The sequence below is a fragment of the Ursus americanus genome, chromosome 6 (assembly GCF_024610735.1).
Source record: "Ursus americanus isolate L20-20 chromosome 6, mUrsAme1.1.p, whole genome shotgun sequence".
NCBI classification, from domain to species: domain Eukaryota; kingdom Metazoa; phylum Chordata; class Mammalia; order Carnivora; family Ursidae; genus Ursus; species Ursus americanus.
This window is the reverse complement of record NC_142132.1, coordinates 65905604-66027499: the sequence shown is the minus strand read 5'-3', so window position 1 is coordinate 66027499 and position 121896 is coordinate 65905604. Positions and strand designations below refer to the sequence as shown.

Here is a 121896-nt window from a genome sequence, read left to right as displayed (position 1 = left end):
AGCAATTTTTCTTTTACTCTTGCTCAAGAACGAAGTTAAATAAATCGAGGTGAGAAGCAGCACAGGCCAGGACTAGCCTGGGTCAACAGGAATGCGGCCACTGTAAGTAACATGCACCGTGGCCGTGAGGGATGCAAACCTCAGGGTGTACGGTGAAGGACAAGCTCCCCATGAGGGGCTGACAGCCATCAGCACGAGCCTCACAGGCACGTTCTCACCTTTCCCTTACTATTTAACACAAACAACTTCAGTTCTGGGCGGGTTTAAAAGCCAACGACAAGAAGATGGTGGCAAAGCATTCTGAAAACCAGCTAGCACGCATTTTCAGTCACGCACTTTTAACTGGTAGTATTTTCAACCTACTGAAGGCAGGGACAAAAAGCAAGTTCTCAAACTTGCAAGGCTTTTTTAGAAATCAAAACATGGTTTTACAGTGACAAAATCAACATATTCCCCATCTCTAGTAATTTAGCACTAAAGATTATTTTTAAAATAAAAACTCTCACTAGTTAAAATAAGAACTGTTTATAGTTTTAAAAACTCCAATACATGTGTGTTTGAAATTTTCACAGTAAATTTTGAGAGAAGGAAGGATTTCAGCCCATAGAAATCCCAGTGCCTTGTCTGCCATGCAGTGGGGTCCCCAGCCAGCACCCAGGGCCTCCTGTTCACTTCCTAGGGGTAGCCAGCTCCTACCCCCTGTATTTTGGGCCCTCACGTGTGAGATGGGGCTAATATCTGCTCTATCCCACTGCAAAGGGCTGTTCTGAAAGATGAATCAGATGTTAAACGTGAGAATACTTTTAAGCTGTAAAAAATGCAAAGCCCTTTGAAGGTTTTATTATAGACATTTTAATTGACAGTATTAAAAATGAGCTTGTTAAATGAAAAGTTTTTAGTAATTTCACTAATAAACTGTATTTTAAGGAATCAGTGGTTGCACCCCCACCTCCCCACTCAGCTGACAGCTGTCTCTGGTTTCAGTCACCTGTGGTTAACTCTGGTCCATAATTATTAAATGTAAAATTTCAGAAATAATTCTTAAGTTTTAAATTGTGTGCTCTTCTAAGCTGCACCATGAAATCTTGTGCCAGTCCACTCTGTCCCATCCAAGAGGCGAATCATCCTCTTGTCCAGCATATCCATGTCGTGCCTGCTACCCACCATGAGTGACCCAGCCAACCTGGTTATCAGGTTGGCTGTTGTGGTATTGCGGTGCTTGTGTTCGGGGGTAACCCCTATTTTACTTAATAAGAGCCCCAAAGCACAAGGGTGGTAATGCTGGCAATTTGGATATTCTCCTACTGTGCCTAATCTACAAATTAAACTTCATCGTAGCTCTGTATATGTAAGAGAAAACAGTATATGTAGCACTCAGTACTGTCTGCAGTTTCAGGCACCCACTGGGGTCTTAGAATGTATACCCTGTGCTGTACTTTGATCAGAGACACAGTGAACTACCAAAGGAGCACTCAGCACTGGATTTCTCCAAATGCAAAAGTATAGTTTTCATAGCTCAGGGTAAAAGCCTGAAAATCAGGTAAAAACCTGTATAAACAACTTAAATAGATACAAAGTTCAAGTTTCAGGTGAAATCATTTAATCTTAGAATAGGAAAACTATTTGCAACTCCTCTTCCCCTTTGAAAAGGCAGCAGGGTCCAAGTTTTCAAGATCTAATTACAGCTCTGGCTTCTCCAACATGGGGACTTGTCAACTGTAACAGTATGTAATTAACAAAATGGAGAGATTTGACACGTTTCACCCCCAAGCATTTATGACCCATCATATAATAGACAGCTGAGCATGCCTAGGTCTAAAAGCAGAGGCTTATCAGTAATTCTCAACTGCTTCTCACAGCCCTCGAGCCCAAAGCTCCATTCTTAACAGCAGCAGGTCACGAAGAAGGAGCGCACACCTTGAGCACCTGCTTGCCCCCAGGCTGTACTGCAAGGTGCCACGAGGCCAACCAAGAGTGCAGACAGAATTCCCAAGAAATACAAATCCAAACAAAAAAACCCGCTGCCTAAACGTCAAAGCTCTTACCCCCAGAATGTAAAATAAGTGGATAACTCTGTTTGTTACCCAAATTTTGGAAAGGTAGTAGGCTGCACGAGGACATACAATTTCAGACACTTATTATAATGTGTCTTGGAGAAAGAGTTTTGGACTGAAATTTTGGTGTGACTCATCAGCTTCAAAAACTTGGATGTCCAAGTGTCTCACCTGGTATGGGAAGTTCTCAGCCACTACTTTAAAAAAAAAATTTTTTTTCTTAAGACTTTTTTTGAGAGAGAGAGACACAGAGAGTGCAAACTTGAGGGGGGAGGGGCAGAGGGAGAAGCAGACTTTCGGCTGAGGAGGGAGCCTGACTTGGAACTCGATCCCAGGACCCCAAGATCACTACCTGAGCCAAAAGCAGCCACTTAACCGACTGAGCCACCCAGGCACCCTCGCCATTACTTCTTTAAAATAAGGCGTTCTCCCCCTTCTCCCTTCTCCTTCAGAGACTCCAAAGCCATGGGCAGATTGTTTCTTAATGGTGTCCTGTAAGTTCCATAGGCTTTCTTCATTCCTTTTCATTTTTCTTTCCTTCTCTGACTGGGTAATTTCACACTATCAGCCTTCAAGCTCATGGATTCTTCCTTCTGTTGAGTCCGGTCTGCTGTTGAAGCTCTCTACTGAATTCTGCGGTTTATTAATTGCATTCTTCAGCTCCAAAATTTGTTTGGTTCTTTATGTTTTCTCTTTGTTGAACTCATTTGTTCTTGCGTTTTTCTGATAATTTTAAACTGTGTTTTCTTGTAGTTCCCTGGGCATCTTTCAGAACATCTGTTTTGGATTCTTCATCAGGCAATTCATGTATCTCCATTCCTTTGGGGGTCGGCTACTGGAAGTTTACAGTGTTCCTTTGGTGGTGCTGTGTTCCCCAATTCTTTGTGATCCCTGTCACCTCGTGTAGGTGTATGTGCATTTGAAGAAAGACTAGCTTCAGTTAGGAAAGACCGTCACCTGTGAATGGGGGTGCTGGAGTGTGCTCTCTCCCCAAGACTCGTAGTGCGGGGTGCTAAGTGCAGGGGGTGTGGCAGCTCCAGGTCTGATGCTGCATTAGTTCACGCCACTGAGGTCCACAGCATCAACTGTATGATCCAAGCACTGTGGCGGGGGATTCCTCAGTGGCTTCAAGGGCTGTTGGGATCCTCAGTGATGCCTTCAGGTCCAGTAGCTAGGGACCAGGGCAGGCAGCAGTGGTGGCCAGGCTAGTGGTGTGCCATACTTGGCTGTGGAGGCCAGCTGCAGGTGTCTGTGTAGTGGCAGAGGCTGGGGGCAAAGTCAGCAACAAGGGTTTGGGCCAACTGCAGGCCCAGAAGCAAGCGGCCGGGGGACCCTGGCTGTTGGTGTGCACTTCTCTAGCTGCAGGATTGACCAGTGTTAGTCAGGCTGGTGGCCTTTGAGTGCACAGCTGGAGGGGCTAGGGGCAAGTGTACACGTGGCACTGGAGGTGGGGTGGAGGACTCCAGGCTGGCATCTTGCACTCGTGTAGCTGCAGATCCTGGGCTCTGGGAGGGAGCAGAGAGGGACTCAGGCATCTGGCACTGGGGCAAAAAAAGAGAATGAAATCTGCAGGGGTCCACGTGGGTGTGCTGGCTGTTCATTTCTGCAGGGGTGAAAGCTGCTGGGGTCCTCCGCAGAGCAGGTCACTGGCAGCCATGGTTGCTCTTGCAGAGTGGCTGCTACTGATAGCCCTTGCCCCTCTTCCTTGTTCTTAGCCACCTCCATAGGTCTCAGCGTTGCCGGCCTCTGGGTGGGGTAAAACTGAAGTGGATCCTTTGTGTGGTGCCCCAAAAAGCTAGGGAGACTGGTCGTTCCCTCCACTCTCCCTTCCCCGGTCAGAACTCTTCCTAGCTGGGGAGTTCTAACAGTGGTGAGCAGTGCCGGCCTAAAAGGATGTGAGAACACAGGCAAAACAAAGCTGTTTTTTCTTCCTTTTGTGTGGTTCTTCTGTTTTTTTGTCCCACTGTGTTGCAGTTCTCAAGCGGACTCCTCAGCTCTCCTGGAGCTGATTTTGTGGATTGCTGTCTAATGTCGTCCAAGTTGATCGTTGTGGGGGGAGAGGCTGAGCTCTTCTCCTTCACCATCCTGGTGATGTCATCTGAAAAGGGGCTCTAGGAGTTACGAACCTCTCTCCCAGACAGAAAGGGATTTAGAAGGATCGTATGACTACCTTTCGGGGATTTTGCAAAAAGGGATCTTGCAGTGGATAGACTGGATATCCAAGTACTTTAGAAAGCCGTGGGGACAGAACTGATTCATTATCTGTCCTTTCCACAAGCACTCCTATGTGCCGGGCATGGGACGCACAAAAGGCAGCCCTGTCCTCGTGAGGTCTTAGCCCAGGAGAGAAGACAAACAAGAATAACATATAAACATGATCCATATCAAAAGCGGGGTTAGGACAGAGAATGACAAGAGCAGTGTGTGTCTGCACACGGCCAGGAGCGGGAAGGGGCTTAGAGAGGCTCCCAGCACAGAAGTTCTACAGCGCACCCTACAGCACAGCAGGGCTGCAGCCTGACAGACTCGGAGAGCCGGTGGGGTGCATTGCAAGTGAGGAACACACACAGTCCATGCAAAGGTACAGAAGCAATGGGAAAGCAGGGGGCATTCAGAGAAACAGGAGTGGCATATAAGAGCACCATTCTCCCCGGAAATCGGCATAATATATACAGTGGGGTATGTGATGTACCTATACGGCCATGGAAACTAATAGTGAATTTTCTGGAAAAGGGAATAATGTGGGAGACTTACTCTGAATTACTCATATTACAAAACAATTCGATGTCAAATGATTTGAGGGCCCCACCAAAATACAGAAATGAGCATTTTACTTGATGCTGTGCAGGCAGCCTGGTGTTGTTCCTGCTGCAGGTGCAGGGTCCCCGGGGCCGGGGACAGCACTGCTGGTACAATTAGCCACGTGCTCTGAAAATACCGTATGAAAGACGTGCATTTTGCTTTTTCAATACATGCCAGAAAACTTCATATAATTGCAAGGTAAGAGAAAACATAACCATCCTGGCTTTGTATCAGTATCTTTTAAGAAGTTCTCAATGGTATGGTGACCATACAAAATTAAAAACAAGTTCTTTTCAGAGATGCATACCGAACTAGCTTGGGGTGCTATGACAGATGCCTTGATGTTTCCTAATGCGACAGCACTGAAGAACCGGGCAACGGTGGAGCAGACGGACGCACAGATTCCCTGTTCGCACTCTTGTCTTCTCACAGTAAGCAGTATTTTCTAATCTGGGGGGGTGCTGGCTGACACTTCCTCAGCCGCGGGTCTTCCTGACTCTGCCGGGTGTTCTCCAAGAAATCCCTCCAGAAGTCTAAAAACAACTCCTTGAAGAATTTAATACAATTGGGACGTAACCAAGCAACAACTGGGACAAACTCCAATTCTGTGTACGTGAACAGGCAGGATGATTAGGAAAGAGACTCACTTTACAACTGGCACATAAAAAAATGATTAAAAATTCACAGGGGTTTTAAAGTCCCTCTAAATCTCCACTCAAAAAAAAAAAAAAGATAAATCTGACAGAAAATGAAGAACCATCTACTTGTTGCAGTATGAATTGCTAATGACTTAAATTTCTAATTTTATTTTTTATTTTTTAAAAGATTTGATTTATTTGACAGAGAGAGAGCACGCTGAGCAGGGAGCCTGATGCGGGACTTGATCCCAGGACCCCGGGGTCATGGCCTGCTGAGCCATCCAGGCACCCCAAGTTTCTAATTTTAACGTCAGATTCATCATCATCCGAATAATACTGACGTGCTAGGAATCCACGTTCCATAAAATTTCATAAGTCACAAAAAACAGGTTTTTTTGGGGCGCCTGGGTGGCACAGCGGTTAAGCGCCTGCCTTCGGCTCAGGGCGTGATCCCTGCGTTATGGGATCGAGCCCCACATCAGGCTCCTCTGCTAGGAGACTGCTTCTTCCTCTCCCACTCCCCCTGCTTGTGTTCCCTCTCTCGCTGGCTGTCTCTATCTCTGTCAAATAAATAAATAAAATCTTTAAAAAAAAAAAAAGTCACAAAAAACAGGTTTTTAATAAAACCATTAGATCCCCAAACCGCGACGTTCTTATTTTCATTAAATGCTGGACTTGTAAAAGAATAATTTCAAGTCTAAATGGAGTTTAGAATATTTTTCTAGGAAGACTGAAAAAATACTTTTCTAGAAATGTGAATTAAGAGTGTCCTGAAAACCTGGTAAGTTGTGGGAAATGTATATATAACATTTACTAGATTATGAATAATAACATATATTTGGTTTTTGTCCCCGATTCTTGGCACAGAGCTCCTAAAACCCTTGAAATTTCCTGTGATGGGGTGTGTTCTGTTCGTCACAAAGCATCCCCTCCCTCTGAGCACACTGGGGTTTATGCTAATGAGGTGACTCAGGGTGGGGGTCCCATGAGTCCCAGGACCGCACTGGTCACCAGAAAGACCAAATCATTAGTGGGGCTGGAACTTTCAGCTCCACTACCGCAACTTGGGAAGGGTGGGGGGAAGGCTGGAGACTGAGCTCTTGAACACGATTTGCTGAGTTTCCAGGCTGGTGAACGAGAACACATCCTAGTGCTAGGAGGACGGTGCACCCCAAACTCCAGGGGGACAGGAGCTCCCGTGCTCAGGGCCCTTCCAGCCCGGGACTTTTATATCTTTTCATCTGGCTGTTCATCTGTATCCTTTGCAATAAATCAGCATTTCTAGCAGGTAAATGGTTTTTCTCAGTTCTGTGAGCCATTCCAGCAAATGCATCAAACCCCAGCAAGGGGTCTCGGGAACCTCAGATTTCTAGCTGGCTGGTCAGAAGCACAGGTAACCTGCTTGCTACTGGCGCCTGAAGTGTGCATGTGTGCTGAAGGACAGGGCAGACTACGCCTGGCACCTGTGGGATCCGATGCTATCTCCAGGGGGATGATACAGGAATGGAATCGGCCGCCCCGCTAGGATCTCTGCCGAATCAGAGAACTGGTTGAGGGTGTTGGAAAATACTCGACTGACCAACACTAAATTATCTTCCTTCTTCATTTCTCCCGAAGGCCTTTATTAAGAACCACCATGGTTTGGTTCTCCAGCAACTTTTATTGGTCAAAGGATATGGAATTATATGCAGTACCTGTGGTTTAATGAATAGGCTCATTTATAAACCAATTTAACATCTTATTTTAAAAATTCTTGCTTTTGAATAAACCGATGTGGTAGAACAGACATGCTCCTGTCCCATGCAAAAAGCTGTTCAAAAGTGAGCAGCCTGCAAAACGATCATAGATGAGACACTGAATCGAATGTTCTTCCAGAGAGGTCTAAGAAGTAGTTCAGTCTGAGAATTTGCTTCATATTCTGACTTTTCAAACTAAAATATCCATGGCATTAAAAAAGCAAAATTAAAATACCTAAGACAGATACATACTGATCTTTTCATCCAGGTCACTTTCCAGAGTCTGTGGTGCCACTGTGCTCTGTTGATTAAATCAAACAACAAAGCAGTGGGCGGCTCCTAACTGAAAGGCAATGACATCGACCAATCAGTCTGCAGCTAAAAGTCACAGTGAAAGAACATATAGAAGGTGAAGAATGCTTTTTAACCTTTTTGCCTTAAATAATACTGTATTTCAGCTTTAAAGAAAAGTTCTACTGTATGTTTTTTGCACTGACATTTTAAAATATTAGAACACGTCTTTGTAATACAATATATACTATACTTCAATATACCTTAGGTGAATTAAAAACATGTCAATTTGATAACTGTAGTAAGGCATTTAAGTATTCAGCGAAAGCTATACAGAAATTTCTCAATGAGTGGTATTCCTTTAATATTAACTTGATTTAGTGGGTTTCCTTAAAATGAACACAAAACAATAAAGGATTTAAAAAAGAGGCAGTGACATCATACACTAAATCCCAGGACAAGCACGTAACACACAACGTTTTCCAGCAGGGAGACCAGATAGAGCAGCAAACCAGAAACAGGTGAGCAGCCCCAAATTACACCGTCTGCCACATTTACGAACAGCTGGAAGCAGAATCTGCTTCCTAGTAAGTTTGGGTGAAGGTACCAGCATCCTTAGCGCTGATCAGTGCCTGAAACACAGCAGGTACTCAGGCCACGCTTCCTGAATCGGTCTGGAGAAGATACTTTAAAACCAAGAGTGCTGGACAGTGTCAAGTTCATGGAAAAACTCCATTTTTCATTTGATTTCCATACGTGAGTAACTACTGATGTAGCGTCTCACGGGTGGATTACATCAACACTTACAAGTCCACTTCGTGGACTGTGGCAGACGGAAGGAGGCGCGGCGCTGGCCAGCAATGCCAGAGTCTTAGATATAACCAAGTGTGCAAAATACCCGACACGACGATCGAAGCACACCTCACCACTAACAGGTTTCAGTTCATATGATTAAAAAAAAATAAAATTTTAGACTGCATTTAGAGCGACATTCTATCCTATCCTACATCAGATACCATGCTGTGGAGACGCACTGAGCAAGAGTATATATACAGCACACAGGACTGAAACCGAAAGTGAAAGGGAAATGTGGAACAGAAAATGCTTACATACACATATACACCTAATGGCACTGTCCATTTAATGAGATTTACTACTGTATGATTCGCTGTGCCACATCTATGAGCTTGCACAACGCCCCACGTTATTTTTCTTCGCACAATTATCTACTTCTGTATCAAGTAGAAAAAGATGGTGGTAAAAAACTTCTTCAAGGTCCGACAATTGTGTCCAACATACCACTGTATGAACACCTAAAAAATATTAAGAACAATTCAGAAATACGCATAACTATAAACGTACAAACACAAAGTCCCATAGGGATTTAGTGAACGTATCTTCCAACTTGACTTAAACTTACCCACACCTGTTAGATAATGTGGTAGGTACATAAAAAAGCCCACTGTGGTAAATGGGAAAAAAGGACGCTTTAGAAAGCTAAAATCTCCATTTGCAGATTCTATAAATAAGCCTTCTATTTTAGCAACAGACACATTTAGACTTCAATTTACCCAAAAGTCTCCTTATGGATACAAAGGCAGAAAAATCTCTATCCCAATTACTCCCATTACCTACCCTCTTCCTTTCTTTCTGCCCAAGAGCCTAAGGATTTCTTACAAAGTTTAAACTCTTTCAAGCAGAACATCGTTCTTAATTGGTAGAGTTTAATCCACCATTTCCTATTTGATCTCTTCTTTACTCCTTTCCTCCTTCTCCCTTCTTCTTGATTATGCGTTTATTCCCTTTAAATTCCTATGTTGGCTTATTAGCCAACACTCTCTGGCATGTTATTTTAGTGGTTGCTTTAGGACTTTTTCCTTATTAAGATTTTATTTATTTTGAGCAGTTTTAGGTTCACAGCACCAGTGAGGGAAAAGTCCATCGATTTCCCACACGCCCCCCTGCCCTCACACATGCAGAGCTTCCCCCATTACCGACATCCCGGACCAGAGAGGTCCATCTGTTACGACTGATGAAGCTACGCTGACACACCATCGTCATCACCCGAAGTCCACTACTTACACTGCGGTTCACTCTGGATGCTGTACATTGTACGGGTTTGGACACGTATCTAATGACCTGTATCCATTGCTATGGTATTTATACAGAGGATTTTCGCTGCCCCAAATATTGTCCATGCTCTGCCTATTCATCCCTCCCATCCCCAACCCCTGACAACCACTGATGCTGTTACTTTTGTCACAGTTTGGCCTTTTCCAGAATGTCATAGTGTTGGAATCAGTGTGTAGCCTTTTCTTCAGACTGGCATCATTCACTTAGTAATACGCACTGAAAGCTCCTCTCCACTTTCTCATGGCTTGACAGCTCATTTCTTTTTTAGCACTGAGTAATAGTTCATGGCCTGGAAGTACACGGCTTAGTTATCCATTTGCTGAAGGCCATCTTAATTGTTTCCAAGTTTTGGTAATTATGAATAAAGCTGCTATAAACATCCACGTCCAGATTTTTGTGTTTTCTTTTTTATTTTCTTTTCTCTTTTTAGGTAGGTTCCATGCTCAACGTGGGGCTTGAACACATGACCCTGAGAGTAAGAGTCTCGTGCTCTACCAGTTGTGCTAGCCAGGCACCCCAGATTTTTGTGTTTTCACCTCCTTTGGGTAAATACCAAGGGAGTGAGACTGCTGGATCATATTTACAGAGTATGTTTACTTTCTAAGAGCTGCCACGCTGTCTTCCAAAGTAGCCGTACCATTCTGCATTCCCAGCAGCAACGGATGACAGTTCAACTGCTCCATATTCTTGCTAGCGTTCGGTGTTGTCAGTGTCTGTACTGTGGCCATAATAAGTATGTTGTAGTGGTATCTCGTTGTTTTAATTTGCATTTCCCTGACAAAATATGCTGCGTAGTATCTTTTCATATCCTTACTGCCATCTACAGTATGCTGCTTTGGTGAGGTGTCTGTTACAGTCTTTGGCCCATTTTTAAATTGGGTTGTTTTCTTATTGTTAAGTGGTTCTTTGTCTATCTGGATAACAATCCTTTATTAGATGCCTTTAAGAAATATTTTCTCCCAGTCTGTGGCTTGTCTTTTCTACCTCTTGTTGTCTTTCCTTGAGCAGAAGTTTTGTAATGGAGTCCAGCTTATCAATTATGTCTTTCATGGATCGTGCCTTTGGTGTTGTATCTAAAAAGTCATTGTCATACTCAAGGTCCTCTAGGTTTTTTTTATGTTATCTTGTAGGAGTTTTATAGTTTTATGTTTTACATTTGGATCTATGATCCATTTTGAGTTAATTTTTGTGAAGGGTGTAAGGTATATGTCACTTTTTTTTTTTTTTTTTGCATGTGGATGGCCAGGTGTTCAGTTGACTATCTATGCAGGTGTACTTCTGGGCTCTCACCTCTGTTCCACTGATCTGTTTGTTCTTTCATCAATACCAAACTGTCTTGACCAATGTAGCTGGAGAGTGTCCTGAAGCCCAGTAGCCACAGTCCTCCAACTTTGTTCTTCTCCTTCAATCCTGGGCTGGCTATTCTGGGTCTTTCGCCACTGCATATAAACTCTAGATCAGTCTGGTCTTCCTCATAGAGGTCTTGGACACATTTTGTCAGAATTATACCTAAGTGTTTTCTTTTTTTTGAATGCTGATGTCAGCAGCATTGTTTTCAATCTCAACCTGCATTTGTTCATCGGTGGTTTACAGAACCGTGGCCGACTCTGTATAATAACCCTGCACCCTGCCATATAACCTTGCTGCATAATTGCTTAGGGAGGAGTCTGTGGATTCTTTTAGACTTTCTACATTATAGATGACCATGTCATCTGTGAACAAAGACGGTTAATTTCTTCCTTCCCTATCTGTGTACCTTTTACTTCCTTTTCTAATCTTCCTACATTAGCTAGACCCCCCAGTATGATGTCAAAAAGGAGTGAGAGGGGATATCCTCGCCTTGCTATTTTAATAGCGGGAAAGCTTCAAGTTTGACGATGTTAGTGGTAGTTTTCTGTAGATATTCTTTACCAAGCTGAGGAAATTCCTCTCTATTTCTAGTTGACTGAGAATTTTCACCATGAATTGAATGGGTGTTAGATTTTGTCAAATGATTTTTCTCTTGATAGGATCATATGATTTTTCTTCTTTAGCCCACTGACGTGATGGATTACGTTAACTGATTTTGGAATGTTGAACCAGCCTTGCATCCCTGGGATAAATCCCACTTAAGAAGTATACTTTTTGTACATGGCTGATTTGATTTGCTAATATTTTACTGAGGATTTTTGCATCTGTATTCATGAAGGATATTGGTTTGTAATTTTCTTTTAATGTCTTTGTCTGGTTTTGGAAATTAGGGTAATTTTGGCCCCGCAGAATAAGGCAGGAAGTATTCCCTCTGCTGCTCTCTTTTATGAAAAAGATTGCAGAAATGGCATCATTTCTTCCTTAAATGTCTGGCAGAATTCACCAGAGAACCCATCCAGGCTGGGTACTTTGTTTTGGAAGATTATTAATTATTGGTTCAATTTCTTTAATAGATGTAGACCTATTCAAATTGTCTATTTTTTCTTGAATTTTGGCAAATCATGTCCTTTAAGGAATTGGTCTGTTTCATCTATGCCCAAATTTGTGGGCATAGAATTATTCATAGTGTTCCTTTATTATCCTTTTAATGTCCATAGGATCTGTAGTGATGTCCCCTCTTTCATTTCTGATATTAGTAATTTATGTCCCCCCCTTTTCTTAATTAGTCTGGTTACAGGCTTATTGATTTTATTGATCTTTTCAAAGAATCAGCTTTGAATTTGTTGATTTTGTTGATTTTTCTCTACCGACTCTCTGGTTTTAATTTCATTAATTTCTGCTGTAATTCTTCTTATTTCTTCTGCTTACTTTGGATTTAATTTGCTATTCTTTTCCTAGTTTCCTATGGTGGACACTTAGATGACTGATTTTAGATCTTTCTTCTTTTCTAAGTATGCATTCAATGCTATAAATTTCCCTCTAAGTGTGGCTTACACGGCATCCCCCCATATTTGGTAAGTTGTGTTTTGAATTTCATTTAGTTCAAAATGTTTTTAAATTCCTCTTGCAATTTCTTCTTTGATCCATGAGTTACTTAGAAGTGTGTTGTTTAACCTCCACAGATTTTGGGTTTTCCAGTTATCCTGTTACTGATTACCAGTTTAATTCCATCATAGTTTAAGAGAAGACACTGTATGATTTCTATTCTTTTAAATTTGTTAAGCTGTGCTTTATAGCTCAGAATGTGTATTCCACTGTTGTTGAAAGTATCTAACTTTTAATTATACAATCACCTCTGGGTTTCATAACGTAGCTGCAAAAAGCAATGACAAGCTTTACAGTTAAGCAGGTGTAGAACTCCCGAGTAGTGCACAGAATGTAAGGTAAGAGGGCCAGCAACGACACTGCGATGAGAGCACCTACCTGTATACTCTTGTGCTGCTTCTAACAACCACATTCCTGAGCGCTTGGGGCCTGTGCACGACGTGGTGACCGCAGCTGTCTCAAGGCAGCATCCCCATACTGAATACCAGAGCCCATTCTTTCTGGGTCCAGTTCACCTGAGGACCAAGCAAGTCTTCTTTTAAAAAAGCTTTTATGTTTCTGTGATCTCAAAAATATATTAAGTGAAAAAAGCAAAGTGCAGAACACTGTGTATAAACAGTTGTTTTGAATAATAAGGAAAAAATATATACATACGTTTTCTTCTATGAGCATAAAAACATCTTTGGAAAGAGACATAAAGAAGTCAGAATAGGGGCGCCTGGGTGGCTCAGTCAGTTAAATGTCTGCCTTTGGCTCAGGTCATAATCCCAAGGTCCTAGGATTGAGCCTCATGGCGGGCTCCCTGCTCAGTGGGGAGCCTGCCTCTCTCTCTGCCCCTCCCTCCTGCTCTGTTCTCTCTCTCTCTCTATCAAGCAAATAAATAAAATCTTTTTAAAAAGTAAGAATACTAGTTGACTTCAAGAAGGAGTTTTAGGGCTTGGGGACAGGAGAGGGGTTGTAATGGAGGGAGACTTTCACTGTATCCGCTTTTTATTTTTTGAATTTGGAATCATATGAATATATTATGTATACAAAGATAAATTAATTTAAAATTAAGCTACAAAGAGACCATTTCCTACTTACCAGACTGGTAAGAACCCAAGTATGATAACACACCCCGTGGGCATGGCGTCAGTGAAATAAGCACCTTCATTCATTATAGTGGGATTATAAATTGCTACAACCGTGCTAGGAGAATTTGACAGCCTCTACCTAAATTCCAAATGCTTATGTTCTGTCACCTAGCAATTCCACTTCTGGGAACTTATCCTATACATACACTCCACACATGGGAAATGATATGTAAAAGGTTATTTACCACAGTATTACTTGTGACAGCAAAATGTTGGCAATACTCCAAATGTCCAAAGTAGACTGGGTGAATTATGGCAAGACAGACAACATGTATTATGTGCATTAGCATACCTATAGACGGAGTCTCTATATGCTGATTTGTTATGATCCATAGGTCCAGTCAGTACGAAAAGCAAGGTGCAGCATTTACAGTATGCGAACTTTAGTGTAAAAAAAAAGAGGAGGAGGGACGCCCGGGTGGCTCATTTGGTTAAGTGCCCTACTCTTGATTTCAGCCCAGGTCATGATCTCAGGGTGGTGAGATCGAGCCCCGCATCAGGCTCCACCCGCAGCAGAGAGTTTGCTTCTCTCCCTGCACCTCACCCAGCAGCCTACTCTCTCTGTCATCTCCTCTCCACCCTCCTCTCCTTTCCCTTCTGCCTTGTTTTCTCTCTCAGCATTCACACAAGCTAACATTTCTTCCATCACCAAACCCTCTTTAAGTTAACCCTCTGTACCTACTATACCAGTACTTTCCTTTTCAAGAGAGAAGTCAACACTCACTCTTTCTCACCTCCTCTTTGTTCCTCAACTGCTGTCTTCTATTTTCATACTACTACTGGAGCTGTTCTTGATAAAGATGCCCAATGACTTCCTACACCCGCGCCAGAGGGTATTTTTTAGCTTAGGAGACTGTGCTCTATTGCATTTGATAGCGAATAAGTCTTTGACTCCTTTATCATTTTGGCTGAAATGATATCCACTTTCCCCTGGTTCTTTCCATCCATCTCTGACCATTTCCTTCTTTCTCTTTTCTAGGTTCCTCTTCACCATCTATCAGTCTCCAAATTCTGCTTTTGATCACTGCTTTCTCACTCTCAACTGCTCTCAGATGATCACATTCCTTTCATAGTTTCAACTACTCTATGTACCGATGGCTTCCAAATGTATACCTGCAGCCCAGGCTTCTCCCCAGAGCTTATGAGATAATCCCATGGGCTTGTGCCAGTGGTACTGCAAAGGGAACACATCCAGAACAGAATCATCTACATTCCCTTGAACCCGCTTATCCTCTGGTTTAATGACATCTCTTTAGCGAGTTACCCAAATGTGATATCTAGTTACCCTTGGCTCCTCGTGCCTTCCTGACCCCACCTCCTCACCACTCCCTGCCCCCAAATCAACCGCCCTGCCCTACTATTTCGCATATGAGTCATATGATACTACTACCAAAGTATTTCTTAGATTCATAGAGATGAATCTCTTCGTCTCTACTTCCACATCCTCCTTAAAGATTTAATCAGTCATCTTTTACTTGGACTACTCAAAAATGCCTTAATTGCCATCCTGGTCTCCAGTCCTGTTCTCTCAATCTGTCCTCAACGTGGCCACCTACATACCTGATTTACCTCAAGTCCCAACCTGACCATATCGCTCACTGCTTACTATCCTCGAATAGCTTCCGTCCTCTACAGCAGTGGTTCTCAATCTTGGATGAACACTAGAATCAACCACTTAACAAGGGCTTTTAGAAAGGCTGATGCCTAGACCACACTTCAGCCCAATTAATCAGCATCTCAAGAGGTGGGGCCTGGGATCTGAATTTCCATGCATCCCAGGTGACTCCAGTGTTCAGCCAGGGCTGAGACTCAGTAACCCACAAGACCAAGTTCCAGATCCTTGAGGAGAATCACTAGCCTGGCTGCTGCCTCTCTCCAAGCTTCTCACCCTGCCATCCCCACCGCAGTCTCTCTGTTCTAGAGATTTTTACTTTCCCGGTACTTTCAAAGCATGCTGTCCCCTCTGCTGGACTACCCTTCTCCCCACTCCCTTAACCCATTCACTCTTCCTCACATTCTGAAAGGCTGAGCCTGGCTGTCACCTCCTCTTGGAACCCCCCCTGACACTACCTCCAGGACCTGGTTGGGTAGGTTCCCCTTCTCTGTGCAAACCCAGGATCCTACGCACCCCTCAATTATTATAACCACCACACTGTATGATAATTATTTTTTGATGGCTCCCATGAAAGAGTTTCTTGAAGGCAAGGGTTATGATTAAATCATTTTTGTATCCCAGCACCTGACAAAGAATAGACATTCAGATATTTGAGTGAATCAATTAAAAAGTGAATGTCCACATATAATTTTGGTAATATTTAAATAAAACTCAACTTTAATAAATGACAGTTACATAGTATTTTGTCAGCTGCCTAAATTAGGGTTATTTTAAATTTATTTTTACTGAAGCAACAAATGCAAACATGAGACAGGTTACCACCGAGGCACAGCCAGTTAGCTTCAGAAATAAATTCTCCACGATGTGCAAGCTGCAAGTATCGACATCACGCATGTATCTATAACTTCCTTAATCTCACACGGGCAGTCCCCGTCATGCCATGGGACCACTGGCCCAGCAGGGCTAGCAAGCTGTTCACAGAGAGTGGACAAAGATCCACTCTTCCTCCTCTAAGCAGTGGATCCACAAAAGGCCATGGTTCTAGAAGCAAACACTCGCTGAAACCCTGATGGCCCATCCTACACCAGTGGTGCAAGGAAGCCACTACGAAGAAGGGCTGGGCCTTCGCCTCAGCCACGTGGACAAGACCTTCAAAACTGTAAGTGGCAATTTGAGGTTAGCAGGTGTAGGGAGAATGCTCTTTGACTAACTCACTCTCGGAAAATTAAAAAGTGGTACTATTGAGCTAGACAGTAAAATATGCTGAAGAAAAGTTTATTAACGGAAAGCCTTTTACCTGATTCAATTTTGTTAAGTATTTTTCTCGCACACTGTACAAAGGCCTCTTCCACATTCTCCCCCGTTAGTGCACTTGTTTCCAAAAACATCAGCTCTAGAAGTGACAGCAAACAAAATGCGAAGCTATGTTTAGAAGGCATCACAACTGAGGTACCGACAGCCTGCTGAGTATTCTCTTCGAATAGCAGGCAAAATGGAACTTGTTACTTGAAAACCACATATTTCTGCAAATACAGAATCAATACACGTCAATATAGTTTTTTAAACGTTGGAAGAATTCTAAGCCTTTCTCAGCAGCGACGGGTACCTCGTGCTGGAGCTCGTCTGCTAAAGATGCCGCGCCAGCACCGGGGCCTGGTGAGGAGGCAGGCTGCCCGAAGCGGCCCGGCTGTCGACACGAGACGAATATTCTCCAAATACTCCTCATGTCACCACAGATACCATTGACAAGGTTCTCCTTTGTGGGAACTACACTTCAGCTTGTCATTCTGACGGTGAAGAGGTCCTCTATGGATTCATACTTTTCGTATCCGCCAGAGCGGTTACTAACCCAGTGGAAAGCCTGGCTCTCCTTGCTTCTGTATCTCTAAATGGCTTCTTTTACAAACTCGTGATAGCTTATGTTCTCCTCACGTGCTTAGTTTCTTAGCATAAAACCAGTCACTTTGTAAGAATGTAATTTGGTATAGAGTCCAACTGAAAGTTGATACTACGATATTTTAGTTCTGGACTGGTTCTAACAATTAAAGTCCTTTAAAAAGCCTGAATTCTCCATCTATAAGCAACCATTAGTTTTATGTGTCATTCTCTGGTTTTCTATATGGAAATTCAGAGAATTTTCAAAGGCATATAACCAAATGACTTAAATTCAATGAAGTAAAATAAAACCAAAAAGCCCAGTATTTCTTCCACTGCTTTCCCCTTCTATTTAGAGCTAGTGTTTTACCAACTTAGCTCCAAATTACATTAGGAAAAAGGACAGAACATCATGCAATTAGGGCCTTTAAAAATTATTACAACCTTTGCTTTAGACCAAGGCCTGTCCTTAGACCAAAAAGTCATTACAGAATATTAGCACATTTGCTTTTATCATAATAACTTTTGTAGGCAGAATGCAATACAGTGAAAATATGCTAAGTAAGCCTAACTTTACTAAAAACTCTAGGAAATTTTGCATTTCTTAAATACCATTTAATCTTAAAATTCCAATAGATATAAATCCAAAGCAATGTTATTACCCCCAAATTTGCCCATGTGAAAAGCAGTAGTAGGTAAAAGGTCACTTGCCATTTTCTTGAGCAAATCTGGAAGCTTCTAAGAAAGTAACTTCGCGATCGGCATCCAGGTCCTTCTTGTTCCCGCAGAGGATGATCACAATGTTCTGACTCGCTAGCATTCTGGCATCTGTTAACCAATTAGTAAGCGCATTGTAGGTTTCTCGGCTGCGTAATATAAGATTGTGAAAATAGCACATGTATTTTATAAAACTAGCAACTCTTTCCAGTCATTCACACTACTCACACGCTGCTTTTGCACACGTCAGGGTAATGTCGACAACCTTTCAGGTGATGCAGGTAGCTTGAATGCCCAATCACACACCATACCACAGGGTTTGATTGTTTTGTTTCCAAAAAAATGAAACCGCAAATCAGAGATTTTGCTGTTTGTTTTTGCCCAACCAAGGTGCAAAAGGATACAGACGTTCCTTTGTTCACTTCACAAATACTTACTGAGCTCTTAACTCCTAGCTCAATTATGTGCAAAATGGGTAAGCAAGATCTACCAGCTAACTGCTGCCATTTACCATGTCTGTGCTATATGGTGGGACTTTCTCATATTCTCTATAAGGACTCTGTGACATAGGCTCTATCTCCCTTTTTCATGAGAAACCTGAACCCAGGGAGTTTAATTAAGTTGCCCAAAGTCACACAAGCAGCCAGAGGCAGAGGCAGGGCTTGGCCAGGTCTGTCTAACTCCAGGACCAACTCAGATCTGCCGTTTCTGCTCTGATACACTTGGGGATACGTCTGTTCTGCCGGCACACTTAGACAGCCTGATGACTTTGCACAGGAGCAAAGCTGAGCCTTTCACCACCTGAGCAAGTGCAGTCGGGCTGGGCCAGGAGCTGCCCACTTCCTCGCCAGTGTGCCTCATCCTGAACATGCAGACTGGGTGTGTGTCACAGCAACAGAGTGACACCCTCTCAGCTGTGCAAGTTCCTACCCGGAGAGCCACCAAATGACAGGGTAGAGATGACATTTTTAAGGTGGTGCCAGCAAACACTGAGATCAGCACCGATAGGACTTTGCAAGGACAAGAATGTTCTATAACCCATACTAATACAGAAACCACCGGCCATGTGTGGCTGCTGAGTACCTGAGATGGGGCAAACCTTTAATTTAATTCGTGATATGTGGGTGATAGCTACACACAGGACAGTGCACTCACAGCCTGTGCCCTCGACTTTCATCAATGTCAATTACATCAATTTACCATATGTAAACTTTCACTCTGTGACCCTTGAGGAATGTGTCAAAGTATTATGCTAAAAAACACAATGAAACACTAGGGATGCTTTCTGTATCTAAAACCTCATGGACAGATTTCCTTACCGGTTAAGCAGTGGTAGGGGTTGGCTCAAACACCTCTAAGACCCCAAATGAAAGGGCTGAGGGGATTCCAGATTCCCAGCCACACTGCCTGCCCTGACACACAAAACACACACTACATAGGTGCGCCCTGGGAAGACCAGACTGGGGAGCAGAGCCCCAAGCTGCCTCCTCGCGGGGGAGTTCCCATTACCTGGTGATGTCATAGACAAGGAGAGCTCCCGCAGCACCTCTGTAATAGCTTCTCGTCACAGACCTGGAAAAATTATACTGCTTTACTTCTAGCCAATCAAGATCCTTTACTCCTGAGCACCGTCACCCATTTTTCTTGGTAAGCCTCACCATGGGGACAGACGTTACTAAGAGAGAAATGATTCAGAGGCCTGAACGTACGTATGAGGGGCTCTTCTGTCTGAAATCATGTCACAGAAATGCTGGGGAGGTGGGGACGCTGGGCTGAGACAAATACATTTTCTAACAGGTAGATGAAGCTCTCCCACAGAACTTAAGATTATCTTTGAACTTCACAAAGAAAAGGCAAAGCGCTTAAGAGAGCTAGACGGGCACTAAGCGCTCAGTAATCCTACTCGGCCTCCTCTGGGGGTTCCAGGCCTTCCCCACGCCCCTGTAGAGCTGCCCCCTACTCTTTCCCAGGGAAAAGGAAAGTCCTCGGATGCAAATACGCTCATCTTCCAACCAGGAACCCACAGCAACCCCCCTGGCACTTACCTTTTGGCCCTCCTCACTTACTAACCAGGAAACATGGTTTTACCTATCTTATCTATCTCCACCGAGCGCCTCCCAACGTCTTCGCCATTCTCACGGTCCTGCGGGTTAGTTTCAGTAACACTTTCTCCCATGTATTATCAGTTTCTCCCTCTTTCTTAGATTTTCCCCCATTAGCAATATAAAATGTGCTCTGGTACCTCCCATCTTAAAAAATAAGAAGATATGTAGCACGATCCTTTCAGATCTCTTCTCTGCACCCAGCTTCCTCCAGAGAGTCGTCTTTGCCAGCCGTTTCCCTCTCTTCACCTCGTCTCCAGTATCTGTGTCCCCTACTCCACAGCTCTGAGTCCAGCGGCATTTCTTGGCCCTCATCCCTCCACCTTGCCTCGCTCCACCTCTGCAGCCACCACCTCGTCCACTCTCACTGGCCAGCTCTCCTCCTCCAGCTCTGGGTCATTCTTCTGAGCCTGCCCTGTTTGTAGCGGAGTTCCTCAGTGCTGGGGCTCAGACCTGGGTTCTCTTCTACTCACACCTTGACTCCAAGGTCACTTTCAGCTCAGACTACCTCTGTAAGATCCAGCTGTCGCCCCAACATCTCCATATGACTGCCTACTGGACATGTCACACTTCACATTTGCAAGGTAGAACACCTTGGTTCCCAGCCTGCAGGTCCATCCTGGTTTGGGGTGGGGAAGGGCACCACCACCCCTCTGTTTATACAGCCAGAAAGCTCTGCGTTTATCCTCGCCTCCTCTTTTTGCCTATGTCCCTACTGGACCCACCGGTCAGGTTCCGTCTGACTGACCGAACGTATCCTATATCGTGCATGTCCTGCCACGCACTTCACCGGTACCATCATAATCCAAATCACCAAGTCTCTGCCTGGAGTCACCTATGCAGTCACCTATGGCTGGTGTCCCCACTACCTTGCATGCCCCACTGCCACTTGTGTCCCTCAGTCCATTTTTCTGAGCAAGCAAATTCCTCACCAAGATCTACAAGGCTCCCTGTGCTCAGGGGCTAGAGATTGAGGTCAATCTCCAAGGGGCAATGGTTTAATCAGTCCTGTTTACCTACTGAACCCTCCATAAGAAGCCCTAAATGATGGAGTTCAGAGAGCTCCTGAGTTCATGAGCACTTGGAAGTGCTGGGAGGGTAGTGCACCCACAGAGGGCATGGGAGCTCAGCACTCAATTCCTATACCCAATGCCCAGTACACCTCTGCCATCTGGCTGTTCCTGCATTGTATCCTTTATAATAAACTGGCGACAATAAATACAGTGCTTTTCTAAGTTCTGAGAGTCACTCTAACAGATTATTGACCCTGGGACATGGGTCACGGGAACCTGTGACTGGGGTATGAACCTGCCCACAGTGGGAGCAGGTCTGTGGGATGGCGCCCTTAGCCTCTGGGGTCTGACGCTAGCTCCAGAGAATCAGAACAGAGTTGAATTGTTGGCCACAGAGTTGGTGTTGGAGAATTGGAGAACTGGTATGGAAAACCTTGCCCCCCACCCTTTAATGTCAGAAAATAGAAACCACAGAACACTGCCTCCCTTCAGGCAAAAAGAGAAGTGGGGACCTTATCAAAAATAAACAAAAGGACCCATTATGACTTTGATACTTTGAAAAGGGCAGCTATTTTTAAATGTACTTTTAGCCCCTAAACTCCAAAGGCAGCTAGGTAGCCCGAAGTTTCCCCTTTCTACCTTTAGACTGGTCTGCAGACGGGCACATGCTTTAAGAAATGGCAGACAGGCGCTGTGTGAGAAGGACCGGATCATTAGTTCTTCCTGGGGTAGCCTCTCCAAGCGGTGGGAGGCCTCTTTTCCACGTACATGAAAAGGCAACTCTTTTTCTATTTTAGTTTCTAGAAACTAGCAGGTTTCTAGAGAAAGAGGTATGTAAGAGTTCTCAAGAGACACTAAATTACATCTACTGCTGAATCATTCATTTTAAAACACTGTATCTTGGGGCGCCTGGGTGGCTCAGTCGTTAAGCGTCTGCCTTCGGCTCAGGGCGTGATTCTCGCATTCTGGGATCGAGCCCCACATCGGGCTCCTCCGCTGGGAGCCTGCTTCTTCCTCTCCCACTCCCCCTGCTTGTCTTCCCCCTCTCGCTGGCTGTCTCTATCTCTGTCAAATGAATAAATAAAATCTTAAAAACAAAACAAAACACTATAACTTGATGTATGGTGTCTAACAAATTGTTCAAGTATACAATTTAAGTTAAATGCTTAGAAAAATACTTTTTTGAGGTATTTTCTCAAAAGTAATTTAAACCAGAGTAATATAGGCACCTAGTGTGAAAAGTAAATACTGCTAACAGGTCCAAGGTTAAAGTCTGTAGTCTCCTGCCTCACTCTTCCCTGGAAGCCCCATTCCCAAGGCCTTGGGATTTGTTTTTTTTCCCTAAATGAAGTCCTTAGCAGAATACATGTTGAATATTTGTGTGCAAGATTCTACCCTGGGCTCTGGAGAAGCAGCAACAACAAAAAATACAAATGCCCCTACTTTCATGGATCTTAGCTTTGTTTTTCTGGTATTTGCTTCCGTATTTCTATAAAATGCTTATGAAACTATTTGACTTACAAATTTCAGGGCTTACTGCTTCCCTGCTTTGATAAGAATCTAGCTCACTCATACGCCTCCAGCCCCTTCCCGGCATCCCCTCCTTCTCCTGTCGGGCAGCACCCTCGCCTGATGGCCGCCCTGTGACACCTGTCCTGGCTCATCTCCCTGGCTGGGTCCCTTGTTGGCTGGACTTCACCTTCCTCTTTCAGGGTTTACTTCCTTGTATTGATGAAGTATATCCTCCTGAAATTTCTAAGAAAGAATCCGTGAAAAGATAATCTCTGTTTCCCCTATTCTTGAATATCTAAAGGCCTTCAGACTTTATTCTCACACTTGATTGATAGTTTGGCTAAGTTTAGTATTTAGGTTGGAAAGAAATTTCCACGCTGAATTAGGAGGGCAAGTCTTCACTATCTTCTAGCTTCTCAAAGTTGCTGCTGAATGGTAGAATGAAATTCCTCTTGCTAGTTCTTCGATGTGACTGGTTTTTCTTCTTGGGATCTTTTTGTATCTTCACTTCATCCTTGTCCTCTGAAATTTCACATGATATACACTAGTTGGGATTGTTCCCTCCATTCATTTGTATTTGGTGTGACATGGGCCCAATACATCTGGAATCCCATTTCTTTGGTAGAAAATTACAGAGATTGGAGTGTTTTATTGGGGAGGGCAACACGTTAGTATATTTAGGCCTTTCTTTTGGGGCTATTCATTTTCTGTAGAGAAAAACTGTTTTCCTGCCTGAGAGCACATATACACCTGGCTGCCAGCAACCAGGGAAAAGGCAGGGGAGGGGGCTAGGGGCCGCAGACTTGCACTGTTTTCCCTCTTTTCAGTCCTTCCCTCATCCCTGCCCTCTGCTGCCCTTACAACTTTGTGTCCTGACCCTGTTTCAACTCAGAGGCTGAACTCCTCACGTGAGTACATGCACATGCATATACAAACACTTCGGCAGAACCCGATGCTTCCACATCCTGACCTTCCAGTCCCTTTGCCGGGATTCAGCAGGAAGAACTGGCCTCCAGCTCGCTGGCCTTCCCCCATTATAGGCACTTAAGACACAGCTCCCTCGGCTTTCAGTCAGTCCCCATCCACTCCTTATCGCTAACATTTTTTTTTTTTTTTTGAAATCTCTTCATCACCATTATGTACTCTCTCTGTGAGTTAATGCCATTTCAGTTGTTCTAGAGTCACTTTAGTGAGGGTTTGGGGGGAAGAAACATAGTCTGGATTTAATCCACAATGTTTAATCAGTGGTTCCAGAAGAATGATTGTGATTAAAATTTTGTGAAGCAAACAATTATTGAACATTTCAAATATAATACACACCTGACTTTAATGCTACAAGTGAGAGTTTTAACTAAAATTTAAAACTGTGCATATCTGTTCTATCTTGACTTTGTGTATCTGTTCAAAACCACAACTAAAATATTAATCCACTTTCTTGCTTTAGTGGTTACAGAATATTAAACATGTCACCTCGTCTGCAGTGATCTAGGGTCATCATTCCAAACACCAACTATGACTGTGGTGTAATAAAAATGCGCGGGAGAGAATATTTGGTGGAATATGTATCAACCATCAGAACATGCTCTAATTAGTGTAAAACAAAACAAAAAATGCCAAAAGAGGTTTTTAAAATTCTCCTTTAAAGTGAGAAAGAAAAACTGCTGTGCTATTGCTTTGCCTTAACTGTAATCTAAAAGATGCTGTGGAACACGCAATGCCACGTCCTCCTCGTGTACTCACTAGTCCCAAAGAAGAAATTAGCGCCACGCTGGAGCGCATTCACTCAAGAGTCTAATGCATTCTTAGGAAATGAATGCTGCATGAAGGAAACGTGACTTTCAGCTTGTCTTAAAGCTTCCAGAGGTGAAGTTTCTGAAATCTGTGCAGAGGAGGAGGAGACTTTTTTATGAAGAGACTATAATTGGTTAGTTCAAATCCAATTTTCAATTATTTTTATTAAATTAGAGAGAAAGCTACCTGAATCGTTCTTGGCCTGCTGTATCCCATATCTGTAACTTTACATATTTACCACCAACGTTTATTATCTTTGAGCCAAATTCCACTCCTATTGTATGATTTGAGTCATCTTTGACTGAAAAAGAAAAAGAACAAGATATTTAATTTTAGAACATTAAAGACAGAGACTGACAGATTTAAACAAGCAAAATCAAGGGTTAAAATCAATGGAAATGTAATTTACTGTAGCCTTTCATTTCTCAACAGTCAGTTGATACGAAACACTTAACTGTTTTAAACAGAATACACACACGGCTCCTATTCTGAAAGAGACGATAAGGCTCTTCCACAAAACCCCTAAAGCAAACCATTCATTATAAAGGCTAGGCTTGGGAGGCCTATCTACCTGTCCGCGGTGAGGGCACCACCCATGCGGACTGCATGAAACACCTGGGTGCTGGCCTGAAGGGCTCAGAGCCCCGTGACAGATCTGCTACTCAGTGAGTAATGAGGTGGTGACTGTTTCCACTATTTGAATGGATAAATACTCCAAAGAAATAAAAGGGAAGGAAAAGCACTGTAGCCTCCAAAAGAAACGTAATGGACACCAAAGATTGAGGGAAAAAGAGGAAAAGAGCAACAAAATAAAACAAAACCAAACAAAAATTCTGAGCATATTCTAGCTGCTGAGTTTCCATGAATCTGAGGATTATGTGGCAGTACTTCGGAATGAATTTGTTGGAGAAGTCAATACTACCTGTATTGGGAGGCAGGCAAAATAAGTAGCTCGCTAAACCCACCTGGAATGAACTGTCTGTGAAAAAAACACTTCTATGGTGATGAAGCGCCAAGCTGTCACCTAATATTATGGCCACACAACCCATGACTAACTGACACTTGATAACTGTAGCAGAGTCTAAGTGTGCTAGAAATCACGAATGCCACTTGATGGTGTGTGGTTTCCTGGGGCCAGGGGTGGGGGTTGGGGTGGATGACAGGTGAATACTGACCACACCAGCCTGTCTCAGATGATGTGGAACTAGAGTGGACATTCTAGAATTCAAGCTGCCAAGAAGCGTCAAAGTAAAAGCTTCAAGGGGTGAGCTGAAGTCCAAGGGTGTCCTGATGACAGCATGGCCACGAGACAAATACAGTGAAGGCTTTCCCATCATGCTGTAGGCCATGCAGACTAACACAACACACATACTCGTCTCTGTGGTGAGGAGTTAGGGGAGGACTGTCAAGGGAGAGCTTGCCACAGAGAGAGGCCACAAAGATAAACAGTAGGTTCTGGGCCCAACACCCTTGGGGCATTTTTTTCTGGAGATGCTACAATGCAGTCTTGGCAACTTGTGAAGAGACCTGGGCCCCCCACCCCCGGTGAGTGAATACTTGTTACATTCCGTGAGGACTGGCTCTGTGACTAACCCACGCTGGCTCTCTGTCTCTAGACAGAGGTCTCAACAAGCTCCTGGGTGATGACAACGGAAGTAGGAGAATACATTTCTACAGTTTTATTCTTCAGAGCTCCTTGCCAAGGACTCCCTCTGCTGTGAGTTTCCCCGTCTCACCCACCAGCACTTAGGCGCACATGCTTAGGATTCAGTGCAATAAATGACAGTGATTCTGTGTTTGTGCCTCCACCTGACGGCCATGGAACAGGTCATCCTCCACAATTCTTTCCATGATTATAAAAGCACTGTTTATTTTAAGGGTCTTTCAAACTTACAAGTCTTTTACAACACTTTGGAATAAAACATTCAACTCCCCTTCCCAAAACGGTGCAAGTCAATGGCAAAAAGATGGGTCTGTGGTCACAAGACCTGGACTTGAGTCTAACCAACTCTAGGGGAGCATCCCCAGGGCACACACCCAACTGCTCTAAACCTGCTTCTTGAACCCGCAAAACAGAACTGATGACAATAACTGCCTTCACTACAGTACAAGGCCACCGAGGACTCAACAGGACTGTTTTATCTACAATGTACCACTTGGGCTTCCTGGGCGGCTCCCTGTCAGGACAGGAAAGTCTTCTGCAGCCTTCTGCCTCACCATGTTGTATTTCAGTACCTGGAATGTACTGGAGTATTTGGAAAATGTAGGGTACGATAACATATTGAACAATGAAGCACCATAAAACTGAAATAACTTAATAAAAACTCAGTCATACTGCTAGAAGTTTAATATAACATAAACTTTTAGTGTTATTTTAACATACTTTTAAACTATAACTTTTTTCCTGAAATAATATTCAGAAGTTTTACCATAAACAAGTCTGAGCAAGAGAGCACTCTCAGGGGAAGACACGCATGAAACACTGACCATGTGATGTCACTTACATTTTTTTTCTATAAACTGATGAAGCAAGCAAGACTTGCCAGTTCCTGCATTTCCAATAACCAAGAACTTAAACAAAAAATCTGCAAAACAAAAAGAGGCCATGAAAAGTAACTTTATAATATGTGATACAAATTTATTTTTAGACTATGATCAAAAAAAGTTAATAAAATTTTACTTGTTAATATAACAGAAAAAAGAGGCAACTATTCTGTGAAAACAACGAAAAACATGTCAACTTACCTTTTTACCTTTTTGATATTTGGCTTACATGCCAATTCACTGGTTTTCTAAACACTGCTCTTGGGACAATTTCTTTTGATGTTGGAAGTCTGAAGACTATTCTTGTAATGTATAAAATTTGTCCCTTTGCTAGTCACTATTCAAAGAAATATGCATAAGCAATGACCAGAATAGTCTAGAAATTTCAAGTGTTGGGGCGCCTGGGTGGCACAGCGGTTAAGCGTCTGCCTTCGGCTCAGGGCGTGATCCCAGCATTATGGGATCGAGCCCCACATCAGGCTCCTCTGGTATGAGCCTGCTTCTTCCTCTCCCACTCCCCCTGCTTGTGTTCCCTCTCTCGCTGGCTGTCTCTATCTCTGTCGAATGAATAAATAAAATCTTTAAAAAAAAAAAAAAAAAGAAAGAAATTTCAAGTGTTTTCTGTACAAAAGAAAAACCCTGGGAAACGTCTAGGCTTTGAGAAGTCCACTCCCTTCGTCTTTTTAAAAACAGGTCTGTTTCCCCCACCCTTGCAAATTTTTGTGGTCTTGCTTCTATTCCCTTATAGAAGGGAACAGAACTTGTGGGAAGGACACTTAAGCCACGTCTCGGTTACTATTTGAAGTGGGAAATTTCTCTCATTCAATGTAGAAAGAATTCTTCATTTCTTCTTTACACAGAGTAATATATTTAATTTGGAATATTATTTTCCATAAAATGGAAAGGAAGACTTTACAGTAGAATCTGTTAATTAAATTAGCATGATGTAGCATCAGTAGCCCCACGCTGCCTTAATGACCAATTTTGCTTTTTCTGTTACCAAAGAACTTTAGTTCTGCTGAGACGAGGAGCTGCAGAGGACCCACTCCTTCCCCCGCCCCTCCCACCTTGATCAGAAGCCACCATGGTGAACCCCCTGCTGCTGGACTCATTTTCGGAGGCCCTGAAGGCCCTGTTCTGTATCGCTGGTTCCCTGGTTTGCACCTCCACCTCTGGCGTTACCTCCACACACCTTTTCCAAACCCAGACCAAGCTCTCCCAGCCCTGGCTCCTTCTCTCCCCCAGGTAAGTCCAAACAGCCTATTTCTTTGCGGACACTTAACCTAGCCCTGTTTCTTCAGAACTATATCCATCATCACTCAAAGATGGAGCCTATTTAGCCTCTCACGATTTTCTCATGGTTACAGGCAATGAACGTACAGGATAAATTTGTCAGCATTTAAAAATAACAAGTTTAAAAAAAAAAATAAATAAATAAAAAATAAAAAAAATAAAAATAACAAGTTTTATGCTTCTCACTGCATGTTTTTAAAGCATGCCACATTCGTGTTCACAGCAGCCCAAAAAAAGCAACCCATTTATAGATAAATGGATAAACAAAATATGGTGTAAACATACACTGGAATATTACTCAGCCTTGAAAATGAGGAAATCCCGCCACACGTTACAACACGGATGACCATCAAACACATTACGCGAAGGGAAACAATCCAGGCACAAAAGCAGGAACGCTGTAGATTCCATCTACGTAATGTGCCTACAGTAGTCCGACTCAGAGACAGAAAGTAGAACCCTGGCTGCCAGTGGCTGGGGAGGAGGGGAATGAGGGATGTTTAATGGACATGCGTACCAGTGTGGAAAGATGGAAAAGTTCTGGAGACAGCCTGTGGCAGTGGTTGTCAACAATGTGAATGTACTTAATGCAAATGAACTGTAGACTTAAAAAGGGGGAAAATGGCAAATCTTATATAATTTCACTATACACTCACACAAAATAAAACATGCTAAATCTAATCATATTCATTGAAGAGTCTTCATAACCTAAGAAATCAAAGGTTAAGATTGCCAGGTGAAAATGAAAACACTCGAATTTCTGTCTTGTTCAATATCTTCTTCTATTTAAAATATAAAGCCCAATACATCGTATAGTTGACCCTTGAATGACTACATGGTTCCACTTATATGTGGATTTTTTTACAGTACAGTACTGTAAATGTATTTTTTCTTCCTTGCGATTTTCTTTCTTTCTAAAAAATATTTATATATTTATTTGAGAGACAGCGAGCTCACGAGAAGGGGCAGGGGCAGAGGGAGAGGGAGAGGGAGAGACAGAATCTCAAGCATATTCCGCACTGAGTGTGGAGCCCGACATGGGGCTCAATCTTATGACCCTGAGGATCATACCTGAGCCAAAACCAAGAGTCAAGACGCTTAATCGACTGAGCCACCCAGGCGCCCCTCCAACAAACTTCATACTCTACATCTTGTAGCTCAAACAGGTAAGTATTCATACTTTAGTAGAAAACCTTTTTGTTTGAAAACCCTTTTGGCCAAACTCCTAGAAATTCTGGATAAAACATACCATGTTTTCTAAAAAAAAAAAAAAAAAAAAAAAAAAAAAAAAGCATAGCTGAGCTTTTAGGAAAGGAAGGAAAATTCTAGATGCTTGGAAAAGAGAAGAAACAGAAAAAAGCAGTAGGGGTCCAGATGTGTCAGTATTGAGTTTAAGATGTGTGTGGGACAGAGCATAAGAGCTTGTGCCCATGTGAAGGAGGGAGTAGAGAGCTAAATTTGAGTTAGACTGGAGGAAAAAAATCTATTCACTAGCTCAAGGGGATGAGGAGCCTTCTTTCACTCTGCCTGGCCTCTAAATGAACGGGAAGAACATTTCCCTTTGAAGATTAATCATGGGCTGGTAGGACAGGTGGGTTTGAAATTCAAATTTAAATAAACATGTGGACAATAAACCTCCAAATCAAGAAATGAGCAACAATAAAAATGAAAGTGACATGATTAGGATTCCTGGAAGAATTACTTTGGAAGGACACATCCTCAATCCAAGAAACAGGATTCTCACATTTATAGCTCCTTGAAAATGAGCTCACAATCTAAAGTCACAAAACATTCAAGGAACCAATCCATCACAAGTGAGTCTGCCATCTGCAGACATCTAGATTACACAAGAATTTGATTAAAAAAAAAAAGAATCTAATAAAGTACAGTTGATCCTTGAGCAACACAGGGGTTGGGGCACTAACACTACTCCTCTCCCCCATCCCATGTTGTGCAGTTGAAAAACCCACATATGACTTTCAACTTCCCAAATACTTCACTACTAACAGTCCACTGTTGACTGGATTTTATTTATGATAACATAAATAACAGATTAACACATATTTTCTATGCTACATGTATTATATACTGTATTCTCACAATAAAGCAAGCTAGAAAAAAGAAAATGCTACTAAGAAAATAATAATGAAGGGGTGCCTGGGTGGCACAGCCGTTAAGCGTCTGCCTTTGGCTCAGGTCATGATCCCGGGGTCGTGGGATCGAGCCCCGCATCAGGCTCCCTGCTCAGCGGGAAGCCTGCTTCTCCCTCTCCCACTCCCCTTGCATGTGTTCCCTCTCTCGCTGCCTCTCTCTCTGTCAAATAAATACATAAATTCTTTAAAAAAATAATGAAGAGAAAATACATTTACATTACTGTACTGTAAAAAAAAAATTCATGTAGAAGTGGACCTGTGCAGTTCAAGCCTGTGTTGTTCATGGGTCAACATTCGTTATCTTGAGTAGACATTCAAGATGACGAATACCATAAAAAAGGAACTGAATTTATAAGAATAATATGAAAGAATAAGTAGATTTCTAGAATGTGTCCAGAAATAAAAATTGTAGTTTTTAAAATTAAATAGTGAATGGATGGGTTAAAGAGGAATCAATAAAAATGAGGAGAAAATTTATGAACAGGAATAGAGACTGAAGAAAATTACCAGAAGGCAGAACAAAGAGTTGAGAGGAGAGGAAACTGTGTGGGTTTAAGAAACATGGAGGATTGAAGGAAAAGGTCCAGTATAGGTCTAACAGGTGTTTGGGAATGGAAAAATAGAGAATGTGGTATAGAGCCAATATTAAAAGAAACCATGACTAAGAATTTCAACAGAATTAAAATTAAAGGGACTGTCAGATCAAAAATAACTATGAACCATGAGAAGGATAAATAAGAGTAAGTCCACAGTTAAACACATCATCATCACCGTGAAACAGAAGAACATACCCCAGACTTGGAGCTGAACAAGCTGGCAATCTGGAAATGGCAATGGGTGCAGATTTTAAAAAGCACCAACAGAAAGCTGCTCTGTCTAGCCATAGACCCAGGTAAGGGCAGCCTAGCAAGTGAGAAAACTTCTACACATCAATGGCTCTACTGCAGCCAGACAGCACAGGAAAATCTGTGACCCCACCCCCACCCATGCCAGCAAAGACTGAGTGGGGGGCCTAGACGTCCCCCAGTGAGGCCGCAGAACCTCATTACAGCAGGGTGGTGTCAGAGAAAACCAAGCACGGAGCTGAGATGCTCATCCCTGCTAGCTGGTTATGAGCCGCCCCCAGCCCTCACCCTGGTGTCAGCAGAGACCACGGTGGTTGGTGGTGATGTGGGAGACGCAGGACACTGGAGCACTCAGCCCCACCGAGCAGGAATAAGGAGCACTCCCTCCACCTAGATGTCAGTGGGAGCCAAGCATGGAATACGCACTCTACCGCCACCTGGCGGCAACAAGGCTGTGCCCAAGAGTGGAAACCAGTTAAATGAAAGATTTAAATAAAGATCTGAAGTCTCATAACATAATATAAAAATGTCCAGGTTTCAAGTGAAATCACTCATCATACTGAGAACCAGGAAGGCCTCAAACTGAAAGAGAAAAGATAACCTATAGATTCCAATGCCAAGACAACAGAAGTGTCAGAAATGCACGACAAAAATTACAAAGCAACTTAAAAAATCTTTTAAAAGATTTTTAAATATAAAAATATTTCAACAACACAAACATGCTTGAAACAAATGAAAAACAAATCTTTAGCAAAGAGAAAGTCGTATCAAAGAAATAAAAGGTATAAAGAACCAAATGTAATTTTACAGTTGAAAAATACAATAACAAATATAGAGCTCAGGGGATGAGCTCAACAGCAAAATGGAAGGGACAGGGGAACACTCAGTGAACCGGAGGACAGAAAACATCCAATCTAAACAACAAAGAGAAAACAGACTGAAAATATATGAGTAGAGCCTCATGGACCTTTGATTCTATAAAAAAAAAAAAAAAGCTGATATTTGCGTCACTGGAATCAGGAAAGAAGAGGAAAAAGAGAAAAAGGTTGCAAAAGTATTCAAAGAAACAATGGCTGAAAACTTTCTAAATTTGTCAAGAGACATAAATCCAGATTCAAAAAGCTGAGGATGAATCCAAATAAATCCATGCCAATATACATCATAACTAAACTTCTGAAAACTAAAGACAAAGAAAAAATCTTGCAAGCAGCCAGAGAAAATGACAGCTTGCCTACAGAGAAAAAAATAATCCAATGACAGCAGATTTTTCATCAAAAACCACAGGGGCCAGAAGGAAGTGGCACATTTTTGAAGGGCTGACAGAGAATTCTCTATCCAGAATCTTATATCTAGTGAAAATGACCTTCTGGAATGAAGGGAGAATCAAGACATTCTTTGGGGCTGGGTGGGGTGGGGGAGACTCTACAGACTTTGTCAGCAACAGACCGATCCTAAAGGCATGGTTAAAAGAAGTAAAGAAGTTCTCTAAACAGAAAGTAAATGATAAAAGGAGCCTTGGAACATCAGGAAGGAAGAACTTGGCAAACAAAAACATGTATAAACAAGGGGCGCCTGACTGGCTCTGTCAGAAAAGCGGGCAACTCTTGATCTCGGGGTCATGAGTTTGAGCCCCATGTGGGGTGCAAAGCTTACTGAAATAAAAACTTTAAAAGAAAGATAAACACAATAGGCTCTTCTTTTTCTCCTATTGAGCTTTCTAAATTATATCTGGCTGTTAAAGCAAAAAAGGATAACACTGTCTTAAGTGATTCTAAATATGAGTAGAGGAAACATTTAAGACAATTATATCAAAGGTGGGGCACAGTAAAGAGATGTAAAAGAAGGTAAGGTTTTTATATGCCCCTCAAATGGAGAAAATGATGACACCAGTAGACTGTGGTATGTATATATAATGAAACACGCAGAGCAACCCTTAAAAAACCTATACAAAGAGATATACTCAAAAATATTATATATAAATTGAACAGAATTCCTAAAAATGTTCACGTAAACCACAGGAACACTGGAAAAAGAGAGAAATGAAAAACAACAGAATAAAAACTGGCAAAAATAAGTCCTAATATACTGATAATTACAATAAATGGAAACTGTGTAGATATACCAATTAGACAAAAGGAAGATTAGATGAAAAAAACATGACATGACTATATGCTGTCAACAACAAACTCACTTCGATTATGATACAGGCAGGCTGAGAGTGAAAGGATGGAAGAAGCTGTATCATGCAAACATTCGTCAAAGGAAAGCATTATGATTATCATCATCAGATAAAACAGACTTCATAGCAAGCAAAAATGCCTCAGACCAAAAGGGTTATTACATAATGATAAAGGAATAAATCTACCCGTAAGACATAGGAATCCACCCCTGAAACTAATATAACGTTATGTCAATTATATATCAAAAAAAAAAAAAAAAAGACACAGGAATCCTAAATGTGTATGCACCAAATATAGAGCTATGAAGTATATGTCAAGCAAAAACTGACAGAACTAACAGGAGAAACAGACAAATCCACAATTACGGTTGGAGACCTCAATACCCCTCTCTCTACACCTGAGAGAACCAGACAAAAAGTCAGCAAGCACAAAGAAGAACAAAAACACAGTAAACCAACGCGCTCTGGCTGACATTTACAGAATACTCCACCCAACAAGAGCAGAACACGTTCTTTTCAAGGACCCATGAGACATATTATTAAGTTAGACTATATCCTGGGTCATAAAACCAACCCCAGCAAGTTTAAAAGAACTGAAATCACATAGAATGTGTTCTCCAACCACAATGTAATCAAACTAGAAATAAGTAACATGAAGACAACAGGAAAATCTCCAAATACTTGAATACTAACCAACATACTTCCAAATAATCTAGGACTTTTTTTTTTTTTTTTAAGATTTTATTTGAGAGAGAGGGAGAGGAGCGAGCATGAGCTGGGAGGGGGGTAGAGGGAGAGGGAGAAGCAGACTCCCCGCTGAGCAGGGAGCCCAATGATGTGGGCCTGGAGCCCAATGATGTGGGGCTCGATCCCAGCACTCTAGAATCTTGACCTGAGCCAAAGGCAGATGCTGAACTGACTGAGCCACCCAGGCCCCCCTAAATAATCTATGATTTAAAGAAGCCTCATGGGAAATCAAACAAATATATTGGGCTGAATGGAAAAGAAAATACAACCTATCAAAATTTGTGGGATACAACTAAAGCATGGCTGAGAGGAAAATTCTGAGCACTAAATGCATACATTAGGAAAAAAGAACGTCTCAATCAATTATCTACATTCCTACCTCAAGAACCTAGAAAAAGAAGAGTACAATAAACTTAAAGCAAGCAGAAAGATGGAAATAATAAAGAGCAGAAATCAATGAAACTGAAAATAGAAGAACAAAAGAGAAAATCCATGAAACAAAAGCTGGCTCCTTGAGGAGATCAATAACGTTGATAAACTTCTAGCAAAACTGTGATGAGTTCAAGGAATTAGGGGCCAATCCAGGAAAAAGACGTGACCGTGAGATGGCACAAGCCCCTTTCTTTGGGCAGCACTTTGACAGGCTGCACTGGAGGGGACATCCCTCAGGGCAGGAGAGCTTCCAGACACGGTACCCAGAAGGGGGACAGGGCACGGGCACTTCCGGGGGAGAAGGGTCTGCAGAGGGGATTTATGTGCCCACATGATGTCACTCACCAGCCTGGTGGGCAGCCAGCAGCCTGATGTTTTTTATAGCCCCTGAGTTTGTTTATCAAAGGTTAGCAGATGGTGAGTGTCATTTCACAGGGTACGCAAAGCAGGAAGTCTCTAAATGGCTAAAAATATGCTTATTTGGGCTGTATTTTAAGCAATGGAGTGTGTAAGAATTTTAGTTTAGTGCTGGCAGACTTTGAACTAATGTCTCAGCTTGCTGTGAAGAAGAAAACAACACAGGGGCCAATATACAGGGCCACCTTCAATCCATTTATGTAACTAAGACTGACAAAGAAAAGCAGAGAAGACACAAAGAGTTGATTTCAGGAAGTAAACAGCACATATCACTACAGACCCTGCAGACATCAAAAAGATAAAAAAGGAATAACATGAAAAACTCCACACACATTATTTCAACAACTTAGATGAGATGGACCAATTCTCTGAAAACACAAAGTACCACAATTCACCCAACACAAAATAGACAAAATTTAAATAACCCTATAGTGATTAATGAAATTGAATTTATAATTTTAAAACTCACAAAAAAGAAATATACAGGCCAAGATGGTATCACTAGAGAATTATATCAAATATTTTAAAAAGAACACAATTCTATACAACCTCTTTGAGAAAATAGAAGAGGGAACCCTTCCCAAGTCATTTTAGGAAACTGATATTTATTATTACCTGACTTTTTAATTTAAATATTTTAATGTTATATATTTAACATATTAAAGATATGTTGTTTCATATACTACATAAAAGTAATATATTAATATAAGTATATATTAATACATATTGTTACATAATTGCATGTTACATAACATAAAAATATTTAAAATTTTATTTACATATATTTACTATTACACAGACACCAAAAACCAGAAGACAGTATTGAAACAAACAACTACAGAACAATATCTCTCCTGAGTACTTAATAAAATACTAGCAAATACAATTCACTAAATGTTTATATTTATAAATACAATTATACACTATGACCAAGTTGGCTTTATTTCAGGGATGAAAGGCTAGTTCAATATTGCAAAATCAATGTCAGTATTAATAGGCTAAAAAAGAAAAGTCAGATGATCACATCAATTGCTGCAGAAAAAGCATTTCACAAGAGTCAACGTGCTTGTGATAAAACTCTCAAAAAAAAAAAAAAAGAACAGAGAGGAACTTCAACTTGATATAGAGCATTTAAAAAATCTACAGCTAACCTTATACTTAACGATGAAAGACTACTTTCCCTCTAAGATCAGGGACACAGTAAGGATGTGGGCTCTCACCACTATTTTTCAATACCACACAGGAAGTTCCAGCCAGTGCAATGAGACATGAAAGGGAAACAAAGGCACACAGATTGAAAAGGAAGAAATAAAACTGCTCATACCGGTGGGTGATATGATTGTGTACAAATAAAATTCAAGGAATCTCAAAAAACAAAACAAACCAAAAAATCTACAACCCATAATCAATTCATCAAGGTCAAGATTACAAAATATAAAAATCAACTGTATTCCTAATACTAACAATAAACATGTGGGCATCAAAATTAAAAATATAATGCCACTCACAATCACTCAAAAAATATACTTGGGGGGCACCTAGGTGGTTCAGTCAGTGAAGCCTCTGCCTTCGGCTTGGGTCACAGTCCTGGGATCCTGGGATCGAGTCCTGTGTGGGGCTGACTGCTCAGCTGGGAGCCTACTTCTCCCTCTCCCTTTGTCCCTTCCCCTGCTGGCGCACACACTCTCTCTCTCTCAAATAAATAAATAAAATCCTTAAAACAATTTACTTAGGTGTCAGTCTAACAAAACATACAAAGGACTTCTACGCTAATAAGTACACAATGCTGATGGGGGGGGATCTCAATAAAGGGAGAGATATACTGTGTTCCTGGATTAGAAGACTGGACACAGTAAAGATGTCAATTCTCCCCAAGTTGACACATGTTGATAAAGTTTCTATTATAATTCTGGCAAAGCTTTTTGAGTATAGACAAGCTTATTCTAAAGTTTATACGGAAAGACAAAAGAACTAGAACAGCTAAGGAATCACTTTACCTGATTTGAAGACTTCATAGCTACGGTAATCATGTCTATATGATACCGACACTTGGAGACACAGATCAATGGAAGAGAACAGAGAATCCAGGAGTAGACCTACACTAGTCATCCAACAGATTTTAAAACTGCAAAAACAGGCACCTGGGTGGCTCAGTCGGTGAAGCGTCTGCCTTCGGCTCAGATCACGATCTCAGCGTCCTGGGATTGATCCCCGTGTTGGGCGCCCTGTTCAGCAGGGAGTCCGCTTCTTCCTCTACCTCTATCCTTCCCCTCTGTTTGTGACCTCTCTCCCTCACTCTCTCAAATAAATAAATACAATCTTTTAAAAGAATAAAACTGCAAAAACAATTCAATGCCAGAAAGTTATTAGCCTTCTCAACAAATGGTGCTAAAGCAACTGGACATCCATAAAGGGAAAAAATGACACTTAAGTCTCATACCTTACGCAAAATTAACTCAATTTAGATCACAGACTTAAAGGTAAAACATCATACTATAAAATTCTGGGGAAAATTAGGGGAAACTCTTGAGGATCTATGGAAAAGCAGAGTTCTTAGGCTTGACTCCAAAAAATAAGCCAGAGAAAGAAAAACTGATAAATTGGACTTCATCAAAATTGAAAACTTCTGCTTTGTAGAAAATTTTGGGGGCACCTGGGTGGCACAGTTGGTTGGGCATCTGACTCCTGATTTTGGCTCAGGTCGTGATCTTGGGGTCATGAGATCAAGCCCCACATCAGGCTCCGCGCCTGGTGCTGTCTGTTTGAGATTCTCTCTCCCTCTCCCTCTGCACCTCCTGCTTGTGCACTCACGCACATACCCTCTCTCTCAAATAAATAAATAAATCTTGAAAAAAAAGGAAAATTTTGTTAGGAGAATGAAAAGATAAGCTACAGAGTGGAAGACTGAAAAAATACATATCCAACAAAGGACTAGTATCTAGATTTTACACATTCAAAAAAACCCTCAAAACTCCACAGTATAAACTCAAACAATCCAACTGGAAAATGGTCATCACATGGAGAGACATTGGCTGAAAAAGATAGGCAAATGGCAAGTAAGCGTGTGAAAATATGTTGAACATTATTACCCAATTAATCAGGGAAATGCAAATTAAACCATAATGAGGTATCACTATACAACTACCAGAATGGCTCAAATAAAGACCAGTGACAACACCAAAGGATGGCAAGGACGCTCAGAAATCCTATCACCCACACACTGCTGGTGGAACTACGCTTTTGGAAATTCGTTCAGTTTCTTAAAACACTAAACATGCAACTACCATCTGACTCAGCAATTGCACTCCTAGGCATTTATCCCAGAAAAATTAAGATTTATGTTCACACAAACCCTGTACCACCAACGTTTATAGTAGCTTTATTCACAATAGCCCCAAACTGGAAACAACCCAGATGCTCTTCAACAGGTGAACGAACTCTGGTACACTCACACCAAGGGACCCTCCTGAGCAGGAAGAAGCAATGAACTGTTGGTATATGCAGTAACCTGGACGACTCTCCAGAGAAACAGCCCCGAAAGATTATGAGATGCAGGATCCCACTTAAAAACACTGTTGAAACGACAAGATTATAGAAATAAAGAACGGATTACTAGTTGCCAGGGCCTACAGAGGGGGTGGGGGCAGGAAGGAAGTGTGTGCCTATAAAAGGGCAATAGGAGATCGTGGTAGTGACAGAAATGACGTCTCTGCAGCTGTGGCAACGGCGATATCCTGGTGGTGGTGTCTTAGGGGAGTTTTGCATGATGTTATCACTGGGGAAAACAGGGAGAGGGTAGATGAGAGCTCTGTATTTTTTCTTAAAACTGTAAGAGAATCTATAACTATTTCAAAATAAAGAGCTTTATAAAAAATAGAAGACTAGGTGATAGTATCAAACAATGTAAGTTTACTATGCACAATCCTAAACTGGAAGAATTACCAAAGGATGTGCTTCAGGCAGGAAATGGGGCAGAAGGAAGGGGGCAGGTAAGGAGCCAAGCTGTCCAGTGTGCTATTTTTGGTGTGGAGAGATCTGTGTTTGGCTAACACAGATAGAACCAAGCACCGCAAGGGGTAATGAATTATTCCGTGTAGGTGAGAAGACTCCAACTGTATGAGGAGTTTCCGTTGATGGCCCTCCTGTTTCCGAGGGGATCCGGAATTCACACACCTCCCTGTAGCTGAGCACCAGGAGACAGGGGGCCCCATGCCCTCACCTTCAACCCAGGGGTCAGGAGTATAGCCCGATGTTCTCTCCTCAGGGAGGGAGTAGCTGAGGTTTGCTGGCCTCATGCCCCCGTCTCTATGGGTACAGTAGAATTTGCATTGATTTTACTGATTTATTTTGTTTTTATAATCTGTGGGGCTTTACTTTCTTTTTCTCTTTCCTTGCTTGAAGTTGAATGACATACACATCAAATACAGAGTATATGTTCTATACGTCAAATGTACGGTGCTTCACAGCTACAAAAGGATTTAACAGGAGCAGGTAAATAGCCATATTACAGAATAATTAAGGAAGGAAAACTGCCCAGTTAGGTTATATAAGAAGATAACCTAATATGAACTAGTTAAATAATTATGTCTACTTAACTCAGATTTGATGTGGTTTTATTACAATGGGTGTTAATTTTAAGGCTCAAAATCACAAGGAGGTTTTTTGAATCCAATCTGTGATAATGATATTTACCTGATGAGGGTTTCCTCAGCATAAATGATACCTGAAGGTGGGGGAAAGACCATATCCCAAAATAGAAAATCTAAAATGAATATGTGCTACTAATGGGCTTTTAATTTTCCAAGAGAAATTTAAATGAGATAATAGAAAAGGTATAAAATAAATAGAAATGGGTGTCCATTTAAAAGTCAACCATTCAGACAAAGATGGATATACTGACCATGGAGTAGAAATCCAGAAATAAGCCTCTGTATTTATGACTGAGCAGGTATCACAAATGCCTGGGAGAAGAAAATAGACAATTTGATAAATGATACCTGGACATCTGGGTATCCATGTGGGGAATAAATGTGAAATCGGACCCCTACCTGAAAACATCCACAAATATTGTTTTCAGGTAAATTAATGCAAATGTAAAAGGCACAATTTTGAAAGACAGGGAAATTCATTCATCATCTGAAGGGGAAAGGAAAGATTTCTTAAACAAGGTACAATAAATGAAAGCAAAGAGGAAAAAAAAAAAAGTCAGCCATTCAGGAACTCAGACAAAATACAGATCAGGAACAAACGACCTCCGAGCCGGCTGAAACAGCTAACACAGAGCCAAAGGACCAAGGCTACGGGAGAAAGCTCGTTCATTTGGAACTTACCGACTTGTCTTTACATTCATTTCAAGGAAACTAACTTCACAGACCACAGGCGATCAGAAGCATATACCCTGCAGGACTGTGAGCTACAGGCACGATGGCAGTCAAGTGCTGACAGCAAAGGCAACCACTGACCAGGAAACGCGCCAGAAAAGTGACTCTAACAGCACAGCACACTTGTTCAGCAATTGATTGCCAATCATGACCTTGAATCTTCCAGAAAATTAAGTCATAGTGAGTAGACAAGATGGCCTCTGCCTTCCTAGTTTCTCCCATGAACAATGGTTTGGCTTTTAAGATTTCCGAAGGTCAGAAAGGAGGCAAAGGTGGGTGGCCTTGACCACAGGATTCGGTCCACGTTTCACTTCCTGGCAGAAGAAATTTATCATGCTGGGACGGTGGAGTCCTCTGAGAGGATTCTGTGGTTTCTGGCTTAGGGAACCAGCTGGTGTGTGACACCAACAAGGGAGATAATACTGAAGGTTCTGAGGAGGAATCCATTTATGGCAAAGTAACGCATACAGATCCAGAGAGATGAAACTTAAAATACCTGTGAGCCAACATGGTGGAGATTTGGGAAGCAGTCCTCCTAAGGGAGAGGCTGAATAAGACAGAGGTGCCAAGTGTCCACTGGGTCTGAGCCCCAGGACCGCACATGAATTCAGCCTCGCCGAAGGTGGTGGCAAAATCAGTCGGCTAAGATTTAAGCAGCAGGGTGTTGCAGATGAAAAGTACTGACAACCCTTACGAGAAACTTGGCTGTGATGGGAAGAAGAGATGGGGTGTTCAGGGGCACTGCAGAGTGCAAGACACACAAACTGGAAGTTACCAGGAGCCAAACAAAGGATGGCTGGTGGTGCAAGTCTGAAAACTCAAGGGATGAGAGCCAAAGTGGAAGGCAGGGATTAGCCTCAGGCACGAAGAGAGACCTCCTTGCCTCTGAGAGTACAAGAGAAGGCTCGAGGATGAGCATGGAGGAAAGTGACTTCACAGGTTGGAGATGTGGTTTCCTCAGCAAGACTGTTCTCCTTCCCTGTCACCTACCAGACAAGAGAAAACGGGCTTGAACAGATTAGTGAACGTTTAAAATAGCAGGTGGAAAGAAAGGGCAAGATGGCCAGGATAAGAGAGAGGATCGCTCAGTACTACTGAGTGCCCTTGGAAGCAGACCACAAATCCATAGTGAACCTGACCTAAAGAGAGCTCTGTCTCTACAGCAGCAGGCAAGGCAGGTTGGGAAGCCAGGGCTGGGGATCTGCAAAGCACGTACAGCTGAAGGACGAAGAAGGAAGAGGCGAAGGAGAGGTCGATGGTGTCCTCTCTGGGGAGGGAACAGCTCCTCACCTGACAGAAGGGGTGGGGGTGTCCAGGAGGCTGGAGCTCCAGTGAAGACTGGGTGGGAGTGAGCAGAATGGGACATGTGAGCAGCCAGGGAAGTGAGTAACTCGAGTGGGGGCAGAAGAGAAGGTGCCTAGAGACGAAGTTAGGAACCGGACACTAAGCAGCTGACCGACCCTTCTGCAGGGATACGGCAGGCTCCCAGGAGCAGCGAGGAGCGGGAGACACCAGGTGACCTTGTAGAATACGCAATAACCCCAAGGTCATCAAGTAACAGCAAAGAGAAGGAGCTAGCAGAGCACAGAACAGAAGATGGCATGCACTTCAAAGAAAAAAATGTTCTGGTGCACTGGTCAGAGGAGTTCAGCTGCAAAAGCCTGGTGAAGTGTTGGTTTAGGAGAGGGAGGAAGCTTGGGCAGCCGCAGAACACGCAGACCTGTGGAGGGCACGTAAAATCAGGAAAGGGAGCTGGGAAAGATGACAAAGCCTAACTCTGGCACTCAGCGGGTCTGAGCCTGACTTAAACGCCAGCAGAGAGGAACTGTGACATCGCGGATCTCACATGTGCAGCACAGACTCCGAGGGCTGCTCTAGGTCTGTGGCAGAATCTGTGCTTCTGCTGAGGAGCTCATCGGGATCAAACCTGCTGCGGGCCGGGTGTGTGGACGCAAGTCCGCAGGTGAGTGAGCCCGCTCAGCCACCCAGCATCGAAACTGCAAGTTCCTAGTTGTTGTCTACAGGATATAATGACATATAAAAAAAGAAGCAATTCTTCCAAAGTAGAAAACTGTCCAGAAAAGGAAGTCAGTGGCCAGAGCAATACACAGAAACAAAGAAACCTAATAAGAACAATTACCCTTAAGCAGGAAACAAGTTTGGATACTTTAAAGAGTAGAAGTTCCATTGGCTTTTGATACATGAGGATAAAATTATACTAAGAAGGATAGGTGGTTTGTGAAATGTTTCAGGAACACTCCAACTAGTGTAATCAGAAGAGAAAAGTTGAACAGTTAATTTTTTATTTGAGGATACATACACAAAATACTGTCTTTCTGAATAGTTACTTTGAAGAAAGCCTTAAATACTACAACAGTACTTGCAATTACATAGACTGAGAAATTACACAGAGAATTACATAGATTCACAATTACATAGATTGCAATTATATAGATTGAGAAATTACATAGAGAGATTATGCAGATCTGTGAAAGCATCGCTTACAAATGTTAAAGGTCTTCCACATTAGTTTGGGAGGTACAAGCTTTGGTCCCTGCTACTTCCTACCCCTCAGTTAACCATGGAAACAGAACAACAGGTTAATTCCAGAAGAATCTTCAACCAGTATATACTCAGAAGGCTTGTTTAGTCACGCAATAGCTAGAAATAACACTGTTCTTGGGAAAAAGTAATAGGGAAAATTAACTTTATTATTATATAATACATACCAGAGAAAATACTCTAACTCACAATGCTTTTATAGTTGTAAACATTTAAAGGAACTTGTTTACATAATAACAAAAAACACTTTAATATCGATTTTACCAAAAGTTTTACCAATGTCTCGACTTAACAAATGTCTCTACAGAACTGAATATAAAAACATAATCCAAAATATGGACTTCATTCTTATAAAGGTATAGTATCCTACATTATCTACATATTTATGACAAAATTACTCAAGGTGCTAATATATGAAAAGTGGAAAAACAGCTATGGGCACCAAATAGCCAACTTCTGTTTGCCCCCAAAGTATTATCATGGTCACAGTGACTCTGCAGAGGAACGTCAGTGTTCAAAACACCAAGTATTTTTAGTGCATTCACAAAGACAATGAGAACTAAGAACAAGTGCAAGTGTACCATATTTGCAAAATGACAAGAGAAACGTCAATTTTTCTAAGAAGACAAGGGACTCTAACGTGTGTGCGTATAGCCAGTGTGGACAGAGGCCCATGCTCTCTCTACCACTGGGCTGCTTTCTCTGACTACTTCCTCACGGGCGGAGGACGGGCGGGAAGGAACATTTGAGTCCGCCATTTTCAGGAAGATCATTACCTGGAACAAACAGCTCAAAGTAAACTGTAGCTTACATTTTTTGGAGACTGTGGTAGAGGCTGTTGTAGTAGATGTTATCTGCCTAACAGCTACTCCCCCAAGGACCCAAAGTAACAGGTGAACGTGACCCCAAAACTGGAGACAGGCTTTGGTTATTTTAAGCCAATTATGGTCATTCGGAGCCAGGGACTAGAGTAGAAATAAATACCAGCTGAAGCTACACAGTGCGAAGTGCTACCCTGGCCACATAATTGGTCTGGGGGCAGGGACTTGACCCAACGTGGCCCCACCAGATGGAGAGGAAGGACTTTTACTCCGTAAGTGCAGGAAGGAACTCCTTTTGTCCATGGATGTAACAAGAAAGCACACCAGATTACAAAGAGTCATCATTTTACAACCGAGGGGGATGAGGCTCACAGGGCTGGCCAGGGGGGAGACATGGGAAGCACTTAGGTCCTTGCCAACACAGCCGGGCTCTGGAATCAGCCAATCCTGAAACCTCCTCATCTATAGTTACTTGAAAACAAAACAAAACAAAACGTTTTTCATATTACCGACAGCATTTTGAGTTGGGTTTTCCATCACTTGCAGTAGGAAGCATTCTGCCCAATAAAATGACCAAAGAGCTAATCACTGATTATTTATTAAACAGAAATTTTGTTAAGCATAATTTTAAAGTCTTTCATTTTTTGCTCATATAGAATCAATTTATAATCAGAAGGTTTTAAGTAAGCAGGGATTTAGACGAGGGGAGTTCATTCAACCACTATTTACTTGGTAACCACCAAATGCCAGGCATTTGAATGTTTAGTGACCACAGATTCAGATCATCTGCTACATCTGCCACCACAGTAGGGTTCTGTGCCCCTAAGAGCCCCCTGGCTCCTGAGCAGAGGGCCAGTCTCCCCCCAAGGTGCTTGATGGATACACCAAAGCCTCCAGAGCTCGTCCACATCCACCTCCACCGTTGACCAGCTTCCACCTGATCAACATGTTCTCTCCTTAGGTTCATTCAACAGGACGGCAGCTTTCCAGCCCTGCCGCTCCAGAAAGCCGGGGAAGTACCGCCATAGCTCTCTGCTCCTGTGCACTGGAACTGCTTCCAGATTCCAAGTCTCACAAGGGCATCTATTTCTTAAAGGATGCACTGTGTGACCTCTTTAGTTCAAGCAAATGTGGTAGGTGGAAGAGGGCTGTTCTTTTTTTAAGATTTTATTTATTTGAGAGAGAGAGAGAGAGAGAGAGAGAATGAGCCGGGGGAGGGGCAGAGGGAGAGGAAGAAGCAGACTCCCTGCTGGGCAGGGAGCCCGATGTGGAGCTTGATCCCAGGACCCTGAGACCATGACCTGAACTGAAGGCAGATGCTCAACCGACTGAGCCACCCAGGCGCCCCTGTGGAAGAGGTTTTAATTAAGAGTTGCATTTATATTACACACAATGTAAAATTTGTTTGACTTCTACCATAAAAGAAAACTATGTCTTAAAGTCAGTTTTTCTGTTAACCTGGCTTTTGTTTCATATTCTGTACCTGAGAGGAAAAACGCTACCTCTCAAATGGAATCACATCAAAGGTGCTTTCAGCAGTCCCTGACGGCTGTATCTAGGAGCCGTTCACAGCACCAGGGACAGAAAGTCACCTCAGCAGCCCCCTGCTTTCAAAGAACTTATGGTCTCATCTTGAAAGAAAACTTTTCTTTGTCACAACTGAGATTTGATCAAATTATAAAACAGATACGCAAAGTCCCTGGGGTGCCTGACTGGCTCAGTCAGTAGAGCATGCGACTCTTATCTTGGGATTGTGGGTTCAAGGCCCAACACTGAGTGTAGAGATTAGTTAAAAATAAATCTTAAAAAAAAAAAAAAAGATATGCAAAGTCCCCAAAGGCAGTGCAAAGACGTAGTGTTTATTCGATGAGGGCTCCTGTAATAACAGGTGTATGCAAATGAACAAGAGAAACAGTACTGTAACTAAGGGAGCACACTACATATAACAATATTTTAAATTATAACACAGGAGAAAGAGATGCTTTGCTTTAAAGTTCCCAATTTTTCCCACATGATTAAAAATTCATATTTGAAAAATTACAAACCTCCCTCCAAAATACATCATTCATAATTTATTAGCACGTTATGAATAGTGTATCCTGCCCCCATATCTAAATATTGTTAGCTGCTTTTAAGACTTAAATGCCAAAGACACAGCACATAAGAGAAATAGAAAGAATCAAAAAACTGACATCACTAAGTATTGTCATACAAGAGTTTGCCCTTTTGAGTAGTGTAGGGGTGCCCTTGGCTATGGCAGAGCCACAAAGCATTCTTTCTCCAGGCATCACAGCCATCATTATGCTAGGGATGTATTGCTATTGGTCAAATCTCTCACCATAAACTTATTTTGGTTTGGAAAGCTTACAGGAGGGTTACAGAGGAAGAGCACTTGCAGTTATACAGTGTTTGATTTATGTATTACGGTGCTATAGTACGCCATTCTTTACATTTACCCTGCTTTGTCCATCCTTTAAGTAGCAATATCTTGCATGTCATTTTAGCTTTTAAATTATATTCACAGCTACAAAGAAGCAAAAAAGTACGCTTCAAACTTACAGAACTTAGTCCATTATCAAGATCATACTGATAGAGGAAGCAGTGGCAGAGACAAGCACTTCGGAACACAGGATTCACAGGTTTTCCCTCAAACTATTTCGACTGGCATGTATCCTAATGGTATTCTCAGGAATGGGGGAAAACAATCCATTCCAACAGTCTTGAGAAGAAATTCAAGAAACATCAGCTTTCTTCTCATTCCAAAGAAATATTCAGAGCAAAGAACATCAACCAGTGGCCTGGTTACATATGATAAAGTGACGACTATAGTACTGAACCTTGCAAAAGAATCCTACCATGGCTAATTCCATACAAAGGGCCCAAAGTGCAAGATACTTTTCAAAAAATGTGGGTGACACGGTCCTTAACAGAAGAGATATTACCACGATTATTGTCAGAAATAAAGTTCACATTTATGCTTACACAGAGTCATTTCTCAAGGAGCACAAACAGCTTTGGAAATACCATTTACTTACATCACTATGATATCCCTACGAAGCTGTGGCATATGTTACCAGTAGTCTGGGTCCCCAAATAAATTTTGCGTAGAGCCCTTCCGACATACCACTGCCAGAAACCACCGAGCTCATCCCTGCCCGAGGAGCTCGCGTCTGTTCCTGCACGCGAGCCAGAGACGCTGCTTCACGGCAGTTCCACGGCTGCCAGGCCGCAAGAGGCCAACAACCAGCTCGACTGCTCAAGTCCCTGTAGCGAAGAACCTCGGGACGATGGGGCTTCTTGCCTTATAATCCACTCAACTGGCCCCAACTTCACCTTCCCTTGCCTCTTCTAGGGTAAACGGTAACCTGAACTATGTTAAGGGATCAGTTTAAAAGACAGAAACTGACTGGACTCAGGAGATAGGATGATGAAGAATTAAAAATGGGTTTTCACTTTCTCTTGGGTAAATGGGTACGTGGGACAAACAGAAAGTTGGGGAGCAGGTGTGGGTAATTAGTTGGGTTTAGGACACATTGTGTTCGGATTGCACAGACCATCCAAATGGAATGGTTAGGTAGGGAGCTGAATCTAAGCTTTTAAGCCTAAGTGAATGATATGACTGGAAATAAAGATTTAGGAGCAAGACATTCACAGGCAAGAACTGATATGCTATATAGTTCAAGTGACTGTGAAAATTACCATTAAGTTTTGCTTTTCTAAAGAACAGTATTTTCAAAGGTCTATGATATTGGAGCCATCATATAGCATAGGGTCTTGGTAATCGGGCCCTGGACCAACAGCACCTGCCTGGGAGCTGATCAGGTGTGGAACCTCCATCCGCCTCACATCTACTCCATCAGAACCTACGTCTCCACACACCAGAGGACTCAGGGGCACACCAGTTAGAAACCCACTGGTGTAGTGTTCCCCAAACTCACCCATTTGCAGCAAATGAGAAAAAGAAAAATACGAACATTAAACATAATAAGTGCATTCAATTTAGAGAAATGTCCTGTATCCTGATGTTATATGCTTCCTTTGTTTTTTGTTTTCAAGATTTTATTTATTTATTTATTTATTTGACAGAGAGAGAGAGGCAGCCAGCGAGAGAGGGAGCACAAGGAGGGGGAGTGGGAGAGGAAGAAGCAGGCTCATAGCAGAGGAGCCTGATGTGGGGCTCGATCTCAGAACGCCGGGATCACGCCCTGAGCCGAAGGCAGATGCTTAAGGACTGAGCCACCCAGGCGCCCCTATATGCTTCCTTTGTTGACCTTGTTTACACGCCCTGTCTTTTATGAAATTAATGTAATGGCTATCTTGGTGATTTCTCTAACAGTAAGTTATTTTATACTTTATTGGTACCACATAACTTTAGAGATATTATTTCCTTTGCCTAAAATATCCTCCTTACTCTACCTCAACTATTAAGCCCCAATTTCTCCATGAGTTCTATTCTAACTACGAAAGCCTATGTATTAGTTTCCTAGGGCTGCCATAACAAATACCACAGACTGGATGGCTTAAATCTAGAGAAATTTATTGTCTAACAGTTCTAGAGGCTGGAAGTCCGAAACCAGGTGTCAGGAGGGCCATGCTTTCCCAGAAGGCTCTAGGAAAGGAAACTTCCTTGCCTCTTCTAGCTTCCGGTGGTGGCCAGCCATCCTTGGTTATCCTTGGCTTGTAGATGTATTCCTCCAATCACAGCCTGCGTCTTTGTATCACATTCTCTCTGCATGTGTCTATGCCCAAATTTCTCTCATCTTACAAGAATACCAGTCATTGGATTAGGGCCTACCCTAACCCAACAGGCCCTCATCTTAACCTGATTACATTACACCTATTTCCAAATAAGGTCATATTCACAAGTACCTGGGGTTAGGACCTGAACATATCTTTTGGGGGATACAATTCAACCCACAACAGTCAATAATGATATATTTTTAAAAGAAAATCTCTTGATAATTCTCCAAATTATGTGGCAAATACTATAATACTGTTTTCAAAATAAAAATATTAAGACTATATTGTAATAAAAATCAGCACAAGACTCACCATTTGTGTTCCTGTTTCACAAATTGTGTTCACTGTAGAAAGTATAAACTCCAAAGTGCAGAGATTTATCTTAGATTTTTCCTCAGTGGTAGACTGCTTTAGTCCTTACTTTTTTTCCCCTAGCATTTTTGGCACCACTTACATTTTGTAGTTCCTTTCTGACCATCATTGCTTGGTACTACCTATTCAACTTGTTCGTTCTAGCTCACAAGTCTTGGTGTCAGGAATTACTTAGGGCCAATTTCTGACTTCCCAAGTCTTAGATGGCTGGAGTTCCTCAGGAAGTTCTAAGCCATACTAACTGGCCAAGGCTTTAAGAATGCTGTGAATCTAACAATAATTTGGGAAACACTGTTTCAGTTTAGAACTATTCAGATCCAGGGTTTCAATCTGAAACCTAAGATTTCAATTTTGTATTACAATATTATATACAGTATTCAATATTATATAGAGTATGTGGTTATATAGTTTCAGGGCAGCAAAAAGTTGAATACTACTCAGTCTATGGAAGGTGAAATATTGTCTTAATATGCTAAAAAACAGGTAGATACAGTTCATTAATGGTACTTTGTAAACACTGGTTCTTTATTTTTCATCCTATCCCTGTCGAGCTAAACAGAGCCTTCTTTTCTGGAAGAGAAAATGACCGTAGAGCACAAAGGAGTTTAAAGGTTAGGCACACATTTCTTTGCCAGCTATCTACCTAAGAGGCAAATGATTGGTTTACTTTTGGGGGAACAATGCTGTGCAAATATGTCAATGATAAATGAAGGTGACAGCTTAGACTTTTGGTTGATTCTTATTTTAGGTTCACAATCTCAACTGCCACATTTGCTGTTTCTAAAACTAATTTTCTATTCCATTAGTTTCCTCTAATTACCTCTATTAGAGGAAAAGATGAAATTGCAAGTAAAAAAGTAAAAATGTATTTGGGAGGTATCATGACATAAGAATCCTGTTGGTTAAAGTCTTTTGATCATCATTTAATCAGTTAATCTGTGACGCTCAAAAGTTCAATTAACTGTGTTTAAAGTGAAGTTATTTCATATAAGACAAATGAAAAAGCTTTACCTCCCACACTCTTCCAGTCCTTTCTTACTAATTCATAATCCCCATTTGGTTTTCTTATTTAGACTTTCCACCCCTCCCTAAAGCTCCTTATCTGGGTTAAAGAAAAAAAGTGTCGGGTAAGGAGCACTTGAAAATAAAGAAAAGCAAAAGCACAGCCAAAAATTGCTAGAGAAATGTATTTTCTTTACAAAATCTCTGACTGTGGTTCTCTATAGGGAGAACCAGACCACATGGATGCACTGGACCATTTGCAGCTCTGACAACACGTAATATGCCTTCGACTTCCTGGAGGATTTCCTAAGCCTTCTAGGAATAGATATAATGCCCCACGTGGCACCAAGAACAAGGCAAGCACAAGTCACAGGAGGGGCTGAAAGTGAAGCAAAGGCACTGTGACCTCACCCCTCTTAGGAGAAAGGTGGAAACCTTCCGAAGGCCCTCTGCACCTCACCCTCACCTTTGGCCCACTGTTTAGCCTCCCCTTATCGAAGCTCCATTTCTCTCTGTGGCTGTCTGGACCTGGACATCTGCTGTTCTGCCATGCTGACTGGTTACTACCTCCTGGGCCTCCCCAGTCTGGGTCAGGTTTCCTTCTAACATCCTTTCCTAGAGCACAATCCTTTAGAACTCCTGCCTGGAGTTTTAACTACTCGTTCGTTAGTGTCATGATGGCATTAACTCTGTATCCCCCACTGACTGCATGCTCCATGAGACCAGAACCACGCCTGTAGTGTTGCCTGCAGTGTGGACAGCGCCTCCTAGCACGTTGCTGGCTCCATCATCCATTCCATACTTATTTGTTGAACAAGCAGCAAGCATGCCAGCACAAGTGATCTGAGTTCAGGTACATACTTTTGAACTTGAACCTCTCCCTGGGATTGTAAAACTCCCAAAGTCTTAATCTGAGAATGCACACATCTGAACAAGTGATCAGAGACTGGTAAACATCTCCTCAAGCCTGATGCAAAGGAGACGTGTAGGATATTATTTATTTTTACCAAGCAGGGCTAAAACAAAACAAAACAAAACAAAACAAAACAAAACAAAACAAAAACACAGTATATGGGAAGGCTTTCCATTACTCAAAAATTATTTGTGGAGGCCCCTCCAGGGGTAGCTGTTTTAGGGGAAGCAAGGATTAAACAGATAGGGCTCTGTTTCCAGGGTGTTTGTGGTTTTAAAAGGCACATTTATAAATAGCCGTAATGCAACCCAGAAAGGACTAAAAGCCCGAGAGACTGAGAAACAGAGAAATAAATAAGGCGAGAGGTCTCCGAAGGAAGATATGGATTAGTCTATCGATTACTTCTCATTGTAACGCCAGGGCAAAGAAAGGAATTCCAAACCAGGAAAGGTCAAGCTGGAATGTTCGAGGAACACACTGAAATGCAGGCGTCGCCCTAAGTCCTTCACATCCCTCGCTGGGGACGACATCGGAGAGCAAAGTCTTGAACTGGCTTCCCAAACCCTGAGCTACTGAAACTGGACTAAGAAAGGGAAAAGCCTACGGATGCGAGCGCGGAGAAAAAGCAAGAGGAAACTTGAAAAAGCAGGTCACGTAAATGCTACACACAGGCGGGCCCGCGCCCCCGCGCCCCCGCCATCCGGCCCCCGCCGCCGCCCCGCGCGCCCCCGCCCGCCTCGCCCGGCCGGCCTCGTACCGTAGGTTTCGGACATGGCCGTCTGCGACATCTTGGGAGCGGCACCGCCTCTCGCCCGGTCACCGGCTGCAGCTCGGGCCGGGCCGGCGGGACGGAGGGTGGGGTCGTCCTCCGCGTCTCGGTGGGAACGGCGTGGGGCAGGGGACCGGAGGAAGGAGGGGCCCGCGGTCCCCACGGCAACCGCCGGCCACCCCGCGGCTGCGGCCCTGCCGGACTCCCGGCTCCGCGCAGGCGCACGGCCTCCGCCTCCCGCCCCCCACCCGCCCCGCGCCGGGCCCGGACGAGGACCAGGAGGAGGAGGAGGAGGAAAGGGGGCGCGAGGCCCGGCCCCCGTCGTGGTCGCGCGTGCGCACGCAGCCCGCGGCGGGCGCTAGGCGCGGGGAGGCCAGGCCGGGGGGCTGGTGGCGCCGGGCAGGGGGGCGGGGGCTGGACTCGCGGCTCGGGGAGGGCGGGGCGCGGACGGAGGGGTGCGGCTGGCCAAGGTCGGGTCGCAGGGGTGGGGAGGGGCCTGCGATCCGTAGGCTTGGGGGTGACCGAGCGTTGGGGACGGCGGGGTCTAGCTCTTGGATAGAGGTGGCCAAGTGCCTGCAGTGGGAAGACAGTCCTGCCTGATCGGCGCTCCTCAGGAAAGACTTTGTCGTCATTAGCAGCTCTCAGGCAGGAAAAGCCTTCCTTCCACAGAGACTACCTTCATGATCAATCTGGGAACGTGGTTAATGTGTAACTAGGTGGCAGTAGACCCAGGTGTCCAGCTTGAGATCAGCCCTGTGGGCAAGGGAGCTGGCTTACCCGCGGTGAAACTGAGCTTTCGCTCAAACCTGCCAGGCCACTGCCTGTAGGGCTCAGCTGGTGTCTGGAGGAAACTCTCAGAAGCTTAAGGTGCGCCGGTGGGGGAGAGTCCCCAGAAGACCATAGACATTGGCCCCTCTGCATCCCACTGTGGGGGAATCTAGCTTACAGGCAGGAAGCATCTCTTGGTCCTCAACTAAGGTTAGGAGTGGTTGACTGGGTATTTTGATTTAAGGCGCAAAACTGAATTCAGAATCCCCTTCTGCTGGAAATGCAGAGAGAAACATTTATTAGGAAGAGAATTTTGGTTAGGAGTTTGCTCCATCTGAGCATGATCAGGGCCACATCCTGACTCGTAAGACCCAACTTTATTCAAAAGATACAGTAGGATACTAAAAACATGCCTTGGCTAAATTCCTAAGTAACTTGGACTGTGGGGAAATGCTAGTAAATACATTTTTTCCTAGTCCATTTGGCTCCATCCTCCACATAAATTGGCATCAGACTTGACTGAGGCCTGCCCCTCTTCCCCAATAGCCATTTGGCTCTATATTTTATTCTTTCTGATCCTAATAGCAAATTAGGAAGAGAGAGAAGGCCCCATGCTGAAATATTGTGATAACTGTAATTTCCTAGGATGATTTTGTGTATGTTTCTTGTTCAATAGCTGAGATACTTTGTTGCTTTCTTATTTGGTTTTCTGCATGTTTTAATTTACACTACTGAGTATAGCAGGCTAATCTGATTGAAATTATCTCAGAAGAAAGACAGGGATCCCATTCTTTAGCTCTGTTTTCTTCCTGCCAGAAACTTCTGTGGATAAGAAAGGAATCACTGGGTTACAGTGATTGCTGGGTTATTGACTGAAACTGGACCTCAAGATCTCTGAAACCTGGACAGAGTGATAGAAATAAAAATTAAGCTGCTATTTCAAAGCTGAGAACAGTTTTCTATTCTGTAGACCATGAAGACTTACATATACCTTTGGGGAAAACTCTTTGTTTTGGAAAAACTACCCAAAGAAACCATTTAGTTTGCAAATAAAAAGCCAGATATCACAACTGGAAAAGGAAATACTTGAGCTGAGATTTGAAGGAGCTAAGTTTTTTTTAATAATAGTGTGAAATAGTCCTCACATCCTAGTCACTGGATCTTTGAGAGAAAATTAATTTATCCTGGAAACTCTCAGAGACCGCTTTGATTCTGAGGTGCTGTTGATGGTGTGAAAGGAAAGCTTATTGCAAAATTAGTGTTTTCTCCAGTTATTTTCTCCTTTCTCTTTAGGGGAGGTTTGTGATAGAGTAAAAGTAGGTTTCCAAAAGCCTACGCGCATTGGAGATTTGTCTACAGGAAATGAGGGGAGAAGGATTTCTTCCAACCCACTCCTCCTTAGGTTGATGGGTCCTGCAAGTAGCTGGTACTTTCCTTTTTTTTTTTTTTTTTTTTAAGATTTATTTATTTATTTGACAGGAAGCAAGAGAGGGAACACAAACAAGGGGAGTGGGAGAGGGAGAAGCACTGAGCAGGGAGCCTGATGCGGGGCTTGATGCGGGACTCAATCCTAGAGATCCCAGAACGCTGGGATTATGACCTGAGCCGAAGGCAGACGCTTAACGACTGAGCCACCCAGGCGCCCCATGGTACCTGGTACTTTCCTTCTTGCTCTCTGGCAGTGTTTCACATTTAATGACCAATTAGGAACCTCAGGGGGCTGCCAGCCTCACAAGGATTCCTGTTCCCCAGGACTGGCAGAGAACCACATGGGGTGGGACAGTGGAACACTGTAGGGACCAGTGGGCACAGTTGGACAATGACTGAGGGGCCTTTTAGACTCCTAGGCATAGGGTTGGACCCAGAACAGAGTGATCCAGTCCCCTTGGGGTGGGGAGCCTTAAAAAGGCCTAGGAATGAGAATCCAGCACGACCTTGGTGTTCCAGAAAGCAGTGGCATTGGGAATGAAAGCTATGGCATCCTTGGCAGAGCTAGACTTGGTGGAGAGCACTGGTCACAGTCTGTGAGGCATGGTGACTTTACTTGGTGGCTAAAGTTGAAGAACATGAGCCAACTTGTGTCTGGGTCCTTGAGGACTCAGAAATATCTGGGCGTTACCTTGAGAAGGAACCAAGTTCTGCCCAGGTAGGTAAAGGCTTGAAAGTTAAACACCCAGACCGGTGACCCCTGTGACATATAACTCTTCAGGTGGGAAGAGACTTCAGAGGCCACTAGACCCATTTGCTTTCCGGGGCCATCCAAAACTACCACCTCTGTAGTCGGACACATCTGTTGTTAGGGAATATTTGGTCAGGATGGGCTAAATTAGCTGCAGTGACAAAGATCTCCCAACATGTCTGTGACTGACACAGTGAAGTTCATCTCTCACTCAGACCACCTGCCCTGCTCCTGCTGGCTCCATGTGAGCACTCGTAGACCAGGCTGACCCAAGTCCCATGGAAACACACACTCCCACCATCACTTGGGCAGGAGAGGAAGCCAGCATCAATGGTGCATTAGCTCAGGATGATCCCATCAGGAGTGGGTAGAATCACTTCCGTTTGTATTTTGTGGGCCAAAGCAAGTGATGTGCCCACACCTGATTTCAAAGAGAACAGGGAGTGCAATACTGTGATGTCCCAGGAGGAAAAGAGAAGAGGATGTATTTGGAAAGATGTGATGACTACCACAGAACTTATACCTGTCCAGGAAGCTTATTCTGCTTCGATTTCAAACAGCTTCCTTGGGGTGTAATTGACATAGTTGTGCATATCTGAAGTTTACACATGATAGTTTTTGGTGTAGGTGTATACCTCTGCTTACTGCTACTGGGATGTCTCTGCTTGGGCCTTTTCAGTGCATAGAGACATTTTCTGTAATTTCATTCTATCTTCTTTGTTGCTAATTAGGAATAACATCCTGTAAGGTTATTTTAGTGGTGGTTTTAGGGTTTATGGTATAGGTTTTTACTTCTCACGTGGTCCACCGGTATGTGCTGTGCCATTTTATGTAGAGTGTAAGAACCTCACAACGCTTTACCTGCATCCTCCCCATTAACTGTGCTGTGGAAGTCCTACTTCTACATTTGTTGTTCACCCCACACCCTTGTTATTTTTGTTTTAAGCAGCCACTTCTCTTTATAAAATTGTGGTAAAATATGCATAACATGAAATTTACCATCTCAACCATCTTATGTGTGCGTTCAGTGGCATTAAGCAGATTCGCTTTGTTTTCTGACCATCCATGTCCAGAACTCATCTCGCACCCTGAAACTGTCTCCATTAAACACCAAATCCCTGTTCCCCCCTCCTCCCAGCTCTTGCAACCACCATCCTATTTTCTCTCCCTATGATTTTGATACTCTAGGCACCTCAATATGAATGGACTCATACAGTATCTGTTCTTTTGTGACTGGCTGATTTCCCTTAGCATAATGTTCTTAGGGTTCATCTGTGTTGTAGCCTATGTCAGGATTTCCTTCCTTTTCTAGGATGAATAATATTCCCCTGTATATATACATACATATATATATATATACACCATATTTTCCAGAAAATTCTCTTTTAAATAGATTTAAACAAGTATTTTATATTTACCCACATACTTACCATGTCTAGGATGCCTCTGTCCCTTATGTAGATTCAAATTCCATGTGCTATCATTTCCTTTTTGCCGGAAGTAATTCCCTTAGCAGATCTTGAAGAGCAGGTCTGCTGGGGATGAGTTCTTTCTGCTTTCATATATCTAAAAAAAGTCCTTATTTCATTTCTGTTTTTGAATGGTATTTTTCTTGTTTAGATTTCTAACTGAGCAGTTTTTTTTTTCTTCTAATACAATGTTTTCTGGTTTATATTGTTCCTGATGAGAAGTCTATGGCCATTCTTCATTCCTTTGTACAGTGTTTTTTTCTTTTAACATCTCCCTTTTAAAAATATTTTATCTGGGGCGCCTGGGTGGCTCAGTCGTTAAACGTCTGTCTTTGGCTCAGGGCGTGATCCCGGCGTTCTGGGATCAAGCCCCACATCAGGCTCCTCCGCTATGAGCCTGCTTCTTCCTCTCCCACTCCCCCTGCTGTGTTCCCTCTCTCGCTGGGGAGAGAGCGATCTCCTCTGTCATAGATCCTCCTCATAGATCTCTCTGTCAAATAAATAAATAAAATCTTTAAAAAAAATAAAAATAAAAATATTTTATCTTTATTACTGCTCTACGGATTTCAGTTATGATGTATTGTGATGTGCCTTGGTATGGTTTTCTTCATGGTTCTTGTCCTCATGTTCCATTAAACTTCTTTGGTCTGTGAATTTATTGCTTTTATCAGATTTGGATTGTTTTTTAGCCATTATTTCTTCAAATATATTTTCTGCCCCTCCCTCTCCTTTCCTCTGGTGACTCCATCACAGAAATATCAGGCCACTTGAATTTGCCTAACTGATGCTCTGTTCATTTTTGCCAATCTTTTTTTCTTCCCGTGTGTCATTTTAGATAATTTCTATTGTCATATCTTTAAATTCACTAATCTTTTTTGCAATATTTAATCTCTTAATCCCATCCATTATATTTTCCCTTTCAGACATTTAATTTCATTTCTAGAAGTTCAATTTGCATATACATATATCATGTTTGGTACTTATTCTCATTCTCTCCTTTAGCTTCCTGAACATTTAGAATATATGGTAATAAGGGTTTTAATGTTATTTTCTACTAATTTTATCATCTGAGGAATTTCTTTTATTTATTTATTTATTTATTTATTTATTTATTTATTTATTTATTATTTATTTATTTTTAAGATTTTATTTATTTGACACAGAGAGAGACAGCCAGTGAGAGAGGGAACACAAGCAGCGGGAGTGGGAGAGGAAGAAGCAGAGGAGGAGCCTGATGTGGGGCTCCATCCCAGGACTCCGGGATCACGCCCTGAGCCTGAGGCAGACACTTAAGGACTGAGCCACCCAGGTGCCCCCATCTGAGGAATTTCTGAGGCAGTTTCCATAGATAGGCTTTTCTCCTGTTGTGAGTGGTATTTTCCTATTTTACATGCAAGGTAATTTTTGATTGGATGCCAGACATTGAGAAGTTTTCTTTGTTTAATTGTATATATAATGTATAAGGATTAGGGATTCTTCTGGATCTTGTGTGTGTGCTGGGGGTTGATGTAAAAATTAAAGGGGATTCTTTACCCAGCCTTGGGTACTTTCCGCACATTCCTGCACTGACCAGCAGGTGAGGACTTGAAGGGAACCTTTTGGGAATCTCCGGTGCTCTCTCTGTGCTCAGCTCCCTCCTCTCCTTACTGTGCCCAGAGGACTCTAGCTACCTTTCAGCCTCCCCCTTCCATCTCCCCAGCTCAGGGAGTCCTTCCTCCTCCTCCTCCTGTCACCAGCCCCAGAGCTCAGTCTGTGGATCTCTTTATCCACATTCACTTCCTCCTCAGTGGATTTCATCCAGTCGTGAGGCTTTAAATACCCCCTAAAGATAATGCTTCCTACAGCTCTCTCTTGCCTCCACTTCTACATACAGTTGTTTATTTCATATCTTCATTTGAACACCTATTAGGCTTCTTCATACTAAGAATAAAAAGCAAACATCCAAATTCCTCAACTAAACCTGTGCCTTCTGCACTCCCTATCTCAGTGAGTGGTGGTTTGTGCAGGAGAAAATCTTGGAGTCCTCCTCGACTCCTCGCTGCCACTCAGGCTGACATTTGGTCCATCAGTAAGTCCTCCACCTTTGAAACATCCAGAACATAGCCACTTCACCCCTGTGCTGCTCCCTTTTGGTCTAAGCCTGTCTTACCTCTCTCTGTATTATGCCCCTAACAGGCCTTCCTGCTTCTGTGCTTGTCTCCTGGCAGTCTCTTCTCAACACAGCTGCCAGAGTGACCCTATTAAATGTAAGTACACAAAAACAAACCCCAAAAGAACAATACCCCTATAAAGCAACCAGTGTTGAGGGCAGGTAGGTGGGTGGACAGAGGAGGGGAGGGGAATATAAGTTCCATCGTGCCCCTCTGCTCCAAACCCTGCATCTCATTTACTCACCCTGGCTTGAAAGATCTTCTGTGGTCTGCCTCCCCTCTGACTTCCCTCATTCCACACACCCCCCGCCCCCCATTCTCTTGGCTCTGATCACATAGGCCTTCTCATGTTTTGAACACATCAAGACGATGTTGGCCTCAGGACCTTTGTGTGTGCTCTTTCCTCTGCCGGATTGCTCTTGTCCCAGATGTCTACATGGTCTGTGCCCTCACGGTCTTTATGTTCTCTGCTTATGTTTTATACCTTTCAGATACAAAATAGTGATCCCTCTCCTCCCCTCCCTCCCCAGCATTTTGTACACTCCCTACCTTGGGTGCCCCCTCAGAGCATTTACCAACACCTAACACATACATGATTTATTAGTATGGTGTCTGTTCCCCTACTAGATGGTAAGTTCTGTAAGAGAAGGGGTTCTATCTGTCTTACTCTCTGCTCTATCCTCATGTCTAACATAGTATTTGGCATATCCACCCTCAATAATTAAATAGTTGTTGAATGAGCAAATGATGGAAATAAAACTCAGCAGCTCTCTATTTAATATGGATTTAATTTAGTGTAATGAACTTAATTTTATACTCGTTGATTTTTGAAATTTAAAAGCTAATTTCTTTTTTTTTTTTAAAGATTTTATTTATTTATTTAACACAGAGAGAGACAGCCAGCGAGAGAGGGAACACAAGCAGGGGGAGTGGGAGAGGAAGAAGCAGGCTCATAGCAGAGGAGCCTGATGTGGGGCTCGATCCCATAACGCCGGGATCACGCCCTGAGCCGAAGGCAGCTGTGCCACCCAGGCGCCCCTAAAAGCTGATTTCTGAATTCCACCATGTAATTGTCAAAGGCTGTAATAAAACCATTTAAAAGTATTATCTAATACTAGTATAATTTATTGAGTACTTAATAAATTCTAGGTATAGTGCTAAGTGCTTTACATGTAATATGTACAAGCTATTCCTTACCCCAGACTCATGAGGTAGGTATTATCCCATCTTATAGATGAGGAAACAAAGGTCTAGGTGTATTACATAGTTTGCCCCAGTTCTCAGTGCAAGTGTGTATCCATGCTGGGATTTTTCTCTAAAACCACACTAAACGAGACACCTTTCCTTTTCATCTATAATGTGTAACAGGAAAAAAAAATGCAGTATGAAAACCTCTGAGACGGAAGTGTGACTTCACAACGCATCATACCGTTCAATGTAAGGGAACCTAAGGACAATAGTGCCCTTGGGGTCATGCCCTGTTCTGGGTGCTTTCTGTAACTTCCCTTGACTCTCACCTGACAAGGTGGCCTTCCTCAGCCTCCTTTCACAGTCAAGGATGGCTCCAAGCCAGGGTTCTTTACTGCACTATGACGCTAAGGAAGTCTGGAGACTGGAGTGGGCAGCTGTTTCTGGGAGCGAAAATTCCCTGCATGCCTCTATAAATACATACTAAGCTACAGCAAAACCCTGAAGGTCACATCCAATTCTCCAATACTGAACTTAACTCTTTGAATCTATTTCTAAAGGCAAGCAGACTTCTGTTTGTCCAACAAGAATATGCTGGAAATGTTCCACGGAACAGCATGCAGTGCGGAGGCGAGAGTGGCAGATACGTTTCTTAGCTCAGTGACATGGTAATTCCTCACCTTCATCTTTTAATTTGAAAGTTACCAACACATCTTCTTAGTTCTAATGGGAATGCTTCTCTGCTTATTTCTGCATTTAACAACATTTATACTCAGGGATTTTTTATGAGTCCTTTGAATTTTTGTTCTGCATTTTAGTAAAGAGGATTTTCTGGTTCCTCTTTTCTTTTAATCATATTTTGGAGATCAGCTTAACCATCGGACTGAACATACGAGAATACATGTGTTTTCTTGCCACTTTCTGGTAAAAGTACCATGGAATTATCTTTTTTAAATTTTTCTATTTTTCTAAACCGTGTTTTAAATCAAATGGCCTATTTTCAGTCTGGTTTCTTGTTAAAAAGATTGTTTGCAAAATGAGTGGGTTTTGGTTTTTGTTTTTGGATTTTCCTCCCAATCACCAAATACATTTAGTCAGAATTTTCTGTTATGGGCTGATTTTTTTACTGTAATCAACTTTATTGAGGTATAATTTATATACAATAAATTTCAACAATTTTAAGTGTGTAATTCCATACAAATTATTTTTGACAAACTTTACATAGTCATGTAACAACACAATCATGATATAGAAACTTTATATCACCCAAAAACTTTTTTCAAGGTCTTTGAAATTCCCTCTGGGCTGACTTTTCTTTCTTTTCTTTCTTTTTTTTCTTTTCTTTTCTTTTCTTTTCTTTTCTTTTCTTTTCTTTTCTTTTCTTTTCTCTTCCTTCCTTTCTCCTTCCTTCCTTCCTTCCTTCCTTCCTTCCTTCCTTCCTTCCTTCCTTCCTTTCTTTCTTTCTTTCTCTCTCTCTCTCTCTCTCTCTCTCTCTCTTTTTCTTTCTTCGAGACAGCACCAGCAGCAGGAGGGAGCAGAGAGAGAATCCTCAAGCATACTCCGAGCTAACTGTGGAGCCCGACGCAGGCCTGACCCCAGGACCCTGAGATCATGACCTGAGTGGAAACCAAGAGTCAGACCTTAACAGACTGAGCCACCCTGGCACCCTCCTCTGGGCTGACTTTTAAGAACCTTTGTAGAGGATTACTGGCGTCATGTGAGAAAATATACTATGTCCTATGAGATTGGGTGGGGATGTTCCCACTGCAAAGAACAGCCACCCTTTCCTCCGTCTGCAGACATCTGACAGCCCATCCTTCTCCCCATTTGAATGTCCTAGGTTTGTGTTAGCCACCAGCTCTTTCTCTGGGCCCGAACAGTAGTCAATACCATTTCCGTCCATCAGCTGTGTGGACTGTGCCTCTTACTGGAAGACTGATGAGACCTAAGAGGAGGCTTCCTGGGCTTCCTGAGTGCTCGCTGTGACTCTACAGCAGCCAGACTTTTAGGTCCGAGTGGTTTCAGAACATCCCACCCTTCCCCTGAAGTGGTGTAGGCTCGGCCAGCAGGTGTGCAGTGAAGCACTATGTAGTGTTTGTACCAAGCCACCTTGGTTCGTTTGCCAGGGCTGCTGAAACAAATACCAGGCTGCGGGACTTAGACAACGACAGTGCGTGGCCTCCCGGTCCCGCAGGCTAGAAGCCCACCACGGAGGGATCAGCAGGCGTGGTTCCTTTCCGAGGGCTTTGAAGGATCATCCGTGCCAAGCCTCCTCCTGGCTTCTGCTGGAAGCCGGATTGCTGGTTTGCTGGCTTGCTGGCCATCTCTGCCCTTCCTACAAGCATCATCGTGACCTCTGCCTTCATCTCGAGAGGATGTTCTCCCCGTGTGTACGCCTGTGTTCAAATGTCCCCTTTTCATAAGGACCCCAGTCATATTGGTTAATGACTTCTTAATTAATGACACCTGCAACAACCCTGTTTCCAAATGAGGTCATTTTCTGAGATCCTGGGGGTTTAGGAGTTCAATGTATGAATTTTGAGAGGGAAACACAATTCAACCCTTAACACTTTTCATCATCCAAATGCCCCCCCAAAATCATAAACGTATAACGATTATGCCTCGCATTGATATAGAGCCTGGTGTCTTCTCAGAAACGAAGAGCAGACTCTTGCAGATTCTTTTATTTTTTATTTTTGTAATTCAATTAGCCCGCATATAGCACATCATTAGTTTCAGATGTCTCCTGCAGATTCTTACACTGCAGAGCACGTGCGAACACCTGGGGACCTGTGAAAAACACAGATTTCTGGATCCCATCTTTAGAGGGTCTGATTCATGAGTCTGGGCTGAAGTCCAGGAATCCATGTTGTTTAACAAGCACCACAGGTGTTTCTAATGCAGCAGGTCCCCACCTTCGGAGAAGGCCTGCTGTGGGCTGCAGGGGGTTGTATTGCTGAAGGACCCAGGCTCCAGCTGCTTGTGGAAAATGCAATGGAGAGAAGCAGAGCCTGAGTGGAACATTAGACGTGGGGAATGGCAGGATCTTTTACATCTGAGTAGTGAAGACATGTGCTCACAGATCTTTCTCTGACACCTAACCCCCTCAGAAACAGGGATGGGTAAGAGATATACTATGGGCTACATTTTCAGCTCTCTATATTTTTTGTGAGCCCCTTCCTTCCCATGCAGGGGTCATCCGTCATTCCTCCAGTCAGCCAGAGCTTTCTGTCTCGGGGAAGTCAACATTCAGCAAGCAAGAGCGGCCTCCAAAAGCTGGTGGGGAAGGGTGGCTTTGCAATGCCCCCTCCTCTTCCCTGGGTCTCACCATCTCTCCTGCCTTCTCTTACCTTTCTTAAGGAGGATCTTGACTCAAGGACTTGCCCTCAGTCCTCTGTTGAGATGGTTGATTTCCTTCTTAAAGCACAATCTGTTTGCTTGCTTTCTTTTCCTCCCCATAATTTAGCTCCTTGTGGTAAGGACTCCAAGGAATGAATTCTCTCTTCCCCAAGAATCTACCAGTCCCAGCAGCTCTGGCTCCAGGGCTCCACAATGGGAACAATGAATTTTAAAGTTGCTCAGAAATCATTGTTGGAAAATCAGGAAATCCTTGAATCTCTCTGGGCTATCCAGTTTGAAGATATCAGTTGAAGAAATAAAGTGAAGAAACAAATTCAGTAAGGAATTTAAGACCGCAGGTGTTTTTGTTACTTTCCTGGTCAAGTGGTGCCCCCTTGTGGGTACTTTGATGTACTCTCCAGGATGCTGGGCTCTAGCAAAGCCAGATTGCAGAGGCAAGGACAATCCCCCAAATTGCTAGTTCTTAGGCCCAGTCCGATGGTTCTCTCTGGATTGTCTACTAGGCAAGAATGTAACTTATGACAGTGGTGTGGGCTAATTGTACCCCCCCCGAAGACATGTTGGTACCTGTGAAGGTGACCTTATTTGAAAAGATGGTCTTTGTAGATGTAATTAAGGGGGCGTTAAGATCAGGCCAGTAGAGTGGGCTCTTCATCCAATATGACTGGTGTCCTTACACGAAGAGGAGAGGGACCTGGGGGCAGAGAAGGCCATGTGAGGATGGAGGCAGTGGTGGCAGCGATGCAGCTCTCAGCCCAGGAACGTGCAAGATTGCCAGCCTCAGCGGAAGCTTGGGCACGGCGCATGGCTCAGATCCTCTCTCAGAGCCTCCGGAAGGAACCAGTTGTGCCGACGCCTCGCTTTTGCACTTACAGCCTCCAGGGCCGCGGGAGAGCAACTGCCTACGGTTGGAAGGCATTCAGGTTGCACTGCTTTGTTATGATGGGCTCAGCGATCAAATGCGCGAAGGGTCCCAGCTACCACTTACAACTTGTGTGACATTAGACAAATCACTTCAGGGCCTCTGAGCCTCAGTTTCTTTAACTACACAATGGATACATGCAAAAGTAAGAGTCCCCCTACCCCAAGGTTCCTGTGAGGATGAAGTGTGATCAGGTGGGTAAGCGCATTTGGTTAATTGTAGCGCACTGTGCGAATGTTATATTACGATGTAGCAAAGTGCTGGTGTGGGGTGGTGGCTAAGAGCCAGGCCCTGAAGATCATTTGCCTGGGCCCGTGTGTGGAAATGTCATGAAAACTTGATTTTCAAATGAGCCAAAGGCAGTGATACCCAGGAACAGAGTTGGAATACATTAGAGGGATCGGTAAATTCTTGCTCTGTTACAAATTACCCTAAAACTCAGTGTCTTAAAACAATGAACATTTATTATACACGGTTTCTGTGGGCCAAGAATCTGCAGTAATTTAACTGGGTGCTTCTGGTTTGGGGTTTCTTTCTTTCTTTTTTTTTTTTAAATTTTATTTATTTATTTGCGAGAGAGAGAGGGAGAGAGAATACAAGCAGGGGGAGGGGCAGAGGGAGAGAGAAGCAGACTCCCCACTGAGCAGGGAGCCTGATGCGGGGCTTGATCCCAGGACCCTGGGATCATGACCTGAGCTAAAGGCAGACACTTAACCCACTGAGCCAGCCAGGCACCCCAGGTTTGACTTGAGGATAGAGTCAAGAACTTGGCTGGGGCCGGGAGACCCACTTCCAAGATGGTGCACTCACACCAATGTTGGAAGGAGGCCTCAGTCTTTACTTACCATGTGGTCTTCTCCATTGGTCACCTTGAGTATTTTCATTCCCCTGCCTGCTTACCTCACCAACGTTCTTCCATTTGGCAATGGTTCTTGACCTTTACGGGGCCACAGACCCTAAAGCTCTAAAAAGGACCCAGGACCCTCCCTCCAGGGAAGCCCACATATACAATTACACAGACTATCCTAAATAGAGTTTCAGGGGTTCCCAGGTCAAGTACCACTGGTCTGCAGAGATCTCTGTCAAACGCAAATCTAATTATGTAACTTCCTGTTTAAAAATCTTCCCATGACCCCTATTGCCTGTGGGATCAAAAACTCATTAGCATGTCATAATCTGACCCCAACTTACTGTTAGTAACAATGACAAGAACATCAACATATTGAGGGTCTTTTGTGTGGCAGGCACTTTTCATATTCTTTCCAATCTTTAGAAGAACCCCATAAGGAGTGAGTTTTATTCTTGGTGTTTTGGAGTTAAGGAATATCTCAGAGATGAGATGTTGTGGGTCTAAGGCCCCAGTGAGTTTTCGTGACTTTAAAGCCGGTGTCCCTCTCTCAGGCTCACTGTCCCACTGTGTGTCGCATCTGCCGCTGGACACACTCCACACTCCTTCCTCTGGGGCTTCAGAATGACTGGTGATTTCTAGACATGCTGTGGGTTTCTGCATGCGTGGTTTTCTCTTCCTCAAAGTTCTTTCCTCTTCTCCCACCTTCCTCCCTCATCAGTGTGCTCTGATAGCCTGTTCTTTCTTTAAGATTCAGAGTGTCACTTCTTTCATGGAGCTTTCTGGGGACTCCCCAGTCAAAGCTGGCAGCCCCGCCATGACTTGCCAGAGGCCCATCACATATTCTACAGCCATCACCAGGCTGTGTTATAATTTCTCATTTTTTGCCTATCTGCTACCACTATACTGAGTTCCTTGAGGGTGGGTATCAGGCATCTCTCTAACCGTGTTCTCCCCAGCACTTGGCACAGGATGGCTATTTGATGTGTATTTGCTGAGTGAGAGAATGAATGAATGAGTGAGCGAATGAATGCATTTTCTGCAAGAACGCCCAATCAGCATGTAAATCACCCAGCTTTTTAACAAATGTAGCAGGAATCTCAGCAGTTCCCGAGGCTTCAGCTAGAATGTCTCTAGTAAGCCAGGGGTGGCAGGGAGATGTCACACCTTGAAATACTCTGCCACTTCTTTCTTAACATTTTAGCACCCAAAGGGAGAAGCCACAGAGATAATTTGTGCCTACCTGTAGTAGCCATCTGTCCCCTTTGAACAAAAAAGGGAACTGAGGTTCTGGCAATTATAGTGTCTTACCAGATGTCCTATCATCTAATGATCTGCTGACTGGGGACCAGGAAACAGATGCCCTAATCCCCTGTCTTGGTGTGTTTTCCTGAAACATACTAAGTTTCGTACGGGAAAAGTGAAAGCCCCCTTTAAGAACTTGTGAAGGCTCTACTTGTCTGTGAAATCTCCTTGTATGTTAAGGAAAAAAGTAGATGTCAAGCAGACTTCCAGCAGTTTTGATATGGTTCCATTTTAATAAGAAAAGTATAAGTAGGTATATGTATAAAAATATGTATATGGTAAAAGGTTATCAAAATGGTAATAATTAGGATCGCTGGGTGGTAGGATTTTGAATTATTTTTCTTTTCTTTTTTCTTTATGTTTTCTAATTTTTATATAAGGTGTGTGATTTGCTCATGTAATTTAAGAAGTTTTCTATTTGCCAAAATAGTAATGACCTGCAATAAGGTCTCATTGCAAGTTGTGGCTTTTCTTTCTTAACACAGATAAAATCACACATTGTCTGCACATAACAAAGGAAGTGGTTTCTAGAGCAGCAGAAAGTCAAGGTGACTTTAATATGAAGGCAACTTCGACAAAGGCTGTATTTATAAAAGTTCAGTGAAATAGTTCATTTCGATGTTTACTGTTTAGATCCGACACTTCAGAGAATGTCAGGAAGCCTAGAGGCAGAAGATGCAGGGTATTTTCTAAATAGCGGAGTGTGTCCAGCAGTGAGAAAGATCCCTTGGTATTTGCCTTGTGGTTAGCTTGTTCGATTTTCTTTTAACGAAGTCAAATTGTGTTGTGGTGTTGTGCTTTTTTTTTTTTTTTTAATCTATGCGAAGGGAAACAAATTAGCAGAAACAAAGGTGGGGCTCTTCTGATTCATTCGCCTCTGTGTTGATAGTGTCTTTTGGTGCTAGTTTCAAAATCATTCATTCATTCATCCTGATGAGGGAACGGAAGGCAAGCTGAGGACAAAGCAGAAGTTTTGTGTGCCGCCCCCCCCCCCCATGGGATGTGTGTGACATTCCTCAGGCACTCCTGGCGGCCCTAAAGGACAAAGAAACAGTCCTTACTACCTACAGCCCATTGACGAGTCCTTGAAACAGGCATGGTGACATTCCTCTAGGAACTCAGCTGCCTCGATGTTAATACTTTGCTAAGGGCAAAAGGCAGTCCTGGCCTGACCCCCTCCCTCCACCAAGATCCTGTAAGTCTACTTTAACATATAAAAATTCCTTTGGAAATTTCCTTTATCTCTACCCCCCCCCCAGATACGTGTTGGCAATCATCCCCCCAGCATATGGCCCGCTGATATACATCTGAAGGGTCTCATGACTCAGGTTTTATTAGACAGTAATAAAGGACCCTTTCCCAACAGCAGCTAGCCCCCTCAAGGTCCTGGAGACCTTGCTTCCAAAATTCCTTAGAGACTTACGCTATCCCTAGCCCCCTCCCCATTTGAGGGTATAAAATAGGCCATTCCTCACAACCCCGCAGCAGCAGCTCTTTCTGCCCACGGGTCCTGTCCCCGTGCTTTAATAAACCACCATTTTGCACCAAAGATGTCTCAAGAATTCTTTCTTGGTCGTCGGCTCCGGACCCGACCCCACTGAACCTCACGTATAGTCCCCAACTTCATTCATCTGATTCATTCATTCATCTGATTCACTCTTTCATCTGATTCATCCAGGTTCTGCTGTGGTTCCTGGGAATGCAGCAGTAAACAAAACAAAGTTCCTGCTCTCAGGAAGCAGACTTGCTTGTGGGAGGAGACAGAACGTGAACAAATAAATATGTCATATGTCAGGAGTGGTATGTACCATGGAAGAATAGATGGTGGTCCAGTGTGCTGGGGAGGGGCAGGGGAGGTGGCAGTGCCATTTTCTTGTAGAGTGATCATGGGTTTCTTTGATAAGGAGGTGTTTGAGCAGAGATCTGAAGAGGGGGGGGAAGGTGCAAACCTATGGATATGGGGGGAGAGCCCTCTAGGAGGAGATATAAGCAAGGGTAAAGACCTGAGGTGGGAGTGTGCTGGACATTTGGGGACAGCAGCAGGAGGGACTGGGGGAACCATGCTTTAATGAGTCAGCAAAGGGTAAGGGTAGGCCATCGAGAGGAGATTGGCTTTTATTCTGAGTGAATTAGTCACAGGAGGCTCTGAGCCTGCTAAAGGCTGTGTGGAGACTAGGCCATGGAGGGGCAAGGCCTGGAAGGAGGGGGACTAGCTGGGGAGTTGTTGCAACAACCCCGAAAGATGATGGAGACTTGGATGGGGGACAGTGAAGTAATGGGAAGTGGATGGGTTCTGGATATATTTTGAAAGCAGAATCACCTGGGTCTACTGATGAGAAAATGTGAGAAATAAATGAGAAATAAATCTGGGTTTTTGGCCCGAGCAATGGCGTAGATAGTGGTTCTACTATCTAAGAAAGGGAAGATGGCAGGAGAAGTAGGTTTGGGGGTGTTGCAATAACTGTATCTATTGCCTAGTAACAAACCACCCCAAGCCTAGGGCTTGAAACCTCAACCGTCATTAATTCTTACAAATCTGCAACATGGACAGAGCTCAGTGGGGGCTTGGTAGGTGCAGGTGGTATCAGTTGGGGCACCCAGCTGCTGGTTGGAACTATCTGAGTTTCATCAATCCCATGCAGCTGTTGATGCTACCTATTGGCCGGGCCCTCGGCTGGGACTGTTGCCCAGAACTCCCACACTTCACTGCTCCATGTGGCTGGGGGCTTCCTCACAGCATGGTGGCTGGGCTCTAAGAGTGAGTCTTCCAAAAGCAAGGTGGAAGTGCATGACAGTTTTATGCCCTAGCCTAGGAAGTCTCATAGCCTCATTTCTGCTGTTCTCTATTGCTTGAGGGAGTCACAAAGATCAGTCTAGTTTCAAGGGGAGGGGATATGGGCCTCAGCCTTCAATGGGATGTGTCAGCATCACGTTGTAAAAGTGCATATGGGATGGGGGATATTGTGGTTCCCATCTCCAGAAAATACAGTCTGCCTCCTGAGGGATCAAGATTTGTTAAGTGGGAGTGGAGATGTTGAGTAGGCAAGTAGATGTATGAGTCCAGAGCGCTCAGAGTCAGGGAAATAAAATTTGGAGTCTTCTGGTATTGCCGGTATTTAAAGCCATCTAGAACAAGTAGAAAGAGGGAGAGGGAGATGATTAAGCATTGCATTATTTATTGAGTGGGTCTATACTCAGCATTGTGGGAGATAGTTTGTGGAAACTTTGTGTATATCCTGTGAGAGCTCACTCCTCTTGTGAACATACAATTCAGCTCCGTTTCTGACTCTGCATTTTTATCTTGCTCCCAGGGCTCTTGGTGGGGAGCCCATGATTAGATCTAACAAGCCTCTTTTGTCCTCCGGAAGCTGACCTCTCGGCTGTGCTTGGAGTGCCCTCAGGCTTTCTCTGAAAAATAATAACCAAAGTATTCAGATTTTTAGAAACCTAAAAACCTTCGAAAGGGCAATATTGAGAAATAAAGATCTGAATTATTCCATTGTTAAGCAACTTCATGTCAGGATAAAAGAGAACAAGAAATTATGGTGGTTCAAGTATTCACTAAAGGTTAAAAAAAAGAAAAGGAAGGGGAAAGAAAAGAAACAAGAAAGACACTTTTCATCCTCAAGAGATCTGATGAAGCTTAGAACCAAGGCTCCAGTTAAGATTTTTATTTCATGGTCAGAATAAATGCCAGACTATTGAAAAAGGGTAAACCATAAACTTCTGAGTAGGGCACATAAAAGCTTTCATAATCTGGCCCTTTCCTTTCCAACCTTATTATATTCCATTATATTCTGGTCATCCCACTCCAAAATCCCCTAAACACGCTACACCTGTTGACCTCTCCATGGTTTTCCCCCTTTCTGGTTCCTGGCAAACTCCTACTCATCCTTCAGAGTCATCGGGTGTACAGAGCAGGTGGTCGCCATCACCCTTCTGAGGGCTCCTGTAGGTTTTTGTAGTCCTGGATTGTTTATCAAGAGCAGACAGCCAGTTTCTTAAGGGCAGAACCCCCAGGTGCTGTTTTGGCAGACCCAGCACCCAGTAATGCTGGGCACAGAACTGATAATTTATGTGGGGGAACAAAGGCAGAAGGAAACATAGATAAAATTAAATTTCCTTGCAACTTGCAGCCCATTGACAGATACTTGAGGCAGGCAGAGTGTAACATTCCTCCAGGAAAACTCCCAACTGTCTTACTGTTAATGCTTCGCTAGAGGGGAAAACAATTTTAGCTTGACAATAGCTAGGCCTCCAGGATCCCGGGAGTCTTCTTTAGCATATGAAAGTCCTTTTGGAAACTTCCCTGGTCTTTACCTCCCCCAACTTCGTAGCGTATAATCAGTTGCTCCTCACAATCCCAGGGCAGCCTTTTCTGCCCATGGGTCCCGTCCCTGCACTTTAATAAAACCACCTTTTTGCACCAATGACATCTCAAGAATTTTTGGCCATCAGCTCGAAGCCCACATCAACATTACCGCATCAATAATCACTACATTTTTTTCTGGTTTTGGAATGGATATACTAAAACTTTAACAATGCTCTTTAGTGTAGAAAAGCATTTAGTTTCTGCTCCCATTTCCTGGGTCTTGCTTCTTGACTTGTCTGAGTAAGGTTGATCAGGCAGGATTTTCACCGTGGAGAAGTCTCTTGCTTGTAAGGAAGCCCCAGGGCTTGGACAGGAGGACAGCATTGTCCCAAAGCGCTGGGTCTTGGTTTCTGCCTATTCACAAATGGGGCTTAGGGAGCCCTACATTCTCACCAATTTCCAATTTACTTAGGAGTTTGGCTCTTATCCTGCACTACCCTAGCACAATTATCTGCTGACTCCCCTTCATAAAATCTGAACTATCAGGAATCAATGGGCTTCAGGAATCATTTTGATGAGCTAAATGCACTGGCTATAGAAGCTGGTCCTAACGCAGTTTTTGAAGCTTGAAGAACAAGGGTAGAGGGATACAGACTGTAGTATTTGTGAAGGTGACGTGGCTGTTAGAACAAGGGAGCTTGTCCTTGGGAAGCTCTGTGGTAGCATAAGGGGTAATAGCAGAAGTCCCTATGTGACTACTGCAGTTACTTCTAGCGCGTTAGATGATATCCTCTGGTTGCGCATGAGTAGGATGACTGTCTCCAGAATGCTGAAGATTTGGGGGAAGTAACAGATGTATCAGAGAATTCCCTCCCTGTATCTCTCAGTGGCTGCCACTACTAAGAAATAAAGAGAAATTCTCCTATTGGAGCAACAATGAATGTTCTCCTCCTCTGTTGTTATCCTACAAAGCATCAGTGAGGCAGTTATTTGCGGTATGTAAACTTGACAACAATGCTAACTGGGCTCAAACCAGACACTGATGTGAAAAGTCCTGGCACGGGTGATGAGTTCAGTGTTCACAGGTAAGTCTACCTTCCATTCCAGTCTGCTCAACTCCTGGGCTCTCAGGATATCTTGAGATTTTCTCTGGAATCCTGGTGGCCCTTCTTCCTCTGGGGCATGTGGCTCCCTGGTGGGGAATTACCAACCACCATAACTAGAGATGCTGCAAACCCAGGCACCAGCACAGTTCACACATGCAGTGCTGGGAAGCCAAGGTGCAAAAGAGGGGGGGCCGGTAGGGAGGGGCGAATTGTGAAGAAGAAACAGGGAAGAAGTTGGAGAGAGGGAGTGAAGGAAACAGGGTGATGGAGCCAGAATTTGGAACCAGGGAGGTCAGATCCAGTAAGAGAAAGTGAGAACCCAAGTGGTCATTTTGAGGGGCTGCTCAGGATTTGTTGGCTAAGACTGAAGCCTTGTCTTGACGCTGCATCTGGGACTGACAGCAGAAGGAACAGCCTTGGCTTCCTGTGCTGGGGTGGGCAGTCATGTGCTGGCTGGATTCCCCACCAGCATTCAGGTTCAGCTTCATCTTTACTCCTTACTAGCACCTTGAACTGAAATACACAATGATAGGTGTGTAGACCTGAGCAGGGCTGGGGAGAATGTCTCAGATCCAGGAGATGAATGGGTGGGGCTGTGTGTGCTTTGGATGCTGTGGTGGGAAGAGAGGTAACCAGCAGGCTGGATGCTGGGTTTTTCTGTGAGTTTTCTCCTACTAAGTCCTTAGAAGTGTCTCTGTCTCCAAAAAGACACTGTGATTGACTTCTGACCTAGAAAATAAAACATGCTTGCCTTTCTACTGCTATTTGAACCAAGCAGCACTGGCAGTTGAGACTTGCGTCCTGAAATCTGTAACATTATCTCATCTTTGGGTCGTCATTTGGGACTAGACACGGGAAGAGACTGGAATTTTCACATGCTATTCTGTAAATACCACGAAGGCAGGCCCTGTGTCTATATTCCTCCTTCCTGTGTCTCCAGTAGATAGCACAGTGCCAGGTACCATGTGCTCAGGACACATTTGTTGAATAAATAAAAGACCCCTCCCCCAGCTTTAACTGTTAGGACCCTGGCTCATATTTCCAACAGGTGGGGCTAGCGGTTGTATTATGAGACACATTCCCCAAGCCTCCCCGTATCAGATCACTGTATTTCTTTTTCCCTTCAGCCTCTGCCCTAAGCACAGGCAAAGATGTTGCAGGGTGTGTGTGTGGGGGAGATTGCGGGAGGAAGTGAGTCTGAAATTAAGCTAAAAGCATATAGATCTGTCCCTACGCAGTCTTCATGTTTTTTCTCTTCCTTCACTCGTATTTAGTTATCCAGCTGTGCAAAAATTTACCCCAGAATGTAGCAGTTTGAAACAACAAATATGATCTCACATAGTTTCCAAGGGTTGGGAATCTGGCCTATGGGGTGGTTCTGGCTCACGTTCTCCCACAAGGTCTGCTTGTTGGCCAGGGCTGCAGTCATCTGAAGGCTCGACTGGGTGGGAGAACTGCTTCCAAAAAGTCTCATCCACATGGCTGTTGACTTGCCACATGGGCCTCTCGGAGGACTGCTTGAGCGTCCTTAGGACATGGCAGCTGGTGTTGTCAGAGCAAGCGGACAGAGTGAGTGAGCAGGTGCAGTATGAGGAAGAGGGAAAGAGAAAGACAGAGGGGAGGAGGCAGGAAGGACACCTGCTCTCTGAAATCCTGCACTGCCACTTTTGCCTGATTCTATTCTTTGGAAGCAAGTAACTACATCCTGCCCACACCCAAGAGGTGGGTGATTAAGCTCCACCTTTTGAAAGGAGGAGTCTCAAAGATTTTGTGGAAATATTTGCAAGCTACCACAGCCCTGTCAGAGTCTCCATCCTCCTGGCCATGTCTCTCCCGTTTGCCCCTTTTCTCATAAATCGGCTAATCCTCATAACTCTAAGCTAGCTTTCCCATAAGTTAACTACTTCTAGGGGAATTGTAAGCTTCCTATAGATTCTCTCAGGCCCAGGAATCCTGATATTCCCCCTTTTTTTTCATAATTTAGTGCTTTTCTACAGAACACCCAAATATGTTGATGTAATTAATTTGCATTGAAGTACAGAGGGCTCATCAACTCACTGGTCCAAGCGTGCTTCCCATTTTTAAAAGGGACAAAGAGAATCCTCCATCTAGAAAGTACTTCTTTTTTTTTTTTTTTTAAGATTTTATTTATTTATTCGACAGAGAGAGACAGCCAGTGAGAGAGGGAACACAAGCAGGGGGAGTGGGAGAAGAAGAAGCAGGCTCATAGCGGAAGAGCCTGATGTGGGACTTGATCCTGTAATGCCGGGATCACGCCCTGAGCCGAAGGCAGACGATTAACCGCTGTGCCACCCAGGCGCCCCTAGAACGTACTTCTTTAACTGAAAGGAGAGACTCTGCTGATAGTGTTAAGTGTGGTGAATGTCTGAGGCAGGGCCCAGCTAGTCCCACAATGCCACAAGGTGATTCTGCTGGAGGGAGGTATGAACACATAAGAGGAAGGGCTTACTCAGACCTGCTCACCAAAGTGCTCTTTTTGTTCTCTCTGCTTCTCTCTCTGTCTCTTTGTCTCCATCTCTCTGTCTCCTGCCTCCCCCATCCCCCATCCCCCCCATGCGTGTGTGTGTGTGTGTGTGTGTGTGTGTGTGTGTGTGTGTCTTTGCTCAGTGGCTTTAACTGGCATTCAAACACCTCCCCCACCCCCCCACTTTGCACTGTTGACACCTCTCTTCTCTTTTTCCCCTCTCTAACGTCCTACCCACTTCTACCCCAGATGTTATTATTAGCAGATTTTGGGACAATTGCTTGTTTAAGTCAAACAAAAAAGAAACAAAACCTCTGCATTTCTGCATAATGTAGCAGTAGACTTCAGTTTAAACAAGTTGTGTATTGCAAACTGGTGTAATAGAAAATGTTTCTTATATAAAACTCATTTTCCTGATTCTGAAAGCAATACATATTAGTTCCAGAGAATTTGGATTTTAGAAAGAAGCGCAGGGGGCGCCTGGGTGGTGCAGTCGTTAAGCGTCTGCCTTCAGCTCAGGGCGTGATCCCGGCGTTCCAGGATCGAGCCCCACATCAGGCTCCTACGCTGAGAGCCTGCTTCTTCCTCTCCCACTCCCCCTGCTTGTGTTCCCTCTCTCGCTGGCTGTCTCTATCCTGTCAAATAAATAAATAAAATCTTTAAAAAAAAAGCACAAAGAAGAAAGTTATAATTGTCAATTATTCTGTGATCAGAGATAACCGAGGTTAACATTATGATGCACGTCCTTTAGTTTTTTACATACAGAAACACACACACACACACACACACAATTGGGATATTATGTATTGTTTCATAATTACTTACATTTTTCTTTTTTTATTTGAAAAAAATTTTAAGATTTTTATTTATTTGAGAGAAGAGAGAGACAGAATGCATGCAAGCATGCACATGCACGAGTGGGAGAGGGAAGGCAGACTCCCTGCTGAGCGGGGAGCCCTGGGGCTCAGTCCCAGTACCCTGAGATCAGGACCCGAGCCAAGGTAGATGCTTAACTGACTGAGCCACTCAGGTGCCCCTCTACTTACTTTTTTCTCTTTTTAATATTTTATGGTGGACATTTTCCCATGCTAGTATTTTTCTATAAAAATATTTTAAATTACTACATAGTCTACGATATGCCTACATCAAAATCAAAATTTATTTAATCTACTATTCTTGGACATTTAAGATATCTCGTCCCTCCTCTACACACATTTTTTTTGCTGTTAACAGTACTACTGTGTTGGACCTTCTGGTAGTTAGGTCTTTATCCACATCTGTGGTTATTTCCTTAGCATAATTCCTAAAAATAGAACAGGTGGATTAAAAGGATGCACACTGTGGGTTCTTGGAACATGGAGCCAAATTAATGTTCAGAAGGGTTATGCTAATTTCTACTCTTGTTAGCAATGTATGAGAATGCTATTTTTCTACACTCTAGACAACATTGACTATTATCAATTTTTTTCTCTGTTGATTTTTAGTTTGATTCTATTGCGGTCAGAAAAATATGCTTTGTATGAATTCAATCCTTTTAAATTTATTGAGATTTGTTTTATAGGCCAGAATGTTGTCTATCTTGGTCAGTGTCCCATGTGCCCTTGAAAAGAATGTGTGTTCTGCTATTTTTAGGTAGAGCATTCTGTGTCAATTAGGGCAAGCTGTTTGACAGTGTTGAAATCTATATCTTTGCTGATTTTCTATCGCCTTGTTCTATCAATTACTAAGAGAAAAATGTTGGAATCTCCCACTATAATTTTGCATTTGTTTATTTTTCCTTTCTATCAGCTTTTGCTTTCTGTGTTTTGAAGCTCTGTTATTAGAGGCACACATATTTGGCCTTGTTATATCTTCTTGAAGAACTGACCTACTTAAAATAATGTAACATTTATCTTCTTTTTTTTTTCCAGTTTTACTGAGAAATAATTGACATACATCACTGTATACATTTAAGGCATACAGCATGATTGTTTAATGTACATATATTATAAAATGATTACTATGACAGGTTTAGTTAACATTCATCATCTCATATAGATACAATAACAAGAAAGGAAAAAACTGTCTCCTTGTGATACTTTCAGGTACCAGTACTTTCAGGATATACTCTCTTAACAACTTTCCTTTATATCATAGAGCAGGGTTAACTATGGTTACCATGGTGTACATTATATCCCTAAGGCTTATGTGTCTTATAACTGGAATTTTGTTTCTTTTGACCATCTTTTTCCAATTCTTCCTCCCCCTCCCCTCTAACATTCATATTTATTCCTGATAATATTCTTTGTCCTGAAGTCTATTCCATCTGCTCTAGACAGGACCTCTCGAGCTTTTAAAATTTGTGCTGTCTATATACCATGTATTTCCCCAGGATTTTACTTTTATATTTAACCTATTTATACCTTTATATTTAAAGTGGTTTTTTTTGGTAGACAGTATAGATTATGACTTGCTTTGTTAAAAAAATCTACCTGACAGTCTTTGCCTTTTAATTGGAGTGTTTAGACCACTTCTTTAATGTAATTCCTGATGCAGTCGTATTCAATTTATTGTCTTGAATTTTTACCTATTTGTTCCATCTATCCTTTATTTCTTCTTTCCTTTTTTTTTTTTTTTTTTTGCCTTCTTTTGAATTAATTCAGTACTTCTTAGAGTTCTCTTTATCTCTGCTCTTGGCTTATTAGCTATACCTCTTTGTTTTATTATTATTATTTTTAAAGATTTATTTATTTATCTTATAGCGAGAGAGCACAAGTGGGGTGGGGGGTGGAGGGAGCAGGAGGGAGGATCTCAAGTAGATTCTGTGCTGAGTGTGGAGCTTGACGCGGGACTTGATCTCATAACCCTGAGATCACAGCCTGAGCTGAAACCAAGAGAAACATTTCTCTCTTTATCTTTGTTTTCAGTAATGTGACTGACCAAGAGAAACCAGTTTCTCTCTAGAATACAGTTCTTAAAGTGAGAAGTAGGGTGGCTGGGTGGCTCAGTTGGTTAAGGATTTGCCTTCAGCTTGGGTCATGATCCCACGGTCCTGGGACTGAGCCCCATATAGGCCTCCCTGCTCAGCAGGGAGTCAGCTTCTCCCTCTGCCCATACCCCCTGCTTGTGTACCTGTGCACACTCTCCCTCTCTCTCACAAAAATAAATAAATAAAAATTAAAAAATAAATAAAGTGAGAATTAATGCGTGTCTAGGACAGTTTTGGTTCACACCTGTTGTCTGAATGTAATTATTAATCACATCCCCACTCACTCACAAAAAGGCTTATTGGACAAGAAGTTACATGGTCATCTGAAGTTAAGAGACCTTAAATCCAGTTTTGTTCCAGCTTAATCTATTTCCTCATCTGTTAAGTGAGGCTAACAGCAATTCTCACAAATGTTATGAAGCCAGATGAAAGATGAAAAGGAAGTGCTTTGAACTTGCTAGAAGAAAGTCACTCTAGAAATCCAAGGTGGTTTATATTCTTATTATAATTTTTATTTTGCCTGCTGGCTATAACAGATGTACTCTGACTTAGACACTAGCTAAAGCTTTACATCGGGATCAAAATTTTGTACATTTAATTGTATATTCTTATGAATTTATATATTTTTTGAGATGTCTTCTCTTTTTTGTAGGTCTTAAATTGTCTTTACCTCTCTCTCCCTAGTTTCTCCCCTAAACTCCCTACCCCCCAATCTTTCTGCCCCTCTCTTTGAAAAGCAGTGGACTGCTTTCATGATGTGGGTATTCATGTATCTACTGGGGGCTATGTCTGGGCAACGGGATGGGCTCCATCTGCTCTCTACTACCTAGACCAGGGGTGGGCAAACTTTTTCTGCAAAGGGCCAGATAGTAACTATTTTAGACTTTGCAGGCCACATGGCCTCTATTGCAACTACTCAACTCTGCCTTTGTAGCACAAAAACAACCATAGACAATAGATAACAAGTGAGGGTGTTTGTGTTTCAATAAAACTTTATTTATAAAAAGGCCCTTGGATCATAGTTTGCTGGTCCCCTAGTCTAGAGGACTGTTTCAGGGCCCTGATTTAACCTGGGCTGTCATCTCAAAAAGCCATTCTAAACCAGGTGTAGGAGACATGTTAACACTTAAAGGAGGCTTCAGGGATTCCTTCTTCAGGCGCTAAATAATAACTCCCTTCCATTCCCTCTTTTGAGAAAATGGAGTTTTCTTAGTATGATAATAGGTGAGTATAGGCTTATTCATGATCAGACAATTAAGGAAATTAAGATCCTAAGAACTGACCAGTCAACTGACAGTTCCTGGGAAAAATAAAATCTAAACGAGCGCTTTACAAGGCCATGCCAAACACTTGCAGTGGGCAGAGACCATTGCACAGACCTCTTGTCGCCTATCCTTTTCACTTTCACACTACTGTCCACCTCATTTCCATATTTACCTCCTTTGGGGAGAAAAGAAAAACTTCTTTGTTTTTATGTGGGTGAGTGGTCATGCAAGAGCCACTTGCGAGAGGTGGAAGTGTGGTTTCAGAGATGCAGTAATTGGAGGTAAATACTGCAACTCTGCAAGAATGAGTGGGAGTCGATATCATAGTTTAGCTCAAACTAGGTTCCCTCTGCTCCTAGTTATGGTGCTGACTTTAGGATGGCTTTGCTAGTCGATGCACAGAGCCTCCTGAGACAACAGCCCCAATGGGGTCACGTGGTTTCATTGTTGCATGAGTGTCTCTGACAAGGAGGTGGTTAGGGCAGAGTAAGTGGGCCGGTATGTCTGCTAGTCTCAGAGGGCTGAAAGTCAGTGAACACTCATTGACTCGGTTGTAATGCAGCCATGGATCTTCTTTATAGGCTCTGGGTTTCTATCACAGGGTCCCGCTGAGGGCCATAGCAAGAAGCAGCCATTGGCCACAAGATCTTTCAGAGCAGCTGTTCTTGGAGGCATCCTCATTTCTGGCTGTGATTGAACAATGCCGGGTCACTGAAAGCAGTAAATTATTTTCAGGTATGTTAGGAGCCTAAAGTTGCTAATAAGTCAGTTGTTTGGAACCTGGAATGTACTCTTGTAGAAACAATGTCATGTATTGTGGTAAGGTGGATGCCAGCTTACTTACAACTGTGTAACCCATAGTGAACTGACCTGCTAATACTGTGAAACCCGACCAGTATGTATAGAGAGCATTGGGGGATCAGCAGATATTGGTGGGATCACGCCCCCCAGCCCCCAGGAGAATTGGAAGCTCTTTCCCTTCTTGCCGCCTTCCACCCTTGGGTTTCAGGACTTGAGAAGCCCAGTGGGCAGGAGGAGGAAGGGTTGGCTCTTGGCCCTGGGGCAGTGGGTGGGGGCAGCTGTAGGTGAGACAGTGGTCCTGCCCGGGAACCGCTAGGCTGCATTTAGTTCCCAGCTGACTCCTTTAGATGACTAAATATAATAATGTTTATTGTTTTTCTTAATCTAGCAGTAATGAGAATTCATTTTAGAAAACTTAGAATATAAAGATAAGCAGAAGAAAGGAAATTTAAATATTTCATATTATCATCGATTTGGTAGACAGATTTCAAGTGTTTTTCTATAAATGTGTATATACATATATACTCTTATACTTTGCTATAAGTTGTATAACATTTGCTAAATGTTATACTTATAACATTTATAGTTTGTTCTTCATTTAATAATGTGAACAGTTTTCGTGTCATTAAATATTTTCCTACAGCATTTCAAAATGGGTGGATATACCATAATGTATTTAACCAACTTTCTACTATTGGACTATTAGGCATTTCTATCAAAAATCACCCTGTGATGAGGCCCTTAGGGTTGTGATTATCACACACCCACTGTTTCTTCCTTTAGATAATTCTAAAAGGGGACAAAGGGTGTGTGTGAGTTAAGACATTTAATAACTTATTCTCAAAGTACCTTCTGTCCCCAGCTTGTGAGAAAACTTACCTCTACCTTTCCAACACTTGATATTAAAAAATTTAAAGGCTCTTTGCTAAATTGATAAAACATGGTAGTGGGTTTGGTTGCATTTTTCTTTCTTTTTTTGAGTGTTGGCGAGCTTGTACATTCTTACATGTTTACGAGCCCTTTTGTGAATTGACTTCTTTCTTCTTTAAATCGCAGCAGTGGCGGTCTGGATTGTTAGAGCCCTTTGGAACAGAAGTGAATGGATCCAGGTTTTATAACCCTTTGAAACGTAAACACACACAAACCTTCCCAGGGTAATTAATTCTGTCTCCCAAGTCTTGTCCTCATTCCCTCATTCTCTGACCCAGGCCGCCCTTGGGTCCGGAAACACCAACCTGTTCATACAGTTTCCTATCTCACCCGGTGGGGACCCAGTGCAGTGAGGTTTCCTTGCCTGTTTGGAACTGTGAGCTTTTAAATTAATAGGAATGGAGAATGAGATTGGATCAGTAAGACAACAGGGACCCATGGAAGGCCTTAAAACCAGGAAATATCCATCTGTTATGAACAGACATTTGGGTTATTTCCAGTTGTTGGCTATAGCAAATACACGTGCTAGAAATGCTCGGGTATTTGGAGGGCACACGCACCTATTCTGTCGTGGGTATTTACCTAGGAGCGAAGTTGTGGGTCTGAGCACAGGCGTACGCTTCGCTTTAGTAGATGATGTTAAACGGTTTCCAAAAAAATCCCCAATTATACTCCAACCAAGCAGTGGATGAGGGTTCCAGGTGCTTTAAAATTTCACTGACCTTTGATATTTTCAGACTTCTAATCTTAAGTTATTCTGGAAGGCTTCATGTTTCTTTTAATAAGCGAATGTGGTACCACATACAATTTGTATTCTTACGTAGTCCATTTGCATTTAGTTTAAATATTGATCTTTTAATCTCTCTAATCTATTGACATTGCATTTTGTAGAAACACCTTACTTTCAAGATTTTACGCAACACTTTCTAATAAAAGAAATCTGGTGTATTCCCTTTATGATTAATTTGCTCCCTTTTATGTACTATCTATAAATAAAGACTGACTTGGGCTCATATCCTGGCCATACAACTTATTAGCTGTGTGCCCTTGGGCAAGTTACTTAACCTCTCAGAGCTTTGGGTGTCTGGCCTGTGGGGTAGGAATAACAAAATCCACCTCTTCGGATTGTTGGGATGATAAATGAGACAGCATATGTAAAGTGTCTAACATGTAATACGCACTCAGTAAATATTAGTTTCCTTCTGTGCTGGAGGCAAAGACATCAGGTGCCTCTTTAGTCTTTTTGCCTCATTAGTTCACAAAGCTATTAAAAATGGGCATTGCCTTGCTTATCTGCTACCTATCCCTAGCTGGCTGGCAAGAAACCCAAACCATTTAAGCACTGCCTTGACTTCATTTTACTATTGGCTTGCCCTGCACCCCAGATGAATCTAAACACCCTATATGACATGCTTGATCTTGCTCCAGGACAGAAATATAATATAAATCAATGTAAAACTTGAGCTTTTGATGCTCAGAATGTCATCAGACAAAATGGTGATCTTGCAGTTGTGATTTTGAGAGGCGGCCACAGATTTGTCGGTTGGAATTGTCTCTCTCACTCTTTCTCTCTCTTTTGCCACGTGTTGTGCACATTCCTTCAGCCCTTGACATTTACATCTATCTTCTAGATGGTTGGACTGCTGGCTCCCCAGTTTAGTTAGAATTTTGCCAAGTAGCTTGGAAGAGGGGACCCACTTTATATTCCGGAGCCACCTTCATGCCCGCTGACCAGAGATCCTTCTCTGCCACCAGGAAGGTGCTGGCACCCAGTCCACTTGACCCCTGATCCTGCTTATTGATGCAAACACTTTAAAAATGGATGGCTAAACAACAGAGGATGAAAAATTCAGGATGCTTAAAAATGCTAATGACGACTAGAAAAAAAGGCGGGTTGTGTTTACAGTAGGTGTCTTGGAAATTCTCAACACTTCCCTTCTTGTCTTTGCTCCCTCTCTCCCACCAATGTGCACACACAGGCTAAGAGGCACTGGCATCAAGAAGGTCCTGGCTTGTTTAATAAGGAGTCGTCGTCCATCAAGCGTTCAAATACAGACTCAATAGAAAAAAAGGAACACTTTTTCTTCCCAAGGTTAAGCGCAGTGCCATTTGGAACAAGGAATCTGAGTGGAGAGTAGGACTTAAGTTTCTTTTTGAAGGCTGTCTAGGAACATCCAGTACTGTGATTGAAGCCCACTGAATAGTCCCGAATAAGGCACATCCTCTCAGTCTCTTTGGAAGGCATTCCTGGTCTCTGCCGTCATGGCTGTCACCTAGGTTTCTAACCCTGTCCTCTCCCCGAGCTACAGTGCCAGGTCTCTCGGTGGCCCCAAGCCAATGCTTCTTGGGGTGTTCATTAAACTTTCCAAAATGAATTAATCATCTTACTTCCCTTGCTGGTTTTTCTCCTCATTCCTCTTGTTTCTGTTAATGGTACCATCGTTTTCTTGGGCCATTCTTTCCACACTGCTCAAACAAGGTGTGATTTATTGCTTTAGGTGAAATACTTCCATAAGAGTAACTGCAGGCAAATTTCCCAATATCCATTCATTTTTTCTTTTACATTAATAGGATTTTCACCTGAGTTCTCCAGGATCAAGACTCCATTTCTTTTAGATTTTCATTTCATTTTCATTTAGATTTCATTTGTGCCTGGGTGTGGACACTCTAAGTTCTGGCTAAAGGACTGTGCAACTTCTAGGTCATATCCTTAAAGGGAAAGGAGTATGATTTCCTTCTACCCCTTCGTCCAACCTGTTGCGTAGACCATGGAGGAAGTGGAGCAAGCCAGCTGGGAGAACACCAGCAAGGACAACACTATAAGGATAATAGAGTGACTGGAAGGGAAGAACCTTGTCTTAGACACATGAGGCTGCCATATAAGTTTTGGGCTCTCACACGTGCGAACTCTAACAGGAGAGAGAAATCAGTGTCTACTTTAAGTCCTATTTATTTTTTGTCTCTGTTAGAACACTTGACAATTATTCCAATGAGAACAGCCACCAGAGACACCCAGTGGCCCCCAAACTCTGCCTCAGAGTTCAGTCCACTTGTAAGATCGGGCTCTGATTTGAAGGCAGAATTTGGGTGCCAACAATAGTGGCAGCTAGGGGAGCTTTGATGGAAACTCCTATGATGTCAGTTGGAAATACAGAGGCTCCAAATCTCTACATCATGTTTACTTCTCCTCCTGTCTTCTACAGTCACCCAGACACTGAATCTTGCCTCCTCTGATGTCAAGTGTCTCTTGCATTACCAGCTCCTTCCTGTCTCCAGATCCTCAGAACTTTGGGTCCGGGTGACATTAGGGGCTTCCTAGAACCTTTCTCTGCCTTTCTTCTTTCTATGCTCCTATCCTTTCTATATTTTGATATCAGATTAATCTTTGTAAAATAGTTATTCCAGTATCTTGATTTCGCCTCATGGATCTCTAATATACCTATATTATTGATAACTTTATCTGACCTGATCTGCCATCTCTCTCTTAAGTGAACTTTCCTGTCTACGGGGTTAGTCCTATTGTCCTCAGAAACCTGTTAGTTCTGCTCCTTCATGTCTTGGCTCACAGGGCCTACGGACTGTGGTGATTTTTCTCATTGCTTTTCCTCTCCAAAGTTGGCACAGTCCCCACAGTGAGAAGGCCAAGCCTGCTCCTGCTCACTCAGACCTCTGCTTTGTCGGAAGTTCCCATGTCACCTGCAGCTGGTCATTTCATTATTCTTGGTATGATGTGTCTCACTAATTCCACTAGTTCACAGACTTGCTAGAACTTTGGGCTTGTCAATGATTCCGATGTGTTTTACCCCAGCTAGAATACACATTCAAATACTCCTAATCAGACCCCTCCTTTTTTTTTTTTTTTTTGCCATGTGCCCTCCCCCTACTACTGCTTTGATCATATTAGAACTAAACTCAAAGTCGAACTCCGCTGGGGGCAACCAAGCGCCGCAATATTTATAATACTGCTCCTCGCACAATGTGTTTTACACCTTCACTTTCTGGCAGTCTTAGGCACCCTCCCCCACCCCCATCCTTTGAAGTAAATCACAACCCTCACTTCCTGTTTGGAGTATGGGGGAGAACAGTGATGTGAAAGCCCACTGGACGAAGAGCAAGTAGGAGGGTGAGCCAGCCAAGATCACAGGCTTCTGAGTTTTGCCCTTGAGGTGACTCAGCAGATGGCAGTCTATCCCGGGCTGCCACGTGCCAGAAACAGAGTCCGTCTGTCCCTAAGAAGCTGTCCAGGAAAGGGCACAGAGGCAATCTGCGTGATTCAGCTTTATAAGGGTGGATTTCTTTCTCTGGAAGAGCCTGGATAAACTCAGAGATGACTTCCAATTCCAATACAATGAGAGGCATGGAGTGGGAGCATAATAAATGCTTACTGGCTGTCTGACCACTGAATGAATGGCTTACCTTACCTTCAGCGGTAGAATGCAGCGCCGATCTCAGAGACAAAATCATCCTCGACTTTCTCTTTTCCTTGTCATATTGCTTCCCAAAGCCTTTCTCCAGTTTCTAGCTAGCCTGGTTTTCATTTCCTGCCTACTTTCTGCTTCTACCTGCTTTGTTTCTTGTGCCTTTGACCTTGGCTACCATATGGTAGAGCAAGCTAGTGTGGTGCCCTCAAAAATAATAAGGCTTTGTAGCGTGCTGTGGTTTATTATTATTATTATTATTATTAATTTTTTTTTCAAGAGGCAGTAGACTTCAAAGGTTTGGTCTAGCCTCTAAAAGTGGGGTGGAAATTATGAGCACTCAGATGCTTTGGGCAATTGGAAAACTTTAACCTAGCAAGATTTCAGTGGTGTGGTGAAATCTGTTTAGAAAACGAACTTAGGTACCTTAGTAACTCAGCATTTATTTTGTTGATGGTAGCAGGTGTTTGCTTTGAAGCTTAGCGATAATACCAGGTCAGGATGAGTCATAATGTCAATACTTTTTTTTTTTTTAACTTTGGTAATTTTTTTCAGTTGAAGGAGCTTCTCAGTGAAAAGAAAGTCACTGCTCTGCTGATTATCCGAGTGAGCAGAGAGCTGGAGAGCAGCAGGAGCTGGGAGTGTGGTTTGGAGCAGGTTGGGGTGTAGCGAGCAGTGCAAGGCCCGCTATGGGGGCAGGGAACAGCGTGCCAGCCCGCAGGGCCCCGGAAGCCCTCGACTGGTCAAAGTGCCTGCAGGGCTGTCACCGTGATTTAAAGCTCTGAGAATACAAATTAGCAGGAGGTAGGTTGAGGGTGGATGGTGTCATTCTGGCCCTGAAAGGCCTTCATAAATCAGTGACAGTGGAGCCCCAGCCAACTCCCTTCCAGCTGGTTTCCGGAGGCCCTCCTTCCCACTCTGCTCAGACAAGTGGAAAGAAGTGATTCTTGAGTGGGTGGGATATTGGCCTGCCCTCCGCCTAGCTGCGAGATCGGAGCACTTGGGTTTTTGCTGGAGCTGCCGCCGGCTTTGCTCCCTGAAGTGAAACCTCAGGATCCCTGCTCCAGGGGTGGGACTCCGATTCTGGTCTTGGGAGGGATCTGCCTTTGACAGTAGTGGTGAGGAGGGAGTCTTTTGTCCTGTTGGATAAACACAATGGAGCTCTCTCTGAACAAGAATGGTTTGTTCCTTCCTCCTACCCTTTGTGCTTTGTTAACAGAACGTCCCTGGCACATCTGTGCTCCAGCGTGCTGCCAAAAGCTTAGCTCTGTCCTTGCACAAGGCTGGGGGACACTGTCGGAAGGTCAGCTGTAAGTCCTTCATCTAAAGGCAGATGGAGTTGCTAAAACCCTGCCAAGATCCCCAGGATGTTTTCAGTTTTAAGGTCTGAACTTATTCCCCGCGGCCATCCTCCCCCTTCCACACCAGTCCATCAACTCCTCCCTCTAGCTCGGGTGGAGCTCTGGCGCTCCGGGTGTCTCTAGCGCCCCTTTGTAAAGCAAGAACACCCAGCCATTGACACCAGGTGCCCCGTTATTTCTCTTTAGTCTCTTCAGTTCTGTGCTCCAGCAGGCTTTATATGTAATGAGAGAACCAAGAGTCGCACAAGGTGAGCTGTAATCAACGTCACCCCCCCCACCCCCAACTCGCTCCCTTCTCCTGTTAAGCGAGTAGGCACAATGTCATCTCATCATCTCCGTCATCTAGTAGCGGAAAGCAGAGTGGGAAGTATGACCTGTAAGCGTCTCCTAAGAACTGAGGACTAAGACTCATGTCTCTCTGCACCTCGGCCAGTTTGCTTGCTTCTCTCCCCTGGAATGCCAAATTGCTCTAACAAACCACGAGAAGTAATTTACTGTAAGGCAGTTGGCCGAGCCTCGGCTTCCCCAGCTTGCCCTCTTTGTCTCTGCCGGCTGCTCAGCTCAGGGAGTACGGGAATGTTTTCACGGTGCAGGGGCAGAATGTCCGCCTCCAGGAGGGAAGAGTGTGGGGCTCCCTCTTTCCTGTGGCCAGACGTGAACCACCTTAACTTTGGGACTCACAAATGCTTTGTTGTTTGTTTGTTTGCTAGTTACCAGGGATATAAGAAGAAGGAGCACTAGACAGAGGAGTACCTGGAAATACTATTATTGCACACACACAGGAGGGCAGAATTCTTTGTTCCTTAAGCATGTGCTCTGTCTTTTGCTTTATGTATCTACCCTGGCTCTGCTGCTTTTTGGCTGTGTGACCTCGTACAAATGACTTCACATCTCTGTGCCCCATTTTCCACAGCTGATAAAAATAATTAATTAATAAAAATGAACAAAATAATAAAAATTGGTTAACAAATTAATTAATGAAAATAATATTATCTCAATATGGCTGTTAAGAGTAAATGAGATCATACCCGTGAAGCTCTTAGAACAGTGCTTGGCATGCAGGAAGGGCTCAAGCACGTTAACATTTGCTGTATGTCTCTGTATGGCTTTTCGTATTGTTTTTACTTTTAGTCAAGCATCAGCTTCCTTTTTTTGTGTTTTCTTTGTATTTTGAATTCAGGCCATGTGACTACAAGCTACCCGCCTTCGAGATTTCTCGAGCTGAAAGATCATTTGCATTTTAGGGACAACTCTCTCCTTACTCCTTTGGGAAACGGCCGTTGTGCATTGCTCCCCACCCTCCCTCCCTGGGCTCCAGAAGGACAGACTCCAAGCGGGGTCCAGCATGGCTGCCGCGGTCTCGTTTCTTTGTGAAGCGTCCTTGCTGGGCTCCCGTTGCCATCCCAACGTCCCGTGTGTGCTCTCGGAGGGGCCAGCAGGGGGAGCTCCGCGGCCGTTTCCGAGCCCCAGGCGGGGCTTTGTGGCCCGCAAGGGCTTCTCCTGAGTCCTAAGAACAGGACCCGTGGATCTTGACGTTGGGAAGATAGAAACCGTCTTTGGCGTGGAGGTGCGCTGTGCACTTCTGCAAATAGGAGCGTGCGAGATAGAAAGCTGTATATTATAGCTGCTTAGAGCTTTGCAGTCGGGCACACCGGTGATGAGGTTTCTTAGCTATGTTACCTTGTGCAAGCGGCTTAACCTCCCTTAGTCACGGTTTCTTGCCGTGTAGACATGGAGAACCCAACCTGACCTTGTGGGGCTGCTGGAAGAGTCACCGTGTGGCTAACAGAGATCTTAGCCATGGAGGCATTTAGGGGGATGTTAGGTATCGTCACTTGGTGAACGCTGAGGCAATTCTGAAGCCCTCCCCCGCCCATTCACAGGATCTTTTCTTCCTCCTTGCCCCACCGCCTCCTCGATCTCTGCCTTCAGCTCCACCTTCTGCCGTAGCTCTTCACTCCCTGTGCCTGGGGCCATGGTGCCGGAGCCTCCTGCTCGACCCCCCAGGGCCAGAGTCGAGGGGGGAGGGGATGAAGGAGCAGAGGGTTCTGAAGGAGGCCAGTGTAAACACACCCTGTCCTACTTCCCTTCACTTTTTAGGTGCATTCTACAAACCTCGTTGGGTCTCAGTCACTTGGAAAGCAAAATGAACAACAAGCCTCTCAGCATACCCACCCTTACTCCATCCACCCTGCCAAGGAGATGGGATGTCAGCAAAAATAAAGCCCCAGAAGATCTTTCTTTATGGCCCAATGCACAGAACTGGCAGTGCCCTGTGAACATCACCGTGGGGGGCATCCATCCTCCCCACACTTGGGTGCCTGGGTAGGTGTGAGCAGGGCTGCTCTAGGGACTGGGGGCCTGGTGGTGGTGGTGGTAGCAGTGAGGGGCACAGCCCCAGCTGGGTCAGAGGAGGTCAGGCTTCTAAGCGTCCAGGCTCAGCTTGGCTTGGGGAGCCCTTCAGATCTGGGTTGACCCAGGTGGTTTGATTTGGGGCCCATGTGGAAGTCTCCATGCATCCTGTCTTCTGAATCTCAGATGAGGCTGGGGCGTGTTCTGCAACTAGAAGGCTGGTCTCCATGCGCTCTGTCCTCAGGGACAGGTTTCCTTTGTTTGCATTTGAAACTCTGGGTCTCCTAGTGGAGGGGTAAAAGCCCTGTGGGGAGAATGACTTAACCCTGAAAGTCCTGTGTCCCTGCAAACCCCTTAGTCCCAGGTGGGGTCAGCCACTTTGTGGGATGTGGCCCGTAAGGCATTCATCTGAGGCAGAATATCTCTGCGGGAGAGCTCTGTGGCCCTAGGGGCACCAGGGAAGATGAGAAAAAAAGAACTGCCATTTCCTCCCACCGGCAGAATTGACGTTGGCCTTACTCAGGCATTTCTCACAACACCTAATGAATGGAGGATCCGGGCCAAGCCACTGTCTTCCAGAATTCAGCGTGCGAGGGGTCAAAGGTGGACTCAGTCCAGAGGAAGGCAGTTTGGAATGGCCCCCTGCCTACCTCCAGGAGCCCCCCCATGTACCCCTCAGCCCTCAGGAGCAGGACACTGGAGCCCTGGCCGCGGGGCCCGGAGACGGGCTGCAGCAAGTTCTGCCGGAGAGCAGCTTGCGGACCTTCGCCTCTAATTGGCTTCCATCTCTGCACATAGCCATTTCCTCCGCCTGCGGCAGAGCTCATAAAAAGCCAGGCTTTCTTCCATACCTTTGAAAAGTTCAAAGGAACCCATATCCTAGGGAGATCTGGCAGCGCAGGCACCTGGATCTGAGGGGACTGAGGACTCAGGGTCCCCCCGCCCCTGCCCTGTACTGCTTGTCAGTGTCAGTGTCCCGTGTTCCAGGGGAGGGGAGGCCCAAACCTACCAAGGCCAGCTCTGTTCTGTTTTATGGGATCAGGCTGTGCTCTTTAACCCTGCCCTGCATTTTGCAGCAGGAACTCTCTTGCTACGGAGCAGGTCATGAAACAGATGTCAAGCCCATCCTAGCACAAGTGTGTGATAAAGCCAAACTGAACGCTGGTGAGTCGCTCAGCCCCGCTCCGGTCAGAGGCTGCCGCCACGGCTTTGCTCTCATCACGCTTCTGGTCTTCTCTGGGGACCCTGCGTTCTGTGGGGGCCCTGTGTTCTGTGGGGACCCTGTGTGCTGTGGGGACCCTGCGTTCTGTGGGGGCCCTGCGTTCTCTGGGGATGCTGCGTGCTGTGGGGACCCTGCGTTCTGTGGGGACCCTGTGTTCTCTGGGGACCCTGCGTTCTGTGGGGAGGTGGAGCACAGGCGAGCTTATCCAAGCTCAAGGTGCCGATGTGTTCAGGTTGGGGTAGGGTTTGCAGGCTCCATGCATAGCTTTTTGGCATTGACTGAACAAGGTTCTTCCCCAGTATCCACATTGGTGATGTTTATACTTGAATATCTTAGACACCGTCCTCGACTTCAGACCAGCAGAATTTCTAGGGAAAAATGAAACAGCTCCGTGCTCTCTATCCCAATTGGTGGCACTTACAAGGTGCTCAAGAAATGCTTGTTGAATGAGAGACTATGGACTATGAGAAACAAACTGAGGGCTACAGAGGGGAGGGGGGTGGGGGAATGGGATAGACCGGTGATGGGTAGTAAGGAGGGCACATATTGCATGGTGCACTGGGTGTTATACACAACTAATGAATCATCGAGCCTTGCATCAAAAACCGGGGATGTACTGTATGGTAACTAACATAATATAATAAAAAATCATTATTAAAAAAAAAAAAAGAAATGCTTGTTGAATGGATGAATAAACTCTACTCATGGAACAGGAAACTGGGATCTTGAAGGGGGGGAGCCTGGTTTAGTCACTTACAGGTGTCTAGAAAGAGGCTGGGGCTAGACAGGAAGGTGAAATTTTTATATGCTTTCCTTCCCCAGTGACCTTCACTCTTTCACTACCCATCACACCAGCCGGTCGATAAATAAACTATGCTTATTCGACTGCACTGGTGTGTACAGCGGAAGGCTTGCCAGCACCTTCTCCAGTCCCTGAATCCTGCTTTTGCCCCCCCAGCCCTCAGCCTCAATCCCTCAAGGATCCAGTCACCTCAGGATGACTCAGTTTGTCCGAGACCCAGAACCCGGGCCCCCTGGGTTTTCTTTTCCTTCAGTGTTTGACTGAGCCCGTTCTGCAGCCATCAAGCGCATATGTGGCATCTGGAGCCACATAATTCGTGGCACATTGGGCTGGAATGTCTGCCTGTTGCTTCCCATCCACGGCCTCTAGATCATTTAGGGTGGAGGTGAGAACTAAGCCCTCCCTTCCCCCAACACACATATATTCACAGACACAAGCACACACATATTCACAAACACTCCACATACACGCAAATGTGCATACACACTCATGCATACAAACACACAGACATCTACATACCCCCCCCACCTCCTCCCCCTGGTTGAGGAGTTGGGCTAAGAGAGAAGACGGAAACGTTCATCTGCTTTTAATCGCAACATTCTGTATAACAATTATTCTGTAGAATTTTTTGATGTATGTCTGATGGAAATTGCTCTCAGTTTTACTGATAACAGTTTAATGCTATAAAAAAAGATACACAGTTTTTATGGTTTGCAGCCTCTGAAACACGCTCCATGTCGAAAGAGTCTGAGGCAGCAATATCCCTGAAGGTTTTCTTATGTTATTAGCTTGCTTCTCAAACTCATCTGCTCAATCCCGCTAGGGTACATGTCACCCCGGCTCCACCCAGGTTATGAATGTCAATGCTGAGTTCTGCATTAATGAGGTTCGAATTCAGTTTGTCTGGCAACAGTTCTGATTGTGATGTGTTTTGTGCAATGAGTCACCAAGCTCGGCATCTCCCCACAATGGGGGGTTCTGTGTGGGGCTGGCTTGCTCTCCTGACCAGCCTCGATCGCTTCTGAGGGCTATAAGCTTGGGGTCACTGTGACACTTTGCCTCTTGCTCCTCCAGCTGCGTGGGCAGAGCCGAGCCTGTCTTTCAGGACTCTTGTGACGAGTAAGTGAGAGATTTTAGTAAAACCTCTGACCCGTGTTTTTTCATCTGCCGTTGTGACCCTCCGGTGAAATAAATTTGATGGGCTGTGACTAGCGTTAAAAAAATAAATAAACAAAATAGAATAGATATTGATTTTTCTCTGGGCTGATGAAAATGCTAAAAGTGCCAAAACTAGATGATGGCTATGTCTGTACAACTCTGGAGATAGACTAAGAAATGTCAAGCCATACACCTGAATTGGGTGAATTTTGTGGTATGTAAGTTGTATCTCTATAAACCTATTTGTAAAAAAAAAAATTAGGAGCCCCCCAAAATCCGTCAAGCTCTATGTTTGAGATTGTGCGCTTTGTTATGGTATGTTCGACCGCCATTAAAAATTCAACATAAAAGATGGGATAGAGAACATCAGAGTTCCTCCCATGTAGTGAGGGCAAGCATTGTTCTTATGAAATATATGTGTGTAAATGTGTGTGTGTGCGTGTGTGTGTGCACTGGGCTACAATAAAATGTGCTACTTACGGTGGGTTGTTTCATGAAGTGTTTAAAGCCTAAATGTTTGGTCGGGATCTGCCCAGTCAGAGTAGGCACTTAACAATGGTTATATCTACCCTTCCTTCTTTTTTCTTGAAACCCAGATCAGGCCCATGTTCAGTCATTGACCTTCGAGTGTGGCCTGTTTCTGCCACAGAGAGCAGAGAAATCTGCGTAGCTATGGAAGCTCCTCTTTCTTCCTCCCTCCCATGTGTGTGCGCGCGCACACACACACACACACACACACACACTCAATTAAGTCAAGCTGTCTTTTCCAGTTAAATAAACATTACACCCTTGAAAAGAAGAACAAATAGCGGGCCTATCCCCAAAGAAAATGCGCCTCTGGGCTTCTGGTTTTGAAGGTTTCGTAATGTTTACTTTTCGGCGTTCACTGCTTGACTGCTTCTCTCTTTCATTTGATTTTAAAGACCACGGTTTAAACTAGCTGTCTTTGTGCTGTGACCCTGAGTAGGGGGTCATCTTGACAGACATGTGGCTCCCCAGCCCCTTCCTCCTTCAGAAGCGAGAGCGGTGGAGCTCGTATCCAGAACGTGGAGAGACAGAAGCACGGCTGTTGTGAGGGTGCGGGTGGCTCAGGGATCTCAGCCCCTGACACCGCCAAGGTGTGTGTGGACTGTCGCTCAGTCCAGGTAAATAGAAGTCATCAAGTGCCCAGTGACCTTATGAAAATGACCAAGTTGCAGATAGCCTGGGGTTGACTCTGTTTCACCCGGGATGAAAAGATCGTGTTTCTGTTGCTTTGGGACCATTCTGTCTCCTTTGGTTGTTTGCTCCCGTGACACCTTTCGTGACTCTCAAGGGGCCTGGCACAGATGCGCTGGGTGGAAGGGCCACGTTGGCAGTGACGGGGATGGCAGCTGTCTGTTGGCACAGGGATGGCACTGAAGTCTGGGAAATCAGGGAATCCTTAGAATTTCCTCTGGTCTTGTAAGTTCTGGGTTCAAATTCCATTTCATGTTATAGAGCAAGACAGCTACTAATTTGTGGCCACTTTACAACTGGTTTGGGATGGAGGGTTAGTCTCTGATTGTAATTAGCTACAGGGGGAAAGCCATGCCAACTCTTTTAGCCACTTGGGATCCCTGGATGCCCAGAGCAAGGGTGGATGTTTTTACTATTTTTACTTCTGGTTTTCTGGCTTTTTTCCCCCCACCAGTAGATGGTCTCTGGTAGATGGCAGGGAGTAGATGGCCGGTGGTCGATGGTCAGCAGGCGATGGCCAGTGGTGGATGCTGGTGTCTAAGTCCCAGACTTTGCAGTCTATCTGCCCACAGAGCACCCTGGTTCTGCCTCTTCCTTGCAGTTGGTCTCTGTGCTTCAGTTGTTATATCAGCAAAATTAGAGCACTTCACCTGTGGGATTTCATTGTTATTGTGGGAAATATACATAAAATTTACCATACTAATTATTTTCAAGAGTACTGACAAATCCATTCATATCACCACCATCCATCTCCAGAACTCTTTTCATCTTGCAAAACTGACACCTTCTCCCCATTAAACAACGACTCGCCATTCCTCCTCCCCTCCCAGGCCCTGGAAACTACTGTTCTACTTTCTGTCTCTGTGGATTTGACCGCTCTGGGTACCTCCTACGAGTGGAATTGTACCGTATTTGTGTTTTTGTGACTGACTTGTTTCGCTTAGTATAGTGCCCTCAAGGTTCATCCATGTTTGTAGCCTGTGTCAGAATTTCCTTCCGTTCAAGGCCTAAAAATATGCCATGTCCGTACGTGTTTTGCTTGTCCATTCTGCCATCAGTGGACACTTAGGTTGTTTCCACCTTTTGGTTAGAGTGAATCATGCTGCAGTGAACACGAAGGTACAAATATCTGTTTAAGCCCTGCTTTCAGTTCATTTGGGTGTGCACCCAGGAGTGGAATTCTTAGGTCATATGGTAATTCTATTTTTAATTTTTTGAGAAATCTTGATACTGTTTTCCACAGCGACCGCACCGTTTTACATTCCTATCAGAAGTGCATAAGTGTTCCAGTCTCTCCATGTCCTCACCAACACTTGTTTTGTTCTGTTAAAAATGCTTTTTTTAAATAATAATCCTCCAGGATTTTATTTTTGGGGGTGAAGTGGCAGAATGTATAAGGAGCACTTAGCATTGTGCTTGGCTCAATGATAGCTGCCTTTGGTACCTCAGGTTTTAGCCCTTTCTGTAGAAGCAGAGTAAGTGATAACTTTCTCAGAAGTCACCCGAATGTCTTCTTGTCACCTCACAGATCATTGGCCCTGGAACGCCAAGAGTGTGTGTTTGTACAGGAATAACCGATTCAGTTCTCGTCTGGAAAGGCCCTATATGGCTTGGGGTTATGTCAAGCTTTGAGATTCTGGAGACGCACAGCATGGCTCTAAGTGTTCCCCAGGATGGGGAGTCCTTTCTGTGTAACCTCTTAGAGTCTTTTCTTGCCTGGGTTCCTACCACCTCGCTGGTTTCACTACCTGGCCTAGCAGACACAAGCTCTGTGTAGACAGAGGAGCAATGAGAATATCTTGTTACATCCCATGGACACTTCTGAGAAAAGATATGGTGATTAACAAAGTTTTTCTTTGAATTCTTACAGAAATGTTGGAAAACACCTTTATTAACACTTGATTATTTATTTAGTAAGAGAATATTTGAAATGGAATAACTAGCAAGATGAAAAATGGCCTTTATTTTCTAGAATGAGGCTCCATATCGGAAAAAAAGGACAAAATGAACATGATTTTAGGTAGGAAAACAGTTGACTTCAATAGCATTTATTTCATGATTGGAACATCCAAAAAAGGATAAGAGGCATTCTCTGTGTATACACTATTTTTCAGCCAGACACCAGGCTCTGTCTTCTCCTTCAGCAAAAGGCTGCAGATTTCTGTACCACATTGACTGTATGGGTTTATACTCTCTGGTAAAGAGAAAGCCAGAGAAGTGATTTTTGGATTAGAAAACCAGGAAGAATCCAGTAATGTTGCAACAAAACAAAACAAAACAAAAAGAAAAGTCTAGGAATTTTTTTTTTGGTCTGCAGTTTCGCTCAAAAAATTCAGGGTGAGGTTTTTTTTTTTTTTTTGTTTTGTTTTGTTTTTTTCTTTTCCAAGGCAAGTTATTTTTATTTTTTTTTAAGATTTTATTTATTTATTTGACAGAGAGAGAGACAGCCAGCGAGAGAGGGAACACAAGCAGGGGAAGTGGGAGAGGAAGAAGCAGGCTCCCAAAGAGGTGCCCGATATGGGGCTCGATCCCAGGACCCCGGGATCACAACCTGAGCCTAAGGCAGACGGTTAAAGACTGAGCCACCCAGGTGCCCCCCAAGGCAATTTTTTAATAGTCATGTTTCCATCAGCTCAATAGTTCCTTACCCCTCAGTTTAAAAATAAACCTAAATGTAAATAGTTTTAATTTAAATTTTGATTCTCCTTAAAATAACTCATTGGAGTATACTCCTTATATATCCTATCTATGCATCCACGTACCTATCTATATCTATCTATTGCATATACACAGTTTCATAGGGTGGTAGCTTATAAAATTCCAGTGGCCTTTTTCAAGAAAAAAATACAAATAATCTTACTTTGCAGAACTTTCCAGAAACACAACTGTGTTAACCATTCCCAGGTTGTGGCTGAAGCCTGAGTTTCCTTGGCTTCCTAGAACTCTGCCTGCAGGCATATGTGATCCCCTGCGAGGTGCCCGCCCCCTTTAGAGGCTTCCTGAGGGGTGCTGCATTATCTGATACTTTGCCAGGTCGTGCTTGCACTCCAGTGTGGAGGAAACGTCAGGCACGGTAACTAGCAGCTGGAACTTGATCCTGGCTCCAAGTCCGCGGACCCTCCCCATCTGTAAGCCCCATATAAAGTTCAGGGAAAGCATTTTTAAGAAGCGAATCCAAATGCTTTGGTCTTGATGTAGGAAGATGAGAAAAACAGTAATGGCAGGGGTGGGAGGGCAAAGTGAAAAGAGGGAGAGCGTCGCAGGCGGGGCCGGGATGCAGAGCAGGGGTGCGGGGCGGGAGGGGGTGGGGGAGGCGCGGTGAGCAAAGTCAGCTGTTTGAAGCTGCGCTGAAAATGGCCTTTCCTCCAAATCGTGAGCTGGAGGCTGGGAGGCTGAATTATTCATGAGAAGGAAATTGGCCGGCTCCCTTGGGGGAGCCCCACTCCCGTGGAAGTGCGTGGTGTAAGTGAGCTGAGCCGCGCGGCTGCCTCCGCTGTCTCCCGGGCGCTCGGGTCCGCGTGCTCCGCGAGTCCCCACCCTCGGCCACCTGGAGCCCGGCTAAGCGACCGGGGAGCGCAGCCGTGACCGCCACTGCCGGATGTCCCGAGGGGCAGGGCCTCGTCGTCCCCCGGCTGTCCTCTTCTGTGCGTCCATCTGCCCGCAGAGGTGCAGACAGACCCAAAGGCGGGGGTCCCCGTGAGGAGAGCGGAGAGCGTCTGGGGAAAGTTCCAGGGTACAGGGACGAGGGGTCTCAACGCCACGTGTAGCTAGGCTGGAACCTGGGTCGGGGAGAATGGCTGTAAAGGACATCGTCGGACAGTTGAAGAAGTTGGTACATAAACTGTAGAATAGATAATTTAAATGTCCAGAATTTGAAAATTATACTGTTGTTATGTAAGATAATATCTTTGTTCTTAGGATAAAAATGCTGAAATACGTAGGGATAAAAGGGAATATTGTCTCTGCACCTTCCTTTCATGTTGTTCAGAAAATAATTATATATATACACATATGTGTACATACACAGAGAGAGAGAGAGAGTGGAAATGTAGCAGAATGTGAGTAGTTGCTGAATAAAGGATATAAGGTAGCTCTTTGTACTGTTCCTGAATTACTTCTCTAAAGTTTGAAGTTATTTCACATCAAAAAGTCACAAAATAAAAAAGCAGAAGGTATGGAGTTCTTAGATCCATGTATTTTGGGGTGTTTCCTAGCTGTCTACCTTAGAATTCCTTGGGGGGTGTTTAAGGTAGAGATTCAGGGATTCTGCCCACAGACCTCTGCTCCAGCAGCTTTGGGGTCAGCCTGAGACTCTCCATTTTCCAGAAGCACCCCGGATGGTTCTGATTCCAGCAGCCAGCAGCTGACACTTTAAGCAACACTTCCTCCTCCAGGAAGATGTACTTACAACCTACTGAGTGGAAGGACAGGTGTGCCTTGGCAGAGCCTCTCCCTGGCTAGTTGTGCCTGCAACGTGCAGACAAAATTCTGACCTAATCCTGTTGAGGCAGGAGCTGGGGCTGGTTTAGGATGAAGTCACCCACCCTAAGCCAGTGGTGGTCCCATGTCGACTGGATCCCTGCTCTTCCCTGTGTCTCTTTGCTAACACAGCGGACGTGGTGTCGCTAGAGATAGTCTCAGAGTCATTCAGTCCTCCCAGGAACCCAGTGGTAAGATCACTGACACCAACGGAGGGCTCCGTAAAAAGTAGCGGAGGTGATGAGGATGCTGGTGCTGCCTACATCGCGATGACAGAACCGCTGGTAAGTGATGTGCGTGGGCGAAGGCAGCTGGGAATGAGGGCATGGGTATAAAGAACACAGATGAAGGGCAAGGCAAGTTCAAGGCGGGAGAGTGAAACATGAAATGTGTTTGAAGTTATTACTTTCTTGTTCACCGAACATTTTAGGTATAACACGTGTGTGCCAGGCAGTATGTGAGGTACCACAGAGAACATGGGTGCAGCCCCATTTTCTGCCCTGAAGCTCAGTCTAGGGCTAGCTCTCCTGAGGACCCAGCAGAGTGGAAAGGCTAGCTCCGATCTGTGATAAAGCCTTCATGAAGGGAGCAAGTGAATGGGAAATAACACTGCTGAAAAAATTTGACGCCAGATGATGGGGGATGAAAAGGGAGTTCTCGAGTATCAGTACCAAGTACCATTTTTCTGCAGGTCCCATCAGGTCTGACAGATAAATACCAGACTTTATGTCCCAATAGTAATAATTATAAAAAAACCTCAAACCTTTTGTCTCAAGCTCTTATCAGTGGCCTTTGGAATCATCAGGGGTTGCAGAACAGGTGGACCCTTCCCCTCTTTTGTCCCATGGTGGTCCCTCTCTTTGGCTACGTGAGTGATACCTGCCACTAGTTTCTCTAGTTCCATCACCTCCAAGCTGTCCCTTGCTTCTCTGTGTAGGTAAGGTCTCAACTACCTCCCTCTTCTCTCCAGGAGGAGTCGTGCTTGTTTCTTAATTACTTAACTTTTATTTAACATTTATTTACTGAGTAGGTAATACGCTCACAGAGTTGAAGAATAAGAGAGATGAAGAATGCATGAATAGGACCTCTGCCATTCCTGCCTCACCAGCTCTCCCAACATTTCTTGTTCATCTTTCCAGAGATAGTCTCTCTATATTAAGGAATAGATTTTTCTTCATTTCTAAAACAAATTCTAGTACACTTTGATATTATTTTGTACTTTGTTTCTTTTACCGATCTAAAAATATGTCCAGGAGATCGTGCTCCATCGGTCCATAAGAAAGTTCCTCACTCCTTCTGTGACTGCGTAGTATCTCGTTGCGTATATGACCGTGATTTAGTTCATGATTCCCTACTGATGATCCTTTAGGTTGTTTTCAAAGTTCCCGTTATAATACACATACGAGTATAATGCAGGTTAAATTCCCAAAGGTAGAATTGTTGAGTCAAACATGAACTTTGGTAGTTTTGATGCGTATGGCTCGATTTCCTTCCATTGAGGGACCAGTTGACATGGCCACCAATCATCTGTAAGTACCCCTTTTTCCACACACTTGCTGCCATAATATGTCATCAATTTTTTTGACAAGTGCAATTTTTGAAAAGATTTTATTTATTTATTTGAGAGAGAGAGAGAGAACTAGCAGGGAGGAGGGGCAGAAGGAGAGAGAGAGAGAGAAGCTGATTCCCGGCTGAGCAGGGAGCCCAATGCCCGGCTGGACCCCAGGACCCGGAGATCATGACCTGAGCAGAAAGCAGATGCTTAAGCAACTGAGCTACCCAGGCGCCCCTGACATTTGCAATTTTCTAAATGGAAAACAATGGTGTCCCATTGAAATTTTAACTTGCATTCTTCTTGTAATAAGTGGATTTGAACATCTTTTCATGTTTAAAATCCATTTGCATTTTGGAGGCATTCCCCTGCCCCTCCCCTCCTCTACCTATATCTCTTAGTCTTTTCTATTGGGTTATGTTTTTATTGAAAAGGACCTGTTTCTAGATGAGCTCTTTGTTGGTGATGTGAGTTGCAGAACGTATTGCCATGCAGACCCTGAAATCTTCATATGTAGTTCAATGGATCAATCTTTTCTTTAATGGCTTTTATTTTGTTTTGTAGTTAAAAAGGTGTTCTTTATGCCGGGATGATTTAAAAAATTAGTCCGTGGAGTCTTCTAACTCTTCCATGATTGAATTTTTACATTAAAAATTTAAATCCATACTACATTTACCCTGGTGTAAGATGTGAAGTATGAATTCAACTTCATTTTCCCCACAGGTGGTTATCCAGTTGCTCCAACATCATATTTTCTGCACTGATTTGATGGGCTGTCCTTTCCATACACTAGATTTTTATTTGCGCTTGGGCTTATTTATAGACTTTAAGTTCTGTCTCATTTATCTGTCTGTCTACTTTTCATCAGTACCACACAATTGCAGTTATTAATCATAATATGTCAGTATTTGCCTGGGCTATCCCATTATTACCCTTCTTTTTTAGAAATGTCCTGACTGCTTTGCTTGCTTATTTCTATATATAATCTTTAGGATCAGGTTATCTAGTTAAATAATCTTGGTGGTGTTTTATTTGGATTGTCTCTTTATAGGCTATTTATTTATATAGTAAGTTAGGGAGAAATGACATTGCGTTATTTCCCAATCCAAGAGTATGAGGAGCCTTTTTATTTGCTCAGAATACTTTTAATGTGTCCTACATATTGGTTCTTATTGACTTTATTTCTAAGTAGTTTTTTCTTTTTTCTATTGTAAATTACTCTTTTCTTTAATACATATTCTAACTGGCTGTGGTTAGTGTATGTTGAAGAATATTGAGTTAATAATTTCATATTATTATTACTGCATTCTTATAGTTTTTAAGAGACACTGAGTGGCAGTTTTAATCATTAGAAATTAGCTTTCCCCTTCTTCCCTTTAATATTTTTTCATGGGATAAATTCTTTGTCTATTACTGGTCAGTTCAAGTTTTCTTGTGCTAGTGACTGATGTTAAGTATTCTTTACTTTGACAGAACTCATTAACTAATTTGTCATGGAGGTCCTTCCAGTGGTACTGGTTTCTTAGGAATTTTATGTTATGCTGATGCTTTTTTTTTCTGTCGAATCAGCAAAAAAATTAGTTTTCCTGATGAATTATAGGATTCACTTCTCTTAACTGATTGAATTATCAGACAATACAAGTCTATTCATCATAATTCATTACTTCAACTAGAAATCTATTTTCTGCTATTTAATGAATTATTGCTTTTGGCATGGTCTGAAATTTCTTTTGGTTACAATTTTCTTCTTGATATCAGAACAATTTCTATTTGTTTCTTTGCTTCTATTTGTCACTTTTGTTTCATATTTTAATAGAACTTACATATGAATTTTCTCTCAGTTTTTAAACAGATAAATTTAAAGGTGAGAAAAGAAAGCCCCTTTCATATATATCCAGAAAGGAAATCTGTACTTACATTTCAAAACATCTTTCAGTGGCAGTTATAATGGCATATTTAAGCTTTAATAAGCTTTTATTTTATTTTATTTTTTTAAAGGTTTTATTTATTTATTTGACAGAGATAGAGACAGCCAGCGAGAGGGAACACAAGCAGGGGGAGTGGGAGAGGAAGAAGCAGGCTCCCAGCGGAGGAACCTGATGTGGGGCTTGATCTCAGAACGCCAGGATCACGCCCTGAGCCAAAGGCAGACGCTTAACGACTGAGCCACCCAGGCGCCCTGTAAGCTTTAATAAGCTTTTAAGAAACATTTTGCATTTTGTTGGGTTGTCTGGGTTCTCTTCCTGTATTTGAAAATACATTTTAGACCCCTTTAAACATTGTTTACTCATGTTGCGAGGCTTGAAAAGTGTATTTTGGGGACCCTGACGAGAGCTGGGGACTCATTCAGTTAGGGTTTAGTGGTTTGCAGTCACTTCTGCATATAACCAGTTGCTGTTAGTGTCCTGCTGTGGGCTGGCTCCCCAGGAATATCTTACTGCCAATCCCATGGCTGGCCGTGAAGGGCACCTGCTCCAAGCCAGAGTGAAAAGAGACGGCGGTCCTGCTGGATCTCAGTTAAGATAGCTCCTCTTTGCAAATATTCAGGAACACACAACCACATGAAGCCTAGAGCTCTTCACAGGTGTCGGGAGGATGGTGCAGGTAAGGCTGTGGCTGAGACATGGCCTCTTTGGCCTTGTGCAGTTCACTTCTGCCAATGCCCGTGCACAAGCCCCTTGGCTTCTCTAGTTTTTCTTAGAGAATCAAAGGTCCTTGGGTGACTTTTGATTGTCAAACTCCAACTCAGCTAGGTAATGAGAATGCCCAGGCCTGTATAATAATGAAATCTTCTAACTTGATTCAAAGTTATACTACTTTCTGCTTCCCCTGCTGGGCCTTCTGCAGAATGAAACTGGGATGGGTTATAAACCACTTGTTCTTAGTACAGTTTTTATTTTGATAATATTTTTGTTGATTTTCTTATTCTTTCCATGTAAACAATCATATTGTCTGAAAATGATAGTAATTTTGTTATTCCTATGTTGCTTTTTTTAGCTGTAATTTCTTCCTCTTGCCTAATTGTTTTGGCTAGTGTGCAGCAAGGTTCACATGGCAGCCCTCAACTGCTTTCCTTGGGTCTCTGGAACTTGGATTTTAGGAGCGTCCCACCATTCCCAGAACTCGCCGGTGGCTCGCTGTACCTAGGCTGTTTGTACAAACACCATGGTCTATGCTAAACACCTGCTTTCCTTCTGGGTGTCTGGAATAGGGGTACTTGCCAGCTAGAGGCTGCTTACATGATCAGCCCCCGATAGCGAAACCCTCAGCAATGAGTGTCTCATGAGCTCCTGTGGTTGGCAGCATTTCACATGGGGGAGTGAATCCTGTGTGTCTCCTGGGAACGGACCCTTGGAAGCTTGCGCCTGGTGTCCTCTGGACTTTGCCCCACAAGCTTTTCCCCTTTGATGCTTGTGCTTGTGTCCTTTTGCTGTAACAGATCACAGCCACGAGGACGACTGTGCGGAGTCCTAAGTCTGCCCAGTGAGTCACTGAACCCAAGGGCCCTGGCAGAGCTAGAAATGGTGTTTATGGTGGAGCCCCAGAGCAGGGCTGAGAAATGCCCTCCTCTGTGACATATGAAGATAAATTATTAGTGCGCAAACTGGGACATTTGAAAGGTCTCACTTTCTTATCATGTAGCTGAAGTACTGTCTCGTGCAGAGTTTATCTGCCAGAGTTCCTGACTGGGGAGGTCTGGGGTGTGGGGACCTGGGCACTTGCAGGGAAACCAGCACCCCTGGGCTCTGGACCTGCTGGTCCTTACGCAGCCCGTGTGTCTGCCTTTCTCTTCTTGGAGGTTGTCCCAAGAGGTTTCTCTTCTGTTCTTCTCAACCTCCCTTCTGGGCCCCATACCCAGCCCAGCCCTTGTGTCACCACTCACAATTGTTCTTCGGATTCCTGCTTTCCTTATCTTTCAGCTCATTGAACTTTGCTGTCATGGCAGATGTCTGCTGGATCCAGTTCAACACTGAAAAAGTTAAGAGGTAGTCAAAATTCCCTGAGCGGACCCAGAGGCACCCATCGTCAGCTCCAACTCAGGCTACTCACTTCCTCGTTCCTCTAAGATGGGCCAGACCCGAGGCTGCCCAAACGCACAGTGGTGGTTAATGCCATTTTGACCCTGCCCTGGTATCCCCTCTACACCCAGATAAGAAGCTGCAGTTTAATTCAGGGATGATGATCCTTGGAACGTTCTTTTCAAGATTAAAGCCATAATTAATCTGAGAGCATTGGAATGTGATGAGGAAGATGTTTTGATATCAAGGGTAGAGAGTGGGGAAGTGGTACAGCCGTCTGATGTGAAGTGATGAGACCCCGACAAGAGTAAGGGCTAACTGGGACCTTGGTGGGGGAGGACACAGCTGATCACGATGAGACCAGAGTCAAAACCTTTTCAACTCTGGGGTCAGTGTCTCGTTTTCAAAACCAATAGCTTCTTTCAGGCTCCTCTCCCCACCCCCCGTCCATTCTGCACACCACACCCAGAATAAGCCACTTTCATCACATCGCTCTGTTCAGTATCAGGAGCGGGTTCCACTTGCCTGGCTTGTTTTCACATCCCCCCAAAATTGGGCCCCACTAACCCGTCTATAATTCTTCAATACTGTATTTAAACATCCTAGTGTGGGGCCATACACATAGCGTATGTATACCCCCTCCACGCCAGTTTTCTCACCGCCTGCAGTAGACAGTTCCTGCTCATCTTGTTGCCACCTCCCTAATGCCACCACTTCCTCTTTCATGGAGTTATCACTCTGGAGGGCCTGGCAGAGGTTTTGGCGGTTCTGAAACGGATATAGGTTTTAGCGTTCCTTTTAATGTCAAGTTCAAAGTGCTTTTGGCAGCCCTGGGGCTGTCCTCAAAATGCCCAAGGAGCAAATGCGAGCGAGGCGTAGCTGATCCGGAGGACAGTCGGGCGAGCTCTTCCGTGGCTGATCCGAGGCTGTGTTGATCCACCAAAGCCTGTCCTTCGCAGCAATATCCAGCCTGACAGAGAGCTACTGTTACAGTTAGCAGCCAATGGAGTGAATTTAATACAACCTATTTTTCACATTGGAACCGTAAGACATTTTCAGAGATCAGGTTTAATCGGGGCATTGCATTCAAGTACAGAGCTGTAGCAGCGTATTTTCAAAAATTTGATTTATATAAATAATTTGTACTTATTGTAAAAATTAAGTTAATAGTCAAATGTTATTAAATAAAAGGCTCTTCTGAAATTGCCCACTTACAACACTTTGTTGGGAAACCTTTCCAATAATTTATACATAATATAATTATAATATATATATTATATATAATATATACACACACACATATATACATATGTATGCTTTTCTTTCACAAATGAGAATTAATCCGTATATATTATTGTTTTGTCTCCACTTATCCATATAAGTCAGACATTTTTCCTGTTGGCATAGAGAGATAACTCATGTTGTTTTCAACAGATGCAGGGTATTTTGCTATAATGTTCCAATATTTATTTTAACAGTCTCTTCCTCTTAGACTTTTGTTTTTTCCCAGTTCTTTTGCTATTAAAGAAAATACTGAAATATTTTTTAAGCAAAGATACCATTGTACACTTTTGAAATTTTAACTGTAGAAGAAATTCCTGGAATTCTAGTATAATCGCTGGGTCAAAAATATACATATTTAAAATTTGGATAGACGTTGCCAAGTTGCTCTCCAAAAAGGTTGTGCTAACTTATGCTCCCACCTACAGCATTTGAGAGAAGAGCTACATCCGTGGCTACAAAACTGGAGAAAAGACAGCTTTCTACCTGTCTATACTCTCACGTGGCAGCATGGAGCAGTAAAAGAGCATGAAGACGGTACTCAAGAAAATCTTATAGAGCCAGTTTGGGGTAGTACAGAAATCAGAGAGTTTGGGAATCATAAAGACTTCAATTTTAATCTTGATCCCACCATCCACTAACAGAGTGCATCCGGTGCAATTTACTTAATCTGCTTCAGTGGGGATAATCGTGCTCCCTCGCAGTTCTGCTGTGAAGGTCTAATAAGATAATATATAGAGAGTGTAGAGAGGTAGTATCCGGTTTGTTGGGAGTTCTTTGATTACTCGTTCAATTTATTTGCTGGCAGTCAGTCTGTGCAAATTTTCTATTTCTTTGTGCTTTGATTTTGGTAGCTTATATGTTTCTAGGAATTTATCCATTTCTTCTAGGTTGTCCAATTTGTGGGCATGTACTTTTTCGTAACGTTCTCTTACAATCGTTTGTGTTTCTGTGGTGTTGGTTGTTAACTTCTCCTCTTTCATTTGTGATTTCGTTTATTTGGGTCCTCTGCCTCTCTCTTTTTTGATGAGTCTGGCTAGAGGTTGATCAATTTTGTTGATCTTTTCAGAGAACTAGCTCCTGGTTTCATTGACCTGTTCTATGTTTTTTTAAGTTTCTACATCACTTATTTCTGCTCTACTCTTTATTATTGCCTTCCTTCTGCTGGTTTTGGGCTTGTTTTTCTTTTTTTTTTTCCTAGTGCCTTTAGATGTAAGAGTAGGTTGTTTATTTGAGATTTTTTTCTTTTCTTCTTGAGGCAGGCCTGTATTGCTATAAACTTCTCTCTCAGAACTGCTTTTGCTGTATTCCAAAGATTTTGGACCATTGTATTTTCATTCATCTCCATGTAATTTTTTATTTCTTCTTTGGTTTCTTGGCCGACCCATTCATTGCTTAGTAGTATATTATTTAACCTCCACGTATTTGTGGTCTTTTCAGTATTTTTCTTGTAGTTGATTTCTACTTTGATAGCATTGTGGTCAGAAAAGATGCATAATTTGACTTCATTCTTTTTGAATTTGTTGAGACTTGTTTTATTGTCTAATATGTGATCTATTCTGGAGAATGTTCCATGTATACTTGAAAAGAATATATACTCTGCTGTTTTAGGATGGACTGTTTTGACTGTATCTATTAAATCCATCTGGTACAATGTGTCACTCGAAGCCATTGTTCCTTGATGATTTTCTGTTTAGAACTGTCCATGGGTGGAAGTGGCGTGCTAAAGTCCCCTACTATTATTATATTACAATTGAATAGTTCCTTTAAGTTTGTTATTAACTGTTTTGTGTGTTTGGGTACTCCCGTATTGGGTGCATAAACATTTACAATTGTTATATCTTCTTGTTGGGTCGTCCCCTTTATTATTATATAGTACCCTTCTTTGTTTTAAAGTCTATTTAGTCTGATATAAGCATTGTTACCCTGGCTTTCTTTTGACATCCATTTGCATGTTTCTCTCTTCTCACCTTCAATCTGCAGGTGTCTGAAATGAGTCTCTTGTAAGCAGCATATAGATGGGTCTTGTTTTTTTTTTTTTTTTTTAATCCATTCTGTCACCCTGTGTCTTTTGATTGGAGCATTCAGTTACTTACATTCAAAGTAATTATCGATAGATATGTTTTGTGGGTGTTTGTTTGTTGTTGTTGTTTTTTGCCATTTTTAAGACTTGCTTTATAGTTTTTTTTGTAGTTTTTCTCTGATCCTTTGTTCTCTTGCTTTCTTTCATGGTTTGCTAGCTTTCTTTAGTGATATACTTAGATTCCTTTCTCTTTATTCTTTGCGTATCTATGACTGGTTTTTGATTGTGGTTGCAATTAGATTTGTATATAACATCTTCTGCATATAGCAGTCTGTATTAAGTTGATGGTGGCTTAAATTTGAGCCCATTCTTTACTCTTCACCCCCCATCTTTGACATATATGCTGTCATATTTTATATCCTTTTATTTTATGAATACCTTGACTGGTTTCTCAGAAATATTTATTTTTATTGCTTTTGTGCATTTTACTTTTCATACCCTTCCTTATGGTCTTTCCTTTCTAGTCAAAGAGCCCCCATTTTAATATTTCTTGTAGGGCTGGTTTAGCGGTCATGAACTCCTTTAGTTTTTGTGTATCTGAGAAACTCTTTATTTCTCCTTCTATTCTGAATGGTAGCCTTACTAGATACAGTATTTTTAGCTACAGATTTTTCCCTTTCAGCACTTTGAATATATCATGCTACTTCCTTCTGGCCTGCAAAGTTTCTGCTGAAAATCTGCTGATGGCCTTATGGGGTTTCCTTTCTATGTAACTGTCTTTTTTCTCTTGCTTGCTGTTTTAAAATTTTTTTCTTTATCACTACTTTTTGCCATCTTAATTACTGTGTGTCTTGCTGTATACTTCCTTGGGTTGATTTTGTTGGGGAATCTCTGTGCCTCCTGATCGGGATAGCTGTTTCTTTCCCCAGATTAGGGAAGTTTTCAGCTATTATTTCTTCAAGTATTTTCTGCTCCCTTTTGTCTCCTTCTTTTGGGGTTCCTATAATGCGAATGTTATTATGCTTGATGGAGCATAACTTCAGTGGAAGTCCTTAAGACTATTCTCAGCTTGCATAATTTTTTCCCCTCTCATTGCTCAGCTTGGTTACTTTCCATTACCCTGTCTTTCAGGTCATTAATTCATTCCCCTTCCTCTTCTAGTCTGCTATTTATTCCATCAAGTGTATTTTAAATTTCATTTTATTGTGTTTTTCATCTCTGATCGGTTCTTTTGTATCTTTTGCTAAGGGTTTCACTGATATCCTCCAGTCTTTTCTCAAGTCCAGTAAGTATCTTTATAATCATTCCCTTAAATTTTCTATCAGGCATATTACCTATGTCTGTTTCACTTAGGTCTCTTGCTATGATTTGGTCCTGTTCTTTCATTTGGGATGCATTCCTCTGTCTCCTCATTTTGTCTAACTCTCTGCATCTGTTTCTGTGTGTTAGGAAAGTCAGCCATGTCTCTTGGTCTTGAAGGTAATAGCCTTACGAAGAAGGGGTACTGTAGTGTCCTCAGGGTGGTGTCCCCTGTTCCCTAGGGCCTAGCACTTCAGGGAGTGTCTCTTATGTGTGTGGTGTGTGCCTTCCTGCTGGGGCCTGGCCTCTCTTTCCTATAGTACAATTGTCTGCCAAGGTTCTTTTTGCCTGTTGTAGGAGTGTTTGGTCCCCGGCTGGGTGGGGCACTTTTTAACAAGGTGTGTGCTGGTCTGCTTATGAAATGAGACTGCTGCCACTGCTGCCAAAACTGAGGCTCTACAGAAGGCATGGGTCAGGAGACACAAGGCTGGTCTTCTGAGGGAGGGGCCCTGCAGCGCAGGGACTGAGGTAAGCATGACTGGAAAGGGCGGATCCATGGAAGCACAGGGAGCAGGGCTTGGTATAAGCAAGTTATTTAGTGAGTTTTGGCATGGTGCTGGTTCCTGCTGGTGGGCTGTGTGTTTATGCTGAGGGGTGGGGAAGGAAAATGGTGCATGCTGGCTCCTTTGTTCCTGAAGGGGTCTCCCCATGATCTCTGCCTCTCCAGGTCATGCTCTGAGATGAGTAAATAATGCTCCTTTCCATCTATCTCTGGCATTTTTCAAACTGCTGCTTCCAGGCTATATCTCCACTGGCTGTCTGCTGTCTCTTTAAGGTGGGGACTCAGCTTCCTAACACCCTCTGAGCTCTCCCAGAGCCAAGCACACTGGATTTTAAAATTCCAGGCTTTAAGCCCAGCTGGTCATAAGAACTCAGGAAATTCATCCCCTCCTGCTTTCAAAGCTGAATGTTATGGGGATTTGTCTAACCCGTGTAGGCTCCCCAGTGTGATAGTCTGTTTCTTGCCCTTTTCTGAAACCCCAGCTCTCTCCTGCTGCAGATGGCCATGGTCTGTTTCACTTCCAAACTGTGTCTTTGCCCCTCCTACGTTCTTTGATGTGGTCTCTTCTCTACCTTTAGCTGTGGAGTTTGTTCTGCCAGTCTTCAGGTCATTTTTCAGGTTATTTATTCTGACGTGAGTGTTATCTAGTTGCATCTGTGGGACGAGGCAAGCTTAGGGTCCTTCTACTCCACCATCTTTTCAGCCTCCTCCCCCAATAGTTCTCTATTGAGGCTTAAGGAACTAGTGCATGTAAAGTGCTTAGGCGATATATGGAACTTAGCAAGTGCTAAGTAAATGTTTGTTAGAGAAATAAATTATTTAGGGCCCCCTCTGCCTAGATGACCCTTAGACTTGTTAAGTGGATTCACCATAAAACATTTCAAGAGGGGTGCTCAGTTCAGGTGAGAGAACTGGAATTTGGGGACAAAGGAGTTCGATCCAATAAACTATTAGTAGCAGAGTTGCTTTTCCTGACCAACAGGTTTCTCGCCAGGCCTAAGTATCACAAGGTCCAGAAATGACACAGGCTCATTATAAAAACTCTCTATTGTTTCCAATGTAATTACAGCTGAGAATGGAAGCCAGGGCTCCTTTCTTCACTTCATTTATTGTGGTTATACCAGCATGCTCTGTTTTACCTTCAAGCCATAAGGTCAGACTCCAAGCACACTTGAGCCACCCCTTCCTTGGCAAAGATAACGCCAAAGCTGCTTGGAAGGCAATATCTATACTAATCTCGCCCCGGTAGGAGCTTTGGGGCCACAGGGAGGAGGAATTGAGGGAACAAGAGCTGAGTCTTGGAAGGTGCAGTGGTGTACAGAGTGAGGACTCAGCTATGAAGAACTTGGTGTTCTCTATGACATCAGAGGACTAGACGTCCTCTTCAGAGATCCCCTGTGATGGACCTCAGCTGTGAACACTGCTTGCAGTCTCTGTCTATTCTTGTGGGTATTTGGCAAACTCAGCTCTTTTTTTTCCCCCTTTTTTAAAGATTTTATTTATTTGACAGAGAGAGAGAGAGCACAAGTAGGGGGAATGGCAGGCAGAGGGAGAGGGAGAAACAGGCTTCCCTGCAGAGCAGGGAGCCTGATGTGGGGCTCGTTCCCAGACCCCCAGGATCACGACCTGAGCTGAAGGCAGCTGCTTAACCAACTGAGCCACCCAGGTGCCCCAAACTTAGCTCTTTTAAGTAAATCTGTCTTGGATGGAAGGAGAGGTGCCTTGGCCTGAACTAGGACTCCCGGACTTATTTCTGGATTTGCCCACTGTCTTTTTTTCTGATCTTGGAGTAGTCATTCAACCCTTATCTTGGTCTTTTCTTGCCTATCTCTAAAATAGCCATTCAAGAAGCCATAAAGTCCCTAAGCCAGAGTGAGGAATTGATGATGTCCAGGAGTGGCTCAGACTCATTCTGCTGAGAAAGGGAGAACATCACTCAGTCTTCCTCCCTCTTCTCCTCCCTCTCTTAATAGGAAGGAGCTGAGTTCATCTTTGGGACACAGTCAGGAGATTTGCAAAGTGAAAGAAAAATCTTACTTACTTAAGAAGTCTTTAGAAAGGACTCAATCATGAAGTAGTGGGATCTTTAGATATTCTTTGGACTCTGCTCTTAATTTACATTGTCACTAGCCAGTCATAAGACAGACAGACATATGCCACCTCTGTTGCTGGGGAGTTGAGAGGGCTAGTAAATTAGAGTTCTTGTATGCAGAATTGTACAAGATTCAGCAAAAATATCTTTACAAGAGTGTCATTTACAATCTGATACCTTGAAGGCAGCAGTGATTTTCTGTGGTTTAGTAGGAGTCTGACCAGGAATAAATTGTTGCAGCTTCTCCCTAGGAAAAAAAATCCTGCCCTAGACCCTTTGATACCACAAGTACCTGCTGGTCTGACCTGACCATCGGCAATAAAGCTCTTTTAAAAACAGAGCTTAATTAACTAGGCAGAAGAAAAGACAAGAGCAGTGTTCTATAATAATCTTGTAATAGATGGAAAGGGAAAGACAGTTCTTTTATGGTACATAGTACGCAACCGTCTACCCTGGGAAAAGTCATAACCTGAAGTGATATCATACTGTATACTGTTTCTCTCTGTAGGAGAGACTAATATCCATTTCAAGAGCAACCTCCACCCTGGCCTGGAAAGAGGAGTAGAATTGCAGCCAAATGTCAGAGGAGACTTGCTGCTCACTAAGACATGCAGTGAGTATAGGGCCGGTCCACTTGGGAGCCCACCTGTTGAAGGCCTGCAGAGTGCCCTACCATATACGTTTAGCAATCTGCAAGTTCTCAGCAGGGGACATCTGAAATTCAGATAATGGGCCAGCTGAGGGTCAGCATATGTCCTATGCAGCACTTAGCACATGATTGATGTTTAGCAGAGGGATGAAGTTTTGTTGTTTGAGACTCTATGACCTCTCACCAGAATCCACAAGGATCATTCCTGGAAATTGTTCAGGGGAGAGCTTAGGGTCTAGAGAGGGTGGGGGCAGATGCCCCCAGAAAAAATCTGCCCTGTTGCTGGGGTCTGTCCTGTGGGAATCCTCTCATTTTCTGTCTCTAAGTGTGGTGACCTGTCTCTCTGATCCTCTTCAGTTCATCAAGGTAGAGGGGAAGGTGATGGGCACTTACCTATGGCACAAAGTGCTGAGGAAGGCTTTTCTCAGGTTATCCATGTCCCTTTGAGTTATGGAATTCAAAAATAGGTTCAAGACTCAGTTAAGAGTCTAGCCACATTGGTCACTGCAGGAGACAGCCAGGAGACACTTATGCAGAATGAATTTGAAGACCTCAAGAGGGTTCAGCCAAAAAATGGCAAGGGGCAGGTTTGGAAGGAGGAGGAAGAGGACAGGCATTTCAGACCATCTAAAGGGCTCCTCGCCTACTGCTGAAGCAGAGAGAGGACACATCACTTAGCTGGCTTCCCTTTTGGTGCCTGGCCACAACCTACCCAACAACGGTGCTGAGGCATGGTTGGGGGAGCCAATTTGCAATTTGTAGTTTGCCCATCATCACTGCAAAGCGAGAGGGACTGAGTGGCTTAGTATCCTCGGGACTGACCTGACTTGGAAATGGGACTCAAGCTCTGCATGGAGGCTGATTGACACAATGTCAAGTAACAAATGATAGCCCTGTCTCTGAATTGGTGACTACATAGGAGAAAAACACTTGGCTCTGGAGCCAGACAGTCTAGACTGAAATCTAGGTTCTATCACTCAGCATTCGTGCAGCCTTGAGAAAGTCCCCTCCAAATATCAAAGTCCCCATCTGTGAAAGAAAAAAAAAATTCCATTGCTCAAGAACCTGCATGCTCAGAATGGCAGGGAGTAAGCTGAGGCTTTTATGTTGAAGGAGAGCTCCTGATCCTGTGTCTTTGTGTCTCTTCTGAGCAAGAAATTAAGCCTCTCAAGTAGTAAGCCTGTGAGAGACACATTGTTAAAGGCAGAAGGCACTAAAATATGCATGTGCCAAATGTTGGGAAAGCTTGAGTGTAAGCAGCGTTGTAAATTGGAAGCAGCCTTGCAGTGTAGCATGACTAATTTTATCACTCGGGGAAGTTATCGAAGCTCCTCCGTATCATCCACATGACTGTATGAAAGAGAACCTCTTGGAAATTTCAGATGAGCTTCTGATGCCAAGCGTGACATGCCATGGCTTCATCCTTGACGTTTCGTATCCCCCAAGGTGCAGTAGTGTAGTATTTGCAAGCTCACTGACGGCGGCATGGGGAGAGGCCAGGCTGAACTCTCCACCTAATTCCTACGTCACCCTGGGCAAAAAGCTGGCCGGGTTTTCTGTTTCTGAGGTGATTCTGTGATCATGGCATTTTTTTGTCCCCTTGCATGAGTTGGTACAGGACTGACAGGGCAGCCATCTTGGTGGCTGGGTAGGGGGTGTGGAGGGAGGGCAGAGGGATAGGGATGGAGGAGGGCCAGGAACACCGTTCTTTGATCTCAGGTCCCTTTCCCTACCCTCTGGACATGTGCCCTGCAGCCACTGGTCTCTCTCTCTCCCCAGAGGCCTTGACTGGATCTTGACTGGCTCACACACTACTTCTCTTGAGACCGTTGCCTTCATTTGTCCTCATATTGTAGGGAAGATATACATCCAGCCCCCAACTGCCTGATGTTTTTGAATATCTAGAGCTAAAACCACACTAAACTGAAGAAGTGTAATTTCTGGTCATAGGGGATCAGGAACATTTTCTCTCTTTACTCCTTTCCCACTTTTCTCAAAGCATGGGCATCCCCTATATGTGCCAGGGAGATGTCTCAAGTGCCCAAGGCTATCTGGCTCAGTGAAGTTCCTGTTGGCACATTCCTGGGTGGAAACCAGTTTGTTCCACATGCAACCTTTGTGGAAAGTGACTGCCATGCTGGCAGGGCTCCCCTGTTTTGGGGACCCCGTGGAACTTTACATGGACAGTGCTGAGCCTATGTTCTTGGAAAAGTGGTCTTCACTCCGTTTGAGGAGACCTCGGGCACCTGACCCTCGTCCTGCCTCGTCCCTGCCTTCTTTGGATGCTCCCTGATGCCTTGTCACTGACTAGGTGAACTCCAGCCCTTCTGCAGCACATTGCCTGGGACAGACACCATTTGAAGCCAATCTACTGTTTTCTGAGCAGCAGCTTTGTGCCAGGGACTCATGTGCATGCCCTTCTCTAATCCTGACAACCACTCCACCAGGGAGACATTGGTAGGCTCACTTTACAGTGTGGAAGCTGAAGCTCACACTGCCATATGGACTCACTCAAGGTCACACGGCCTCTGGGACTGGAGACCAGCTCAACTGGCCCAATGTCCTATCACACTGCACTGCACACAGGGCCCTGGCCAGCATAGGCCTGGGTGTGGCAGCAGGCTGCAGAGTTAATGCACAGTGAAATATGGGACGTGTGTAGGTGGGAGTGGTTGGATTGACAGTCCAGAAAATACTGCCAGAGCCACACTCAGACTTATAGCTCCTTTCTTTCCTTTCTGTTTTAAAAATCTGTGTCCTGTGGCCAACAGACCTCACCCCTAGAATCAGTGCAATTGGGAAGTTTTTCTGCTCCCGTCTTTCTGTTTCCATGGATAAAGTGGAAGTGATAAAAATAATAGCGGTACTCTGAAAAATATGGAGCATTAATGTCCAGAAAATATTTACAGCTTTGGAAAGTCTATTAACCGAAGGGCTTTTTATGCCAATGAAATTAAAATGCACAAAAGCCACGATTTCAGAAGTGTACAATTTCAGAAGTGAATTGTAGGAGAGAAAACCAGCAACAGAGTTCAACCAGAGCTTCACCGAGCCTCTCACTATGGGAGAAAAGCCTGGATTCCACAGATTTCATCCCTGTAAACTTTGGTGAGTGAGTGACAAGTCCTTCAGCCAGTAAGATTCCATATTGGGAGCATGACATCATGGAGGCAAAGGCTCATTGGTTGTCTGGCCTCTGAGATCCAACCCCAGGCTGCCGGCATGTGTAAAAACTGCTTTTTGTCGGAATGATGCTTTATCCAGCTTCTAGCAACCATCTGTTTCAGAAGGCGCATGCGTGGTTTCCCTTGTACCCAGATGAGGGATACTGCGTGTATTTGCACTGTTAGCGCTGCTGATAAGGCCTGCTGATGAACACTACAGCTCATGAGACCTGTAGTTGGGTTTCCCTGAGAATCCTGTTCCACCCATCGTGGTCTTTCTAGTGTCACCACAGGACAGATAGGTTCTATTGGATCAGGAACTGGGAAAGACAATTTTAACAGTTGGCTCATTTGCTTAGTGACTGGAGGTGCAGGTATATATTAGGCCCCCAAAGCAGATGGGGTCCAGACTCCTGCGGTTTGAAGGTTCTTTTTCTCCCCAGGGGATGTTGTAGTGGTACCTCTCCTTGGCCTAACAGAGATGAGAAGAGCCCTATAGATTCTACACATAGGAGGATGGGATGGGGCATCTGTTCTCATGGGAAATTCAAATTCCTGCTCCAGGAAAGCATTTCCAGCTGGGAACGGAATCATGTGTCTGGCAAGGGTCTTGTTAGAACTGGGAAGAAGGGTGACGTATGTTTGTCTTGTCATTATTTTCACATATTTGAAGTCGTATGGTAATAAACCTTGCAGAGAGAGAGAGAACCCCAAGGCTGCAGAGGGGCTTTCTTTTCCCCTTGCATTGTGGTATGAGGGAGAGACCACCGGTTCTGAAGTCAGAAGAGCTGAATACAAATACTGGTTCCAAAGTTATCAGATGTATGACTTTGGGCAAGTCTCCAGGCCTCCTAGGGCCTTGACTTTCTCAGATATAGCAAACTGTTGATAAAAACACATTTCTTACATGGCTGATATGAGAACAAAATTAAGTAATTTGAGTCTATGCCCTTAACCACTAAAGGAGGGATATGGTGTCAGGCCAAAAGCCCTCCTGGGAGATATGGTTTTATATTCTTCTGGTTTTAAATACCATAACTAAGATCACGGGGTGGTTGTCAGAGAATTGTAAATATGGATTGCTATAACTCAAGGGTTGCCTGGATATAATTGTGAAATAGTTTGGCACCAACTCTCAGTAAAATTGCAGTTCAGAGCGGAGGAGTTAAATTGTTTTAGCAATGGCAGGTGACCGCTGTAACAAATGTCTTCGAATAAAAGCTTAGTTACAGTGCTCTCTTCAGTAGCACATATACTAAAATTGGAACGATACAGAGATTAGCATGGCCCCTGCACATGGATGACATGCAAATTCATGAAACTTAGGGAGAGGTAGGGAAAAAGAGGATAAGATGAAATCAGAGAGGGAAACAAATCATAAGAGACTCTTAACTCTAGGAAACAAACTGAGGCTTGCTGGAGGGGAGGTGGTGGGGGGATGGGATAACTGGGTGATGAGCACAAAGGAGGGTACTTAATGTAATGAGCACTGGGTATTATATGCAGCTGATGAATCACTAAACTCTACCTCTGAAACTAATAATATGCTATATGTTAATTAATTGATTTTAAATAAAATTTTTTTAAAAAGAAAAAAACTTATTTCTATCTTACTTGGTAGTCCAGTGTGTGTGTGAATGTGTGCATGTGTGCACATGCACGTGCACGGTTCTTGCAGGGACCCAGGCTGCTTCCTTCTAGATTTGCAATTACCTGGGCCTTTGAGTCAATCAGTGGATACACTGCATATGGACAGCTAGAGAGGAAATAGAGAGAGTGCAAGAAGAATGACTCAGAAGAGTTTTTAGGGGCCAGACCTGGAAGTGCTGTGGACAATTCTACCCATGTTCCCTTAGCCAGAACTCACATTGCCCCACCAACTATAGAGAGACTGGGAAATAGATCTCAGTTGTGAATCTGGGAGAAGAAAAATGGGATTTGGAGAATACATAGTATTATTGTCTTTGCCAGAGTCTATCCTTCTGATCATCAAATACCTGTTTTATCTTTCTCCCACATTTATTCCTCCCCAAGAGAAACACATCCCATAATTCCATCCAGTCTCTGCATCCAGTTTAATGATCACACTCAAATGGTGTGGAGTCCTTCCCGCCAGTCTACATGTGGCTGCTTATGGTCTGATGCCCTAAGAACTAAAATACATATGTCTTCCCACATCTTCATAAACTGAACATGAAGGGTAGAACAAGAGCAGGATAATCGCAGTACAAGTTCATATTTGCCAAGTTCACCTAGAACTGGACACAAATGAAAGGGGTAGGCATACAGTAGTTTTGAACTCCTGCTGGGAAGGCATTGCGAAGAGCCCCTCCCTCCACCTCTTGATTTGGGCATTGTATTAGTTATCTATTGTTGCATAGCAAAATACCTTAAAACTTAGCAGCTGAAAGCAATAATTGCTCATTTATCTTACAGTTTCTGAGGGTCAGGAATCTGGAAGTGGCTTTGCTGAGTGGTTCTGGCTCAGGGTCTCTCCTGAGGTTTCAGTGAATATGCTGGCTGGGGCTGCTGTCATCTGAAGGCTTGACTGGGGCTGGAGAAGCTGCTCACCTACACAGCTGTGGGCGTGAGGCCTCAGTTCCTCTCTGGCTGTTGGTGAGAGGTCTCAGTTGCTCATGATATAGACCTATCCATGGGACGACTCAAGTGTTCTCATGGCACAGCAGCTAGCTTCCCAGAGTGAGCTATCTAAGAGAGGAAGAAGGAAACCGCAATGCCTTTTAAAAAATCTTAATTTCAAAAGCCATACATTATCCATTCACCTTATTCTATCACAGCCATGATTCTGCCCTCTGGAAGAATGCCCAAGTCCATTGTTTCTGTATTCGTTCTGTGTTAGTAACCACGTCCAGAACATTTTTCCTAGACGTAATTCCCATTATTATTTTTCTTTCCCCCATTATTATTTTTATTAAGTATTTTTCTCAATAGTTATTTTTCTGCTGGATCCTCATTCCTCTTCCTTTGTTAACTTAATGGGGGCCATTTTGATATCATTCAAGAAAATTATTAGGAAAACAATACCCTTAATATGATCATTGATGGAGGACTGAATTATTTTATTCAGCTTAGAAGTTTACTGGACTTCTAACTTAAGAAATAGTTGGGTTTTCCAACCCCCTCTTTTTTTTTTTTAAAGGTCTTATTTACTTATTAGAGAGAGAGACGGAGACAGAGACAGAATAAGCAGGGGAATAACAGGCAGAGGGAGAATCAGGCTCCCCGCTAAGCAAGGAGCCCAATGGGGGACTCGATTAATAGGGGGCTTGACAAGAGGTGTGAGAGTTCAGGTGAGGGATGGGTGAAGACAGCTGGCATTTACTGAACACTCATTACATACGGGCTCTTTACACACACCTCCTTGTTACCTTTGCCTTGGCTACTAAGTAGCTTCACCTTGTTCACCTTCACCTCAACATGCTCACATTTACCCCTACATATTCACCTGGTTCACCTTTACCTTTACATGCTCACCTTGTTCACCTTCACCTGTACATACTTTAGGACAATCCTAGCTGAACGCAGTTTAATTGTTCACTTTCCAGTGAAAAAGACAGGTGCTTAGAGAACTTAGGCTATTTGAACTTAGGTCTGCCTGACTTCCGGTCCTAGTGATTTAACCAGAAATCTAACCTAAGATTTCTGCTTGGGAAAGAGAGAGCCAGGCACTGCATGTCTCAGGAACAGGACTTTACTTGGTAGCAAACTACGTAGGTTGTCTCCAGGTAGCAGAAGTCCTTATCCGGCCAGCACTGATTCCCTCCTCCAGGTTTCTGTTTCCAATTCCATACCAAGAGGGGCTTGGACCAGAGCAGGCTCAGCCAACTGTGGCTAGTGGGTCATGTGGCTCCTCTCTGTCCCTGTGGATGTGGATTTATGGACACAGCCGCACCCTCTCACTACCTCCTGTCTGTGGGGTTCTTGCTGTACACAGTGGAGCTGTGTTGTGACAGGGACTGTATGGTCTGCAAAGCCAACACATTGACCCTCTGGGCCTTTACAGACTTTCTGACCCCCTTGGACTAGAGGGTCTGGAGGGGCTCTTCCAGGCTGGTACTCTGAAATGTAAGGTCAGTTCTTAAATTCCCTGATTAACTGTCAAGCCCTTGCCAGTGGATCACTTGCTTCAAGAAGTATTTGTACCAATTTCTTTTACAGAAGATCCCTTGCAGTCTGTGTGGTGGGGTGTGACCCATAATATTGCTGAATATCCTATTGCCCGTAACCCATTGCACCCAGGCAGGGGGACACTGGAAACCAAATTTCAACACTGGGCACGTCTCCTCTACCTTGTGTAGAAAGCGTGACCTCTGGAAAAGAAGCAGGCCCTGGCAAATGTCTGGGAAGTACATTGCCTACTGCTGAGAAGCACAGGGGCCCGAGGCCCCTCACATCCTCGTGATTCTGGTGACGCTGAGCAGCAGGGGAGCAGACTGGGCAGAGGGATGTGAGCTGGGTGGAGCCGGCCTGGCCCATTCAGGGTGGCACTGAAGGTGTGGCCTGGGATGTGAAAAAGTGGGCCATCTGGTTTTGCAGCTGCCTATAGCCTATCAGGTGGTTTCTGATCAGCCACCCGTGGTGGGAACTGCTCAGGTAATTGCAGTGACCACCCTTGCTGGGCTGCTCCCTTGCCTGTGTGCATGAAGAAGTTCTCTTTCCATCAATAGTGCTTTTTGCATACTTCATCCTCAGATCAGTGGCTTTCATGCTTTTTTGAAGATGATCTCAGTAAGAAATGCATTTTATAGTAAACCAGTAGATAAACACTCAGTGGTGATAGACATGTATGTGTCTGCATGTGTTTGTGTGTGCATATAAAAATGAAACAACAGTTTCAGAAAACAATACTCACCCTCACCCTTAAGTGATGTACTTTGATAGATCCTATCCTACTCTGTATTTATCATGGTTTCAATTTGCTAAAGTGATTTCTCAAAAAAATCAAGTCATGACTCAGCGTTTGGAAACATTGCTTTAGATAATGTCTGGCATGTGGAAAGGGCTTTTGTGGGGAACTGTTATTATTTTTGCATAATTCTTAATTGCAAGCCACCTCAGGAACACCAGCTTGTATCATGAGAAATGACTTTTGTGTCTATGTATCTGTGTGACCTTGGGCATGTCACTCCCCACTCCTGGGCACCACTTCCCTTGCACGTAAAATGGGAGTGAGGACTGCCTGGCTGGTGGCTGGGTTTCCTTCCAGCTCTGGTAGTCAGTGAGTCTATGTTGGGTGTGTCCCCAGGGTGTCAGGAATACCTGTCCTGAAATATTGGAGACAACATTGGAGGACACCTCTGGCTCAGGAAGGAAGGGGTGTTCCTGGACGCTTTTCAACTGCAGCCCAAATAGAAGGGACTTGTCAGGAAGACCACTAAGAAATCTCAACTTGGCTGTTGAGCTCATCATCTGACGTACCCACATGCATTGTCATACTCCTTTTGGGAAAATTCAGATTCACCTCGTGACACTCTCTCTTCATCCCTGCAAGGACCTGCAAAGTGCTTACGTGCTCTGTGCACAGAACTGCAGGCTCAGAGGCCAAGTTCTTTGTGCAGAGCTGGATGAACGTCCAGGCCGCTGACTTCCACCTAGTGGGACCTCGAGACCCCTAAAAGGGCAGGGGTGGTATCCCTGGACTGCAGAAAGCAGGGTGGAGAAGATGGCCCATTCAGGGGACCCTGCCAATTTTAGCGTTTCTTATTTTGTCTACTGTAGGAGACCTATCAGGCATAGTGCCTGCTATAACCAGTGTCAGGCCTCCTCCCTGCTCCGTCCCTGCTTGGGAAGGAAGCAGTTCCAGGCTCGGTTGGTGTGTGTGTTTACAGGAGTGGCCATACCTGACCCAGAGGCTGGCTTTGAGGTTCTGTCCAGGAGACGAGGGGCAGGCAGCCACACTAAGCAGTCTAGCCCTGTATCATTTGAGCTGGGAGCAAGGAGGCCTTGCCAGCTGGTGGAGAACAGGCAGAGCAGAAGGCACAGCAGGAGCTGGGAGGGCCATGAGGACAAGTGGGAGTCCATCCTGTACTACTTGGCCTCTGTTCCAGGTTCAGGCTCCTTGGAGCCTTGCAGGCAGAGACCTCCTTCCTCTTGGGGCGGCTGACTATGGTTTGGCCACCCACAGTTGCATCCCTTGCTTAGAATTATGCAGCAGTTTCGGGGAAAGATGGGATGTCCCAGCTTTCTAACTTCAACATCCCCCTCAGTGTAAGTTACATTTTTCTGATCACGTCAAGCAGAAAGGTTTTGGGCTTGCACTCTCAATGTAAGTATTTATTTTATTTTATCTACTTTACAACTGTGTTAGTATAATTTGTATACTAAAAATATACACAAAAAAGATCAAAGTGATACAATAAATAATATTTTGAGTTAACATTTGTTTAGTACTTATTAAAGAGTCCAAAAGTTGTTTTCTCTCAGTGGGGAAAATGTTTGAATATTCTTTATTTTCTTTTGACATCTTGGCTCAACTCTGAGTGATATAGTGATTCTAAGGCCTGTGTTAAGCCCAGTTTATTTGGATCCTTGGATTAATGGCTGCTGCCCCTAAAGAAGATACAGTGGGTCCAAGTGGAAGCCGCCCATGGTTGCTGGGCCTTCACTGAGCCTCATTACTCATTTTTGTTATATCTACTGATTATGCAAGGTTCTTTATTAAAACTTAGTAACAACATTTCTACCTTTCTTGCATTAATTGGTGATGTTCTTAAAATGAATTGGATTGCCTTTCTGTATGCTTTGTTTGGAAATTTTAAAAATGTGTTGGAAAGGTCTGTTTTTAAGGATTTTTTTTAGTGTCAGCTTTACTGAGATATAATTCATATACCATACAATTGACTTATATAAAGTACCAAATTTAATGGCTTTTAGTATATTCACAGAATTTTGCATCCATCACCACGGCCAATTTTAGAACATTTTCATCACCACGAAAAGAAACCCTAACCCCATTATAGTCACTCCTCATATCCCCCTACCCTTTAGCCCTAGACAACCACTAATATACTTTCTGTTCCTATGGACTTACCTTTCCTGAATATTCCATATAAATGGAGTCATTCAGCATGCGGTCTTTTGTGACTGGTTTCTTTCACTCAGCGCACTGTTTTCAAGGGTCATCTGTGTTGTGGCATGTATTGGTACTTCACTCCTTTTTTACGGCCAAATAATATTCCCTTGTATAGCTAGATCACATTTTTAAAATCCATTATCAGCTAATGGACATTTGGGTTGTTTTCATTTCTGGCTATTACGAATAGTTCTCCTGTAAGGATTCGTGTACAAACTTTGTGTGGACATGTGTTCTCATTCCTCATACCTAGCAGTGGGACTGTGGGATCAATCATACGGTAACTGTTTACCTTTTGAGGAACTAGTAGATTGTTTTCCAAAGTAGCTGCACCATTTTAGGTTTCTACCAGCAACACTTGAGGGGTCCGATTTTGCTTCTTTTTTTTTTTTTTTGCCAATACTTGTTATTATCTGTCTTTTTTTTATAGCCACCCTAGTGGGTGTGAAGTGGTATCTCCATGTGGTTTTGATTTGTGTTTCCTTAATGACTAATGATGTTGAACATCTTTTCAGGTGCTTATTGGGCATTTGTGTATCTTCTTCGGAGAAATTCCTATTCCAGTCTTTTTCCCATTTTTAAGTTGGGTTGTTTGTCTTTTTATTATTGAGTTGTAAGTGTTCTTAGTGTGTTATATGATATCAGATATGTGATTTGCAAATATTTACCCCATCCTTTGGGTTGTCTTTTCATTTTCTTAATGTTTCTAAGTTTTTATTTTTTATTTTTATTATTTTTTTAAAAGATTTTATTTATTTGACAGAGAGAGACAGCCAGTGAGAGAGGGAACACAAGCAGGGGGAGTGAGAGAGGAAGAAGCAGGCTCTTAGTGGAGGAGCCTGATGTGGGGCTCAAACCCAGAACGCTGGGATCACGCCCTGAGCCGAAGGCAGATGCTTAACCACTGCACTACCCAGGCGCCCCTCTAAGTTTTTAAAGTGTATAGACACCAGGGTTTCTGTACGTGTCACACTTAGGGGGTTTTCAGGAAGGAAGTCATATAATGATGCAAACATTCCCAAATATTGGTTTTAAAAATGCCTTCTCCAACACACGACTTTGTTTCTAAAAGAGTTCTTTTCTCACTTGTGTTACAACTTTTCTTCTACCTTGAAGACTAAGAGTGTTTTAAAAATTTATTTGCATAATCTTAATAAAATATGCTGGCAAGCAAACTGTAGAGTGCCTCTTGTCATCACAGAAAATGTCAGCCGACTTGGAACACCTTGTACGAGAAGAACATTTGGGTTGGTAAGTCTTTTAAGTCTCTTGCCATGAGGCAACCGTTGTGGTACAAAGTTTCATGATCACTCCGAATGAAAGTTTAAAGGTCTTGTTTTTATATCAGAGACATCTAGCGGCACTGTTGCTTTGTGGCATCCACTTCTATGCCGCAGAGACTTGTCTGCTATGAACTTCAAGTGAGGTGCTTTATTTGTAAACCTAACCCCAGAATTTCTTATATTAAAAAAAAAAAGATTTCTGGTTAAAGCAGAATTTTACACAGTCTTCTCATAAGACTTTATTTTTATTAAAGATATCATTTAATGGTGACTACAT

General features: G+C 43.6%; 1 protein-coding gene and 1 non-coding gene across 3 annotated transcripts; one reads left to right on the top strand and one right to left on the bottom strand.

The window, feature by feature from the left end:
• Positions 1–7134: 7134 nt before the first annotated feature.
• On the bottom strand, positions 7135–51797 carry RAB4A (RAB4A, member RAS oncogene family). Of its 2 annotated transcripts, XM_045783307.2 has the most exons (8): positions 51526–51797; positions 26872–26952; positions 24554–24668; positions 19459–19521; positions 17944–18098; positions 16655–16750; positions 12988–13124; positions 7135–8834 (listed from the first exon to the last, which is right to left on the bottom strand). In XM_045783307.2, exons 1-7 carry the CDS (start codon positions 51554–51556, stop codon positions 13009–13011), a joined length of 657 nt encoding a protein of 218 aa, XP_045639263.1. In that variant the 5' UTR covers positions 51557–51797; the 3' UTR covers positions 7135–8834; positions 12988–13008. The 2 variants fall into 2 exon arrangements, with proteins under 2 accessions (XP_045639263.1, XP_045639264.1); XM_045783308.2 differs by lacking the exons at positions 26872–26952; positions 51526–51797 and having other exon boundaries at positions 17944–18060.
• Positions 51798–114474: 62677 nt separating this feature from the next.
• On the top strand, positions 114475–114578 carry LOC123783158 (U6 spliceosomal RNA). The gene has a single exon (XR_006777140.2). It is a non-coding gene; the product is annotated as a U6 spliceosomal RNA (small nuclear RNA).
• Positions 114579–121896: the final 7318 nt, after the last annotated feature.

What these genes read in the sequence shown, in the direction of transcription:
- RAB4A (XM_045783307.2), bottom strand. Translation starts at nt 51,556, where the DNA reads ATGTCGCAGACGGCCATGTCCGAAACCTACG. An exon ending in GGCCATGTCCGAAACCTACG is followed by an intron (nt 26,953 to 51,525) that starts GTACGAGGCCGG and finishes TTTGTTTTGCAG; the next exon opens with ATTTTTTGTTTAAGTTCTTG. An exon ending in GCAGGCCAAGAACGATTCAG is followed by an intron (nt 19,522 to 24,553) that starts GTAGCTTTCTCT and finishes TAATTTTTCCAG; the next exon opens with GTCTGTGACGAGAAGCTATT.